The sequence below is a fragment of the Phaseolus vulgaris genome, chromosome 8 (assembly GCF_051622355.1).
Source record: "Phaseolus vulgaris cultivar YP4 chromosome 8, ASM5162235v1, whole genome shotgun sequence".
Lineage (NCBI taxonomy): Eukaryota > Viridiplantae > Streptophyta > Magnoliopsida > Fabales > Fabaceae > Phaseolus > Phaseolus vulgaris.
The window spans coordinates 53733682-53877860 of record NC_143505.1 but is presented as its reverse complement, the minus strand read 5'-3'; the positions used below and the strand labels follow the sequence as shown (position 1 = coordinate 53877860).

The window sequence follows — 144179 nt, the reverse complement described above, 5'->3', positions numbered from 1 at the left end:
AATTGGTCTTTGGCCATTTTCTGTATAAGGGTTGGAAAGACACCTCTGAAGTGTTTCATTCTATTTTATTTATTCTTTGTTAATAAAAAATGTGAGTGTATTGATTTTATAAAATTGAATTAGATTTAAAGTTCATTTATCTACGAATTGAAATTTCTCTATATAAAAAATATATATTGAAAATTTCACATAAAAAATATTTTATAATATATATAAATGAATGTAAAGTTATTTTATGAACCAACTTCACAAAATTGAGATAGACTTCAACCTCAATTTCTTAATAAATAACAATATAATATTTAGTTTGAGTTTATTTGATTTGAAACCTATTATTTTTTTGATCTGAACATAATTAGAATAGTTTCATATAGATTCATATAAGTGATAAGAAAAGGTGAATGAGAGAAAGAAAAGAAAAAAAATGGGTGTTGTGGTCCAGGAGTTAAATTTGCACTTCAATATTCACATCACTCACTCACTTCTCTCAAGGTTCATTGTTCATCTCTTTATCTCTTTGTATGTTCTTAAAGACACATCTTGTAAGTTGTAAGCGTGTGTGTGAAAGTACCCTCTTTTTTGAAAGCATTATATTTGTAGGATCTATTCTCTTCTTCTCTCTCATACAAAGTGTGTTAATGATGCACTTCAAAAGCAATCACTCCTCTCCCATCTTTTCTTTTCCACTCTCCAACTCTGCTTAAAACTCTTTAATTAGTAATATTTATGTTGCCCTTCTTTGCATTACTCTTCATTCTTTCTCTCTCACTTCTTTGCATTACTCATCACATCACATCTCCCACCTCAATCACATTGCTCTTTTCCCATCAAAATTATTTTTTTTACCTTCAAGTACTTTGATAGGGAATACCATGTATATGTGAATGAGATTTTTTTTTTCTCCAAATGTACCTACTTTTTAAAAATTCTAATAATTTCTTACTACTAATATTCAAACTATCTAAATTTTCGATTAGAAACTGTACCGGTTAGGACCGAGTGAACCACATCACTCGTTATCGGAAGTTATTTGACTGAATAGAATTAATTAATACACCAAAATAAGACAAAGAGATACGCGCTACAAATCCAATAACATGGAATAAATTTGATAATGTTGTTTTAGCAAATATATACATTAAGTACGACTCAAACGAAATAACTCATTATAAGTACTATAAATAATCATGATTATACAAGATGTTTTTATTAATATATCATTCACTTTATACATAACACTTAATTGATCATCGAATAATCTTTTACAAAACTACTTTCAAGCAACTACAAAAGAACAAGTACGAGGAAAAAGCAAAAAAATGAACAATTAAGTGACGAATAACAATTGTTCAATGAGTAACAAGTATTATCTACACTCTATACAAATACATAATGAAAATCAATTTCACATATTTAACTCTAATATAAAATAATGTAACTTCCCACTTTATGAACTATCTTTTACATTAACTATTCAATAAGTGTATAATTTATTTAAGAGCATGATTTCTCGAGCATTTTAATCCCCATGACCTTTATTTTTCTTTTGTGGGCTCGGTGTTAAATGCATTATAATTATAATTAGATGGTTTAAAAACATTAATTATGTTTGGAGAAGCATGGATGGCATGAGAAAGTATTGATTTAAGAAGTGGATTTCATGATTCTCCATAATCAAGATAAGAAGCATTTTGTGTTATGGTTTAATGAGAAAGGGGAAAAGTGCATGCTATTATAATCGTAAATGTGTTAATGAGTAGCATACCTTTAATTTCCACCGACCAAAATTCTTTAAGGTACATACATGCACTTAACTCCAACCCACGCAAAATTAAAAAGGCAAAAGCATCACCACCAAAGCAAAGCTCTTTTCCCCTCCATGCATGCTCATAATTCACTCTATGGGCTCTTTATGGTTTCTTCTACAACTTTGCTTTTCATTTCACGTTAACAAAATTTCCTTATATTCTTAACCTTTCTCTCACACCATAACTTGAATTCAATGTTCATATATTAGCTTTTTAACTCGTAATTTATTAGATTATAAGCTTTTAAGTTTACAAACTAACTTATTATATACAACTACTGGTCTTAAAACATAAAATTTCATTGAAATATTAAAAATAATATGATACCAAAGAAAATTAAAATTTCATTATAAAGTTATACTTTGTACAACAATTTAATATGTAAGATAAAATCAAATTATAAATGTGAATTAAAAGCGAATTATTAAAATATTCGTTACATAATCCTCTTAAGAAAGCAATTACAAAACCTTTTGTTCAATCAAATTTGGTTTAGTATCTATATATCCTATATGACGAAGTAAAACATATTATCACTATAAAAAAAATTATTAAATAACAACTAAAAATAATCAGTCATTATATTAACTAAATTAGATTTTAATCTAAAAATTAAAAAATTATTGATATTAAAATAGTTTCTATTATCAATAAAAATTTATAAAATAATTTTTAAATTAGTATTTAAATTTGTTACCAAAATTTTAATTACTAATATTTTATATTTTAAATTGGTGTATAAAAAACTGAGACTAATTTAGAATATAAGTAATTAATAGATAACATCTTAGTTAATAATGATTATGTACAAATTTAGAAAATATTTTATAAATTTTTATTAATAATAAAAATTATTCTATATATCAATAACTTTTTTAGTTATTAAAATATTTTTTAATTTAATTAATATAATAATTAATTATTTTGATTTTTAAAATTAATTTTTATTTCACAATTTTCTTTTACAGATTTTTTTTTATGTAATAAAGAAAACGAACTAAAAACTCATCATTAATAATTTATGAAAAAAAATTATTCCTCAATAAATGAACACAAAAAATAGCATTAAATTAAAAATTAGAAAATAGATTAGTACTTAAAACTGTACTATAATCTGTTTTATTTCCAACATCTCCTAGTTTATTCCCCACATAGGACATAGTATATAGTAATATAGATCATTAAAGTAAGTTTTCTGCTATCCCAAGCTACATCGCACCATTCCCATGATTCGTGATACGATTTCAACCATTAATCATTGTCATTTTCATCATAATTGTCATCATTCAACTGTGCAATATCGAATTGTGAATTGCACAATTGCAATTATAGAGTTTAATTTGAACCTGTCATAAAGTATTTATTGGTATAATTTGTCATAATTCCCTAAAGAAAAATAACTCTTCCCTGTTTAAATGATATTTGCGAGTGAAGAAATTTCACATGAAGTAAAAATTTATGGATATAAGTGAGAAAGGAAAAAAATGAATGAACATTGATGAGAGGAATATGTACGTTGGGAATTGAAAAACATTGTGTAAAGCTTCACTAGATTCTATGCATGGCATAGAAGGCTTTGCCTAACTCACACAAAATTAATGAATATATAAAACATAAAGTTTGTTTTAAATTGTGAAATAGTACTAAAACATTTTTTTGTAATTACTCCATTAAGAATAAGGGTTCTAAGGATTGTAAAATAACTAGAAAAATGGTATAATTAAATAATATTAAAATATTTTATTACTAAAGTGAAAATTTTATATAGGTAAAAAAATTAATTATTTAATTTTTATGTTAAATAATAACTATTTTTCTGGTTCATAATCGAATACCACCTTTTGAGTTCCTGTTAGGAAATAAAGCAAAACTATTTCATCATTTTTTTTTAGAGTAAGTTCAATTTTGTTTCTCTTTTCTTTGAGTCACTTTAGAATTTTCGAGTGTACTTCGATACATGTGTCCTACATGTGAGGTATTTGACTATATGACTAGTCTTTGTTAGTTTAGGGTCTTATGTGTTCAAATCATTTGATCAACACTTCGTAGTGCAAGTTAGATCCTTTTTGTGTCTTTAGGTGTTGGAGTTCTTTTGGGTACTTCATTATCAAATCAAGTAAGAGAAGCTAGTTTTGTCTTTCAATCAAAATTCTAGGTTAGAGAAATTGAATGTGAAGGTCATAAGCTCACAAGTTTCAAATTTCTCTTGTATAAGAATTATTTGATAAAAATATGTTTGAATATATATCTTTTAAAAGTATATAGATGTTAGATTTTGATAGTTTGATATTTAAATGTTGATGTTGACGTTGAAAATGTTCTTGAATGTTGTTGAGTTGTGTTATGAATTGTTTGAAGTTTTAAAAATAATGAAAGTTGAATCATGTTTAAAAATCTTAAATATAAAAATATATATGTTGACATATGAGTTCAATGAGAGCACAAGACAAATTCTGAGTAAGGTAATATTATATTATATTCTTGTAAGTTATAAAATACAAATTGACTTTTGATTTTTGGTGAATATTTGAAATTAAGTTAGTTATATTACTTAAACTTTTGATATTTTTGTTCAAGCGTCATATTTTCGCTCAAGTGAAAATTTAATAGAAAACTAATCTTATTCTTGGGTCCATTTTCACCCAAGTAAAAGGTTCCCGCTCAAGTGAAATTGTATAGAAATTGTCTCTCTTTTCGGTCCAATTTTTCGCTCAAGTGAAAATGAATTTTCTCTCAAGTGAAAATAGTATTGGAACTGAACCCTTGTCCTGAGTCTATTTTAGCTCTAGCTAAAAAAATTAGTTTGTATTTTTGAAAGGGGGTTGTTTGATAACGATTTATTGCTTTAATTGAATTATATGAAAATTTTTAAATTTAACATGTATATGAAATATTGATTTTATTTGTTTGTGTGAAATTTTGACGTTTTCTAATTGTTTTAAAAATATAAACTTCTTTGTGATTGAATGTTATGATGATGTGCAATATGAATTGTGAATCATGTGGAAATATGATCAAGTAATAGTATTTTCAAGAAAGAAAATATTGTGTTAGGACTGTTTATGATGTGCATCGAATTAAATATTTTTTAGAAAGAGATATCCTAACTCTACTAGTATATTGTGATCATATATATGAAAATTATCAGATGACGAAAGTCGAAAGAGATTCATATGATTGATCATATCGTTTGAAAAATAACTAGTGTGACATGTCATATGGTTTAACCTTGTCATATGAGGAGACTTGATTATATGTACATGTAGTTGTGTGGAGAGTTATTACGACGAGGATAATATGATAAATGTTTTTGAGTCAAATTCAACGCACAAGTCTTTCGAAAGTAAAGTCAGGTGTCTACATGTCAGTGAATTTCGGGCATCAGTGGTATTGAATATGAGTTATTTGTATACACTTGAATTTTTAACATAGTGTTATTGATGCACTGTGATGATTCATGTGTTTGTGACTCTCCTTCTTGAAATTTAAAGTTATATTGAAAGTTTTAAAAACATCTAACTTATCCTATTTTTAAGGTTTGTAATGATCGTGTCTTACATGAGAGTAAGATAAAAAAAAATGTTACATGTGAAAGAACTTCACAATCAGCAAATAGAGTTTATTTTTTTCTTTTAATATATGTATATATGGTAAAATCTCTATGAAAAGATATATTTTTTTTAATATTATTTAATAATGATGTGAATAATATATACATAATTAATATATATATATATATATATATATTTACTTGCAAGATAAAGTCTTTTAAGGAATGAAAGAGAAAGATTTTAAAGATTGTAGATTATTGCTTAGTCTTTGAGAAAATGTTTAGATTAGTTTACATTTTTAAATTAATGGAATTTTTTCTTTGTTTTGTAGCTCATCTTTCCTTTAAGAAGTTATAAATAAATATTAAAGCAAATTTGTAATAAAAAAAAATATTCTCGTTATTATTATTTAGATGTGTGTGATTGTTTTCACCGAAGGAAAAAAAAGTATAAATTTAAATAAATAAGTGGAAAAATAGTAATAGATTTGATTGATGTAATAAAATAATTTTTATATTAATATATTTAAGAAATAATTTTTAAGTAAATTTTTTTTAAAAAAAAATGTGTATATTTTAAAATAATAATATATTAGAATAAATTACTTTATAAATTCTTAAAATTTAAATTGTTTTATTTTATTTACTATTTAAATGTTTGTTTTTTATTTAATTATTTATTTGATTATCATATTGCTAACAAAATATTCATAATATATTTATCTTCCCTTTATCCTGGCTAAGATCAAGTACTATTGAGAACATAGTTACTCCTATTGGAATGCAAACAATTCGGGCTATGATCGAGTATTGTTTGGACAATGTTCACTCCTAGATAAGACATCAAGTTTACAAAGAATGTGTTCTTAAAAACCACATATTAGCTCACTAGACATAGGGGTAACTTCTTACGATGTATACATAATTTAAACACTCTTCTACATTGCTAATGAACATGAGCAGAGTTTTTTCCTCATAACTATAAGGCCTGGAGACTTAAGATCTTGTGCACGTTATTGTAGCAAAACTTTCATCATTATCGACCTTCCTTCTTTAAAAAGATCTTTTATATATAGAACTTGAGAAGAATATATGTTGTAGTTGTTATGAAGGTCTTCATAAAACCCTTCTTCTTTTGGCGTCTGCCCACGTTTAAGCTTGGAGAAGCATTAAAGGAAAGAAATTCATCTTTAAATGTGGTTCTCCTCTTCAAGCAATATCCCAAAAGTTGATAAGGATAAACAAGCATTGGTGAGTTAGCTTTTTCCAAACTGGACAAGAGCATGGGACATACAAGGTTGATAGCCTTTCCAGATATGACTTCAACTCGTGCAAGAGAGTTAATTCTATGGAGCAATTTTAGCATGTTTTCAAAGATATCTTTGATGTAGACATGTGTTCTCAATATCTTTTTAGCGACGAAGACTGTAAGGATTGAGAAGAATAGTCTTATAGTAGAAGTGGTACAATTAAAATGACACCTGAATATTTTATTATTAAAGTTAAAAGAGTATATAAACAGAAATTTAGTTATTCGGGTTTCATTTCAAAAGAACCATCATCTCTCTAAAAACTCATTTTTTCCTTTCATTTGCCTTCTCTCTAAGATTCTGATATCCTCGCTCATTAGTTTGACGATCAAAGTCCGTTATCAGACTCCTAGCAGTGAATACTATAAGATTGTTCGATCAGAATCTTTAATAAACTAAGTTCATTTTTGCTCTTCTCTTTGAGACTAATTTTGAACTTCTAAGGTTTGTCTTTGCATAGGCTTTGTGATACAATCCAAGCCATCAACTCATATCACTTTTCATGTGACCCTTTAAGCTTCAGAGTTAATCTTTGTTAGCTGAGGGTCTTAATGATATAGTTAGACTTTTTATCAAGACTTTGTGGTGCAGGTTAAGCTACCCTTGGGATTTTGGTAGGTTTGGAGCTCTTAGTGAGCATCTTCTCAAGTTCAAGTAAGAGAAGCTAGTTTAAATTTTCAATAGAACCATAGGCTAGAAGATTTGGATGTGTGGGTGATGTGGTCACCAATTTCAAATTTTGTTTGCATGAATGATTGTTTATGAGAAATGCAGAATATTGTTTGAAATAAAATGTGAATATGTTGATTTTGATATGGATGATTCATGGTAGATGCTTTTGTTTGAATCTGAAAAATTGGTTGATTTATCTAGTTGATATAGTGTAAGTTACTTTTGAAGTGAAATGTGTTGTTGAAATTGTTTTTGTTTGACTATGAAGGATGGAATTAGGCATAATTATGCAAATTTCTCTATATATCTCGCTCAGGCGAGTTAATTCTCGCTCAAGCGAGAATAAAATGGAAAGATGGGGTACTCTCGGGTCCATTTTCGCCCAAGTGAGAAGGAATCTCGCTCAGACGAAAATGGGGGTAATTTCTGAGGTTGCTCTCGGTCAAGTGAGAGGTTTTTCGCTTGGGTAAGACCCATTCTCGCTCAAGCTAGACTCTCTGTTAAAAAAGCTTATTTTTTTTTTATTTTTTGCTTTTGAAAGCCTAGTTTATTATTGCATATTGTTTTTAAGTGAAAAATATAAATTTTATTTAAAAATATGATTAAAGGAACTTTATATTATGTGTTTCAGTGAATTTTGAGATATATTTGGTTTGTTTAGAAAAACTTATAATATGATGTGATTGAATGGTACATTGATGTGTTACATAAGATATGGAATAATGTGAAAGTGTGATTAAGACATAGTATTTTCAGGAAAGAAAATACCGTGTTGAGATTGTTATTAGGGTGTATTGATTTGTCAGGCCCGTAGTGAGACATCTTGACTCTACTGATATAATGAAATCACATAGATGAAATTATTCAGTTGGTGAGAGTCGATGATTTTTTTTTTATCAACAAGAAACAACTAAATTAAAATGGCCCACTTAAGGGGTGGTCCAACCCTCATACAGAGTAAGAATGAACAAAAGTACATTTCCATCTACACACCTACAACATAAAGAATCTCCTACTGTCTTCCCCTACCTTACTAGCAAAAGTAAGAACATTAAATCGAATACATACATACTAAGGGTTTTAGACACCAGTCAAAGAACGAAAAATTCACTGCCAGTATCTTTGAAACAATCCAGGACCAAACCTTAAGCTGTGCTAGGGAAAAAACTTCAGAATGATCAACCACACCGCCTTTAAATAAACAATTATTCCTGTGTCTCCAAATTTCACTAACCAATGTTATCCAAACATTACCCATAATAAGATTAGCTGAAGTAGATGCATCTAAGATTTTGAAATGTTCAAAATGTGACCCGGGATGTTATGATCAACCGAACTCGGTCCTAACCAATCATAACAAAGATTCCAAATCTGCCAAGTAACTCTACATCCAAAGAATAAATGATTTGTTGACTCTTCAAATTGCCTGCAAAAGCAACAAAGATTGCTCTCGATCCCTATCCCTCGTCTCTCTAGATTTACCTTGGATGCAACCTTGTTTTCAATCACCCTCCAGGCTGTAACATGGGCTGAAGGAAGTGCCTTAATCCTCCAGAAAAAATTGTACAGTCTCGAAACTTCCTCTCCTCCCTCTCTCCTTAAATATCTATAAGCTAACTTGACTGAAAACGTTGCTGACTCACTATCCTTCCAAACCCAACTGTCCTTTGACTCCAGCTCGAGCTTCTTGTTAGAAATTATCTCAAGAAGTTGGCTTACTTGATCCTCCTCCCAAGCAAAAAAAACTCCTTCTCCACCTTAAGTTCCATTCCCAGACCCCGTTAACCCAACTTCCACAATCACATAGACTTGCCTCCTTAAGAAAAGACAAAGAATATAATCTCGAAAATTTATTTTTCAAAACTCCAGAGGCTACCCAATTGTCTGACCAAAATAGGATATCTCTACGGGAGCAGATGATGTTATAAGTGATAGAACTCCAGAGTGAGAAGTTGGAGGATGAAAATGTTTATTTTAATTTGGATATTTTGATATAATCTTATGTAAATATTTAAAATCCCTATGAAGAGGGATATATAATTTGAAACATTGTATGATTTTGGTTATTAGATGTGAAAAAATATAGGGATGTTACAAAGACTTCTTCTGCAACCACAAAACAAGCATAAAGAACATGTTTAGTTAGCTTTAAAATTGTGTTCATAGTGTCTCATTGAAGCTCTTGCTTATTAGACGAAATAAAGAAGTACACATGTTATATTTACGACTGATTACTAGACAAAATATTTGTATTTGTCATAATCTCATGCTCATAAAAGGCTTATGTCTATTAGACAAATCACTTTTGTGATTTATATGTTTGAGTACTTAATCAAAACCAAATAAAAACACTACAAGAAAATAATTAAATAACAACTAATTTATAAAAAAATAATTAATTATTATATTTATTAAATTAGATACTATTATATAAACTAAAAAGTTATTAATATTTAAAATAATTTTTATGAGTAATAAAATTTTATAAAATAATTTTTAAATTATAAATTATATTTAATTTTCAACTTATCTATATATCTAAATGATTCTACCAAATTGCAACAAAATTTTAAAAAAAAAATATAAATAACATCATAAAAAGTTCAAACCACACATAAAAAAAAATCCTATAAAATTCTTAACTAATAAAATGAATTTAGTCTAATTAGTGTAGGTTTAGAAACGCATTCAGATTACACCTTAAATGGAGAATTCTCGGTTTTCAAGCAACTGGAAAAAAAAATCATCATTTGATTTTCAAACACATCCTTAATAATTACAACAATGAAAAATTGGCAATGATTAAGTACTGAAAAAATGTGGTTTGATTCTTATATTTCCGATCAAATTTGATTTAATAATGTACTTTCATATGTTTTACACGTTTGAAATTTATTCCTTTCACATGTGATTTTGTTATTTTATGTTTTGAAATTAAAAGTGATTATTCAAAAACTAAAATATAAAAAAAACAAGTTTTTAGAAGAAAATGAAAGAATGGAAGACAGATAAGTGAGTCACATCAAATGTAAAGTCCAAAAATGTCAACAAAAGTCGCATCACCGTCCAATCCCCTTTACGCACCGTTGACCCCTAAACAGTGTCCCACAAATTACGAATCAATGAACAAAAAAGTAATAGTGGCAGTACAACTCCAACAATATATTAAAACCATTCAACAAATTTCAATTAACAAAACTTATGCAAGGACAAATTGACCTAAAATCCTGGAACTGAAGGACACATTGTCCCGAGTCAAATCAAAAAAATTGTTTTCTTACTTATTTCGTTTTTTTAATGTGTTCTTTTTTATCTCAAAAATTCAAAATTTATAAATATTATAGAGATACAAATATTTTATAAATTAATTTTATAAAATAATTAAATTTAAAGTTTACTTTTATTATATGATCTCATGATTTTATATTAATTGAAGTGAGATTTTTAAATTGTTTTTAACATGAATACTAGTCCATGTGAGATATTCACAAAAAGTTTAACTAAGTTGAGTTTTGAAATTTACTGAAATTAAGACACATCTCAAAACACAACTAAGATTTATAAAGTATCTACAGATAATGTTTAACTAAATTTTCAGGTGGATAGTGAAATCTGAACTCGTATTCTTGTAAAATAGGAGTATTATTAATCCTTGTCGACTAAAACTTTGTTATAATAAATCAATATTTTGATGGATTGTTCTAAGAAAGTTGCAGAATCTAGGTTTTTGTCTTAACGTTGTAAATGAATTTTGATGGAGATTTTGATGTCTGAGAAGATGAGAGCAAGGTCACAGTGTGGGCTCAGTGTTCAACATAATGTTGATCATTGTAGAGCCAATGATAGAGCCTTCTTCAATACAAGAATACTGTAATAGTGAATATACAACCTCCACTTCTTTATATCAACTCCCATCCTCATTTTGTGTGTTGTTCCCCACACAAGGATACCTAGTTCAATATTTGTATGCCTCAACTTTTTTCATAGATTTGGTTCATTTTCTAGAATGTGTAAGGAATTACATTAAGATTAAGATGAATATATTTGATTAGCTAAATCATGGGAAAAGATATTTGATTAGTTAAATTATAGGTTTGTATAGTTTCACAAAAATTAATGTATAATTAGAACTTTTTAAATTTAGTTTTAATTTGTACACTTATTTGTTTCCCTCTTGATTTCTAGGAGTAAAATATTATAGCAACAATGTATTTATATACAAAAAAAAACATACAAATAAAAATTGTATAGTAAATTCTATTTTTCAATTTTGTATCTTACACTGGTGGTGCAGAAATGTTAATAGACGACGGCTATTTTCATTTTAAAATGACCGCTTTCTAGCCGCATTTAATGTATATGTAGTTTTATGTTCAACAGGGAAGATGACAGCTATTTAGCCGCATTCTTAAATGCAGATTATAAGGGCGACTATGGTAAATAGTCGTTTTCTTAAATGCAGATTTATAATGGCGGCTATGGTAAATAACCACATTCTTATTTATAATTATTTTTAAATAAAACTTTAAATCCTAAACCTAAACATTAAAAAAAATTAAAAATTTAAAACACCACCAACCTTGTGCGTGAAGGCAGCAACGACGACAACCGCGACAGCAATGATGGAGCAAATACAACACAACAAAATCCCAAACAACAGGCAATTAAACAATGGTAACCTTCACCAATGGAAGAAAACAAACAAATAAGATAAATGGAAAAAATATATAAACCAACGGTGAAGAAGAAAGAGAGCTCGAAACGAACTTACAATGGCACCAAGAAGACAATGAAGGCTCGCAAAAGACGAGAGAAAACACGATAGCAGAAACAGAAGAGAAAATGAAACATCAAAGAAGAAAGCAAGTATAAAAGCGTAAGTGACGCGCTTTAGTGTTAGGGTATTTTTTTTTTAAGAATGTAGTTATTACATAAAGTCGCATTCTTAAACAAAGCGCTTTGATTTAAGAATGCGACTATTAGGTAAAGCCACATTCTTAAATAAAACTCTTTATTTAAGAATGTGGCTATTGCAAATAGTTGCATTTTTAAATGAAGTTAATTTAAAAAAATGTCACCACGTTTTAAATGTGTCAGACCGTAAAAACGTATTAAAAAAATGGTCGTTGTTTTTATATTTTGTACTAGTGATAGTTTGATAATTTTTTTCTGAACTTAGAGATCTTAGCTTGAGAAATGATAAAGAAACTAATTTCATTGGTAGTTCAATTTGAATGTGTCTTTAACATATGTATCATCCTAAATGATCCAACTATAACGTAAGGTTACAACTAATGGAGATACATTCTTATAGAGAAAAAAGTTGTCTTACATCCGTGGGGGAGGTGAAACCTTCAGCAGAAGAAGATGAGAGATATTAAAATTGGTATTCTGAAGAAACAAAGTGAAAAGATGGTTGCTAATATTCATGAAGCCATAAATCATAACATGTATTTTTTTCTTTACCTGTTACCCTCGATATTTTACCTGTTATCCTCGATATTTGGAATACTTTGTCAAAAACATTTTATGATGGAAGTGATTTGTTACGAGCAGTACAAGAAATTCAATAAATATCAACCAAAATTAGAGATAAAAAATAATTAGTCACTATATTAATTAAATTAGATACTATTTTAGAGACTAAAAATTATTTGTATCTAAAGTGGTTTCTATTATTAATAGAAATTTATAGAATGGTTTCTAAATTGGTATCTAAATTAGCTATCAGGATTTTAGCTACTGATATTTTAGATTCTAAATTGGTCTTAGTTAGTCTTTTAGAGACTAATTTAAAATCTAAAATATTAGTAGCTAAAACCTTGGTAGCTAACGGTTAGATACCAATTTAAAAACCACTTTATAAATTTTTATTAATAATAAAAACTACTTTAGATACTAATAATTTTTTTAGTCTCTAAAATGGTTTCTAGTTTAGTTTAATAGTAACTAATTATTTTAGTCTCTAAAATTAGTTTCAATTTGATGATTTTCTTTTAGTAAAGTGTTTATCTTGAATCAAAGGGAATTCACTAGAAAAAAAAAAATAGAATCTAGTGAATGTTATAGAGATTTTGTTGAGATTGTTAGGAAATTGGACCATCGTAACAAGATAGTCACGAAGGACTTGATGATGTAAAATCATATCAAAAGTCAATTGAAAAATTGATGATTCATATATTCCATGATAGAGTGGATGATCATTTTGAGAAAGTTCATAAAAAAAATTATATAAAAAAATGACAACTGGTTCACAAATAAAGAAAGAGACAAACGGACAAAGAAATTTGAAAACAAATATATACATAAAAAATAAAAAAGAAAGTGGTGACCTCCTTTAAAACTTGTTTCTTATTGTTTCTTATTGTGGTCGAAGGCCAAGTCGGGTTTTTAAAGAAAGCTATTGAGAAGAACTTGTTTGAGAGCCTAAAGGTTGGGCCCAATAAGGTTAAAATCAATATGCTTCAGTTTGCGGACGACACTTTGTTCTTTTATAAAGCTAACATTAAAAGCGTGTTCAACTTAAAGGTTATTCTATATGGATTTGAGCTAGCTTTTGTCTTGAGGTGAATTTCTCGAAGAGCAAAATTTGTTTGATCAACTCTATCATTTTGACTATACCGTTGTTTTACTTATCTTTGTTCAAAATGCCTTCTACTGTGTTGAAGAAAATCGTGTCTATACAAAGGTTTTTTATGAGGTTGGGGGTCTGAAGGGAGGAAAATTGCCTGGGCATCTTGGGACAAGGTGTGCGAGCCTCAGGAAGCAGGCAGTCTCGACATACTTAATATTAGGCTCTTTAATATAGCCTTGTTAGGGAAATGGATTTGGCGTCTGAATCTTATCAAGGGAGGGCTTTGGAAGGAAATTCTAGAGTCTAGATGTGGTGGTTGGAGAAGTTTAAAAGAGCAAAGATTACCTAACTTTGTCTCTCTCTGATGAAGAGATCTAAAGGAGGTTTGGAAGCTGGAGGTTTGAGGAAGATCTTTTGAAGACCGCTTAAGGTGGGAGGTTGGTAACAGGAAAGATATATCTTTTTGGGATGATAATTGGTTGGGTTCTGGCACTCTGAAAAGTAGATTCCCAAGGCTTTTCTCACTGTAAGTAACCAAAGATGTTAAGCTTTTTCGTTGTGGGGATTGGGTTAATAACGTTTGGGTGTGGGAATTTTCATGGAAAATGTGACTTTTCGATTAGGAAAAGGACCAGGTTAGTCAGCTTCTTGAGGTAGTGCACATTTCAAGTCTCTCTCTAGAAAATGGGGATAGATGGGTGTGGAAGGATGACGATTGCATTGAGTATTTAGTTAATTCTACATATGGTTTTTTAAGGGGTAAGGTAGATGGGGATCCCTTGAGTCTGTATAACTCTTTTTGGAAGATTAAGGCTTTGTCCTCAGCCCATGTCACTACTTAGAGGGTTCTGAAAAACAAGATTGCTACCAAAGTCAACTTGGCAAAACAAGGGGTCGTGGTTGATAACATTTTTTGTTGCTTTTGCGGGGTGAAAGAGGAGACAACAAGTCATTCGTTATTTGAATGCATAATTGTTTGGCTAGTTTGGAATCTTTGTTATGCTTGGTTAGGGTTGAACTCGATTGACCATTTTGTTTCTGCCTCACATTTCTTGCAATTTAATTTGTTTGGTGCTCCTACATCTGATAATTTAGTTTTTGAAAATGTCTGGATTGTTTTGGTAAGTGAGATTTGGCGACATCGGAATAAGCACATTTTTAAGGGAGGTGTGATCGATTATTCTGAAATCTTCTCCATGGATCAATTGAAGGTTTGGTCTTGAGTTACCTCCAAAGTTCCTTCAACTTGTTTTTCCTTTTCAAATTGGTGTCTTGATCTCCTAGTTTGCATGTTTTCAATTAAAAACATATGATTTGTTTTAAATTGTTCAGGTGTTTGTTTTGTTATTTGTGAGGGGATGTCGTCTTTGTTATGTTGAATTGAATGTTAAGTGTTTAAGACATATAAGGGTTGAATCACTCTTTAAGTGATCCATATTTATTTATTTTTTCTTGCTGATAAAAAAAAGTTAATTTAAAAAATAAAGAAGAAATTACATTATATTATATATAAGTTTGTAAATTTCTAAACAAACTAAATTGTTAATTAGTCCAAGTACAACTTCAATATGTTTAATAAAATCTACTAATTTCATTAATATGGTGAGTTCATATAAGTTTATATATTAGTAGGAGAATGCTTTTGGGTGGCCATATTAATTTGAATGGATGGATAATATTTCTTGGCCCTCCCTTTGTAGGTCTGTCTCCACCTAACCAGCATGTCATGGTCTATTTGGATGATACAGCTCAAAGAATCCAGCTACCTATGATAGGTTTATTGTTATTCTGAACACATGTGGTGTAGATCATTTTGCATTTCCTCTGCCATGCAGTTTTTGTGGCTTTCGAGAAGATCATATCCATAACTTTTTCAATTAGTTTTAAAACACTTTTGCTTAAAGATAAACATGTGGCACTGACTTTATTGGAATCCATGCATGCATGCTATGCTATCATATATTTATATCTATATATATATCTGTAAAAAGGAAACTTCCACCTCTTTATCACTGCTTAATTATCAGAAACAAGCCTCAAATTTAGGTATGTTCTTGATAGTTCTCCTGCAAAGTACAAACTCATCTCTGTGTGCAAAATTTGACTGTTATACAGAATCCTCCCTAGTTTGACTATACCTTGTAATTTGGTAGGGGCATGTAGTTCTCCAACCTTCCCAACTAACCCTAAAAGTTACATGGGACTTGTCATTTCACTAAGTTCACTGTTTCTCTTTTATTTTATAAAATAGCAAAAAATTAAACTTCACAATCTTTATATTTGTATTTTTTTGTTGTTATATTTGAAAACTCTAGATTTTTTGTCCTTCTAAGATATTTTTTTATGATAAAATTTATTATTAATTAATATGGCTACCATCAATATATCTCATTCAAAAGTCCAATTAATTGTAGAGTTCTAGATATGTAGATTGAATCTTCACTTGTTTAATTTGCTGTCACTGTAGTTGCTGTGTTGTCAAAATACTCTAATTTATATATAAAGAAAACATGATCTAGATGTTTGGATAGGAAACAAAAGAACTATAAACAAAAAGAAATAGAAAAAGAATTTCTACTTATTAAACAAGTAACACTATAAAAAAATTATTAAATAAAAATTAATTTATATATTAAAATAATTAATTACTAAATACAATAATATTTTATAAATTAAATAAAGTTTATTAATATCTATAATGATTTTTTTTATTAATAAAAATTATAAAATAATTTTTAAATTATTAGCTACCAATATTTTAGTTATTTATTACTTTATATTTTAAATTAGTTTATATTACTCTTTTAGAAACTAATTTAAAATCTAAAATATTAATAATTAAAACTTGTAACTAATTTAGAAATTATTTTATAATTTTTTTAATAATAAAATCTACTTTAAATACTCATTTTAGTTTTTAAAATAATATCTAATTTAGTTAATATATTGAATATTTTTTATCTCTAAATTTGATTGAAATTTAATAATTTTAGAATACTCTAAAACAATTAATGAAAATAAACATATTGTATTTGAAACCATATTAAATTTAAATGTGTTACTTTATTGTTTTTATTTCAACTTAAAACTATTTATCATTTCTTTACTTTTATATTAAAATATGTAATTCCAAAGAAATTAAGAAAAACAAAATCTTCACCTCCTATTAATGGAGAAGGAAATTTTTTGTTTGACTCCTAAAATGTAAAATGTGTACTCTATCTCTCTCTATTAGATATAAGGAAGAAAACTTATTTTTTAAAAAAATTTTAACAATTTTTAATCCTCTCTTAAATCACTGGAATTAGGGTTTTGGATTTTTTTTTTAATGAGACCCGTGAGATTCTCACAAGCTTGTAGAAGAGACTAATATTTAATTTAAAATTGAGATACACTTTAAAAAAAAAAAAATCCTTCTCAAATTTGAACATGATATATGAAGAGTTAAACACAATTATTTTTTGCAATAAATTGAGTGAGTATTGTCAACTCAATCACATGGGATCGAATTAACCCTAAATTAAAGAATTGTGTCCACGCATTCTCATTTAAAAATCATTGATTTTGATCCCTTTATAATTCCCTAGCGTGCATGCCCTAACTTTCTTTCTCTATTCCTAATTATATATATATGTCCTCTCATCCACGTTTGTATTGTGCATTAATATGACTTTTTGTCTTCATTACCAAACTACATAGACAATAACAACTTGATGTCAATGTTTTGATCAATGCTTTTCGTCCTCATATTTTAAAAGTCAAGGTCACGACAAACTTTCAATTAAAACCTTACTTCATATGATTTGATTTTCGTCACAAAGTAATGCTTTGCCTTTGCCTATATTGTGGGGGTGACTTTGAATTGAGAGAATAATAATAATATCAAATACTAAACATATACTTTATTTCATAAGATCACTTTCACAAACTCTCATACTTTTAACCTTACAAAATAAAATGTAGAAGTGCTACAACTTTAGTAAGAAAAAATATGTATTTATATTCATAATATGAAGGAAAAAAAAATTAAAAATTGTTGGCATAATACATGTATAACTCCATTTTTAACTTATGTGGGTTTATTTTTATCTCTGTACTGTAATGCGAAATTGGTGTTTTTGTCTCTAGTCCAAATTTTAGATTGTCTAAGTACTTATATTAATAAAACTATTAAAATGAGTCTTACGATTTTTGTTATATGATAAACGAATTTTCAGCTTGAATTATATTATAATATATACGTTAATGATGAATCAACATAAATATTTTAATGTCCTACTTAATCTTGAAAATGTCTTTGTCACATAAAAAATAATAATAATGATATAGTCTAATAGTTTTTTTTATTACAAATACTCTATAATTTAGATTAGAAATGAAAACCATATTTAATAAATCACTCATATATGGTTTATAAACTAGATCATTTTAATTACTTCCTTAAATATTTATTAATTTATGTATATTATTCTTAAACATCTAAATATATACGTAAAACCTTCATCCAAGTGAAACTAACAAACTTGTATAAAAGGTTTGTTCTCAGATCTGAAAATAAATTAAAAATATTCAGTCTCAAAATATTAAAGTAAATATCAGGGCCCTAATATAATCATTTTTGTTATTGTAAACCTATACAATAAATTTGTTATTATATTATTTATGAGTACTATAGTTTGTGTTGAATAGACTTGAGCAAGTACTATAGGCTAAGTTGTAATGCAATAGTAGTAGTAAAAATAATAATAGGAAATCTTGATTATGACTTTTTTGAATGATTATTTTATAGATTAAAAAGGTAGAAAGCAGAAAATAATGTTAGTGATGTATTAATTAAGTGGGAAAATGGATTAAAAAAGAGTATTTGAACGGCGGAATGTGGTTTTGATGTGTTCGAAAATGGAACATGATATCGACATGGTTATGAGCTCAAGAAGATTCTTAAAGAACGTAGTAATAATGAAAATGTATGACTCTGATGCATGTGAAGATTTAGAAAATCGATTATATTATTCATGCCAAATCTCAAAGTAAAGAAAAAGATGAAACTTTATGCAACTTGCACTTCTTAAGGCTCAATGTCAATTATTATTCATGATTTGTACCCATTCATATCATATGCCACTTCAAAACAAAACTACCCTACTTCTATTATATACTAGTGGACCTCTCCTAACTAGTACTTTAAAGCATAGATAAAAAAAAATTACTAATTTTCTTTCATTAAAAATTAGAGAGAAGTTATATATAGTGAGGTATGTACATCAATCAAATTTTATGAAATATTTTCTTTAAATTCTTTAATCAGTGTCTATTTAATTTTTAAAATTATAATGATTCATGAAAAGGGATGCAGAAATAATAAAATAGTAAAAAAAAAAATCACTTTAGGAGTGATCCAACCATGTTTTTATTGTGTGTAGAATTGTGTAGATTGTTAAATTAATATTGAAATAAATAAAATAGCAAAATGGTGCTAAAACTTTTTATTATAATATATTTATTTTTAAGCTTTTAATTATTAGCTCAATTGTTAATAAATTGAATGTTTAATTGCAACTTTTTGTTTCTTGAGTCTTCACTCTCGTAATTTAACAACTTTATAAATATTGAAGAGTTACATTGGTATAACTGAAAATACAATTAATAATTTATAGACTAATGATTCTTTTAGAGATTATTTTCTTTATTTTAGAGAACAATTTGAATTTTTTTAATGATTTTAAAAATTATAATTTTTTTATCAACAAATAAATAGTGAAATAAATAAGAGACATTTTATGGATTACATATAAACAAGTTATGTTAAACCCTATATACATCAAAACTTGACCTTTAGCTATCACAAAGTTACTACTTACACTGATCCTCTCCACATTTACAAAAAAATATTGGCATGGCCTCACTTGCCATGCATACACTCAACTAAACTAAAACAACAAAACACAAGAAATAAAAAAACAACTTCAAATAAGTGTATCATGATTTAACTAGAATAGTTGTTTTGAACCTTCAAAAAACCAGTAACCCCAAAGATGTATATAGTTGTTGAAAGAAACCAAAAGGTGCAAAGTTTATCGTGTCCGTGCAACTTCAAAAAATACGTTGTTTCCAACCACCAGCGTAGACAAAATTATTTGGTTAAAAACTCCTTTGGATCTAGAACAAGTAAAGAACATATCATAGTATTTCACGTTCACAAATATGACCTAGTAAGTTTGGGTAAGCAAAGGCTCGACAGAATTACTTTAACGTTGTTAAGAAAATGTAAGGGTTTAACTAGTAATAAGAATAAGAATAATTGAAAGAGGGTATTTTAACTGGCAACCAAGTTTAAGTCTTTAGTTTGATCGAATAAATAACTTATTTCGCATCCACCTTCTCTTGTTTAAAAATGGTTCTATTCATGTGATTCCAACTACCCCAAATTACTATTATATATAACATGTTCCATACCAAATTTTGTTTGTGATTAGAATGAACAATAGAAAACTGTTCAAAATGACATTTAAGATTATCATGTTATACATTGATTGAATGTTATAATGTGAGAAGCTATTTTTTTTAAGACTATATTGATTTGCATGTTATTTTTAAATTCGAGATATAGTTAATTACTTTTATTAAATATACTTTTTATAACGATAAATTATATAAATACTTCAATATAAGATAATGTTGAATATGTTTTTAGTTTTTGAACTTCTATGCGTAATTGGATTTCTTGCATTTTAGAAAGTTATAAAAGATATCATTGTAAGCAGATGATATTAACAATTTTATCATATGAAAATGGGAGTTCCTTTAAATCATTTTGAGATCTGAAAATAAATTGGATTAATATAGGTTTGATTTTGTGTAAAATTGATATCAAAATAGTTGGAAATGAAAAAAATTAAGTTTTTTTATCATTTGAAACTATTTATTGATGCATTGATATCTCCATATATCACTCAAAGAATATAGTGTTAACAAAAATTGAATTATGTTCTTTTTCTTTTCAAGCATACAAATATCGTTCAAACTATGTGTTTCTTCTCTTAAAGTATGATTATAGTTTGAGTGAGGATGAAGTCATATAACTTATCTTTTATTGTGAAAAAAATTACTCAATTAGCTTAAAATCATTAAAATAATAAGTCACATCGCTTAATAGATGTGTGACTAAATATCCTATTATACAAGAATTGTCATATAAAATTAATATTTTGGAAATATAATTCTTCTAGTAAACCAAATAAATATAATATATGTCAATTTTTGAGTTCCAACTTAATATAAACATCTACAAATTACCTAAATTTTAAGTATTTAATTAATAATTATTTATTTGATAGGAAATCTATGTATTTGATTATCATTGTTAATTAATCGATATCAAGTGTTTTAAATTGTTGGCTTCCAATTTTTGTTTATAATATTTTGTAATTGTATATGTAAGCAAATAGAGATGTGGGTAAAAGTGATATTAAAGACAATATTACGAAGTTTCTAAATGTAATTGATCATATGAACGTACATTTGATGATTGAAAAATCTTAAGTAAAAGGAATTGTGTATATATTTATATTTAAGATATTTTGGTTTGAAATAAATAGATTATCATATTATACATAATTTTGTATTGTATTTCACATTATTTGCTGTTTAAGTTTTTTTATAATTGTTCAAATTGACTGTTATTTATTTATTTCAATGTAATAGCTACATTTTTATTATTATAATTTTGTATTAAATAAAAAATAATTTAGAAATAAAAAGTAATTAATTATTATATTAATTAGGTTAGATACTACTTTATAAATTAAAAAAAAATAGAATCTAAAATAATTTCTATTATTAATAAAAGTTTATAAAATAATTTTAAAAAATTTATATTTAATATTATTTTAATTATTAATTAATTTAAATTCTAAATTAATCACTAATTTATAATTTAACAAAAAACTATGAAGTATGATCAGAAAAAAAATTAAAGATATTAGATTACTAAGGTTTTTTAAGTATGAGCCAAACGGGCTTCGGCCCGTTTACTAATTGGAAAATATGGGCCCAGTTAGTTTGGCAAGCCTAGTTTCTTAATAACTCGTGGGGAAATAGTTGAAACATATATATAGCACAATTTTTTTGTAATATTATTAAACTAAAATATATTTCTACACCATTATACGATTTTGCTTTCCCTTCCTCCAATATTTTTTCTTAATATGTTCTTAAGATATGTATAAAGGAAACACATATATTAAACAAAACATTATAAGTATTTAATACTTTAGAAATATAAACTATAATTTAATCACCACATCATATTTTTTTTAGGTTATTATATTTTTAACGTAAACTATTTAGCAGTTTTATTAATTCTAATTTTAAGATTCCATATAACTAAAACTTGATAGTTAATTAAATACCAATTTAAAAATTATTTATTAATAATATAAACTATTTTAGAAAAAAAAGTAATTTCTAAAATAAAAATTAATTTATTTAATATAATAATTAATTTTTTTTGTCTTTAAAATTAGTTTATATTTAATGTTTTTTTTAATGAAAAATTATTCTATAAAGTGTTAATCTATTTTTTTTTATTGTGATACATTATTTTTAAAACATTTTTATAACTTTTTATTTAAATATAAAGGTGTTATAAAATTTACATTTTAATTTTTTTTATAACCCAAAGTCTTTCAATAAAATATTTTATTTTATAATACTAGATCTTAAGTTAATGATAGGACTCTTATAATAAAGATATTTTAATTAGTAATATTAGTTTCAAGTTTCAGAACGAGTTGGACTGCGGTTGAAAATAATAGATGATAAAATACTAAATACTAAATGAAAAGAGTGAGTAAGTATTTATACTTTCTACCTAAAAGCAACGTACGTTTTCTGAATGATAGAGTAATCTACTATCTTCAGTTCAGTACTGAACTTTTAATAACTGTTATTGGAAGGACTAAAAAATAATTTTAGAATAAAAGCGATAGGTTTTAAATGATATTAGGATATTTTAATATTAAAAAAATTATATATAAATAAAAATATTTGTTTGTTCAAGATTTATTTTTAAAAAATTATTATTTATCTAAATTTTTTTTCTCAGTCTTTTCTCTAACTTTCTTAACTCATTTGTCATCATACTGACTTGTCATTACTCTTGATAGCAAATACTATAAAACTGTTCGATCATAATCTTGGTTAAAGTAAGTTCATTTTATTCTTTTTTAGTCTATTTTGAACTTTTTAGGTTTGTTTTTGGTAAATGTTTTGCAATTTGATGTTTTTAGCTTCAGGGTTAGTTTCGGTTGGTTTAGAGTTCTGGTGATATAGTTAAATCTTTTATGAGGACTTTCTGGTACAAGTTAAACTACCATTGGGCTTTGTAGGATTGAGACTTTTTGTGAACACATCTACTTCTTGGATAAGGGAAACTAGTTTTATTTCCAATAGAACCTTAGGTTATAAGATACATATGTGGGGTGACCTAGTCATCAATATCAAATTTTCTTGCAAGAGTGTTTGATTTTGAGTAAAGTAGTGTTTTGATTGAAATTAAACTATGAAATGATTGATTTTGTATATTGGGTATAATATATGTTGTTGTTTTTTTTATTAGAATAAGTATTATAGATTGTATTGTGATTTATTTGAAGTGTAAAGAGTTATAAATGTTGGTTGTTTGAATATGGATTATTGAAAGTGGTTTAAAAATAGTGAATATATTTGTTGATAGAATAGCTTAGTGATAGCACTTGTACAACTCTGAGCAAAATGAATTGCTATTTTGATATGATAGATTTTATAAAATACAAGTTATAATGTAAAAGTTGTAGTAATAACATGTATAAATCAGTTTTTGTGCAAAACTTTATGCATATCTCACTCAAGCGAGGGGAGACCTTTCTTGCTCAAGCTGGCTTGAGATAGTGAGTTGTAGTTCTATCTTCGCTCAAGCGAGAAAATTATCGCTCAAACAAAAATATGATAAAATATGGTACTCTTAGGTCCATTTTTGCTCAATCGAAAATGAGGTTGAGAGTGTTCTCAAGTGATTTTGGTTCAAGCGAGACCCATTTTCGTTCAAGTTAAAATAAAATTTTAAAAATAAATAAATTTGTAAGATTTGCTTGTGTCTATGGTTCATTATTGTTTATTGTTTTTAATTAATTTATATGTAAATTTTAATTATATATTTAATTAAAATTTTTGTAGTTTTATGTGTTTATTTAAAATTTGGATAAAATTTTGGTTTGTTTCCTTTCTAAGATTTGGTGTGATTAAATGGTATGATGTTAAATCATGAGATGTGAAGCATGTAATTATGTGAATATAAGATCGAGACTTTTCAAGAAAAGAAATACCATGTTTAGATTGTTAGGAGAGTGTATTGATTTGTGATGTGCTATGAAAAAAGGACTCTACTAGTATCGTGGAATTATATAAATGAAAAGTACTAGGTGTTGAGAGTTGAAAAAGGTTCATATGATTATGTTTGAGATGTGAAATAAAACATAGTCTTTCAGGTCATGAATTAATTTTGTCATAGGAGGAGGTTGAATTTGACATTATTGTGTGCATGGCTTGTGGATTCATAGTCGTTACAGGTTTTTGATTTATAATTTTAATACAATAGTCTTCTGGAAATATAATCAAATGTCTATGCTTTGATGTTAATGAAATTTTTGGAATGAGTGATATGGAAATTGAGATAATGTTAGACACTTGACTATTTGTGAAAAATGATTTTAGATAATAAAAATATAGTGATTAATATGTTTGTGAATAATTTTATTTAAAAAATTTATTAACTTTATTTTCTTAATATATATATATATATTATTATTATAAGCATGGTGCCAAGACAGTTTTATGTTTCATAATTTTTTATTATATTTAATTTTTATATTAATTTTATGATATTTTTAAATTCAAAGGAAATATAAACTAGTTTTTTTAAATTAATTCAAAACAAAAATTATGAAACAATTGAACTGCTAATAATATAAAAAATTATTGTTTAATATTTTAAATTAAAATATATTTATAAAGTACAAATTCTTTACCTTTTAATTCCATTTATTTTCATCAAACTTGTTTCCACAGTTGCATAGGCAAGTATTATTGTTAAAGAAGTACACAAACAATTATACTTTAACCACTTCTTTCTCCTAGACTAATACATCAAATCATGAAATGTAATTAATTGATATATATTTATACAATACAATCAACTTTCAACTTTTTTCCTTACCTATTCATTCAAATCAACATATTTAAATTCACATAATCTGTGAATGAAAAGGTATTCAAGTTTGCCGAGACTCATTCATTCCCATTGCTAAATCATCTCATCCAAACTTACTATTTTTTATATTAATTACTTCTTTCTCCGCTGGTTCAGTTCAAAGATATTAAAAATGAAAGAAAATAAAAAATAAAAAAATATTTTTGTATAAATGTGCACATATCCAATTGAATATAAAGTTAGAGAAGATAGTGAAAAGAAAAATAATTATTAGAAAAATGAGAAAATGATTTATTTTATAGTTAGGTTTAAAAGTAATAATAGAATGATGAGTTAGTTATGGTAATGGTGTGGGGTGTGTAGTGGAAACCACCTAAGCTAAGGGAAAGAAGAGTAGGGTAGGTAGGGTAGGATAGAGTAGGATAGAGTAGGTTCAACAGTAGTGAGCAGAATAGATATTTAATAAATAAATAAATAAATGTTGAGTGGTTGTTGTGGAGAAAAGAAAAGGAAAGGTAACACAGATGACGAGGTACACTAACACTAGGCTGCCTCGAGCCCTGCAAAGGTCACACTACTCACAATTCAATCCAAATCTCAATCTGGGTACTTCTTGTTCTATGTTCCTCTTCCTGTTCTTCTTCTTGTCGTGTTTTTCATCTACTCACGCGCTTCTCTTTCTCCTTTTCATTCCCTGCGGGTCCCACTCCTCATTCACTCACTCACCCCATGCATACATCCACCCGGCGCGTGTTCTTTATCTTCTCTCCCTTATGCTCCTCCTCTTTCCAACATTCATCAATTTTCTTTTTATTTTTTATTATTATAATATTCTATTATAATAATTTTTATACCACTCCTGGTATAATAATACACATGCACTTGCTAGAAAACTTGGGCAACTCAAACGCCTGTCTCTTTCCTTGTCCATTGGTCTCTTCTTCCATGGAATGCATGCAGCAGATGCAACCAACCAACCAATCTTTTTTTTTTTTTTTTTTCCTTCCTTCAAGATGAAGATCTGAGAATATTGTTTAACTCTTGGGATTCAACTCTTCATCTACCATTCTACTACATTCTCCTTGAGATCTGAGTGATCAGTTAGGAAAAAAACAAATATATTTTCTGAGTCTTCATAACTTTGGATACCTTTCTCTCAAACAGTGGATCAGTGCAGAGTTTTGATCTTGCAAGAGTTTTAATTTTGTTTGGAATCATTCTAAGATGTGTTCATGTGACAAATTGAAAGTAAGGATGCTTTGTGTGGATCGATTTGCAGGTTTTTACCCTTGTTGTTGGAATATGTAACGACCAGGTATGTGCAGGTTTTGTTTTGTATTTCTTTACGTTAACAACACAGATAAAACTCTACTCTTGTTATTTTTTTTTTATTCAGACACAACTTGTATTTATAATATGGTTTGTTTAAGAAAATATTTAGTTGCATCTAGAAGACTAATTTATTAGTGGTTCGTTAGAAGTCTGAAATATCATATTACTAATTATTGTAACTTGTTTTTTACTGTAGATATACATACACATAATAAACATGGAGATGTTAATTAAGAAGGATTATAAAAATGGTTAATCATAAAACAAATTTAAAAGTAATTCAATGAATCATAACTCATAATTATGCATACACACATTATTTAATTAAATATTCTAAATTTTTTAATACATTCATAAACTCTTTCATATTCACATTTCACCTCTACAAATTGCAAAAATTTATTATCGCTTAATATCTTAATACATACGAACAAAAATTAATTAGTTATTATTTGACTAAAAATTATTAATAGAATCTAAAATTTAGTATCATAAAATACAACTTGTTTTATGAAGTTTTTTCCTATTACAGGTTAATGTTTGGTCTTGAATCGTTTCAAAGATACCCTTAGTGAATTTTTCGTTCTCTGAGTGATGTTTAGAATCATTATGTATGTATTCAATTTAATGATTCTTCTTTAGTTGGTAGTGTTGGGGAAGGCAGTAGGAGATAAACTCTTTATGATTTTAATTGTGTAGTTGAAAATATACTTTTGTTCATTCTTACTCTATATGAGGGTTGGACACTTCTTAAGTGGACCAATTTATTTTAGTTGTTTCTTGCTAATAAAAAAAATACAACTTGCCTAAAATATCATCCTATGTATCAAATATTTCTTATCTAAATCTATCAACATATTACTCAATTTATACTCATACGATGTAATCCCAATTAATACAACAATATTACTACAACACATCATTCTTTCATTGTTATCTTAAACTAACATATTAATCATTTAAGAAAGGAGATAATAAACATTAACTTTTTTTTTTGTAAAAGCTACAAAAATCAATACTTGAATGATATTTTATTAGAGGAAAAAAAAATGATTTAGTTTGCTAAGTGTTTCAAGGAACTTTGAAGAACCAAAACTTTTAGAGAAGATAAGATTAATTTGGTTTCTTACTCAATTGAGTTTTAAAAAAAATATTTGAGTGCTGAATCTAATGTTTTTCTATTTAAAACTATTCATCATGGTTCGAGTGAGGAATTCTATAGTGTGAATACCAAATAAAATGTTAAAGTTCTAACCTAACTTTTAAATTCCTACCACATACAAATCCCTCAAACCATGTCATCATCACTTGAAAGACATAATTACAAAATCAAATTGTTAACTGAATTGAGACAAAATAAAATAAAATTAACATATATTCATCAATGTACTCAAAATATTATTGTTTCTTGAAATGAAACATTCACTTCATTCATTTATAACATACTAAATAGTAGTCGTTCTTATTAAACAAGTAAAAGAATACTTTCTTTTCAATATGATGTTTTAAATCACATTTGTATTATTATATTATTTAATATTCTATTATACATGTTTTGAATTTAAGTTAGTAATATATGTTTGATGATAAAAGATACTTCATTTTGAGATGTAGTATCTAACTCGTTGTGCAACGAACTACAAAAGTATAGATAAAGGAAGACTTCGTTTAATGCTTTGTTTAATGGATTTTAAAGAAAAAACGAACCCAAGGCTATGTCTAATTCATTTTTTTTAAAAAACTGTGCAAAACAACTTCATCTAACGAAGTGGAGAGTTTTCTAATATGGTCAAACAATCCGAGTTTTAGAAAATAAAGTTTGCATGGAGAGCTTCATAACACAATTAGATGAACTATAGAAATATTAAGTTTGCATAAAGCACATGTTAAAATAATCACAAGTAAAACATGTTTCACTCATCTAAGTGTTTAAAGAAAATCACTATGAACTTTAGACCAACTAAATTAATATTATATCGTTGAGGTGTCAACAAATTAATTTGTATAATCTGTATATCACAACCCATAAACTCAAGTCCTTTTTCTTACAAAATTTAAGATAAACTTGATTAAGTTCTTTTTATTATACTCCATTAGCGAACTTCTAAATGTAATTTACAAAATTAATGTTTTTACAAATCACCTTGAGGGATTATCCTTTCAACATACATATCTCATGAAAAATGACCATCAAAACTTCCAATTCGTTGGAATCAAATTACAAGAATTAGAGTTTAAATCGAAATAAATGCATTCGTGTTAACTTTTGCTATAAGCAAAAGAAAAGAAAAGAAAACAAACAGATAAACAAAAGAAAGAGACATTGGAGTGACAATGACAAAACTCTAATATTCAAATAAAGGTTACATCTATTATATGTGTGTGACAATAAAGTGTTTTCTAACTTCGTTGCTTTGAAATATGTAGGTTTAATTATACGTACTTAGAGGTTTAATCTCGAAAATTTAAATAAGTAATATTTCATCAAGATAGAATAAGCTGATATTTGTTGGTAAAACTCTTTTATCTTAACTAGCCGGTGCAAAGTTAATTTAAACTTTTAACACATCAAATGATATATGTGTAAGAACAATAGATTATCTTTCTATTATGAAATTTATTTACATGATCCTTAATCCTCTACCATAATTAATGTCATATATCACTGTAAGAAAATTCTTGAATAGAAACCAATTTTAGAAAAAATAATAATAATTAGTTGCTATATTTACTAAATTAGAGACTATTTTTTTTCTAAATTAGTTTTTATTATTGATAAATAATTTTTAAATTCGTATCTAATTAGCTACCAAGATTTTTGCTACCAAATTTAGAATCTAAATAAATGGTAGTTAAATCTTGATAGTTAATTAGATACAAATTTAAAAACTATTTATCAATAATATAAACTAATTTATAAACCAATAATTTTTTTAGTCTTTAAAATAATTTTTAATTTATTCATTATAATAATAATTTTTTTAGTCTTTAAAATGATTTTTAATTTATTCATTATAATAATTAATTATTTTTTATTTCTAAAATTAGTTTCTATTTAGTGATTTTTTTTAATGTATATATCTTCACTTTTCACGTTTCAGATGTAACCAATACAATTTCCCATTTTAGATGGAACAAATACTATTTTATAATTACATTCACCATGCGACCTATGTTAAACCATTTTATAATATACCATTGAATTAATTCCTTTAGAAAATATACATTCAAGTTGTAATAAATAGTACAATAGATATACATAAATGTGTTTTTGTGTGGACAAACGTATTATTAAAAAATATGTCATGTAGAACTACATATGATAGATGTACAACTACATTTATTATAATTAAAATTTTGATCTGTTAGTATTTATCTACTCGATAAAATAAAAAAAATTTGAAGTTACCAATATAATTGAACTTCATCCTGTTATCAACATTTATAGAAATGCATGATAGTATTTAAAAAGGTAGAGGAAAGACATGAAGAAAGGTTGTATTTAATTGAGTGCAATGAGTTTTATATCTTAAACCAAACCAATGAAAAAGCATAGAAAGAATAGAATTGTAAGTGGATTTGTACTGAAACAATAAAGAATTTGTATGTACAATTACATTATTCTACATTGAGATAAGGTTGTTTTGTTGGGGAAGCAGAACATGTGGTTGGGCTAAAGTTGGGTCCATGAATAAGGCAAGAGAAGACAATGAAAAAAGGGCAGAATTGTTATGCATTAATCACCTAAACACTCTACTCTGTTCTACTCTATAAAGTCTAGTTTACATAATTGTTGCAGACAAAAAGGCTGAGCTTGTTTGCTTGACTCAGTGCAGACCCCCACACACACCTTCTCTCTCTTCTCTCTTATCATTCTTCAAATCTTCTCAAACTTAACCCTAAACTAGGTCTCATCTAACCATGCTTAATGAGTTTAACCTAATCTTGCATTTTAATGATTCTTTTATGTCTTGGTCATTTTTTATCATGCAACATTTGAAGCTTATTTCTCTAAAACTAAAAAAAGACAAGGAAAAAGGTTGTCTCATCTGAAATTGTGAAAAATAGTAAAAAATTGTTGTGTTATGGTTCTGAGTTTGATGATGGTAGAATTGACAGTGGCACTTGTACTTCAATTGTTTTGGATGTGTTGGTGATGGGGGACTCCAACACTGACCTAAAAAAAGTACATCTATGGTTGAGTTGCTCAAACTCCTTCATTTTCCTCCATACAAACTTCCATGTTTTCATTATTACATTGAGACTCAAACACTCAACTGGGCTTTGATTAAATTTAGTTGCTTTCGTCAACAGTTAACAAATTGGGCCCTTCAACCACTTCTTTTAGTCCAATTTGTATATCAAATGGATTGTTTCTTCCTGCACCTCCATAATTTCTCTTGCACCCCATCCTTTTAAAATATAAAAAATACCCTTTATTTTATTGATGTTTTCCTTTTTGGAAGGAGTGATTGAACAAATTCAAATAATAGAATTCAAAAGATATTTTTGGATTGTAAGTCCCTTTTGAATTCTATATTTTAGAGTGTGTTTCTTTAAAAAAAAATATATTTCAGATTATGGAATCCGAGAGCTTATAAAATGTGAAAGGTAAAATACTTTACTAATTTTGTAATCCAAAAAATTATTTTTTTAAAGAAAAAAAAATCCGAATTGAAGAATTCAAAAAGGTACTTTCCGATTTATATTTGAGAATGTATTTTTTTTAAAGAAAAATATATATTTTGGATTATAAAATTTGAAAGATATTTTTCTATCCAAAAAGAATTTTAAGATTCTACAATTGGAGAGGTGTAAATAGAAAATAATACATTTTTGGAATCTCAAATATATTTTTTAAGGAAAAATGGTTTTTTCACATGATAAATGGGCTATCAAAACTTTCACTACAAGAAAATCATTAAATAATAATTAAATTTAGAAACAAAAATAATTAGTCTTAAATTAGATACTATTTCATAGACTAAAAAATTATTGGTATCTAAAGTAATTTCTATTACTAATAAACATTTATAAAATAGTTTATAAATTAGTTACCAAACTTTTATCTACTAATATTTTAGATTATAAAATATTTTTAAAAATACTGAATATAAAGTAGTTAATAGATAAACTTGTTAGCTAATGATTGCATATCAATTTAAAAGTTACTTTATAAATTTTTATTAACAATAAAAAATATTTTAGATACTAATAATTTTTTTAATTTATAAAATAATCTCTAATTTAATTAATATAATAATTAATTATTTTAATTTTTAAAATTATTTTGTATTTAATAATTTTTTTTTAATGTTGAATAATTTGATTCTGGCTCATAATTTCTTTTACTTCATTTCACTGTCCCACTTCTCAGTTTTTTAAAAAAGGTTTAAGACTTTTATATACAAAACACAATAATTTATATACACAATAAAAAATGTGGAAATTACAAAATAATTAGTAGGATAATGCAAAATTAATTTTATGAGGAATAAAATATCGGATTTTTTATATAATAAAATAATCACTTCTAATTTAGTAATATCAAGTATATAACTCAATATAAGGTAATTAAACGTGGTTATATATATAGTGTCAAAATTTCTAGTGTGTCAAGTTAGTTCGTCTCATCCCATTATCCCATTTTTAACAGGATAATATATAGTAGTGTATATTTAAAGTTAATTATAATTAACAACTAACAAACCTACCTAACTATGTCTTCTAAAGTTGTTTTATGGTTTTATTTTATTTACACTAATTTTATTATATTGAAAATTAAAAAAGTAGTAAATTTGTATTATAATGTTAAACCATAAAAAAGTTATACAATTTATTTACAAATATAAAAAAAAATTATGAATATAATGACAATAATTTGCAACATATTTCTCTATTTTCTATTTCACAAATTTTCATTATTAAATGTTCAATAAAGTTTTGTAAGAAAATTTGTTTAAAATAACAATTTTATTATAAAAAATCGTAAAAACTATCCAAATTAAACTAAAACATTCATTTAGTTTAATTAGAATTATAATTAAGATGACTATTTAATAAAAAATAATCAATTTAAGTCAAAATTAAGGGTATTGTGAGCTGTAAGTATTGAACTATGGAAAATTGTATAACTCTACACTTAATCAATTATATGTTTGTTTAGGAAAAATAATCGAAACAAGTCTCAAAGTCCACCCATTTGTTATTATAGCCAGTAACCAGTAACAATTGGGGTCAAAATTAAGGTTATGTCATGGACGATAAATAGGTTTTGTGTTTTCTTTGTTTTATTATAATTAAAGGAAGATATTATTGAGGATTAGTAGCTGCGGCCAAAATGAAGAAGATAACAGTGTTAATTAAGGACTAAACTAGGAGGCCCTTTTACATACATTTCTGTTAGCCTTTAACAATGGCCAATTAAAGGGAAATAACTAAAAATTCTTCAGTTTTTTTGTCTGCAAAATATTAAGAAAATTAAAGGAGATACCCCTTATATAAAACCAATAATTAGCTAACCTAATGAGCATGTAACAATAAAGTACAAGCCAGATAAAAACTGCATGATAAGTCCCTGTATAACCATCTAACAAAGCCTATGCTTCTAAAGGGGACTTGAAAAATTCTTCAGTTGTTAAGTTCCTTTCAGATATTTATTATTTTGGACCCTCTATACTAAGGTAAACTGCTACTTTGCTACTTAAGTCTAGGGGGGTGTAGTGCTGGAATATTTTTAGAATCTATATATTTTGGAAAGGGAATTTTGGAACTTATGTGTGTAAGGAATTGTAAAGGTTTTTGGTGAAGTAATTAAATTATGTAGAATTTGCTGCATAATTTGTCATGAAAAGTGTGCTATTGAAGCCTAGGTTCAGATAAGTTTGTTGTTTTGTTATGCTTCTTGGATTGTATTATATAAGGATTGAGGTAAATCATGAAATATCTTTTTTTAATTTATTTATTTTTGCTGATAATTACTATTGTATATGAAGGTGTGTGTACATATATATACACAGACATTAGGCACATTCATGTCTTACCTTGTTGCTTCCACTCACACCAGTATATGCTGATCTGTATGTAACATATAGCTACATAAAAATTGGATAAAATAGACGAAATAGATGACATAATAAAATCCATAATTAGTTTATATTTACAATAAATAAGAAGAGACAGGAGAAAAATAGAGTGAAATGTAATAATATGATAGAGGAAAGAAGATAAAGAATTTGTAATCTTTAATCTCAATTTTTTAAACTAATCTGCAGCAAAAAAAATTCAACTTGCAGTACCTATAATACAAATGAATATGTAGTTAGTATAGTACACAGTGTATAAAATATTTAAACACGACTCAGAATCACGGAGCAATTATTGCAAGTTTAGTCCATAAGTTGAAGCTTCTCGGCTTTGTAAGAAAAGTACTTAACACAGGTCTAGAAAAAGTGAAAAAGAAACACCCATTTCTCAAAATTGTAAAATGAATGAGGAAAAGTTATGGCCAGAAATATAATTAATCTGTATATGGTCTATAAATGAGTGTACAATCTGGTGTTAATAATCAAGAATGAACTATCTAGTAAAAAATTCAGCAGGCTTTTCTTTTTCTTTCCACTCAATGAATCTGCATGGCGAAAACCTAATCCTGTATTCGGAAATGGTTTCAAGCTTAGGAGACCAGACCTGATCCTTAGACTTCACAAGCTGTTCATAGTGCTTTTGCAGCTCAGGAGTGCTGCAGAGGAAGCTGGAGGGGCTACCAATATTCTCTTTGTCTCCACCATTAATGAGGCGAGTGATGAACTCGGGCGTGACCTTGATAACCATTCTTCCATCAGAATCCTTCAAGTACTGAAAAGGGCACGCCCCAAACTTGATCGGGGATTTGTTAGGGCAAGATCCAAAGGCTGATATGGAGGCCACTGAGAGGGTGTTGCATGCAAAACGATCGATGGGGAGAACGAAGTAGGTTTGGCCTGGCATGAGTTGATCGTCTATGGAGAGAGCAGGGATAGGGTGTCCAATGAAGAAAGAGTCTGCATGGCACACCATCATTTCAGGAAACTCGAACATGATCTCACCAGCTATGTGTTTCCCCTTCAGGGATCTTGATGTGCCTCCTTCCCAGAATACGAGTTTCACAGACTTTTTTGATGAACAGTTGTTGCTGCGGTGAAAGCATGGAGTCTTCATTACATTTCCCATTTGAACACAGAGAAAGAGAGTGGTTGGGTTTTGAGAGAAGAAGGATATATATAGAGAAATTGATAATGTTGACTTTGGATAAAATAACGTGGTCCTTTCTTTAATATACTTTAATGTTTTTGGAAGAACTACAAAGTTTGATGGGGTCGATGGTCTGGTCAGCGATGCCGGCGTTGAAAAATTCACTTTCCAGCGTGATCGATGTGGGGCGCTTTCGGAACACACACTCTTGTGTTCCAACCCTTACGCTATTGGCTCGGACACTCCTTTTAAATGGTGTGTCGGTGTTTGATACTCGTGTCGGATACCGACACTCATATGACACCTGTAGGATATGTATTCGTAAAGTATTCAATTCAAAAAATATTTGTTAGATTTATGACAATTCTAGTATGGTTCTACCACAATTTTAAAAAGGAAAAATATATTAATTTTCTCAAAATTCAAATTTTATTGTATAAATTTTATTATGATTATAAAACTAAGAAACAAATCATTCTTAACCAGTCATAAAAAACATATTTCCACTACAAAAAATAATCTGGAACATACTTGTACACATAAATCTTTATTGTCAATTTATATAATTTATAATTATATAATATATAGATCCGTGTCCCATATCCTACATTTTAAAAATTTTACATATCTTTATATCTGTATTCGTTTTGTTTTAGATATCTTTATATCCGTGTCCGTTTTGTATTAGTGCCCATCTATCCTAAATGGCCCTTACATAGCAACTTCACAACCTTAATTAACCTCAGATCGTGTTCCTTGTTTGTAGTACTATTAGATTCAAACCTAAAAAGTTGTTTACCTTTTTCTTCACCCATCAATATCATAACATGGTTTTACCCCTTCTGGCGTAAAGAGTAGGTCACGTACTCTGATATTTTTAGTCTTGTCACAAAAAAAATAAAAAAATACTGGGTGATAAAAACTAAACTATTATTTACATTTTTTTATGTGCAAACTATTATTTGCATACTATAGTTTCAAACAATATTTATAATTTACGGAAATTATTTATTATGTGGGGTATAGATACTTATAGAGAATATGGTTTAGTAAGGCTGACAAATCTCCTAATAAAGACCTAAAAGAAATAAATAGAAAAACGTTGAAAAATCTTGCTTTTATGTGAATAAATGCATTTGAATATTGTGTACTTACGGTCCAGCTTGGGGCCAGAGTACTTTACACATTCAAAGACTGGTAATTTGTTTGGTGAAATATCTTTTTTTTTCATATATGATAATACAAAATTAATTTTTTTATATTTAATTTCAATTTTTTATTTTCTAGATATTTATAATAAGAAAACTATTGAATTGATCTTTAAATATTTCTTTTATAACAATGAATATACAATGTGTATTATATTATAATATAATAACATTCATATCAATCATAAAATAATGAATCAGAAAAAAAAATATTTAACTATACTTTTTACAACTTAAAAAATAATGGATAAAAGATCGTAATTGTTCTTTTTTAATAGTAAAGAACAAAATTAATAACATGGATATTTTTGAGATATTTCAACTCAATTATGTTTATGGGTGGAATATTAGACTAGCACCCTATCTTTCCTTTATTATTACATTTCTAAATTCATGTGAGAACTTAGAATATCATTCCATGAGTAATAATTATGACAAGATCAATATTAACTAGCTATCTGACCAAACATCAGCTAGAAGAAGAAGCCTTGTTCTTCATTGCGAGAATGGTGGTGTCGTATTTTTTGTTTTTAGAAAATTAGTTAATTTTGTTCATGTCAAACCATATCAATTGATACTATGTTTAAGTGTTGTTTTGCAGGTTTTGTGAATGTGACTCGAAGTTAAAAGTTTCATTTTTTTTTTATAAAAGTTTGAGCACCGCTCAAATGTTATTTTAATTTAATTAATTTTTTGTCGATAAAAATGAATATGGTTCCTTTCTAAGAGCTTAATATCATATTAAAAGTAAATTTTAAAACTAATTCAAATTTATAAAATCAACTTGTAAAAGTGAGGTTATTTATAAACTATTAAATATTGTAATCATTGATCTCCAAAATTCTATTATGCATAAATTTTGTCATTCTAAAAAATGACTATATTACTTTGCTTCCATATATTTTATAACACCGCAACATATTTAATTCCCTTTCGTATTGAATTGTGTAGGGCAAAAGTGATTGAAGTGTGTCTTTGTTTGACAGCCTGGTGCATTGTTAAATAACGTGTATTGATTTTGTCAAAAAAAATCATATACAACTTAGCAAATTAGCGAATTCTCTGTTTATGTTCACTTTAATATAAAATAAAGTTAAATTATATTTTTATTACAAAAATTAATATTGATCTTTTGCAGTTCACAGAGTAATTAAAATAGTAGTTGATAACTAAAGCAGTTTAATCCAAGAATCAAACCTGCATTTTCTTCTTCATCTCACTACTTAAAACTAAAGTAACACGTAACATGTTGATTTTTGATAGAGAAATTTAATGATTATCCAACGACCAAGTAAGCAATTATTTTAATTTGTATAAAATTAAGCACCTAATCTGTTTGATTTGTGGCAACGTCACCGAATATATGAACGAACGGAATCGAAATGATCCACGAGGAACCTAAGTTTGAATTGTTTGATTGTATCGTATTAAAAATGTATTGATTTGATGTATTAACCCAACTAATTCATTTAATATTCATAATTTTAAGGAGTGACTAATATTTCAAATTGGTTTGGTTTTTCTTGTTCTGGGAAACAGTGTAAGTCACTCAAAGCCACAAGTTCCCTTCGTCATAGGTTGATATTAAATCCCAAACCACGATGTCGGTTTATGACCATTCTTGTGACTTTCACGTGTCAATTTGCTGCTTTTTTTTTATTACATTCAAAGTCAAATATTATTCATCATTCGTGTACCAATCTTATGTGTCTTCTATAAATCTAATACTATAATCTGTTAAAAAAAAACATAATCTTAAAAGTTTAACAGTGTTAGAAGTCTACTTTGTAATAAACAATTTTTCCTTGAAACATTTTAAACAAAGTGTAAAATCAGAATGTCTCATCTTGTGATTAAAGATATAATTTTATTTTTAAAATTATATAACTATTAATAAATGCCTTGTTTATTGAAGAAAGGGGAAAATATAATGTGGATGTGATAGTGAATATTGAAATAGTTGTGTTGTTTGAAGTAATGAAAACTAAAATGGGAAAAGTTAATAAGGAGAAATGTTCAAAAGTTGCATCTGAGTAAAATTAGGTTATCTTGAGGGCTCTATAAAGAGCTGACTTTTACATTGTCAATGGAACATCTGAAAAACAATGGTTACATATATGTTTTTAAGGAAGAAATAGTGTTCTCACTAACACATTCATGTATCTCACGTTCTTTCTTCATTGACTATGTAACTTGTAAGATTCAGGGGAGAAGAAAAAAACTCCATGTTGAAGAAGAGAAAAGATACAAAGGAGTACCACTAGCTATTAGATAAAGAGACTAAAATAATCTTGATTAGCTATTCGTCATATGAGAAAAATACATTCACAAATTTAGCCAAGATAATAAAATAATGTTAAATGCTTTGTTACATTTTGGTTTTGCAAATATTGTAACGGTGTATTTTAACCTCTCAAGTTTCAATTATACAAATTGAGATACTCAAGAAAATGCTATGATTTTAGGCCTTTTCATCAAATTTTTATTAACAATTTAAAAAAATAGATTAAAAAAATCATTAAATAAAATTAATTTTAAAGACAAAAACAAGAAGTTACTATATTTACTAAATTAGATATTTAAGATTAAAAAATATTGGTATCTAAATTAGTTTATTTTATTAATAAATAATTTTTAAATTGATATTTAATTAACTATCAACTTTAGAATCTAAATAATTGATAGTTAATTATATAGTAATTTAAAAACTATTTAGTATATACCAATATTTTTTAATCTCTAAAATAATGTCTAATTTAATTAATATAGTAACTAATTATTTTTTTTTCTAAAATTTTATTTAATGTTTTTTTTAATAGTGTAAGATGACATATTAAAAAAAATGATATAATAATAAAACTATGTTATGCACGTAGTGTTTATACAATCATGTGCAATGTAAAACTCTGCAGGTTGTCCCTTCTTTACATAGGGAGGAAAATGTTGTCCCCCTTTTAAGAACAATACCCCTTCTTTAAGCACAATACATAGGGAGGAATTTTTCTTGTGTTGTATGCTTTTAGGTTAAATATGTTGAACAAAGGAGACTAACAAACCCTTAATTTTTTTTTTGTCTTTTTACATTGTTTGACATATATATTGATGTATTGATTATTAAGTATAATGAAGGAATAAAAAATGTTATATAGGTTAGTGTGCACATTACTTATCACATCAATATTCAATGTGACTTTAAGAAATTTAATGAAATTTTTTTTTATCAACAATGAATAAATTGAATAGAAATAAACATTTGAGGGGTGCTCCAACCCTTATACAGGACAACTTAGTACCAACACAAACTTAAAACCCTCCCAAATAAAGTTTGAACCCTATATTAATTATCTTTTCAAATTCCTACCTTCCTCACGGAGGCTCCCATGACACATTATAACTCAAAAAAACAAATAAAACACCAAAAAAGCCAATTCCTAGTCCAATATACTAAAGGCTTAGCCTATGTAGTAACATTAATACTCCACATGCATTCCCTCACTAGCTTCAACATCATAGTAATAAACAATGTTTATGTTGTACTTTTTTTCCCAGCTACACAATTATATTCCAATCTACTTCGTTATGTAGTCCTTTCTTTAATTTCCTCTCTCAACACCTACCTTGCTAATCTTGACTGACGGTCTCCCGCCGTTAAACCTTCTCCACCCTTTAATTATCCAATGTTTCATTTGCACCTTTAAGTCACTATTGCACCCACCACAAACCCACTCGCTAAAAAAGGTCTTCCTCCATCAACAGTTGTACACATTCACATATTCCCTGCAAAAAAACTACTACTATAAACCCTAATTGTGCCCTCCTTCCACGTGTGCCACGAGTCTTACTACATCTTCAACTCCCCACACCACAAATTCTCCCCACTTTTGGCCGCCACTTGCAACACACACCAAACTTTCCCCTTATCTAGGATTGGACAGATTTTTAGGACACCACAACAAAGAAGTTATGATTTTTTTATATAACTCATACATGTCATGGGATTCCATATAGTGTACTTTACCATTTTTAAAAATACACTTATTCCTATGTTTCCAAATCTCACAAACTACTGAAATCCATATTCCCCCCAAACTCTATTAATCGCTCCACTCCTACCTGACATTCTAAAATGCATAAAATGTTGTTTTGCTTCACAAAAATTATCTGTTAACACTCCCAGCTAGGTGTAACACAAACCTCATACTAGTTAGGCTACCCTACAATTAAAGAACAAGTGATTCATTGTCTCGTCTTCCTCACCACACAGGGGATATAAATTACTTGTCATGACTATACCACACCTTCTCAAATTATCCCTTGTGGGTAGCCTATTTTGCATGGATCTCCAAGCTGTTATCTGTGTTGGGGGGCGGGTGTTTTTCTTCCACAAGTCTTTAAACAAGAGTACATTCTCACCCTAGGTCTCATTCCTTAATATACTATATGATGTTTTAACCATATATCCCACTAAATCCCCCACTTCCCATATCCATATATATTCTTTGCCCTTGCCCTCCTCAAGCCCCCTTTACTATCTAACATTTGCATCAATTGTGCAACCTGCCTCATTTTCCAAACAAACAAATTTCTCCTCCATACTCACCTACCATTAATCCAACATCCAACTTGCTTAATATTATCATATTTGTTTATGGATAAGGAGAAAAGTCTTGGGAATTTAACCTTTAATTCTTCCTTCTCCACCCACTTATCATCCCAACACCTTACACTCATCCAATTACCTAACCTCCATGTGCCATTACCTTCAAAGTCATGGCACCATTCCTCCAATTTCCAGTTTCTCTTCAAATCCCTCCTCCAAAGAGAATCCCTTCTTTTTATATGTTAATTCTTCAAATTCCTCCACCCCCGTATTTAGAATTCATTATCTCCTTCCATAGCCCACTCCTCTTCGTTTTGATACGTCAAATTCATTTTCCTACTAGAGCACAATTGAACAATCTAATGTCAATAACACCTAACCCACCTTGCTCTCTTGACTTTCACACATTTTCCCATGATGGCCATGAATTCTCCTACTATATGAATCTCAGCCCCATAAGAACTTTCATTGAATCTATTTTAGATTTCCCATCACCATCACATGCATGTAATATAAAGACAAGTAAAATAACGGTATGGACGTAAGTACAAACTTGAGTAAACAAATTATGTCTGTCATAGACAAAATTTTACCTTTCCACTTACCTAACCATCTCCTTACCTTTTCTAGCATTACCTCCCAGAAGTCACACCTTTTGTGATTTCCCTCAATAGTTATTCCAAGATAAGTAAACTATATTCTCATTATGTCACAGTTAAGAACAGATACATAACTCTCCAGCATACTATTACCAACCCCTACTCCACTAATTCTATTTTTCGCACAGTTAACTTTAAGATCAAATGCAAGTCCAAAACACTTCAAAATTATTTTTACAGCAATAACATTTTTGTTATTAGGTTTAGGATAGAAGACAAATAAAAACAAAATATAATTACATATATCTATGGACAAACAAGCAATTAAACCTAAAATAAAAATTTGCTTAATTTAAATATATAAAAGATATACGAAGTTTTGATTTGTTGAGATTTTCACAGGGAAGAATCAAGGTAAAAATAAACTAATTGAGACAATTCATACCCATAATTATCACTAGGACCGATGCCTCTTTATTTTTATAAATCCAAATAAAATAGCATAAGAGAAAGATAAACGAAAAGAGCTCGAAAGCCAAATAAAATATAGATATACATATAAAAAAAAACTGAGAATATATAAAAGATTTACCATCCTTTAAAAAGAGAAAAATGAAAAATTTAGAAAGTGATTTAAAAAATAAGACTGTGTACTTGTATAGATCAAAAGTGAATATTTTTTGTTTTACGACTATGGATTAAAAAAGTTGTAGTAATTGTGAAAAATGTTTGTAATAAGTTGTAGAAAATGTTTGTAATAAGTTGTAGAAAAGTTGCAATGATAGTGTGGTCTCTTGCAGATTACTAACAATGTGGCAGTTGGAAACTTTATTATTTTATTAAGACAGGTGAGTAGTGTAGACTAGTTGCAGTAGTCGTAGACTTTTCTTTTGCAATATAAATTTCAGAACCACTTTTTTTATTTATTTTTCAAATCATGATTTCGACACATGATACTTTATTTTTTTTTTAGCATTAATCATTGTTCTTAAATTGTTGAATATTCCATCAAAGTTCAAAACCGTTTTTCAGGACAAATCCTTTGACTCCCTTTTCCAGTTTTTAGTTTTTTTTAGCTTGTTGTGTATGATGAATAAGAATATAATATATAATATATCTATGTATATCTATATCTCCAAGAATTTTCCATTTTAATATTATAAGATTGCATGACAAATATGAGGTTATAATTACTTGCTTGCACCATTTTGTAATAACTATTCTTGTCATAATCAGTTATATGGAAAATCAAAAGTAATGCTAACAACATTTTTGTAAGTTACCTAAAAAGACAAATATATTTTAAACATAATTCGAATATAGTTGGTTGTGTCTTTGGATTTTTAAATAAATTTAAAACATCATTCTAATTATACTTGTCGTAAGATAGGTTTTTTATTTTTATTTTAATAAAATTGAGCACGGGTATATTAGAATGGGAATAATATAAATGTATGAACATTCGAGTTGAGTGTCGTATGATTCACACTTTAGCAAGTTAGTTTATTTTTAGCCATCTTCGTGTACAAATAGACAATTCAAATCTGTATCCATAAATAATGGCGTGTACCCAATCTTTTTAATTGCTTTTAAATAAAGATTACTATTCGTTTTTAAATTGTTAAAGGAATTTATTACATTCACATTTTTTTTATATCATATTAATCGGTTTTAGTTGTTTAAGAAATATGATATCATATACCTAATTAAAACATTTTCTCAAACCCTAACGTAGTTTTTTTTATAAGTAATAACAAATAAATAAATGGAAACCAATTCTGGAGTGATCCAACTCTTTTACAAGAACACATAGAATCCAACTCCTAACTTGACATGCAAAACCGTCGGATAAAGGACCAACTAAACCAAGCGCTAACTAACTTTACTGAATCAGTCGTATACAAATCAAAGGATTCAGAACCCAACAGAAGTAGGAAAAATAAACTTCGCGGGATTTTGCAGCAATCCAAGACCACACATTTACTTGCGTCGAGGCAAAAACTTCTAACACATCTGTCACTCCTCCATTGAAAATATGCTTCCAAATTTCAACTTAATTTAATTTTGCAACTAAAATCAAAACACATATTAACATTATAACTTTCTAATTTAATTCATTAAAGAGGAGATAAGTGAAAAAAAGTATGGCCCATATACATTAAATAAATTAAGCAACAAATTCTTGATTTAAGTGCAACTCTTCTGATTACTATATTTAATTTTTTCTATCACATTTTTATATGTGAACATTAAAATCAATTAGTTATTGAAATATTGTAAAAGATATATTACTTTTATTTATTCAAATCCTGTATATTTTTCAGTTTTCTAATTTTAAATACTTTAAAAAAATCTTACAATTATTTCAAATCTTATAAATGTACAAAATTATTTTTAATTTTTTTAAACTTGTATGATTAAAATTTATTAACATTAAAATTATAAAATATTACTCATAAAAGTATTTAAAAATTATGAGTCATCACATTCATGCATATATTCTTTTAAAATCTATACAATTAATCTATGCTAAAATAATTTATTTTATTTAAATTACATAAATCTCCTGTGATTTTTTCAAATTATACTGACATTACAGATATTTTTAAAATTCCACAGAGGTAGATCTTCTGTTTTAAAAACATTACATTATTTCATTTTTCTTTTACCACTGCACCTTTTTAAAGAAGAACATTGTAATTATAAAAAAAATTAGTAATTTGAAAAAACTTTAGGAAATTTCAATGTAATTTATTTTTATTTTGAAATCTTAATTCAACATAAACTTCATAGATGGATTATTTTATAAATTCAATACACCTCACAGATTTTAAATTTCTCACTGTACTTTTCACCAAACAATAAAACAAATTTGCATATGTTTTAAACATCATAAATGAGTGTGTCAAGGCAAAGTTTTCGATTATAGTTTGAAAAATACTTTTACTAATTCTAATACATAATTGTGAATTTTGATACAGAAATAAAAGAACAAGAACCTGTTAATGTAAAAGTAAATATAATGTAAAATCTATTTTAATTTCAATTTGAACATGCATTTGATAATTTTATGGGATATTAGTTTGACAAAATATCTTATATATATCATCAAAGTAATTATAATTACCAACATGACTTTCACCATTTTTTTTTTATCCGTAACTCTTAAAATTTTTCTACATATATTCAACACACTTATTTTACTGCTATTAATTTTCTAATTTTATAACAAGTATTTGTCACTATTAAGGGTACATCTCATCAAATTCTTAAAAGTCTAAGATGTTTCGACAAGATATTTCACTGACGATGTTCTTCCTAATATTATAATTACCATTAAAAATGAATATATTGTAAAGTTTATTTTAATTTCAATTTAAACATGCATTTGATCATTTTCTCGAGATATTAGTTTAACAAAATAACCTATATATCATCAAGAAAAATTGTGACTAAATAATAAATATGTTATTCTAAAAGTTTTTCAACATTCATTTAATAATACTTAGCCGTGATAACATATTAACATATTGAAAGAATAATTACATTAGTTATATAAATTAATATGGTCTTCTAATCCTTTTTCTAATATAATGTTTTCTGTCACATTTTTATAATTATATTTAGATTGTTTTTAACAATAGGAACACATTCCTTTCTTCTTACTTCTATCTATCTTACATGGTTTAGGATTTCTCAATCTTATCACAAAGGCACTAAATATAATTACAAAATAACTCTTCAAGTTAGAATCAACAATTCAATAACATCAAAACCTCACTGAGAAATTCTTGAAACAATTCTTCTACATGGCAGCATAAGAAACCATTGATAACACAATAAAGGAATAATTAACTTAATTATATCAATCTAGAAACCAATTAACAATAATAGAAACTAATTTAGAAATCAAAAATTTTTTAGTTTCTAAAATAATCTCTAATTTAGTTATTATAGCAACTAATTATTTTTTGTCTCTAAAAATTGGTTTTTATTTCATGATTTTCTTGTAGTGTATGATGTTTTATGATGCTCTTTCTTAATCATGATTATATATTTTTTAATAATAGAAACTTTTTTTTTCTTTTTGCTTGTATCTTTCTTACAATAAGGAATGTGAATTCTACAATTTCATACAATTTGATATTAAACAATTACCCAAATGAACCAGTCAAGCTCCGAATGATAGTTCCATACACGAAGAGTTTATTTAAAATAAAATAAGTACTATAGGATCCAAGCATGCATAAAATTATAGTTGTGTTGTGTGATTATGATAGTTGATAACCTCAGTAGAAAAGACTTCGAAACAATTAATATAAAATTTTGGATGAGAGTTTATTCAGTAAAAATACATGATTAAGATAAAAACAGATGTATTAGAAGTGACTAATCATGTTTTTTTAATAAAGATTAATGATTAAAAAATTTTAAAAAATTTATAAATGTGTAACTTTAGTTTGTGAAAAAAATCAATTGGTTGATCAACAGTTACAAAACTTGAACACCACTGGATCTATGTAGCTTAAAACCTTTGACCATAAAGGGATAATAAATTCTAACAAGTTTTGAAAAAGAGAACACATATGAAGTGAGTTTCTCTTGAAGATTTCTTCTAAAAAAAGTAATCAAAGTGAATTGGCTTTTCATAGCTGTTTAAAGCTTCTTTTGTTTCTAGATTTCTCAACTAGTTGCAATAAAAAATTTCTTTGAAAGAAAATGTTATTAATATTGTTTTTCTCCAAACTATGATAGTTACTCATCATGTCACCATGATTAAGAAAATAATAGAGAGAAAGAAAACCCTAATTGTGACCTCTAGCATTTGATAAGCAACGAAGATAATCAACCATTTATAGAAAAACAAAGTGTTTTTTAATATTGAATGAACCAAAAATTGAAGATGAAGAAGAAGAACATAGATTTTGGTCTTGAAAAAAGTATTGACAAATTTGGTTTGCGCAATTTCCTCAACTATTGTTGATTGTGATGCTTCTTAATTTCTTCTTCTGTCGGTGGAATTAGTCAAATCAAATCAGTGACGTAACTTCAAACAAAAAACTAACTAATCTTCATAAGATTGTATGCATAAGATTTGTCATCAAAACTCAAAAGACAACAAATTCCCAAACAAAACCAAACAAAAAAATTGTTGAGCTGACATGAAAGCCCATACACTGCTCTCAACCACTGTGCCCACTAAACCCATCAAACTTTAATAAAAATTACTTAATTATTATTAAGAAATAGAGTTTAAATCGTAACACTTGATAAATTCAACGAATACTAGATAGATATACTCGAAATGACTCTAATATCAGATTAAGAAGTGAATTTTAAGTCTAACTCAACATCATAAAATCTTTGTTTATACACGGCAAGAAAATCATGAAATAGAAACCAATTTTAAAGACAAAAATTATTATTATTAGTTAGTATAATGACTAAATTAGAGACCATTTTAAAAACAAACAAAAAATTGGTAACAAAAACGTTGGTAACTAATAAGATACCAATCTAAAAACTATTTAACAATAATAAAAACTAATTTAGAAACCAAAAAAATATTCAGTATCAAAAATGATTTTTAATTTAGTCACTATAGCAGATAATTATTTTTTATCTCTAAAATTGGTTTATATTTCATGTTTTGCTTTGTAGTGATAAAGTTAGGTTTGCATCTACTTATATATTATGAAATTTCATAATCTCTAGTGATCTGCAACAATTATGGTAGATTTATGTTTTTCTTTTTCAAGAACTAAAAAATTATATATATATATATATATATATATATATATAATTTGACCCTTTTAGGAGATATATTTAAAAAATAAATTCATAATAATCGTTACTAAAAAAATGAGTGATTAAAAACTATGATGAAAACAAGTTCATATATAATTATAATCTTGATTTTTAGTTAATGATTACGGTTGATTTTAACTTCCATTTTGAATTCAATTTTAGTTTATATATTACAATATATTGTATTTTATCTTTTACCAAATCTTAGAGATTTTATTATCTAAATCAACTACATCCTCTTCGTATATTAATATACTTTGTTTTTGGAAATTTGGTTATGCATTGAAAATTCCCAGTTTGAAAGAAGCAGGGACTATAAACAATCTTCATTCTTATATAGAACTATCAACAACAAGGCATTTCTCATGCTGTCTGGTTTTTGTTGTCAAATGTAGCAGTTATCACTTTTTCAACTTCTTTGTTTACAATTATTTGCTAAAAGCAATGGTCAAAACACATAATATGAACAAAATTCAATGCAAGTAGTTGTCCAAGCCACAATAATTGTTAATACAAATATTTATTTTTAATTACCAAGAATGGTAAAACATATGTATATGTATATTCTGCACACTGTTTTGTTAGGGTTTTTTTAGTGGTTTTTAACTTTTTATATGATCAACTTGTATAGATAAATGTTGAGTCAAAGAAAGGGAAATTAATGATCAAATTAAAAATAAGATATTATGTAAGCATATACTTAGTGTGACTAGATACATGTCTATCCATTTCCACAGTGTATATATAAATCTATACTTGTACTACTTCTTCACCATCATCAAGCTATTGACATTTTCCCCATTAATTGAAGAAGTTGAAAATATTTAATGTTCATCTATAATGAACATCATGTAGCCGCAAATTATCTTTCTCTTATAATGGAAGAAAAAAAAATAAGTGGCTTGTGAATAGAATATTATATGATTAAACTTTTCACTTGGGCAAAATTGAATTTGTCTTATTAAGCAATTTGGTGGATTAAGATTCTTAATTGGTCCCCATTCAATGTTTTCAATGTCTAATACAAGTCAATTAGAAACAATTTTCTTGATTTAGTATACCCTTTTTAGACATTGCAATGATTATGTCTTTGGATTAAAATTCCAGTAACCAAATTGTGGATTGTTCTTAGCACCTTCTTGATGATAATGGAGGATCTTCTTCCCAGATAAACCATTTTCTCGTGGTGGCTTGTGTTTTGAAATTTTCATTTCATTTATATTTTGGGTTTGATTAGCATAATGCTTTGAGTTATAATATGTTATAGTTGATTTATAATATGGTTAGCTTTATTTATTTTTTACCAAGAAAATTTTATCATACGATCATACTTATGATATTTAATTTATATGTAATCAACATATTCTTAATCAATATTATATATCTATCAGAATAGATAAACCATAGAGCTAGGGTTAGGATGTACAAAGCAATCTTATCAAAATATTCATTATTTTAAATCTTAAACAAGTCATATACATACATATACATACATACATATATATATATATATATATATAGCTTTAAGTAAATATTTTTAAGCAATACAAAAAATACAATTAAATATTTAAAAATGCTTATACCATCCAAAAGTAAGCACATTAAGCTGAATGGATCATATGGGCACATAATTATTTGGTCATAAACCATTTTGGTATTGTGGTTTCTTCTAATTTGAAGGCTTTTGAAGAGTTCAATGATCATGATATCATCCCACTAAATAAACTGCAGGTCCATTTATGTACATTCAGGAGCATCATTTGTTTACCAATCTCACCTTTCAAAGGGACATAATGATGAAAACCTCACATTCATCTCCCTTTCTTAATTTCATTAATAAAACAAAGTTGGTTTTCTTGTCTGCGTTATGTTGTGTCAAATAGGATAACATTTTAATGACTCCAGATATTTTATTGGTTTTTGGTGTTGTTGTTCTAATATGTCTTTCATATATATTAATTTTGATATATTAAAAAAATGCAATACATTTTAAAATATTAAAATCAGTCTATTTTGAAGGTATATTAAAATGATAGTATATTTTTACTCTATTTTTTTATAAATTATATGTAATTTTAAAAATTAATAATCAATTTAATATATTTTATATATTTAAGATCAATATTTTAATTAGCTTGTAGACTAAAAATTACTAAGGGATGGAGAAAATATATTGATTTTGGGTTTGAGGAGAAGGAGGGGGAAGAGGGCAATTGCTTCCTGCACCCGATCAATTGTGACTGGCACCCGACACACTTTTAAAAATCCTAAAATGCCCTTGTCTTCTTCATTTACGGATAAAAATATCCAGAACTGCTCGTTGCTTACGGATAAAAATATCCGAAACTGATCGTTGCTTACGGATAAAAATATCCGGAAGCCACAGTTGTGCCTACGGATAAAAATATCCGGAAGCCAGCCACAGTTTTGCCTACGGATAAAAATATCCGGACCCAACTATATTCCGGATAAAAATATCCGTAAGTTAAAACAAACTTACGGATAAAAATATCCGGACCCCAAACTCCCTTACGGATAAAAATATCTGCACCTCTCAAAAGTCACTTGTGGATAAAAATATCCGCAACTCTCACTCACTTATGGAAAAAAATATCCGGAAGCATGACGTACCTTCGAATCTGGTGCTCTGCCTGCGATAATGGAGGTCACGGGGGTGCAGAAGAATGGAGAAGAACGTCGCTCACAGTGGTTGGACAACAAGCTTGCTCACGGTGGCTGCACAACATGGTGGCTTACGGTGGCTCGGTGGCTGCGGCAGGCACAATGGAATGGAAGAACAGAAGAATAGGGTTGGTGCAGGTGATTGGGTGCATATCACAATTATAGTTTTCAGGATTTCATTAAGGGTATATTCGTCTTTTACTATTAAGTGATTGGGTGCCAATTAGAATGTGTTGGGTGCAGGGAGAATGTGCCGGGGAAGAGTTGAAGATAAGGAAAGAATAATGAAGTTCTTCTACTTTCTATTTGCAGCCTTACTCTTACTAATCCATTTCATGCATTTATTTCTACTTCAGCCCACAATTCAAGCCCAAACTATTTTTACTACATTTATCAAGTCAGTCCAATTCTATTATATATATATATATATATATATATATATATATATATATATAATTATTACCATTATTATGATAGCCATAAAGATAAGTCTCAATTGAAAAACCTTTACACGTTTTCTTTTGGAGAGAATTCCAAAAAAATCGAAGTAAAAATAAAGAAAATATTATTATTTAATATTTACTGGAATCCCATAAGAAAATGGTATTATATCATATAAAACTGTTAATTTCAAACAGTTTTAGATGAATTTCCTTTAAAAAAAAATCTGCTGAGTTTCCATCATGGATAGATGAGAGAAATAGAGACCGAAATACAAAAGAACTTAGTTAGACACACACAGATACTAAGCACTCAAAGATTAATAGAGTATAGTTTAACTCTTCTAAAGTGTTTAAAATCTAATTTGAGAGACAAATGCAACTATACTCGTTGGTTAAAATATTAACTGCTGAAATTTTAACTTCTTTCGTAGTTTATTACATAGTATGAGCATTTTATCATAATCTTGCCCATGATTACAGAGTGTACAACTTTGTTTCAGAGGAATTAAATCCAACTATCCAAGACAGCTCTTGGTAGCTCATTAGAACTCTGCAGCATGCTGTTGTTATGCCAGTGTCAAAAGTTTCATAGACAACATACTATCTACTGCTAACATGTGTAACCATGCAAATGTGTTAGGGAAAGTGCTAGTTGATCTGCTTATGTAAAGATGACATGTTAAGTGTGGACTTTAAACAGCATTCCAATGTTGATAACATCAAATGTGATGGTGTGCGTGTGTGTGTTGTTAGCACACCACAAAAGCAATCCATTGTAGTTGTAGAGCACAAGAGCCCTTATAAACCTTGTTCTAGAATTCTATACTTACAATGAGACTCAAGTGTCGTAACTTGTAATCAATCAAGCTCCAAAGCCCCTGCATTCGCGTGGGTTGGCTGTGACCTGGCTCCTTTTACTAGTCCTGAACAAACTACAGTTCCCGTGTCACCACTTCTGTCAGTCTTTAGCAGCAAGGAGACATAGTGAAATGCTGTAATACCAATTGATAAAAACTTTGGGAGCACTGCACCACAAAAGCTAGCTGTTGCACTTGGAGAGCTCTAGGACTTATAAATTCCACACTAGAATCTCATACTTCGAATATGAGACTCGAGTATCATGCCTTGTAATTGGATCTTAATAAACTGTTTTTATGATTATAATATGTGACCTTCAGGCCACAATGCAGATGCAACTAATGAGTTCAAAGAGTTACATCCCTCTTAACCAGTGGATACATCAGAAAGAGTTCAAACTGGGGAAACAATTTTATATGAAACATCTTCAAAAATAACAAATAAATTCTATAATTTGCTGCTTGCTTTTCTAATGGGCTAACCTGAAGTTCGTGAAAGATGGGAAAGTCCCCCTCCCGGCTCCTGCTAACCATGCTTAGAAGTTAGAAACATGGATAGGTTGCATTTCCAAGCATCCAGACTATAAGGATTCTTTAATAACCTAATAACTATTATTTTGCAAAGCATTCATAGGCATGGAACTAGCAGCACATAACTGTAGTAATTGACGAAATTTTGGTATAAATAACCGTTTTACTAGGCAAGTGTAACAAAAGAATAAGTAAAAGAGTATATCATATACAGAGGGAATTATTGGTCAAATTCTATTAATTGTAAGCTTCCAATTTAATAGTAGAGATGTTGTGTTAATAGACTGTGCTTGAAGCAAAAGAAAAATATTAGTTTACCAATATGGGATTGAAAATAACTTAATCTAAATAATCTATGGTTTCATCTAATGTATGTATCTTCTAATAATATTCTTGCAACATGATTCTTAAGTTTTCTGATAACAATTCATTGCTTATAAGGTCTAAGAATATTTATCAAATATTGATTTCTTGTATATTACATAAATATTTCTGCATTATGCAGTCATGTTACAAGCAATTCATATATCAAAATTTACTCCAAGTATCATAACATGTTGAGTGAAATTAATCAAATCTAATCCTAAGAATCATTTTTCAGAACTCTACTTAGGATTTAAAGTCATGCTGTATGGACTCTTCTCATAATTCAAGCATTATGAACAAAACAAATCAATATATTAAAGTTCATTCCTACCAAGCTAATATACTGAAATAATCTTCATTAAATCCAATTCTAAAAATTACTTTCCATATTTCTTTTCCTTAGAAATTTGAGATCAAGAATTATGGATCCATAGCAAACAGAGACCAGCCAGATTAAATCATCAACATCAAATATAAATCATCAACATCAAATATAAATCATCAACATCAAATATAAGATTACATTAATAATAAACCAAGAAAAAAGACTATTCAATCCCAAAATAAGAAGCATGGTAAAATAAAAAATCACCAGGATAAGTAGAAGAGTAGTTTCTGAAGGCGTCTGCTACTTCCTTCCTTTGATATCCATGCAGCACAAACTTAACACGTGCACTACCTAATACTAATTTAACAAGAGAGAGAGAGATTATATTCCTAATTCTATTCTAAAACGTGTATATCTCTAAAACAAAGTTTTCCGGCAGCCACTCCTCCTTAAGCATAGGTTGGGTGCTTAAGTGAGGTGATTGCTTCTCCATGAAGAACAACGATGTCACTTGAGGGTGGCCAAGCAACCTTCTTGCTGGCCTTTGAAGGTAACTTTCCTCATTTGAGCGTTGTTTTGGGTGAAGAGAGTTGTCACTATAATTTGAATTTAAATTTGGTTCCTCTCTTACACATTATGTTGTGGCTCAGGTGTGCTTACTCGCTCCAAAACATGTTTAAATTTGTTATTCATGGCTCAAAGTGCTGGTGTGCATCGCTCAAGCACTAACTATTTGAATGACCAACATGTAGAGACACCTGGCTTCTCTTCGCTTAAGCTTGGTTTTTCTCGCTGGAGCGAAGACTTTTCTTATTTTTCAATTCTTTTATTTTCTTCTCTTATTTTCTGCACACACAGAAACGTTTAAGAAATATAACATCAGAAGTGATATTTATATCTATATTCTGAGAGAAATTAAATCCTTTTAATGCAAATAAGTGTCAAAACTCATTCAAATTTAATTAAAATTGACACCTATCAATAGTAAAAGACTCTTTTCTCTGTTACAAACCAGGGTGCGAACGCTAATGTTATATGTTAGAGCACACAAGACATCCACCAGGGTTGCGCTTCCTGTGATATGCAGAACCAGGAGCAAAGAAAGCAATAAGCATGGTCCACAAAATCAATGCTTACAACAGAATGAGGCAAAATTTTCTAACTGTAGAAAGTCCAACCTTTAGATAATAAGAGCTGCAACGGTAAAAGTCTTAGAATTTGTCATCTGGCACAAAACCCCTTTGCAGCATTTCATCGTGGAAACGGAATGCCTCTTTCAGATTGTCTAGAGACACATGCCCATTTATCAATGATGTGTAAGTTGATCTATCGGGACTTATACCACTGTCAATCATCTTGCGTAATACCATCTCAGCCTCCCGCATTCTGCCTTGCCTACAATATCCACTAAGAATTGCATTATATGTGATAACATCAGGTAGTAGCCCATGTTCTTCCATGTTATTAAGCAAGACAAAAGCTCTGTCAAAGCTCTCTTCCTTTACAAAACCATTTATAAGAGTATTATATGTAATGCAATCAGGAGAAACTCCTTCTAAAATCATATTGTTGAAGAAATCATTCGCCTTTGACATATTGCCAGTTCGCAAATAACCCTTAATAACAGTGTTGCAAGTAACCAGAGTGGGCTTAATACCTTTTTCTATCATTTCATCCCACACCCTGAATGCCTCACTCATAATTCCTAAACTGCAAAACCCATTTATCAAAATGCTAAACGACACATGGTTGGGCAATATCCCCCTACTCACCATATCACACCACAACTCCTTAGCCCTCTCCATTTCACCAATCTTGCAAAAACCATCCATCAACGTATTATAGGTCACAACATCCGGCTTAAGGCTCCTTTGAGTCATCGTCTCAAACAAATCAAGCGCCCTACTCATGTTCCCATCCTTACAATATCCATGAATGAGAGTGGTGAGAGTGTAGTAATCCGGAAAAACTCCCCTCTCCACCATCTCCTTAAACAACTCATCAGCATCACCGACCATCTTCCCCTTGCACAACCCATTCAACAGAGTATTATAAGTAACCACATCCATCGCACAACCCCGCGCAACCATCTCGTTCCGCACGTTCAACGCCTCAGCCACATTGCCATTTCTGCAATATCCATCAATAAGAATAGTATAAATCACAGTATCAGCAACCAACCCAGCATCCTTCATCTTCCTAAAGTACTCCAAAGCCTTATCAAAACACCCATTTCTAGAGAACACCCCAATCACAGAACCAAAACTAATCAAATCAGGAACAACCCCACACCTCAACATTTCATCAAATACCTTCTCAGCCTCGCTAATATCATCCTTCCTACAACTTTCCACAAGCAAGGGATTATACGTGGCAGCATCAGGACTCAACCTCGACCCCAACATCTCATCCAAAACACTCCTCGCTCTCTCATAATCCCCTTTCTTACACAAACCATTGATAATAGCATTATAAGTAAAAACCCCAGGCTTCAACCCCACACCCCGCATTGAGTTCAACAACTCGAAAGCCTCAAACACATTCCCCTGACGACAATGCGCGTTGATGAGAGTATTATACGTGACAACATCAGAGAAAACACCTTTACCCTCCATTTGGGACAAGAAAACCTTAACCTCGTCGAACCTACCCTCTTTACAAAAAGCATTGACCATGATGTTGAGAGTGAAGGCATTAACCGTTGTGCCACTTGCGACAACATCCTCGTACACCGTCCACGCCAAATCGACCCATCCCACTTTGACCAACGCGCCCAGTAGAGCGTTGGAGGCGTTGATGGAGACGGCGAAGCCGCGCTGCCTCAGTAAGCGGAAGGCTTCGGAACCTTCTCGAAGCTTCCGTGCCTGGACGTAGGTCCTTATGAGTAAATCGAAAACGATGGCGTTTGTGTGAGAGGAAGAAGAAGGGGGCAGAAGGGAATCGATGAGCTGGGGTCGTGAAACGCCGCTTTTTCTGATCATTCGGAGGAGCAGAGCCTGAGCTTCTGGAAGGTTCCGGGTGCGAACGAGGTCGTGGAACGTGGGATTGGTACCCGCGTGGATGAAGTTGCGATGACATTGAAGAACTACCAACACTGAAGGTCTCAGAATGCGCGCGAGTACCTTCTGTGCCAACACTGTCTTTGCCATTGATGCAAATGGAAAGAACAACAACGCACACACCAACACTTCAAAGGACAATGTTACTTCAACAAATTTAAAGTTTTGAAATGTCATTCAAATGGAATTTCAAATGAATTTCAACTCAAAGGACTATATATTTTATGAGTGGTATAAGAAGGTTAGATACTAACTAGCATAAAATCAACAAATTACTGTAACTAATATAATTACGTATAATTTGATAATAAAATTTTAATAATATCATAATATAAGTATCAGTATATGATAAAAATTAATAAATTTTAAATAATTTAAATTTTAAAATACTTTAATAACATATTATAAAATTAACTATAGAATAAAATTTCTCCTTATTTATATATTATAATATATTTTATATTTAATATTCGAACTTTTGCATTTTTATTACTTTTGGTAATATTTTATTCTACATGCAATTATGCTATGTGTGTTGATTGATGCTATGTTGGATACAATTTTTAAGGTGGTGAAATTTGAACAAAAAAGGACTAGGTTGTTGTGGGGTGCAACAAGTTTTATAGTTTGATTTTAATGTTGTGTTTTTGCCTTATTTTTTTAGGTTGGTACAAATTAAATGATGGTGGTTGGATGTAACATCTACTTCTATTCCTACTAATTTTCATTTTATGAGTTGGTTGAGACCAAAAGTTTCATTTGCCTTACTCTTCATTATTTGCTTCCAAAGATTGTAAATTAAGCTACATTGTATTATGTTTGGGTGTATTTTAATAACAATTTATGTTGTAAATAGGTTGCAATAGTTTATTTACCATTGTCAAAATTTCTCACTTTAACTGCATTTGATAAAAAGAATGGTTTGTTATAAAAAAAAAAACTAGATTTGGTACAACATTAACAATGACAATTCATATTAATTGAATGAAAGACATAACTTTTACCTGACATTTACATTTTTATTTGAAGAGAAAGTGTCACTCTCAAAACCATTAATAAAGATAGTTACCAAAGAGTTCAACGACTTCACAATCTTTATTGTAACTTAGATATCAATGTTGAACTTAATGCATTGTGGTTTTTTTTAGAGTTTTTCAAACAAAATTCAACTCAAAATCTAAATACATAAATGAAATTGTAGTAAAACTTAGTTAAAAAAATTAAGGAAATCCAGATCAAAATAAAAAAAAAATATAAAAAGGCAAAAACAGTGACAAGTATAAATATTGAAAAGACGAAAATTTAATTATATTTCCCATAAATTCAAATTTAAATACAATTGATTCTATTAATCTTCCTCCATGAAATGGGTTCACCAGTTTATTTAAATTAAAACTAAGAGAAAATTTTCATCAGTTTTAATTAATTTGAAAAGGCAAAAATAAGAAAAATTCAAAATTCAAATTAAATCTATGAACAAATTAATTCGATTAAAACTATTTGATCCAATTATGTATACATATTACAAATTCATAAACAAGTACACAATTTATCCTACAAATCCACATATAATTTCAATATTAAAAAACAATTTTATAGTTTGATTGACTTACATAAACTAAATAACAACAAAAATGATAAAAATATATGACCATATCATAAAATTTCATATAAAAAAATAATAAGAAGAAGAATATATCACTGAATTGGGTCTGTTAATTAAGTTTATAAATCACAGATAGTTCATAATCATCACATATAATCTCATTAAGTTATATAATCTCATTAAGTTAAAAATCTAAGCTAATATAATTTTTTTTATTTCCACATTGATGGAATTGATCTAAATAAACAAGTATCTTTACTTTTTTTTTAATTAACTTTGTTGTGAAATCTATATTTACAAGCAAGAATAACAAAAATATATGTAATTTTAATTGTTCATATGATTAAAAAAAGAACATGTTTTATTATTGTTTGCAAGGGATTTTACTTTATTTAGTAGAGGTAAATCTGATTTATTTATTAATTTGTTTATTTATTTGGAAGGAATGCAAAGATTGATTGGAACAAGCAAGCAAAAGAAAATCCGACATAAGACGAATTGAATTTGTTTCTTCTCGCTTTGTCTCTCCACCTTCACCAGAAGCTCCTTTCTCTGTTCCTAAGCGGAGTTAGGGGGTCAAATTGAAAACGTATCCAGTTACAGACAACATACGTTTTTGTTTTTGTTTTTGTTTTTGTTAATGTCCTTGCATTCTCTTTTCCTTTCCCGCAAACGGGTCCTCGCTTTTCACACAAGCCACTCAACAAAAATCGCCCCAAAACTTTAACAGAGGATCCTTCTTAACCGAAATTCCTCACCCCCAATGGAAGGTATTGTGTTTCTGTTCTACTCTGGCCTTATCACAGATTTGGGTCTTCGATTTTGTGCTTCGTTTTTTCTCAGATTACTTCAATTTTCATGCTTTTGAAATTGATTGTTGGGACACGGAACTTGGGTTGTTTGCATTCGGTTGTTGTAATGGTGGGTGTGCCTCCAAGCTCTTCAATTTGGGGTATTTGGGGTCTGGAAAAGTGAGTCAAACTGAAGGGTTCAAATGGGGTTTGATTGATTTTGATCATGATTGAAATCTAGTACTTGATGTCTTCGTACATTATTCTCTTCCATGTTTTCTTTTTGCATGGATTGGAGAAGTTTTATTTTGCTCTTTCAATGACCATGAATCGGTGTCTTCGGTTGGATCTACTTTCCGTGTGGAATGTGTGGAATTAGGCTTGGTTGTTGTTGTTGTTGCTCTTCTTTTTCTTCTTCACTTGTACTTGGTCTTGATTGGCACATATAATGGGTTCTCTGTGAAAGACCTGCGAGATTATAAATTTGATTAATATTATTAAAGTTTAGAAAACTTTAAAAAAATGAGGAGAAGGTGACTGGCCATTTTAAGAAATAAGCTGGCTGTGTGAAACATGTATCATCTGACAAACGGTATTATGCTAGTGGTTTTGAGTCACTTCTTGATTCAATCAATATTTAAGGAAAGAAACTTTTTGGTTCTTATAATCTTATCAACACCTCACACGAGTAACTTGACTTTAATTCCACTGTATACATTCTTTTCCATATTGTCATAACTGTTCGGCACTTCAGTATGTAGTTGTATGTTTTAATTCTTCCATTGCATTTGTGAATCAATTTGAGCTGTTAATATGACATAAGATGCTTCTTGATTGTTTTGTTTGGCATATATTAACACAACACATGTACTAAACTTCCCGAATTTCTTATTGGTGTTTAGAATCAAGTGAACTGCAATCAGAAGAAAATAAAGTCTCCAATGAGAAAAATAAGAAAAGAAAGCTGAAAACACCAGCCCAGCTTACGGCCTTGGAGAAATTTTATAATGGTAAGAATACTTTTTTGTCATATACATATGTATACGTTAATGCATTTTGCAAAGTTGTAATTTTTGAGGAATTTTCTTTTTTTACTTTTGTTTCCAGAGCACAAGTACCCCACAGAGGAAATGAAATTAGAACTTGCTGAGGAGTTAGGACTGACAGAAAAGCAAATATCTGGATGGTTCTGCCACAGAAGGCTAAAGGATAAAAGATTGATGAAAGACGAAGCTGTGGCTAATGGACGACAAGATCGTTCAAGTGGTGTCATCCAGGATCGCGGCAGTGGACTTGGGCAAGATTCTTGTGGAAGCAGTAAACATGCTGATTACAGATATCTGGATCCTAAGGAGGTTGAGAGCCATGGCTTCTACAATCACGAAATATCCGTTGCTGACATGACCCAGAGACGTAGGAACCGTTATCCTGAAAATGTTAGTGGAGTGGATGACACATCATCTGAGAGCAGCTCCTTTTTGCAAGGAAGGGCGTTTGCTCAAGGTCAGGATCCATATGATATGGAACCTTCTAGACATCTTACTCCTAACGGAGCTCTTCCACCCCTAAATCCCAAAGGTGCAGTTAACATGGGATACAAGCCATCAGGATATTTGAAAGTGAAGGGTGAGATAGAACATGCCGCTATAACTGCTGTTAAGAAGCAATTAGGAAGGCATTACGAGGAAGATGGTCCACTTCTTGGTATAGAATTTGATCAGCTTCCTCCTGGGGCCTTTGAGTGCCAAACTGAAGATCCAGCTAATGGTAGGTTGCACCATATTGTATTCTCCCTTTTCTTAAATGATGTCTCATTCAATTTATTTTGTAAGATTGAATGTTGTTTAGTGTTGAAACTGAAACAATGTAATTTTCCATTTTGGGCTAAAGGAATGTGTTGTTGTCTGTTAAACATCAAATTGTGAAAAAAAATGAAGCATGAAGCATTTTTATTTTGTCACTTTGAAGATAGACTTTGATCTGATAGGGGATGAATTTTTCTAGAACAGGAAATAATTTGAAAATTGGAAAGCTTATTCCTAAAGAATGATGCTGCCTTTCAATATTCATAACACAGGGCCTTTGTATGTTAATATGTGTGCAATGTGCTATTTGCTTGTTTAGGTCAAGATAATTTATGTTTGCTCCTTTGAATGCTTTAATAGAAATATTGCATCTTAGCTACGGTGTGAGGTTCTGTTTTCTCTCGTTAACTCATGACCGTTTTCTAAATGCATTGAGAGTCATTTTAAGAACAGATTGATTCCTACCTTATAATCTATTGGTGCTATGGCAGAACCATTCTGTGTAGCAAATCCTCCGCTTCTGAATTCTCCAGAAATCTCTGCTGCAAAAAAACCCAATCTTAGCTCTGTAAGTGACCTTTCTAATGCATTTATATTATGAGTTTAGTAATTAATACTTTTTCTTTAAATCATACTCTTGAAAGATTAGACACTGACATAAATATTTATGGGTTCTGACTTTTTGACTATTGAAATTTATGTCATTTATTCAAACCATTTCTCTTTGAAACAATTGTTTACAATTGTATTCATACCCATATTTGATACCTGTAAGTACCTCTTGTTGCCAAGTCTAGCATCCTGTCTCCCACCCCTGACCAGAATTTTCTGTTTAATCTCTCATTTTTACGTTTTGGATTTCTTCAAAAGTGGCTTGGAAAATGGAATGGCTTAGGCTTTAGGGGCTTCAACATGGACACGATCACCAGAACACAAGTAATGTCCAAAATATAGGATACAGCGATACCACTGATATATGTAATCAACGTGACAAAAATCTCAATTGAGAATTTAGTTTTATATAATTCACACTATAAAACATATTTGTTACAGTTTCCCTGCAATAACCCTTCACAATAGAATTCAAAATAGGAAACACATCTTAATAGTTACAATAACAAGTTCAATCTGACGGAAACAAACCTAAAAAATGAATGATGCATTATTTATAATGAATTATTTTCTTTTAATCTTTTTTAACCTTTTTGTTATAGTAGTGTTTAGGAAGTGTTGTTCAATAATGGGTGTCTGCTCACTTTCTTTACTTACACTCAAACCCCAAATCGAAGAGGCATTCGATTTGAATTTTTTTTAAAATTATGACTCAGTTGAGGAGTGTCAAACACGTGTTGGAGGTTGTCAAACAAGTGTCGTGTCCAAAAAAGTGTTTAACCCGACAATGTACTATTTTTCGGAGGTGCCGGTGCTTCCTAGATTAGTGGTAATGATAAAGAAATGGATTGGAGTGGTTATTATTACCTTTACTAGTTAACTAGATAGTTGGTGTTTGTTGCAGTGTGAGACCAAAATGGAACTAATAGAATAGCTTATTAACAAAAATAATCTTGGATTTAAAAATAGCATTGATTATGTGATACAGATCCCTGCTTTCTTACTGTTCTTTTACCTGTGCGTTTGCAGAGATATGATTCGCATTATACTAAATTTAATTCCCAAGATTTGCATATGGGAGCTGACTTTGGCTCCTTGCATGAATCTGATTTCCAGGATAAACAAGAAAAGAAAGCCCTTAAGAATATAAAACACAGGCAACCTTTTTACGGTTATACCACTCATGTTTCTGGAAGGACCCCTTTCCCAGATTTGTATGAAGACTCTACTGGAGAAGCATCTGGCTATAACAGTGCTAAGAATCATAGAATGAGCTATAAGCATGGGGTTGAGGGGATGCGATCTGATTCTGCTTCTAACCATAGTGATCACTTTGAAGAGAAGCTTGCGGTTAAGCCAAAAGACTTGATGCTGCATGGTTATGATAAGATCAATACAAAGAGAATACAAAGGAGTGGACATGTAAAATCTAAACCTTCTAGTTCAATTCGTAATTCCCGTGTTCACATGGATACTGAAGAAAGGGGATTATCTGCTAGGATGGGAAAGGTTCGTTAATATATTTTCACTTTCTGTGTTATATTTGTAATGATCAATTTATTCTGCTTACTGATGGTTTAAAATGCTTATATTTTGTGCAGCAAGAGATGTTTAAGGTGGACCAGAAAGCAAAAAATACGTACCGCGATGTAGATGGAGCAGGGAGGCTTTCAAATGAAATCATGGTTAGTTTTAGATGGCTAAATTGTCCTTCTGGAATGTGATTATTTGATTTTAAGGAGCTCACTCCCCTCCTTCCACACATGTATATGATGTTTTGCTTTACTGTGTATAGCTTGCAAAGCGAGCTAAAGTTGACATGCTTCAACAATACCATGTGAAACCGTCACCTGTTGCTGAGATGGAGCAAAGGAAAATTCAGAGGTGGGTGTTTCAATATGCTTGCTATTGTCTCTCATGACAATATATGATCACTCAGGTCCTCAATAATTTTTTTAGATCATGTGCATGTTTATTTAGGTAGTGTTTGGCTTAAACCTTTGTTGGGTTTCTCTTCTCTTTTAAAAAGTTAGGCCAAAAATAACTTTGTAAAAAAGCTTTTAAACATAAAAGTAGCCTTTTTTTCTAATGCCATTATGTATGATCATACAGATCTGCTGCAGAGATGATGCCTTCTAGCTTTAGTGAGGATGAAACTGCTGAAACCAGTTCCTCGCTAGATTATTAAATGCTGTTGATAGATGGTAACAAGTGTGAGGGTTTTGTCTGAAGCCATTGGGTATGTACATTCTAAAACGACATATACGTTTTCCCTTTAACATGGAAACCACTGTTTCTGACAGCAATAGCAGTGACTCCATTTACTGTTCATTGTGGTAGCCTATTTTGCCTTTTGTAAAAAAAATGAAAAAATGAATTATGCCCCCCATGTTATTTTTTTATGTAAAATCTCATTTTCTGAATCTCATTGTGGTTGGTTAAGTGCCAGCTTTTATATACTTGTTATTTGTCTTTTACTGGTTTAATTATGATGGTAGTGCATTTGATATGCTAATTTGCTCCATTGATTGGTAGTTTAAGTGCCAACTTCTACTTTTTGCCTTAAAAAGTTGTTTCATTAGTTCTGTATTAGTTTAAAAAGATGTAATTTAGTTATTGATTCTGTAAGTTCTTTGTAATTAATTGGGTCTTGAGTTAGTCTATGATGACTTTAAATAGTTAGAAAAATAATAATTTGTGATGCTTTTATTAACACATTTTGAGATTAAAACAGACCTGACTATTCTATCAGAAACTAATAAAGATTTAGTTCTTAAAACAATTAGATAATACCAATAATGTTAATATATGTGTGAATAAGCTTGATATTAACATATTAATGTATTATGAATATTGTGAATGGTTTCTTTGTGATGGCACAAGTAAGTGATTTCATGGATTTGACAGTATCTCAGAGGCCTAATATGACTAATACTTGTTCTTCTGGATATTTCTTATATCTTCACATTCTCATTAAGTATGACTTAAAAGACTTTGTCATTATTTATTTTGATACAAGGAGATGTAAGAATGTCCTAATATTAATTGTATGTTGATTTTTTATCATGTTCATGTCCTAATATAAAAACCATAAAATTAAATTCTCCTATCAAATTGTAAACAACAAAATCATATTATTTATCAATCAAATTTGTGTGTATACCCTTTAGAACAAGATATGAGCATTCAACCCTAAAAAATAAGTCAAAGATTCACCACAAGGAAGTCAACTTAGTTGCTTTCTAAAAACCACTTTGTATATTCTATAGAGGTTTTTAATCCAATTTACTACTACTTGAATCCATGTATTATTTTCATTAGCAAGTACAACTTAAATTGACCATTTCAACCAATTATCTTACTCAAAACCAAATAAAAACACAATAGTACTCAACTAAAATCAAACATTCTAAGTCACCAACATGACAATTTCAATACCAACATCCAATTTCAAAATTATTACAAACACAATATTAGTCATTTCAATATCAGGCATATTCCCTTATCAAAATCAAATTTACTTTTAGTTTTAAATAGTTTTCTTCATCTGAAAATTGTTTACTTCCCAAACAATAGAAAATGAAAATTGGAATCACACCAAACTTTTTAGAAGTTAGGGAACACCATAAATCAAACAAAACACTTTTGAAATATGAATTGAAAGGATATAATTTCTCAATTGACAAAGCTCGCAAACTCTTACAACATTCGACAGAGTCAATGAAATAATAATAAAAAGATTTTGGAGCAAAAATAAACTTACTCATAAGTTGAATTATCCAATCAAAACCAACGAATTAATAATAAAAAGATTTTAGAACAAAAGTAAACTTACTCATAAATTGAATTATGATCTTATAGAAATATTCTTTATTCAAGTGTCTTCTAGTAGAATTTTTTCATAAAAAGGTGAGAAATAACATAAATTGAATTATGATTGGATAGAAATGTTCTTTATTCAAGTGTCTTCTAACTAGTAGAATTTTTTCATAAAATTAAGAAAGAAGAAAGAGGGAGATTGAAGAGATAGAGGTGTGTGAAAAAATGAAGAAAGAACTAGAGAAGAAAAAGGAAAAAAAAAGGTGAGAGGAGAAAGAAAGGAGAAAATGACTTATGGATTTGTGGATCTTGAATAATTTTTTTTTAATTATGGATTCTGAATTCGGAATGTATATTTTGAATTATGGATTTGTGGATTTTTTTTAATTATGGATTTATGAATCCAGAATGTATATTTTGAATTACGGATTGGCGGATTCAAAATGGTTTTTTAATTATGGACGTTCTGCATTTTTTAGTTTAGATTAATACTATCATGCATGTACTACCGAAAACACCAATTTAGAATATTACTGGATGTGTCAATCCAAAATTTTACCGAAAACGTCAATCCAAAAATTTACCGAATTTTGTAATATGAAATAAAAAAAAATATACAATTTTTATATAGGGATGTTTTTGTCATTGTACAACATTGTGGGGTGCAGAAAGAAACTACCTAAACTTATTATTGTATAAATATATTAGAGATTTCTTTTCTAAACCTCAACATTGTTCTTAAAGGATATCCTAGGATATTAATATGATTGATGATATTGAAGATATATATTAATTACATATAAAGTTCACAAAGTTTTATTTTTATTGATCATCATTTATACTGCCATATGCACATATCAAACTTTATAACATAATTCATCTATATCAAGTTAAAAAATTGGATTGACCCATATCCACTTTGAGTATAATATCTTCTTTAAGTTAGTTTATCACTTTGACTATATTTTTCCAAAAATAAGACTTGTAATATGCATTTGTATATTAATTTTAATTTACTTTATAATTTTGCATTAATTTATTATATAATATATGATAAGTGTTTATTTCATTATTATTCAATAGTTTAATCCTAATTAAACTAGTAAGTGGTTCGTAAATAAATTGTGTTATTTAAACCACAATTCATATCTAATTTCTAATGTAATACTTTTTCTCTCCATCTCTATCATATATTATAAAGTTTGTTGTACATTTTTATAAACAAATAAATTATTTGTGTTTCCTAGATACTTTTATTCATTTTTTTTACTTGTAAATAATTTTTATTTTCCTTTTTACTCGAAATTACCTTTTATCCGTGGCTAATTCAGAGAAACCATTCCATCTCAAATATTATTTTCTTCCTGCACTCTATAAAAATTAATTTACATATTTTTTATCATAAAAATTAATTCAAATGTATTTTTTATTTATGTTTGAATTAATCATTTTATAATGAAAGAGACACTCCCTTATAAATTTTGGATAAAATTAGTGAAGGATCCAAAAAATTATTATAGTGAAGCACTATAACATTTGCCGATAAAAAAAACTATAACATTTTAAAAAAAAACATGTAAATTTTTTAGAAAATACTTAATATTACAGCAATTTCAAATGCCTAAGTTTAATAAATTACAATTACTCAATACATATTTTTTGCATTTTAAAAATACTGTATGATTTTTTATTATTAATATTATAAAAAAAATCTCTATGTAACCAAACAATTATAAACCATTAATCTCGTTTCCGATTTGCATTTTATTTTATTTTTATAAAATTCATTTAAGTGAAATATCTTTTAAAAATATTTGAGGTTTACATGGACAAAATCAAAATTAATTTTAGAAGTAAATGTATCATTGAATACTTAATTCCGGATTTAGATAAGAGGGAGATGTTAAAGGTTTAGTTTCATATTTAAGAATTGTTTGATATGTAAGGATTGGATCATCCCTAAAGTTATTCGTATTAATTTATTTTTTATTTTTGATAAAAAAAATCATTCAATACGTAATATATTTTTTCTAATTTTCACTAACATTTTAGAATGATCAACAACAGTTAACCTTAGAAATTATTCATAAGAACAAACATATATTATAAAAGTTTTAAATCAAATATCAAATCTCTTACAAGAAAATAATGATGAATAAAACTTAGATATATTTGTGTCATTTATTGATTGTGTGTGTTTAGTACTAGAGAGAGATAGACGGAAAGGGTAAGGGAAAGCTCATTATTGCAGGTGCGATCAAATTCTCTATGATTTAAAAATTAAGAGTTAATGAGTAGAATTATGCTCAATCACAGTTTTTGTTATGGAAAATCATACAACTTTACTAGTTAAATTGTCTGAAGTAAATGGTTAAATTGTCTGAAGTAAATGGTGTTGTTGAAGGTTTTTTTATAATTGTTACAATAAATTTTTGTTGATCTTTTTTTTTTAAATAAAAGCTTTCATGTTAGGCATCACTATGCCACTTAAGATCTCAGCTAGGCTGAGACCTCAAGTAACAATAATCATTTATCATCACATGAAAAAAGTATTATTAAACAAAAGAAAAAAGAAAAAAAATACAAAAATACGGGGGACTAGACCAAAACCCATATGTTAACAAAAACGATACATAGGTAAACTATATCTATTCATAAAGAATTCTAAGAACAGACAAGGTGGAAGCCTATTATACCAAAGAAAAGATTCTCTATGAAAAAATCCTAAATTAGCCAACTTACCAGCACACACATTTCCTTCACGAAAAATATGAGTAACTGTAAACCTAATTTTCCTTTGCTTTTGTGCATATTTTTTTTATTTTTTTTAATAAGGTTAGGGTATAAAAAAAACTAAAAAGTGAGAAAAACAATGAAAATTAGAATGACAAAGTTAGAATTAGAATTACAATGAAAAACAATTGCAACTTCAAAAAATGACCCTCATTGCATATTGAATTAAGAAAATTGAAAGGGCAAATAGTTGTGTTATTAAGTAAAATGTGCAAATGTGTATGTTGTTTTGTGTGAAATGGTTGTTACCCTTTGGATTTTCTTTGCACCAATCACCAAATCCTAGTACCATGGATACATGACTAAGAAACAATTTAATGATGTATGTTTTAAGTACTGTACTTGCATGTTTTTTAATTTAGCCATCAAGACACCAAGAAGATCACCCAATTCATTAATGGCTGCACAATTGAACACGTAAGAAAGGTTGCATGTGAACAAACTTTTCTTCAATCTTAACAAACCTATGTTTTCTTTTCCATGATGTTTGCAGAAATGTTTCGTGTGCAGTATTATTACACTTTCTTTAGTCTAATTTGTTAAATTAGGTTCATAAATAAAACATGCATATTTAGATCATTTTTAATGTGTCAAAAATTATGAAGTTTATAAATTTGCTGGAGTACCTAAAATCTATATATGATGTAGCAATATGTCTCAATGAAAATTGTTAAATTATAATATTTATTAATATAATTGATAATAATAATAATAATAATATGAACAATGATCCAATTTCGTCAATAGACATATAACCTTATAAGGAAATGTTTTTTTTTTTATATTTTCATGTAATTTGATGAATTGACGAATAATCTATTTAATTGTTTTGATAGCTAAATTTTTTATTAATTTTATTTATGTGTACACAATTTTTTTTAAATATATATAATGAACAAATATTAGTTTATGTTTAAAAAAAATCGTTATTGTCTTAATTATAAAATTACCCAACAATTAGTAAATCTAACAGATTTTTAAATAGAATATTTTTTTATAAAATTAATATCCAACTTAATGATTTCAAAAATCTAATGCTAAAAATTTTATCTCGACCAAAAAAATATACATGATGATACTATAATATATAAAGGAATAAAAAATTTACTTTATAAACTAGTTTAATTAGATTGAATTAAGTTTAAATTTTAATTTCTAAGTTTAATAAGGTTGAATTAAGTTTATTTTTTTAAAATAATACAAAATTTTATTACACTAAAATTGATTGAGTTTATGGTGTGACTTTTAATAAATATAATAAATTCTTTTTTTCTTAAATTAAAATAATTATATAACATATCTATAGAGAGAATTGAAGATTATTATTATTATTATTATTATTATTTATTATTATTATTATTATTATGCATAAGAACATACTATGAATGTGAGTGTAGAACATGAAACTACACCAAAAGATAGTTTCTCTTTAATAATTGGTGTGAAGGACCACAGTTAGGCATGCAAATAACCCCTTATAATACTTGTGCTTAAAAGAAGAGCACTATATATATAATTCAAACATTCTATCAATGTTAGGTTCTCTCTCCCATATAGGTCAAAATTGACAAATAACCTTTTTTAAAGCTTTGGTCCACATCACAAAATAATTGTAAACTCAAACATTACTTCAATTTCAACAATATCTCTACATTACCTCATATTTCAATGTAAATATAACTTAACTTATATATATGCTAGTAATTTTTAAATATAACTTAACTTATATATATGCTAGTAATTTTTATTATTGTTTATTTTTTTTAACTTTTTATTTCATGTGAACTTCGATTAACAAACAAATATTGAGTGTTAAATAGTTTTTGTTTTATCTTTATTTTTTCTTGTAAAACATATTCTTCATTATACAAGAAAAAGTGTATAAAAATATTAGTGAATAGTTTTATATACGATAATGCTTCGATATATTCAATATAGTTTCATATTTGCTAAAGAGCCAAGGTCAATGACAGTTTATATATTTTTTCCTCTTCCAATTCACTGAAACGTTTTTTAAGAATAAAATTCTGATCCAGCACCAATCTGTAAAGCATACAATATCTCCAAACTTAAAATTGAAACAATAACTTATGTACGTACCCTTAATTACGACCAAATACATTCAGGTAATAATTGTTTGTTTAATATTAATGTTAGGTTAAAATGGGTTGAATCTATTTGCAAAATATATAATGTGTAAAGTTCTAAGTTTAAAAAAGTAATAACATGATTCATTTTATGTTTCATTAATCATTACATGCATATATAATTAAATTATAATAAATTAATAATTTCCAAATCTCTTCAACAGGTCATACATGTATTCTTTTACAGCTGTGGTAGTACTCTAATTTTGGAAATGTATATATGAGTACTCAATATTATAATAATTAATTAAAAATCACAATATGAATTTATTATCTTATTTTAATAAATATAAATATATTGTAAATCACACAAAAGCTTTTACAAAACATATTTATCAGTTGCCAGTTAATTTTAAATTTTAAGTATTGCACTTAAATATAATTAGTAGTCCAGTCTTTGATTTTTAATTTAAAAGTAAATTCAAATAGTACAATTTAGAAGAAAAAAAAATAGATATAAAAAATATTTTAAAAAAACAATTCTAATTTATTTTCAACTTTTTAACATTTTTAATTATTTACATTGATTTGGTTTTCAACACTACTAATTCGTTTCTTAATAACCAATAAGTGATAGTGACTTAGCTTGTGAATGTTGGAACCAAAATTATTAACCATGTCAAATTAATGGCATAGGTAGCAGATTATGGATATAAAATTAGGGTTTAGGTTTACAGATACTATAGATTTTAAAAGAAACTCAACCAACTAATTTTTTATTTTAGAAATTACAGCCAATTTAAAGATAAATTTCAAATTATAACATTTGATTTTATATACTATTTAAAACATTCTAGATTCTATGCAAAATTACTATTCTATCCCTATGTTTTAGTGACCAAGCCTTTTTGATCATGTGGTAAGGGAAAGATGGTCCAACACTCTTGTAATTTTTTTAAAGTTGAGAAAAAAAAATAAAAAGTATTCTTATTTCAAAAGTAACAGATCTTTTCCTCTAGATTTAAGCATTAAAACATGTAATTAATTTTGTATAGTAATTCATTAAAAAAATTACATATAAATTAAAGTAAGATTTTGAAGATGTAAAAAGAATAGCTGGTTTCATTTTATTTTTCTTGTTTTGTTTTATAAATATTTATATATTTTGTTTGCATAGATTAAATTAGGTTAAAGGTATGAATAGGAGAATATGAAGGGATGAAGAAGTGATATATAAGAGGGGTAGAGTGTGAAGAGAAAGAAGATAGAAAAGTGTAGGGCAATTAGGACCACTTAAGGGGACCATGAATTTTGTGAGTTGTGGCTAAGGGCAACTTTTCCAAAAAAGTGTAACAGAAGAGTGGACAGTGGTGTTGGTCTCAATCACTAAGAAGGGTTGGAGGGACAAGTGGCATTAGCAAGGGTATCATGGGTGTTTGTGAAGTCCAGCCATAGTGCACATGCATCAATTTTTCACTCACTCACTCACTCATTCATTCATCCAAACCCAATGCTGGTTTTTTCCATGTCCCACATTGCTCAATTTTCATATATATATTTTCTTTCATCACTTTAGTTGCTTTGCTTCTGTTGTGTGTGGAGTTTAATAACTTCTCACACATCACCCTCATCTCATGAACACAATAAGGTGAAAGCAACCCAAACTTCATTACTTCAAAAAAATAATGGGACCAATGTGAGGTTTATGATAACAACCCCTCAATGTGCTTTCACTCTTTAAGCTTTAAGCTCACACTTTCTTTAGGTTACTTTCATCATATCACATTATCTTTTATTTTATTTTATACTATTTTTTATTTTTAATAAAATAATTATTCTTCTTACCAAGATCGGTTAAAATCTAATATCACTGTGTACTATTTTTCGCGTTTCGTCTCCATTTAGGAACGTTCTTGATCTTGTCGCTTGATTTTCTTGTTTCGGTTTTTTTGGGATATGAGGCCGTATAAGTACTTGCAAAAATATATTCTAACGTCCAACTAAGTTATTTATGGTGTTTAAACAAGTTATTAGTGTTTAGATTTACTTACCTCATTCATGCTCATTGAATCCCTATTTATACATGTTTTAGATTTACTTACCTCATTCATGCTCATTGAATCCCTATTTATACATGTTTCTGATGGGTTTGGTGGTGGGATGTGAATAATGTTGAACTTTTTATGGATTTGATATTTTATTTGACCCATACAGTATAACATTTTAAATTATATTCATAAATGGTAATACTTATTAAATACATTGTGATATCAATACAAGTTTTTCGAGATGAACAACAATTTTGTAAACTGGTTAGTCGTGCTCACTGGTTGACCAAGTGGAGAGTGCTCTCGACCACACGTCAAGTCGAAAGATCGAACTATACAATTATAAAAAAACTCGAACTTCAACAAAATTTATTTAAAATTTAAAAAATTCTAATATTTATGACCGAAATTCTTATTTCAAATCTACATTATTAAATTTCATGTAATATCAATGTTCTAATAAAAATGTTTTTATTGCGTCTTAAGCTTATGGATTTAATTATCCATTAAGTTATTAGTTCACAAAACAAATCAAATTAGATATACAAAATTGTGATCTAAAGTGAATTTTAGAACATTTTATACCCAGTCATTTAGAATACAAGCTAAATGATTAGATTGGACTCATATGTAAGACTATGAACAGGTTCATTTTGTGAAATAATAATTATACTGTATACAAGTAATATATATAATGTTACTTTATTAAAAATATACATGTATAATAATTTATATATTAAATTATTATATTTAAAATTAAAGTTAACTTAACTAATATGACTTAAATTTAAATATACATATTTTGTTTTTAATATTTTATTTAATTCTTAATTCTTAAAACGAATCAAAATAACTTACATATGGCCTGGACAAAAAAAATTGTAACCTATTTAAAATGTGAATCAAATCTTATTAAATGATTCACAGAAAAATATTTGACAACTTTAATTAAGATATAGAATAATTAGAGAGAAAAAAATGAAAGAATAAGCGCTTGTAAAATAAGTTTTTATTTTCAAAACAATAACTTAAAGTTGTAAAAAAAATCTTAGTTGTTTTTTTCAAATTTAAAAATTTATAACTTTGTTAATCAATTTTATTTCTTTTCCACTATCTATATTCTTTTTCGTTATGCAAACATTTATTTCTCCCATCCAAATTTTTTAAACAAACTTACGCAATAATTGATTATAACATAATCGATAATAAATATATTCTTTATTTTCTCAAGAGCACTTAAAACATTTAAATAATACAAATTTTAAGTTTTAAATTTAATTTTTAATATATAAAAAACATGTTAATCACTTAAGTTCATGAGATTAATGTGTAAATTTATTGAATTATCTAACTTGTCATTATATATATGGTTTATGGTTTATATTTTTATTAAATATTAAAAAAAACATGAGAGCGAGATGTTAAGTTCACGTGGACATGGTTTCAATTTATAATAAAATATTTGTGCTTTGAAAAGTTGTTTTAAAATATTATATTATTTACTATATTTGTATTATATACAAATGTCAATTTTGAGTGACCATAAAATTACCCTTTGTACGTATATGCAGACATGTCCGTATACTGATTGTACAAAACATGCAACTATTCTAAATTTGTCGTCGTTAAAAAGTTAAATATTAAACGTTACTTCTTAGAATTATTTTGTAAAATTATTAAGTTTTTAATGTTATTTGTTTGACTTATGTTTGAATAATTTATATTATGTTTCAATAACATTACTCAACATTTTGTTTTGAAGAATAATTTTTTAATTTAGTGATAACGTTATAATTAATATCACTTTATTAAATTATTAGTTTTACGTGTAAGTAAAACGTGAATAATCAATAAATACGAGTATATATGTATTCTACAAGCAGATGAAAATCAAAGCTCTTACTTAAATATAAATGTAGAAAGATTAGAGCTTTAATTTATAAAAAAAAAAATTGAATTAAATATGTTTTTTTTCTGTATTATAATACGAAATTTATTTGCATTTTTAGTCAAAATTTTAGATATTGTTTAAATCAGTATTTCTTTTACATAACAAACAAAATTTTTAATATTAAATATATTATAATATCTACATTAGTTATAATAAGTCAACAATAAAATATTTTAATATTTTATTTCACACTAAACATTTGACAATTTTAATAGTTATCTTACTAAAAATATAAGTTTGGATTATAAATAAAAACTAATTTCATCTAATAAAAACATATTTAATCCGAACTCAAAACAAATTATATGAATAAATTACTAATTTTTTTAGTTTTTATTTTCGTAGGATAAAATTTAGTAAAAAAAAAAAAACTTGACAATAATTTCCCTACCTTTAATAGAGAAGATGTGGACAAAATTGGTTCCACTTATTTATTTAAATAATAACAGAAACTTTAGAGGACTGTCACGATAAGGATGAAAAATATTAAAATAAAACAACCTTAAATTTTTCAAATATTAAAAATTCATTAATTTTAGTAATATTTTTGGTTTGTCACACCAAAAGTGAGACATGGGATTTGGAATTGATAGTTGCATCTGAGACGATGATGTTTCAAGTCTTAATGTGTTACTGATTCATTGTACATTCATATGCTTCTTCACACATTTTTGGAGAGAACAAAAAATATTTTCCAGAAGATGGTAAAGGGAAGATGAACACAAATAATAATTTACTTATATTTATAATGGATTAATAGTGTCAAGTTTTAAGTTGTAAATAAATTAACAAATATTTATGCATTTTATGAATTTTAAAATTTAAATAATTTAACAAATTATTAGTTTTTTTTTAATTATACGGATTTTTAATCTCAAGTAAAATTACATGGGAATTTAATTAAAAGGTGTTGATTATTATATAAATGATTTTCGCATAGTCATCTAATAATAAATTATTATATTTTATAGTTATTAGTTTTTATAATTATTTTTAAAAACATGCGTATGGTGATTTCTAACTAATTGAAAATGTACAAATTTATTAATTACTAACATATTTCTTTTAATAATCTTAAAAGTAGTTTTTTCATTTTGCGAAATTTGTCATCAAAATTTAACGTATTTTTTTTGTCATGACTGTTTGGCTTTCAATTATTTATGAGTGTTTATCTTTGTTGGTGTTCCAAAGTGTCGATTTTTTAAATCTTTGGTCGATAAAGTCAAATTGAAGCTAGCATTTTGGAAAGGTAAATCTCTTAGCATGATGAGTCGGATTCAGTTGATCAATACGGTGATTACTGGATTTCTAGCTTATACCTTTAATATGTATAAATGACCTATTTCAATTCTTAACCAAGTTGAGTAGTGGTGTCAAAATTTTATTTGGACTAGTGATATTATGAAAAAAAGGCATAGTCACCGTGAATTGGGATACAATTTGTTCTCCTCTTTGGCTAAAAATATCATCACTTCTACATTAAACATGGATGAATTTTCCAGGGTGTCACAATGTGGTTCGACTAAAGAAATGTGGGAAATCTTGGAGGTAACCCGTGAAGGAACAAATGATGTGAAAAATGCAAGAAAGCATGCTCTCATTCAAGAATATGAACTTTTCATAATGAAACAAGAGGAAAAGATAGTTGATGTTCAAAAAAGATCCACTCACATTGTAAATCATCTAACTGGTTTACGCAAGGTGTTTGCTAAAGAATAATTGAATATTAAAGTTTTAAAATGACTAGATAGAAGCTGACAGCCCAAGGTGACAACAATCTCTAAATCCAAAGATCTGTCAAAGCTTTCAACTGCTGCTCTTTTTGGAAAACTCAGAGAACATGAGATGGAACTCAATAGATTGAGGGAGCAAGAGTCATCTGAAAAGAAAGTAAAAAGTATTGCTCTCAAAACCAGTGTGTTGCAGAAAGAATTGAGTGAAGAAGAAGGAAACTCAGATCAAGGTGAAACTTTAAATCTTCTCACTAAGAAATTCAACAGATTCTTGAAGAAAAAGAATAGGGAAAGATCTCAATCCAAGAGAAGGTATATTTCTAAACTGAATGAATCCAACTCCACTAATTACACTTTTTTTTTTGTGGTAAGCCAGGACATATAGAGATTGATTGTCCAAGCAATCAAAATAAAGATAGGCAAGTGAGCAAGAAAACCGAAAGGAGTAGAGGCAAGAGAATGAAGAAGCAAATCTCTGCTTTATGGTCAACAATGAAGAGTCAAGCTGAGATTTTGTAAGTATATGCTCACCTAATTCTGAAAGCTATGATCAATTATCAATTGCATTTAAGGAAACACATGATGAAGTTAATGGACTTGTTGTCATATTCAACAAGCTAAAAAGTTCTAATAATCTTCTTGAACCTAAGGTTAAATCTTTAGAAAAAGAGTTGCATGATGCTAAAATATAATTAATCAATCTTGAATTTATGTGTTTGCATGCTTCAATTAAAACCTGTGAAAACTGCAAAGGTTTAGAAAAGAAAGTAAAATATCTTTTGAAAACCTTATCTAAGTTCACCATGGGTAAAGATAATCTTGAAACTATTCTAGGTTCTCAAAATGCCATCTTTAATAAAAATGGAATAGGATATAACTATAGAAAGAAGAATAATGTTAAAAGATTATCAAGCTTCTTTGTTCCTGCTAAAACGAAATATTCTTATTTTAATAATAAACCAGTGGTTCGGTTTCTTGTTTTTATTGCATGAAGAATGGTCATACATCTAGAACTTGCAAGTTTATAAATTATCTTGTTCCAATAGGCTTAGTCAAGTGGCTACCTAAGGAAAGGTAATAATCTGTTTGGACCCAAGACTAAGGGTACCATATATATTGGTCTATATCTGTTTTGCAGAAAGCTAAAAAGGGAAGAGGAACAAATCAATGGTACCTAGACACTGAATGTTCAAAGCATATGACTGGAGACATATCTCAATTTGTTGCATTAAAGCTAAAGTCAGAAGGTTATGTAACCTATGGAGATAATAATAGTGGAATGATCCTTGGAAGATGAGACATTGGAATAAAAGGATCAACTGTGATAGAGAATGTTCTATATGTTGAGGGATTGAAACATAGTCTTCAGTCTTCTCAGCATTACTTAGCTTTGTGACAAAGGTTACAAAGTAAATTTTGAATCTAATAAGTGTAAAATCTCTAATGAAGTTAGGGGTAAGGTGATCTTCACTAGTAAGAGGTTCAACAATATTTATCTTTTTGATATCCAGCATAACAATACTGTGAATGAATGTCTCATCTCTAAAGAGGACAAATCTTGGCTATGACATATAAGAATAACTCATATTCACATTGATAATCTAAATAGATTGAATGCTAAAGAACTAGTTTTTGGTTTACCTAACATGAAATTTCATAATAACAAAATATGTGATGCATGTGTCAAAGGTAAACAAACAAGATCTTTTTTAAAAAGTAAATATATAATCTCTTATAAGAAACCTTTATATATTCTACATATGAATATGTTTGGACCATCTAGGACTGCTAGTCTAGCTGGAAATTTCTATGCTTTGGTGATTGTTGATGACTTTTCTAGATATACATGAACTTTATTCATTGTTGCTAAAAATTATGCTAATGATGCTTTTAAGAAACTGGCTAAGGTTCTACAAAAAGAAAATAGTTGCAGTATAAAATCAATTAAAAGTGATCATGAGGGTGAGTTTCAAAATGATAGATTCAATAAGTTTTGTGAAAAATATGGAATTACACATAATTTTTCAGCTCCTATGACCCCTCAACAGAATGGAGTGGTTGAGAGAAAGAATAGATCCCTAGAAGAACTTGCTAGGACTATGTTAAATGAATCTAACCTGCCTAAATACTTCTAGGCTGATGTTGTCTATATTGCTTCTTATGTCTTGAATAAAACCTTAATTAGGTCTATCTTAAAGAAAACTCCATATGAACTATACAAGGGAAGAAAACCTAACATGAGTCATCTTAGGGTATTTGGATGTAAGTGTTTTGTATTGAACAATGGCAAAGATAATCCAAGTAAGTTTGATTCAAAATCTGATGAAGGTATTCATGTTGGTTATGTTGTGAATGGTCATGCTTATAGAAATTATAATAGAAGATTGTTAATTGTTGAGGAATCTATTCATGTAAATTTTGATGAATTTAACAACTACTTGCTCAATCCCATAGAAGATGAACTTGAATAAGGTGATTTTAGAATTGTGATTCAAAGGATTAATTAATTGGTTCAAATGCCAAAGAACCTGTTGTTACTGCAAAACTACCTAGAGAATGGAGAACTCCTAGGGACTTGACTTTTGATAATGTGATTTGACTTTTGATAATGTGATTGGCAACATTGAGAAAAGAGTATCAGTTAAATTATCTAAATAACTTGTGTGAGATGATGACTTTTGTATCTCAAGTAGAGCCAAAGGATCTTGATGAAGTCTTACAAGATAGTAATTGGATTTTGGCTATGCAAGAAGAACTGAATTAGTTTACAAGAAATGAAGTATGTTATCTGGTTCCTAGAACATTTGAGATGAATGTGATAGGCATTAAGTGGGTATACAAAAATAAAATAGATGAGCAAGGCATCATCACAAGAAATGAAAGCAGGAGCGTATTCAATTATGAAATCAATTAAAGCTCTTTTAACAAACAAAATTGTTTTCTGTTAGGATTCCAAACAAACAATCGGTTGAAATAGCGAATCAATCGGTTGTTTGGGTTTGACAACAAGTCAACCATCCAAAACAGTTTTCAAACTTTTTCAAAAACACTTAAGTATAAAATAATTAGTTGTTTCGATAAAACAATAGGTTATTTTTCACTTAGTTTGAAAAACACTTTAATCTTAAAAGTTTTGAAAACACTTAAGCTTTAGATTCAACAAAGAGTGGATTACAAATATAATCTACCCCAAATCCTATTCTAAAGCACCTCAACAATAGCAAGCACATCCAGCCTTCCATCAAACTCAAAGGATTTGGATTCTTCAAAGCTTGAACACACTTGATTCAACAAGATTGTGCTATCCTTGCAATGTTAATTTGAATTTAATTGGTTATTCTGACTCAAACTTTGCAAGGTGTAAAATTGTCAGGAAAAGCACTAGTGGAACGTGTCACATGCTAGGATCCAACTTGATTTCATGGCATTGCAAAAAGCAAGCATGTGTGGCACTATCCACAGTCGAGGCCGAGTACATAGTTGTAGGGAGCTATTGTGCTCAAACACTGTGGTTAAAACAACAACTAAGTAAGTTTGGAATTATCTTGAGTAATATCCCTGGATTGTATGATAATACAAGTGCAACTAATTTGACTAAGAATCCTATCATGCATTCAAGAACTAAGCATATAGAGATAAGACATCATTTCCTCCGTGAGCACATTGCAAATGGTAATTGTGAAATCAAAATTTATTGGAATTGAATTACAATTAGTTGATCTTTTCACTAAACCACTTGCAAGAGATAGATTCAATTTCCTAAGGAATGAATTAGGCATAATTTGTTTAAATAGTTGTTTGCAGTAAAATTTTAATTGATTGAAAATCATTTTAATTGATTATTTTCTCTCTGATTTAATTTTTTAATCAATTGAATGTTGTTTTAACATGTTATTTTACTATTTTAGATATCTCTTCTCATTTTATTTTCTTATCCGTTTATCCTTCTTTTGATTCCTTTTCTCTCTCTTAAAAAATTCGTATTATGTTGTTCTCTTTGTGAAATTCAACTTACAAACTAAGATATATAAGTATTCATGCTAGAGAGATGAGACATAGAGAACTGTTGACTAGCTTCATTCCCCTCCTTCCTGTCGGGCAGACTGCTAGAACTTTAGCTTACTCCTTCTCGCCCTGACGCTACTCCTTCAGGTCTCGGTCACTCTATCTTAGGTGAATGTCGAATGAGGAGAGGGGGGGGGGGGGGGAGGGGGGGGGGGGAGTACCTGCAGAAGGCATTCCAATGCTAAAGTCAGCAAATGATACTCGACAGTCGGTTGTCAGAGTATATTCAACAATGACGTACCTTGTTCTTGGAATGTGCGCTATTTATATTATTTTAATGGGCTTACCTTATTGGGCCGGATTAATGAAGTGGATCGTGCTTAGGGTCGTATTGCATAGTTTTTAAAGGTGGTTTAACTTTGCTGACCTTAATTTGAGCGTTAATGGGCTGGATGTGTCGGTCGGCCCGCACGGACATGTTGGGCTCGGTTATGAAGACCCAGTTATGGTATTGACCGTTCGGTCCATACCAGTACAATAAAATATATAAGTAGAACATTAATATAAAACATCTATCTTAGGTAAATTTATTGTATGAGAAAGAATTTTGATTTTGAGTTTCTTATTTTATTATTATTATTATTAAAACTCATGTTAAACAATGTGTGTCTCATGCATGAAAAGTAACATAAAATTAAAAAAAAATTAGGGTTTTAATCGGTGAGGTAATCAGTGATGGTATACTTTTGTCACATCCTTTTATTTAATATTTGATTTTCTTATAGTGCAAGAAAAATAAAAGTAAAAGAAGTTGATTTGGTTGTAAATTTTAAATTGGATTATTTTTGAAATTTGACTTTGAGTGAATTTTCCTTAATTGAATAACCAAATCAATATTGTCATTTTTTACTAAATTTTAAATCTTAGTTAGTATTTGATGGATGGTTAATGAATAAGTATTAAGTGAATATGAAAATACAAGTAAATTTTGTGTTGTTATTATAGGCCCACAATTTTATAACTAAGAGTAAGATTGATTGAAACAAATTTAGTTAATGATTAGGTTTCCAATGTAATATAATAGAATTGTGATTTTTTTAACATAATTTTGACTGTAAATTGTATTGTCTCTATCTCATTAGATGAAATGATTCTTTATTTAGTATGGATAAATTAACATTTATACTTGTATGTGATGAAATTAGTGATGTAATTACGTGAGAGATGATTATTACAAGAATAGCATAACCTATGTTAAGTATACTATAAATATTGAACTATGAAATATCCTATCCCATATAAGATATTGAAATGGAAACTTTATTGATAAACCAAATAATATAAATAAATGTATGAGACTGAAGAATCAATAAATATCCTTACCAATTGATGAAGAAATATAAGACTTGATGAGTGCCCAATAACCTATAAAATTATAAGAATATATATAATTTTAATTTATTTCATATTTTAAAATTCATTTAATTAAAAAGTTATTGTGGTGTCACATTAACTATTAAATATAAAAACACACTAAATAAAAATACAGCATTTCAGTGAGTGTGCTTCAAATACATAATAAAATAAAAGAATAATAATCTTAAAAAATTAATCCTAACTCCATCCAAACGGCACAAAGCCATTCCGGTATTTTCGGCACTGCAATTATATTCACATGTATAGTATTAAAATCACCTTCCTAAGCTACCTTTTTTCTTTCTTTCTTTATTTCTTTATTTTAAAATATTATTTATTTCTTTTTTTTTTATGTCGATATATTTTTCACATTGTAATGAACCAAACAAAGTATTTTTAATTTTGTAATAATTTCGTAAAAAACCAAAAAGAAAAAGCGTAGCGTAATGGCAAGGTCGTAAATTATGGCGAAATTTAGGGTGATTTTCGATCGCTTTAACTTTTTAATTTTTTCAATTTTTAAAAAAATGAATGTAGCTTGCTTCTGTTTTGAGCTCGCTCTCTCTCTCTCTCTCTCTCTCTCTCTCACACACACACACACTCACTCATTCCTCAGCCATAGACGTACACTGTGTTTCTTTTTCTATGCTTTTTATAATTCCCCTTCGCTTTCTCTCTCTAAAACCTCACCTTCTCTCTCTCTAGCTCCCTCTCCCTTCTCTCTCTCTCATCTGCAACTGATTTTGCAGATCATACTTCCCTAGATTCTCCCATTCCGTTTCGGCGCACTTCCTCGCCGCGAGCTCGCTGACCTCTCCATCACCGGAATCCGCCGAGCGTCGCCGTCGTTCCTCGATCGCCTTCTTCCGCCGCAACCTAGCGCCTTGCCGCGGTGCCAATCGCCTCGTCGGAGCACGCTAGAGTGGTTCCTGCGCCGCATGAAGCTACGGAGCAAAGCTTCGATTCGGTGAGTGCGAGATGGAGCTGTAATTATGGTGGATTCGCGTGCTGGAGGAGGCTTGGAGCTGTTGGAGCGAGGGTTTGAGTGGGTGAATTGATGAATGGAGGGGTTCGGGTACGAGAACTGGTGAATGTAAAAGATTAGTGTTTAGATTTGAGGAGAAAGTGAAAGTTTCTAATTAGTGCTGTTTGTGTTTTTTTTTTCTTTTGCGTTTTTTTTTTGGTTTTGTTTTGCGTGATGTCGCGGACTGGTAGAATGGCTTCGGATCTTAGCAGAACCGGCCCTGTGGAAAGAGACATTGAGCAGGTATATTATATTATATATATAATTTGTCCATTTCTTTGGAAACTTTTCTCTGTAGCGTTGTGCTTTGAATTTTATTTTGTAGTACTGTTTGCTTTTAGATTTTGTTAATCTGTGTGCTGTGCGTGCGTTGTACAGTGTTGGCAATGTTCTTATTTTCTGTTTGTGGGGGCATTGTAAATTTGGGACGAGGGAGGGATTAGGTTATTGGCTTAATTTCGCTAGGAACTTAAAATTATGGATATGTTGATGAATGTCTATGATTCGCTAGTTTGACTGCCGCTAGGATTGTAACATCAGGTCAAGCTAGTTTGTAGTTGGCAGTGAAAAATCTTGGTTGTTTTGACCTGTTACTTTAAGTTTTCTTCTTTTAATTCAAATTTGAGTAGTGTGTGTTGATATGTAGTTAAGTGTGTGTTCAAAGTTTTGTTTACTTCTTTTGCGGGCTAAATAATTAGATATTTGACTATGTGAATATTAGATTAATTATTTTTTGAATTTATGTTTCACTAATTTTATCATTTATGGGCCTTTCTAATTAATTATTTTTCACTTTTATGAATTATTTGGGTGTTAGTTACCGTGTTCTGCCACAGGAAGACAAGTTAAATGCTATTTTGTATGGCTCTAAAATATGCTGCTTGACTATTATATTGACTGAATGACAAAAGAGTTGGATATGTTCTTTTATATGGCCTGGTTGTAGTAAATTTTTCAATAGCGTTCAGTCAGTTGTTGCTCTGTTATGTTGAGTTTTGGACTTTAGCAGGCTGATCTTCGTGCTTTTCAGTAATGTTATCCATGTGCTATGCTTATTCAGTGATTTCTCTATGCTTTAAGTCTTCTTCTATCTTCAGATGTGCTGTACATGCTGGCTGAATCCTTTATTGATCTTATTGACAGGCCATTACTGCTTTAAAGAAAGGGGCCTGCTTGCTCAAGTATGGGAGAAGGGGAAAACCCAAGTTTTGCCCCTTTCGTCTTTCCAATGTGAGTTTGTACTCTTAATCTGTAAATTAAAATGATCCTTGTTGAAGTGTGTTCACAATTTTTTTCTTCAAAGAATTGTATTTGGCTTTAATAAAATCCTTGATCTTTCTACATTTTATTTTGTATTTATTTATTCTTAAATAGTGGTGAAAATATTTATTCTAAGTGATAGTAGGGAACCTTGAAACAGATTAGATTGTGAAAATTATTAGATTTGAATGCTTAATGCTCTACTAGAAAAATTACAAATATTAAAGAAAGATTAATCAATTTCTCACCATCAATTAGTTTAGCTTAAGATTAGGTTTCAAAGTGTTTGCAGTAACAACATTACGAAATTTTGATAAAGTCACAATGATTATGTATTGAGCTTAACATGAATTTTCAGCAACATATTGAAAATATGATAACTTGATGTTTCTTTTAGTATAACCATTGGAAGTGGGCAGCCCTGCTTAGTTTACTGGGAAAATTTAGTAGTGTATGGTGGGATACAACTTCTGGCCCACATTAGAAGGATTATATCTGGTTAAGACACCCATTGTGCCAATATTGTAAAATGGGAAGCTGGCCTTCAAAAAACATGCCAAATCTTGTTAAAGCAAACACTCTAGTCCACATATCTAGAGTTTGGACGTGAGCATTCATGGTACCTTATTGACCACCATGCCATATCAAACTCTTGTATTTGGTGGTTATGCATACCCTTTACGGAATTACTTTCATGCCATTTCATGGTTTGAAATAATCTTGTTTGTGGTTTACACATATTATTTTCATAATTTATTTTGTTTTTATTACATTAAAGTTTGTTTTTAGATGTTTTCCAGTAACCAAAAGTTAAAATTTGATTTCTCTATTATTTTTTCAGGATGAATCTGTTTTGATATGGTTCTCAGGGAAAGAAGAGAAACACCTTAAACTGAGTCATGTCTCCAGAATTATATCTGGACAACGCACAGTAAGTTTTTAAATTGACATGTAAAGTCATTATATTGTTTGCTTCTTTAGATTTAGCCAACAGTGCCTTACCATGTTGAGATAACCAGTTATAAGATAGTTCTGTTGAATTTGATGTTTGTATGACTTATACAGTTTGTCCCCTATCTCTATATGCACTTGTGATGTGAGTGTGACCACCATGTGCTGGAAGTCAAGATTTCTGAATATGATATATTTCATTATCCATCTACAGTAAAAGGCCTTGTTTCTTTAGTATTATGAATAGTTTACAATATACCTGCTTGTGGTAACTATTAGATTGTGTTTTGCTTTGAGGAACATAATGTTTGCTCTTTCAGTGTCCTATTCTAATAAGTTGGCATTTATCTTCAAAGACATTACTCATGCCTTTTTGACTTTCGGCATCTACCATGAATTCTTTAAGTGATAAGGTTCTCTGTTATGATTGATAAAAAATGGCCCTACTCTTTTCAGCCTATCTTTCAAAGATATCCACGACCTGAGAAAGAATACCAGTCATTCTCTCTTATCTACAATGATAGGTCACTGGACTTGGTATGAATTTCTTCATTCCTCTCCCCTTTGGATTTTTTTGCTGCAGTAGTCCTGTTGCTTTACTTGTACGGATGTTATTGATTTTGTGAACAGGATCAATAAATTTTATATAACACAGTCTGATGGTTTGATTATTTTCTACTAGATATGCAAGGACAAAGATGAAGCTGAAGTCTGGTTCAGTGGTTTGAAAGCATTGATTTCCCGTAGCCATCATCGGAAGTGGAGAACAGAGTCAAGAAGTGAAGGTATTCCATCTGAGGCTAATAGTCCTCGAACCTACACTAGAAGAAGTTCTCCGTTAAATTCTCCCTTTGGCAGTAATGAAAGCCTGAAAAAGGTATTAACATATTGCTTATGTCCGTTCGAATTTCTCACTCTCTCTCAATTGAAGTTGAAAATGTTTATTTAGAGAATATTTGTTTGTTCTATTCAGGATAGCGGGGATCACCTTCGCCTTCATAGCCCATATGAGAGCCCCCCTAAGAATGGTTTGGATAAAGCATTGGATGTGGTTTTATATGCTGTCCCTCAAAAGTCTTTCTTTCCTCCAGATTCTGCCAGTGCTTCAGTACATTCTGTGTCGTCGGGAGGATCAGACAGTATGCATGGTCACATGAAAACAATGGGTATGGATGCTTTTAGAGTGAGTCTATCAAGTGCTGTTAGCACATCTAGCCAAGGTTCTGGTCATGATGATGGTGATGCTCTAGGGGATGTTTTCATTTGGGGGGAAGGCACAGGTGATGGTGTTCTGGGTGGTGGGAATCACCGAGTTGGGAGTGGTTTGGGTGTGAAAATGGATTCTCTATTTCCCAAAGCCTTGGAATCTGCAGTAGTTCTTGATGTTCAGAATATTGCTTGTGGTGGACGACATGCAGCCCTAGTGACCAAACAAGGTGAAATTTTCTCCTGGGGGGAGGAATCAGGTGGCAGACTCGGACACGGTGTTGACTCTGATGTTCTCCATCCAAAGCTTATAGATGCTCTAAGTAATACAAATATTGAACTTGTAGCTTGTGGGGAATATCACACATGTGCTGTGACACTTTCTGGTGATCTCTATACGTGGGGTAATGGTACATACAATTATGGACTTCTAGGACACGGAAATCAAGTGAGCCACTGGGTACCAAAGAGAGTAAATGGCCCCTTGGAAGGCATACATGTTTCATATATTTCTTGTGGACCATGGCACACTGCTGTTGTGACATCTGCTGGTCAATTATTTACTTTTGGTGATGGTACATTTGGTGCTTTGGGTCATGGAGACCGAAAAAGTGTTTCATTGCCGAGGGAAGTAGAGTCCCTCAAGGGTCTTCGTACTGTGCGGGCTGCGTGTGGGGTTTGGCATTCGGCTGCAGTCGTAGAAGTCATGGTTGGAAATTCAAGTTCCAGCAACTGCTCTTCAGGGAAGCTGTTTACTTGGGGTGATGGAGACAAAGGTCGACTTGGGCATGGTAGTAAGGAAGAAAAACTTGTTCCTACGTGTGTTGCCCTCATTGAACCCAATTTTTGTCAAGTTGCTTGTGGACATAGCCTCACTGTTGCACTTACCACCTCTGGCCATGTCTATACAATGGGTAGTCCTGTCTATGGCCAATTAGGCAATCCTCAGGCTGATGGGAGGCTACCAATTCGTGTTGAAGGGAAACTTTCGTCAAAAAGTTTCGTGGAGGAGATAGCATGTGGTGCGTATCATGTTGCAGTTTTAACTTCAAGGACTGAAGTTTACACTTGGGGAAAGGGTGCAAATGGTCGTTTAGGCCATGGGGATACAGATGATAGAAATTCCCCAACATTGGTTGAAGCTCTGAAGGACAAAGATGTCAAGAGTATTGCTTGCGGAACTAATTTCACTGCAGCTATATGTCTGCATAAGTGGGTTTCCGGTGTTGACCAGTCTATGTGTACAGGCTGTCGTATGCCATTTAATTTCAAAAGAAAACGCCACAATTGTTATAATTGCGGACTTGTTTTTTGCCATTCATGTAGCAGTAAGAAGTCTCTTAAGGCTTCAATGGCACCAAACCCCAACAAACCTTATCGTGTCTGTGATAATTGTTTTAATAAACTTAGGAAAACAGTAGAAACTGATTCTTCATCTCATTCTTCTGTGAGCAGAAGAGGAAGTGTCAATCGTGGGTCGCTGGAGTTAATTGATAAGGATGATAAATTAGATTCCAGATCTCGTAATCAACTTGCCAGGTTTTCTTCAATTGAATCCTTCAAACAAGTGGAAAGCAGATCTTCAAAGAAAAACAAGAAATTGGAATTCAACAGTAGCCGTGTCTCACCTGTTCCAAATGGGGGTTCACAATGGGGAGCATTGAATATTTCTAAATCTTTTAATCCTGTTTTTGGATCATCAAAGAAATTTTTCTCAGCTTCTGTACCTGGATCTAGAATTGTTTCCCGAGCAACATCCCCAATATCTAGACGACCTAGTCCACCTCGTTCAACTACACCAACCCCAACGCTAGGAGGTCTTACATCACCAAAGATAGTTGTGGATGATGCTAAGAGGACTAACGATAGCCTCAGTCAGGAGGTTATTAAATTAAGATCACAGGTATCTTGCTTTATGTACTCAATGTCAGTATTTGCTTTCTTGCTGTAATTAATTGTAATAGAATTTTAACAAAAATGGATTCAAATGGCTCTGTATTTGTATTACAACTGGTCATTTGTTATGATGCTAATTTTTGGGAATTTGTCTGATGAAATGAGCTAGACACCGTGTGAGAATGAAGACAAGAAGGAAGTTATATGCTATTATGATATTATATAGTTTATGCCTGGGCGCATGTAGCAATATGCATATTCATTGCAAGTCAGTGAGTTGCTCAATTACTTGCTGTATTTTATTATAATAATCTACTGTTGAAGGTAGTCAGGGTTTGTGATTTATACTTCTATCTCATAAAAGGTTAACAGTCAGTAGATTTTTTTACAGTGGATTTTTTCTTTCCCATTTTTTGTTTTTGAGGGTTCAATGAATCAATTAGAGAACTTCTTATCACCTATCTTCTATTATTCTTTCATAAGTGGTTTACTATTTGACATAGAGAATGCCTGATCTCTATAACACACTTTCGTTGAACTGATTCTTTCCACCTTCCTTTCTCCCCTTTATTTTTCTAAACTTTCAACAAAGATGTTTAATTTTTTTCCCTTGTAGGTGGAAAACCTGACTCGGAAGGCCCAACTTCAAGAAGTTGAGCTGGAAAGAACAACTAAACAGCTAAAAGATGCAATAGCAATTGCCGGGGAAGAAACTGCCAAATGCAAAGCAGCAAAGGAAGTAATAAAGTCACTCACTGCTCAGGTTGAAGCTTTAATCTCTTAAATTACTAATTAAACTATTACAGCCAATAACTTAGTCAATGAAGAAAGCAAAAAATAATTCTGTACATTTAATGGGTGGGAGCCTTTTATTTTTCTTTTTGAAACAAATCAGCGGTTATGTCCAGGATTTTTTTATTAGCCAGGCAATATATTGCAGATTGTCCGAATTAACTCTAATTGACCCTAAAATCAAATTGTAAAGCCATGAAATGTGACATTTACAGAGTTACAGTCAATCCTGATTCAATTTCATGCCCAACACAGTGGACTTTTAAAATCTTTAAGCTTGTATAGCTCTGTTCTAGATTTGTACTGGATGTATCATTGCAAGGCTAATTGATCCAAAGTTTATTTGTTTTCTGTCCTGAGCAGTTGAAGGACATGGCTGAGAGGCTACCTGTAGTACCTGCTAGGAATGTGAAATCACCGTCTATTGCTTCTTTTGGTTCCAATCCTTGTTCCAATGATGTTAACTATGCTTCCATTGACCGATTAAATATTCAAACATCAAGTCCAGAGGCAGATTTAACTGCATCAAACAACCAGTTACTCTCAAATGGATCAAGCACAGTTAGTAACCGAAGTGCAGGTCACAATAAACAGGGCCAGTCTGATTCAACAAATAGAAATGGGAGCAGAACAAAAGACTGTGAATCCCGTAGTGAAAGTGAATGGGTTGAGCAAGATGAACCTGGTGTTTATATTACGCTCACCTCCCTTCCAGGAGGTAAAATAGAGCTTAAGAGAGTTCGCTTCAGGTATGCAGTATTTTACGGACATATTTTTTCCGCCATTTTACATTTTACATCTTACATAACTTCACATGCTAAATTTGTTAATGTAAAATATTGTATCCTACTTTTATGGAAGAAAAAGTAGGATAAAATATACATGGTGTTAAAAGCCTTGACGAGCATTATTCATACGTCAGTGACATTTTAATTCTAATGGAAATTTAGTTGCATTATTCATGTTGTGACCAATTACATATTTTCTCTTTTTTGCTTCCCACTGTAATGTTTGTAGTTTGGTATTGGTAGGACAAACCAGATAACTGTACGGCATTTAACGATTAGCAATTTTATAACCTGAGTTTTATCCTTTAACATTGGTGAATGTAGTCGGAAGAGGTTCAGTGAGAAGCAAGCAGAGCAATGGTGGGCTGAGAATCGTGCAAGAGTATATGAACAGTACAATGTGCTCATGATTGACAAGTCTACTGTCGGTGTTGGGAGTGAAGACCTGGCTCATTGACATGACAACCTGTAAATGAGATGTTTTTCATCATTTTGGCTGGGATTAGAGCAAGACCGCACTGATCAATTTCATTTGGCTTCCATCTAATATAAAACCACGAGGGAAGCTGGGGTTTGGCATAGTAGGAGAGAGAATAGGGATTGATTGTGATTTGTAATTCCTCCTCGTTTTCTTCTTCATCTTTTCCTCTTTGATTTCACTTTCCATTTTTTCCCTATATGTACCTTGTGTGGGGGTTGAGGGTGAGAAATGTAAATTCTTAGTAGGTTGCAGGCTCTGGTTGAAAGGAGCTGCAGTGTAAATTTCATAAGCGAATGCATTTGCAAATTTTTCTTCTACACGGGATATAAATTCCTTAAGCCATGGGAACAACGGCACTAATCAGCTAAATATATTTACATGGCCCTGCCAATTGCCTACTTTTAACAGGGAACACTTGCACCACCTTTTTATTCATCAGTTTTCTTTTATCATATATGTGTCTATATATTATCAGGTATCAAATTCTACTATTCATTTTTATAAATTTAATTATCAAAATCTCTCGATGAATATAAGAAATTGAATAATCCAGGTTTTTGCAGACATGCAATCCCATATTACAAATTTGTTTACCTTTTTAATTTCATATGACATGTTAAACCAAAGAAGTGCCATGTAGCATTGTTTGATTTCTATAGTATATCAAAGTTCAGAGAGTTGATTTATTTAATAAGAACTTCTATCACTTCAGGAAGAAGTTATGAAGTATGTCCTGTAACTTGATTCCTCTCTCCCTCACTCACTGTATGTAATACGAAATATCTTAATCAATGTCAAAGCTTGTTATTCATTTATGTAAATAAACAATATGCATAAATGAGACTCAGGAATAGTGAGACAGAAAGAAATATTCCAGACACAAAAGGTAATGGGTTGGCTAGGTACAGTACGGGGATCATAACACCAAAATTTTCCATAGGAAAAGGTGTCAGAAACCAAAGGAAGATAATTTTCTGAATCCAAGATGATCTGGAGGAGGCCATAGCTTCTGTACTCACAAGTTATTTCTCGACTTTTCGCACATCTTCTGATACAAAATATTAAAATACAAAATGAAATAGGATGTCCTAGCATCTCTTCTACTTTTCATAAAAATAATTTTTGAAGAGAGGAGGCAAATGCATCCCACAGAGGCTCCGGAAACAGTAGTAGAGGTTATTCAAATGGTGATCAAATTTTGAATGAAAAAGGTGATCCAAGCCCTATTAACAAAACCCTCAATCAATTAATCCCATATGGCAATGCATGCAGAGGAATTAAGGGTAGGCTAGGTTCTATGGCCATCAACTTAGACACGTTCCTCATAACAAAAATTAGACAAGTTAAAGGCACATGACAGTGTAATGATCATTCCTACTGGTTATTTTGACACATTGGCTTCTCAGATATGTGGATTCGTTTAATAATGTGTTTCATTACAGTCTCTTTTTCTATATTTTGGAACTGTCAACTGTGTAAAGAATTTATTTACTCCACATAGAGGATCATGTCAGGGTCAAATTCTCCCCCCTTGCCTCTTCATCTTATCTGCAGAAGCACTTTCTGAGTTGATCTCACTGCCCTTATCACCCAATACTTTACACAGCTATTTATTACAGAGCATAAAAGTTTGAAAGAGGAAAAGGAAATAACTACTTACCAACATAATGAATTACACTATAATTATGCACTGATGATTAGTGCTTTAACTCCTCCCAACTTGTTTCTCTCAGTCTCTCTCGGGCTTCAATAGTAATCTTGAATTGAGTACGTATTCTTCATGTTATTTATGCTGGATGAAAACTATTTTATGCATAAGATGTAAAACGAAAAGTTCAACTATTTTGATAAGATTGCTAAAACGCTGTTTCATTTTGGCTGGTAATAAAATTGCGAAAGCATAACACTTTCATAGTAATGTCATTGGTGTTTCTTAGTGTGTTTCGTAGAACTTTTTTTTTTCTCTTCTGTTGTTGAAAAACTAGACAAGTAGCTCTTGATAAATTCATATAATTTTACTTCAAATCTTCTTAGTGCACGGTAAAGTAGAGGTTATGGAGGTAAAACCTCATTCTGGCTATGACTGTCGATATAGGATACTCAGTCTTTGTTGTGTTTCATTTTAAGCGAAATATTTTGTCCCACATCGAAAAGTATGTGTATAGTAGTGGATCTGATAGGCTATAAAGGTTAGGCATATGGGATTGAGAAACATACTTACCTGGACGGGGTCAATGGATGATCAGCAAGGTCTATGGCCTAGGCATGTGACTTCCATTGCACTTAGGAAGGGTGCTTGCCTAAGGTCTGTCCAAGTGGCAGAGCCTACGTCATAATTTGTGGCAGTGGGGGCCTGCGTTCGCGCGGCCCCTTCCATTATAGTTCCAAAATTTCAATTTTTCAAAATAATTGGTATATTCTAATAGTTTTGTCATCTTTTATTTGTTATTATATTTATACATTTTAATAATAACAGGTTTACAATGAATATAAGTAATTTTTGTTATTCTTATGTCCGTTGTCATCTTTTACATATTTTTCTAGTATGGTTTGTGTTGTAACCCTTTTGCATACGAAAAATATGTTTGTTATGCTTTGGATTTTCCTTCTTCAAACATGTCTAAGTTAATTTACTTTGGATTTTGAATTTGCTAAATAGGCATTTTACCTTGATAAATTAAAACTTGAGGTAAATTGTATGTTGCCTTTTGTCCTTCAGTTTCATGTTCGAGGTGTCAAATTTTATGCATAAAATTGCGAGAACTGTAGAATTTTTTCTAATAATGGGTTATGTTTATCGTCAAATAATTTAATGAAAGAAGTTTATTACTTTACGCAATTCATCTGTCAAATATTCGCAGCCTGAGTAATTATATAGTCAAATAATATTGGTAACGCATCTTTATCAATAAATCCGTTGTCGTCCAGCGGTTAGGATATCTGGCTTTCACCCAGGAGACCCGGGTTCGATTCCCGGCGACGGAACTTTTTTATTAACTTTTGATTGTGTTTTACAATGTTAATCCCTCTTCATATTCAGGAATTTATTACACCTAAATTCGTGAAAAAATATCTTGAATGATGTCACTGTTTTCTTCTTGTGTTGTTATTCCGCCATTATTTCTTCAAACATATCTATAATTGATTTTTAAGCAGAGGTGGATACCAAGCTAATTAAACGGTGATAAGCGATGACTATAGGTGAAATCTGTTGTGTATATACAGAAAAAATGTTATACTACAATCTATTTTGAAAACGAACGAATACATATTTAATATGTAGTTATTTGTGTACCACTATTCTGCTATTATTACTTCAATTATACATCGATGGACCTTTTTTTTTTTGTTTGGCAGGAAGTGTATAACCACTGCAACTCTACACACCAACTTTATTCAATCTTTAAGTACTAAATTATCATCCATGGAAAGCTTATAAATGGCAGATTCCGACAGCAGAAGGACAATTAACCTGAGCACATGAGCTGCTTCGAAGTTACTTCATCTGGATTGTAGAGGCAATGTTTTGTCCCATGATCACATTACAGAATGGCCCACAACTTTTTGATGATCAAACTTGGACATAACAAGGAAGCAAGGAAAGACACTTTCCTATCTACTGTTCAACTGCTATGCCAGACTCCTCCTGATTGTGGGGGGGCCTCCATTTACGATCATAGATGCTTCTTTCAACCACTTGTGCACCCTTCTTGTTTTGAACACACAGTTTATTATCTATCAATTCGAGCAATTCTTGCAACCCAACTCCTGTGATAGCAGATGCTTTCACATGTGGACCAGATTGATCAATTGAACTATCTTTTTCCAGACCATCGTGCTGTTCAAAGGACTCATTTAGTTGGTCAGCTTCATCGACCAAATCATTAGCATATAACCAACCATCAGAATAGTCTTTCTCTTCCATGGCCTCGCAATCAACCTCCTTCATGCCTTCATTTTCTGCTAATAACTCAGATTTCACATCATCTTCTACCTTGAAGCCATCTTCATCTTCATCATCAAGATATTCATCACCATCGTCGCATTCTTCTTCGATATCAATCTAAACATTTTCAGAGATTGAGTGAACAGATCAACAGTTGTTCTTGCAATTTGGTAAATGGGTAGATGAGTTATATACTTGTAAGTTGTATCACCTTGTTCCAAACTTCAATCATATTCTGAAGCTTCTCTTCTGACACTCCTATTTGTCGAAGAACTAGTAAGACTGTTGTGCGATGCTCATCAAGATTGGGAGCACTTGAATCGACCACATGCTACAAGAAAAATAAATTTAACAGTTGACTTGTCAGTTACTAAATAAAAGATTAAATTCTAAATAATTGACTCCTGTAAGTTTCGGAGCAATAGCTACTATAAAAACAAAAAAATAAGTCTCATTCATACTGTACAGAAAGTAACAGTCCACCAAAAATAAAGAGCAACCAGAAGTATGAAGAACCAAATACAATCTGTATTACAAGCATAAATCGACCATATCAAGGATATTTGTAGAAAAAGAAAGTCCTAATTTGAAAATCTTCAATGCAATCGTCATCTTATTTATCACCATTCACTTTTAATGTTTCCTTTTTCTTTTTCTCCTATTTGTTTTTAGTTAAGGGAAAAAAAAAAGAGATTTGTGAAATTGAGACTGGTATCAGAAATAAATCAGACAAGATGCAAAAGACGCTAAATTACCACTTCTGTTCCCCAGAAACTGAAAGAAATTGAAAAATCATACCACAAGCAGATCTGCTTCCACCACTTCTTCTAGAGTTGCATGAAATGCTTCCACCAGCTACACAAATTAAGATAAAAAAAAAGGTTAGATTAGATAATTGTCATAAAAGAATGGTTGAAGAATATTTTGATAAAAAATAATCAGGGAACAGTCACGCTGACACAACAATTTGCTCATGTTTCAACATTACCTGTACGGGCAAGTCAGATATGAATCCCACTGTGTCACTGAAAAGCACTTTCTTTCTGAAAAAAGAAATTAAGAATTCAGGATAGTGAAGCATATATATTCAACACTACCAACCAATGTACAAAATGGAGGGTACTGCTGCTAAGATTAGAAAGAAATGATAAATTGCAGGTCAAATTACCCCGAAGGAAGAACAGCACTTCTCACTCTAGGATCAACTGTGGCAAACAATCTACAATTCATGTAATGCCATTAAGTATCTAAAGTGAAAATACCAGCACTAAAAATTATATTAGAATTAGACGATGTAAGTGCACAAGGGTAGCATTGAAGGTGACTTTTACCTACAGTCGCTATACAGATCACTGTCCGATAATCTACTTACTAATGTAGATTTTCCCTGATAAAAACATGTTGAAAGATATAGCAGTTATGCTTCTGATTAAAATAAATATCAAATACGCATATTTAGACCACTTACAGCATTTGTATACCCAACAACAGCAACAGTGGGTAAGCCTTGTCCGGGTGAACCTCCACGTCTCCTGCGACCAGCACGCTGCAAAGCCCGGGTGCGGCGAACCTCTTCAATTTGAGATAATAAATAAAGTCTCCTCTCTATGATTCTAAAGGTATTTTGCACTTTAGTGATTCAATTATGCATAGTATAAAATCATTATATAAACTGTTAGATTTCACGTCAACAAATAGATCATAGTCCGTACACTGGACTACTGAGCATGCGTTATAGTTTAAAAGAACCCCATAACTTCTACTAGTACAACTTGTGATTCATGTATCTAATGACACTCGGTGAGAACTGTGCTCGGCAGGATTGAATTTTAATTCAGTGCAGATTAAAGCTAGATAATTCACCCCTTTGAAATATTATTTGGATTAAAAAAATTACAGCGACAATTTCAATGGTATGATGCAATGAGAAAGTGAAAAATCAACAATGAAAATAACACAGGTTTATAAGGAAACCATGAGATTTACTAGGAAAACAAGAAATATACCACTTGAGAATATTGTATGAAAAAAGTTCAATATGATATGACAGTCATACCTTCGTCGCTGAAGCTGAAGTTCAGTTTCTCCAGCACCACTCATAAAACCTTGTCCCCCACTTCCTCTCCTGAAATTGACAGGTATTGAATCTAGAAATGTTACTCTCTAACTATCAGTTCAGTACAGCAATACAATAGACTAGGCTAAAGGATACACAAATTCAGAGAACAACACGTGCATACTGGTATATGTTCATTAAGAGTAGGGATTAGTGGAAAGAAAAACTACATTCAGTTTCAACCATGTCCATACTTCGTAACAGAAAGGTAAACCAAAAATTAAATAGGCATGACTGGAAAAAATTGGAGTTCTAAACATGTAAAATAGAAAAAGATAGATTCCTGTGAAAAATTTAGGTATTAGAAAAGTCAAGTCATCATGCAATATGCAAGAATGAGGCTTGTTTAACTGAAATACTATGTGCCTGTGCCTGTGCCTGATTATTCTAGTTGGCTAACCCTCTCTGAAGGGATCACAAACAAACTCGCCCAATTTGAGGAAGTGTTGTCCATAGCCAACATCACACTTATCAAATATGGCAAAATTCTGTCACGCCCCAAATCTCTATAATCGCTTATGTATAAAGAAAAAAAAGTGGTCCAATTCAAAGACCATCATCGTTATCAAAGAGCATATAGAGAAATCCTAGCAGCATATCTGTAACACGTTCTTTTTAGCAGACTCTCTAAAATTGGTTGAAATTCGTTGAAACGCACAAGATTGCGTAGGTCTCATCTCTTAGTTAATAAGCACTCTCACCATTTTGTAGTTCTTAATAAATTGTGTTAGAGAGCATTGGTAGCACTCCCTCAGTAGAAAAATTGGAAATAAACTCACCCTCGGGCGCTAACAACTTCAGCTTCCCCAGAAGCACCAAACGTGTAGCGACCATCAGGGCCGCGAGCACGAACAAGTCTGGTCTTCTTGTAGGACAGAGCTGCGAGTTCAGCCTGCACTCCCAGATGCCAAACAATATATAGTAACAGTGCAACACAACATTTCATTTCGAGAAGAAGGGCACTTCAAAGATCACCAACCTGAAGTTTCGCTTCCTTGGTAAACGCATGGGCATTGAAAATCTCAATGATAAGTCCCACACGGTCCAACACGGGTTTCCCCCAAGCCCTCTGCCATGTACATAAACCTCAATTCCCACTTTCATGAAACAAAAATGACACAAAAATCACATCACACTTACCTCAAGATTCCGCTGCTGAATCCCAGACAGTGTGGCGTTAACAAAAACTGCATCCACCTCTTCCTGAAACACACGAGTTACACCCTTAACAATACTTTCAGACATAATAACAGTCACATTAAGAAGACAAGGCAACCTTAGACTCCTCAGCAGCATTCACGTGGCACTTGATGTTATCGACGGTTCCGTGGCCGAAATAGGAGTCGGCTCGTGGGACGCGGTTCTGGACGAGCACGTGAGGTGGCAACGGCTTGTCGAAGAAATCGGTGAGGAAATAGCCATCGCGCTGGTCCTCGAGGGAGTTGGCGAGGCACAGAGCTTCGTTCAGCTTCGCCTGCAACAGCTTATCCGGCCGCACGCGTGGCTGAACCACCAGAAGCTTCGGAGGCCTCACACGTGCACCCTCTCCTCCGTTCGTGTACAGCTTCTGGTGGCAAGAGAGTGGGGTTCGGAACCTTCTGGAACATCCCCGCAGTGTAGAAGAGAAGCTTCTCAACATTTTTCTGTCTTTCTCTCCGCCTGTTCAACATTCGAGGAACGAAGAAGGGTTTTTTTGGTAAGTGAAACTACCTCAGTGCCCTTCATAGTGTTAACTAAAATTTGGTGATTTCTTTTATTTTATAAATCTCATAATTCATACTTCATTATCCAATATGAAAATAAAGCATTTTTTTACCCATATTAACATGAAATTATTAAAATTAGAAAAAAATAGAGTTTTTAAAACTGTATTTTATTTTGCCAATAAAATAACACTAGATATTTAACTATAGAATGATTTATTACAAAACAATTAAAATCAATGCTAAATTCAACATTTAGAAATATAATTATTGTTTGGTTTTCCAATTATACATACTAACATTTTTTTACTTTTATTATTAATTATTTAGATATTTTATTATTATTATTATTATTATATATGTTTTTTATTGATTGAGTTTTTTATTGATTGAATCAATGTCAAATAGATATCAATTTTATTTTTAAAACAATATTTATCATATAAATAGGTTTTTTTATCTTTTTTTTATAAGTTATTCTTCATATATTTATTTCTCCTTTCTATTTCCAATATTTAGTATTTAAATTTGTGTTTAGCACGGTAGAAAATGAAAAACTTAGTAAAAAGTAATACATTATTCTTTTATTCAAAGAAATTTATATAAAAAAATAACATATTTTAAATGGTACATTTTTTAATATTTTTCTTAAAGAGATTCTAAATTTGATAAATCTAAACATGAAGAATTAAAATATTATAATAAGAATTTATAGTTAACAAATATACTCATAAGGATTTCGAGTCTTTTGTATGAAACTATTTCTAAATACAAAATTTATTTTGACAAAATATGATTAAAAAAACTTGTAATTTTATTATGCAATTTTGTTAATAAATGTTTATTTTTTTGTTTTTGTAATTTTATCTACCATATAAAAACAAAATAATCATACAGTTTAAAAAATATAAACTTAAAAATTATAAGATCTTTGTTTTCTAAAAGAAAAATAGAAAACAAAAATAATCTATAATCATTCTATTATTCATTATCTTCTTTTAATTTATGTTTTTTATATCTATAAATAAATTTTAAGAATTTTCTTTTAAAATATGAATATTAAATAATTTTAATTTTTTCCTTTCAACTCTACATTAAACATTTCAAGCAAATAAATTACTATGGTATAACCCATATTTGTTATGGTTTGATGGCATCAGATGAGTAAAAAAAGGTGGTTTGGGATAAACAACAGTAAAACTTACCTTTCTAATTTGCTACATATTGGAACATCTAATGTTGGTAGGACTGGCATATCAACCATATAATTATAAGAGTAGTTTAGTATTACTATAGAGATATTTGGCAAAAATAAAGTAAAACACTTTACATGAAAATGCACCTCTCAATACAATATTCACCACCTATAACTAAAAATCAAACAATAACAAATTTCGAATTCCGATGTCACTAAACACAAAAGAACAAAAATCAATGAGTGAAATAATTTATCTACCAGGAAGATGATGCGGATGGGGACGATCTTCCAGATGTAAGTTGTCTTTCTCTGTGCAAAACTTGGATTGATATAGTTTGAATAGTTTTTTTAATATCCCAAACAATATAACATTTTAATACAACAATGTAGTGGTGGTGTTTCAATCCTTGATTCTCATCAAATGATTTTGATTTGTTTCGAGGTTTCTTACCAAAGATTTTTTGTGGGTTCGACCATCTACAGAAAAAAGAATGACAGGAGCGGACTTATTTCATCAACAGTGAGCAACCTAGGAAGTCAAAACCGAACCGAGATTAGCGACAGCAGCGGAAACAAACGCTTTGACGAAGGTGGTTACGGAGACACACTTTGAGTATTGACGAAGGTTGTTATTGGCGGTGTTGTTGCACATCTGAATCTTGCTATTGTATTGGAGATTGTTTGGACAAAATAAAACCTAGTAAAGGAGGGCACAATAGATATCTTTAATTTTAAAAATAGAAAATAAAATCAGTTTAAATAAAAGAAGTAACACGTGAAACTAAAAATTCATTTCGAACAATTGAACCTTCTCAAATTGTTTCTTCTTAAAAAGATTTGTGCTAAAATAATAGATGCCAGGATGAACAAAAGAACTTGGACACGTAATGGATCTTGTAGTACTATTTCCACATCCCTTGACCAAATCGACCAACATTAAGATTATTTGTTAATTGCTGATAAAGTTTGGTAGATTCACCTTATGAAACAAGAAGTTCTAGTCCTGCAGGTATAATATCAATTACTTCATGCTCATCCAATGTATCTACTATAGTGATTTCGTATCCTCATTTTTTTTTTCGTATTATTTTTTTACTATACATGTCGCTGTAGCATTATAAACATTATTATTACTCTTCCTCGGTCAAGATAAATTTATCCCTTCCTCTCTCCACTCTTTCCACATCTAGCAACCATTATATGACCATAAATAAAAAAAAATATTTTTGTTAACTTTTGAAATTACAAAATAATCAAAATAAATTAATAATAATATAATAAAATAAATATAAAGGATATTTATATACTAATTTGAAGTAGCAAACATAAGATAGATACTTAATATTAATTGAAATATAAATAACATTAAAAATAAGATATAATGAAATTCAATAATAAATAATAAATTGTTATACATTTAGAAGTGTTTAATTTTATAAAAATAGTGAAGGGGAACATAATAGATATCTTTAATTTTAAAAATAGAGAATAAAATCAATTTAAATCAGTAATGTATCAATCCCTCCATCCACATTTAACAACCACTAAGTGACAATAAATAAAAATTAAAAGTATAAAAAGAACGATTTTTGTTAATTTTTGAAATTACAAAATAACCAAATAAATTAATAATAATAATAATATAATAAAATAAATATAGAAGGATAATTATATACTAATTTGAAGTAGAGTAATCAGGCACGACAATAGAATTTATCTCTTTTAAGATATGCAATCAAAATAAAAAGATACATAATACTTAAAACAAAAAGAACCCAATCAAAATAATATTTTAATCCCATAATCTTTGACCTTAGAAAACAAATGGCAAATCAAAAAATTGCACAAACCCAAAACAACTCAACCACAATACTCAAGGTGTGTTTGGATTGGGAAGGAAATATGTGGGGATTTGAGGGAGTGAATGTGTGGAGATGTGAGAGGAAATTATGAAGAAAGTGAGAATGTTTGGATTGAGATATATTAGAGGGGATGTGTGAAAAAAGTGTATGAGAGTTTGTGAGTGATGTGATAGTTGTGAGAGAGTTTTTTTTTTTAAATTGTTAAATATTACTTTACAAACTTATCCTTACTTATTAAAAAATTTTAATAATGAAATGAGTTATTTTTGTTTAAAAACAAACAACTTTTTCACATATTTCATAGATTTAAAAATTAAAATTAGAAACTAAATATATATTAAATATAAATATATATAATTTAAAAATTATAATTAGAAAAAAAATGTATTCAACATATTAAATAAAAACAAAAATTCAAATAATTTCTTAAAATATTAAACATGTATTATAAAATTAAAAAATAAATCAAATCTTATATAAATGAAAAATAATATTTTTTATTATTAAAAACCTTATAGTAATGAAAAATAAAATAAAAATACTAAAAAATATAACATAATTAACAATAGAAAATAATTTCATAAAAAACTATTATCAAATAAATTACTAACTCATAAACATAATAATCATAAAAGATATATATTCATATAAACGTAACAACAAATTACATAAAAAGAGAACTTTAAATAATTTCTTAAAATATTAAATATATATAAAATTAGACAATAAATCACATCTTATATAAATAAATAAAAAATTTAATATTAAAAATCTTTGTAGATGAATGAGGGTAAATTCGAAAATAACACATGCTGATGTGGCTTTCCCCTACATCTCCTTATTTTGAGGGGAGATGATATTTATTGTTCACAGATATATCATGTCTTCCTCTTCCCTGCAAAACCCTGAATCCAACAACTAATATCCTCGGCAGATTCTTCCTGCACCACATCATTTTGGACTGCACCCAATATACACAAAGAAAAGGACAAAAATATCCTTAATGAAATGAAAATTAGGATTTAGGTAAAATGTGCACCCAACTCACCCAGCAGCCTTCCACCCTTCATTTTTCTGTGGTCAGCGCACGAAAGCTTGGAAACTTAAATAAAGAGCAACCCAAACACCTCCATTATTGTTCTTGTCGTGACTATGGCAGCAACGTAACTCGAAAGTAGCATTGAGGCACCGCGATGACAACAAATGAAGCCACCAAAGAAGGATTGAAGCCACTGAAGAAGGAGACGAATTGTAGAAGGTGAGTTTTGAGGTTGCCAGTGCGTTCCGATATTTTTTTATCTTGAAAGTGTAAAAAGAGAAGAATGTCACGACAATAAGCTTTACTGATTTAATTTTATGAATATGAAACATCAAATACTATTCTAGGGTATGCATAATGGAATTTCTTAGTGGTTTGTATTCAGTGAATTGGTACTATTTTCATTTGGCATATAATCTAATCTTAGTAGCTCTGTTTTGCCAATATAATTATATGTAAAATGAAATATGGAACTTGTTCTTCCTCTTTTACACTCAGACCCTTTCTTTCCATTATGTTGAATGTATAGTCGAGTATTCTGTTTCAGAGTGATAGTTATTTTTGTCTTTTCTGCCGTTATCTAATCTTAACAAATCAGACTACCTTTAAACTTGTAAGGGGAAGACATATTCACTATTTAAGGTTAAATAAGTTTGTTTTCTAATGTTTTTGTATGATTTCATATTTTTACTTTAAATCAATAAATAAAACATTTTGCTAGAATGTGATTCTTTTGTTGGGTTCAATTATCAGCAACAACATATCTATGTTGGTGTTAAATGGTTGAACTCTTATTTTGGAAATCTTTTTCACTTGCCAACCATGTTTTGGGGATATCTATGATAAACACATCCAATTAAGTGAAGGGAATTCCAGAAAGAGTGTATCCATTCAATGGAGGAGTTCAAAGAAATTTATACTACTTATACTGTGCAAGGAGTGTCGTATACAAATTCGAACCATTGTCTATCCCTCAAGAGATAGAGGAAAGACCAAGGCCGTACACATCCCAGAGAAGACATCTATTTACGCACCACGTGATAAAGTCAAAACAAAAGGTGTTGTGAAGATGACTCGTCCTACCAAATTCATGAGATCAAATGAGCGATTCCCTTCTAGCAAAATGTTTTATTTATTGATTTAAGATAAAAATATGAAATCATACAAAAACATTAGAAAACTAACTTATCTAACCTTAGATAGTGAATTCGTCTTCTCCTTATAAGTTAAAGGGTAATAAGTGCAGAAAAAAAAAAACAGTTGTGATCCTGAAACATAATACTCAACTATACATTCAACATAATAGAGAGAAAGGGCCAGAGTGTAAAAGAGGAAGAACAAACTCCCAATTTCATTTTGCATGCCAAATGAAAATAGTACCAAACTCACCGAATACAAACCACTAAAAAATTCCATTATGCATATCCTAGAATAGTATTTGATGTTTCAGATACATAAAATTAAATTAGTAAAGCTTATCGTCGTGACATTCTTCTCTTTTTACACTTTCAAGATAAAAAAAATGCGAAACGCATTTGCAACCTCAAAACTCACCTTCTGCGATTCGTCTCCTTCTCCGGTGGCTTCATTTGCTGTCGTCGCGGTGCCTCAATGCTGCTTTCGAGTTCCGTTGCTGCCACAATCACGACAATAACAAGAATGGAGGTGCTTGGGTTGCTCTTTGTTCAAGTTTCCGCGCTGCTTCACAGTGACCACAAAAAAATGAATGGTGCAAGGTGGCTGGGTGGGTTGGATGTACATTTTACCTAAACCCTAATTTTCATTTCATTAAAGATATTTTGGTCTTTTTTTGTGTATATATTGGGTGCAGTCCAGAATGATCTGACGCACAGGAAGAATCTACCAGTATCCTCTTACTTTTTTCCTTGTTAACAGTACATTCATAAAAGCAAACAAAGCTCAAATATTTATAAAAAAAACAAAAATGCCACATTAGCGGTGACAACAAACAAAACCATATTGACTCACTTTAATTAAAATAAAAACGAATTGAGAATTTTAAAATATTTTAATTGGAAAAATCAAACAAATATTGAGGCCAAACAATCTATTTATCATTTTTTTTAATTTTAAAATTGGATAGAGGGTGATGTATATATATGGCCGTAGCGGGCTCCAACTTTTCAAAACCAACGGTGTCGTCTCTCTTCTTCTTTCCCTCCTCCTTTCTCAGGTACCCTTCTCTTACATTTTTGTTTGCTTCATTTAACTTTATAATCAGTAAACCCAATTCCAAATATTGATAACTTTTCATTACTCCGTTTTTCACTTTCGATTGCATCATCGCGTTCGTTGCTTTTCATTTCTGGCTTTAGGTCTTCGGCTTTCCTTGTCTAAATTTTGAATTTGATTTCTTTAATGATTCGGAATTTGGATTTTTGTTCCTTGAGTTAGTGTACTTTATTCATACTTGGAATTTGAAATCATGCAAGTAAACCTAGAAACCTCATGGTGTTGCCTATGGGAAAGAAAGTATTAGCAGTGGTAGAGGTATTATTTTCCTTGAGAGTGATGTATTATTTTTACTAAAATCTTTTTTTTTTCACCACATTAAATTATTTAATAAGAGTAATATGATTTTTTTTTTAACTCAGAAGAGTCAATTTTCTATCTCCTCCATTGGAATGTTTTTGTGGGAAATTTGACTAAAAGTCATTCTCAGGAAATATGGTTTCCTGGGAATGTTATTTTTTTAAAGGTGAGCATGCTTATTCAACCTCATATTCCTGAGACACTAATCACTTTACTTTTACTAAACGCCCTCTCAAATTCCTGTTACTCAAGCTGGGTGAAAAATGTTCTTTCGTACTTGATTTCCCAGTCAATTTTGAAGGTAAATATCTAATTTGGTTCGCTTTTCTATCAATACATCTGTGTTCAAGAGATATTTTATGATAAGTCAACTTATATTGTGTAGTTTCGTTTCGGTACATTGTTATGGCTTTGTGTTGTGACTAGCCAATTTATAAAGAGACATTTTTGCAGGTTTTGGCCTTAACCTATATGGCCTAGGGTTAGGGTTGGGCTTGGGCTGGATTGAGTTGAGTTGGTCGTTTCAACAGTATTTTTTTTTTCAAATTCTTGTTTTGTTCTCATTTCGACAAAGAACTCCTGCAATTATTTGAATTTGAAATTTGTATCTAGGTCAATCTGTAACCATTAGTGCAATCTTCCTACGTCATGCAAATATCTGCTACTTCTACTAATATCTTATCCCTAGTTCATTTGAAAAAAAAATCAAATTTGATGTTGGTGACATCGATCTAACTAGTCAGTGCTTGCTTGAGTCAAAGGACTTTCACACCCTATTAAAATAAAAAGAATTTTCATGACTCATTCCTTTTAGATTCTTTTTAGATTCCTTTTGCTCATCCTTTACTCCTTATGTTCGATATTGCATTGTTCACTCTCATGATGTTCATACTTCGTAAACTTTATTTTTTAAGTTTGTGTTGCAGAGTCCAGTAACAGTTTTTGCTATCTACAAAGGGTGAATCGGGATAATGGCTAAATTTGTTGCTCCTGGCCACTTGATGATCAAAGATGAAAACTTGGATCTTCATTCCAAAAGTAAGCCTTTTATGTTTGTAACACCAATTCCCAACAACTAGAGTGGATTCTATGGAATGTCATTATTACTTGATTACTGGTGAAAAAGGTTTCAACGAATCAACCAGTTTAGAATTTGTCTTTGCATTCTGTAACATTATTGGTGAAACATTTATTATATACTACACTCTTCTCTTACTATATTGGTTTTATTTATCCTTTGTTTGCTTGGGTAGAGATTGTCAAGTCGAAGAATTCTAAGACAGATGGAAAGAAAGGTGGTTCAGGGATTGCAATTCGAAAAGCTTTAAATGATATAACAAACAAAGCATCATTTCATCCTGAAACCTCAATTAAAAAACAGAATTTACCCAAGGAAGACATTAATGTAAAGGAGGAAGTGTTTTTGCATGATCACAAGAAGTGCATTGAGGCCCAAAACGCTGCAATGAGAAATTTCGATCTTGAGACAGTTCTTCCAAAAGATGGTAATCCTTCCTACCTTGATTTTACTTCAGCATTCAATGTGTGAATGTATGTTGTGGTTTGCAATTCATTTTTATTTTTTTTACTTACAGTTACCTTCTAATTTATATCAACTAAATCAATGTCTTAGGTTTTAACTTTACAGTTACAAGTAAGCTGTTGTCTTGAGTTTTCGGATGGGATTGTATGTGCGGTATATTGGCATGTGAGTACGTTCTCAAGTGGAGTAAATAATTTCTAGCTCTCTTGTATTAGAGAATACCAGAGTAGTTGAATGACCACGCACTAAATAGCAGAACTTCTCAGATCTGCCATTCCTTCGGCTATTGTGACCACTACCATTATTGTAGTTGCGGCATGTTTTGCATCCTCTTCTCATCATTTTTATGTATTTTATTTGCATAACAACGTAATTTTTTATACATAATATTTCAACCATTATCTGATCTCCACGGTATGTCTACTATCTAATGTATGATATAGCAAATTATTGGCTTTTTTTCCATTTTCTGCAATTTTCAATCGATAACATGATGGGAAATTTACAATGAAGATAGGGTTGACACGAGGAACTTTTGACAAAATATTTCTTGTAAATTGAGCTCACTTAAGATATATCCGAATAGATTCCTACTCAAACTTTTGGTGAATTAAATTTGGATGCCCCTCCCTGTCTATCATGTTGATGGTTATTATTATCAGATTATGTTGATAAAATTCCTAACCGCATTTTCTGTCTGCAGATTCCATATCTATTCTAGAGCAGATAAAGGTATTACTATCTTTCTTACACCCATTTTACTTTTAGGTTTGTTTTGGTTACATTAGCTGAAATGATACTTTGAGAACTACTTCACTGAACACACACAGCAGTTAGTAATCTATCACTAGAAGTTTATTTAAATTTACGCATTTGTTTGATTACAGTTTTCTGTTTCCTTTCCCTTTTCTAACATTTTCGTGATCTTCTGTTTTTCTATTTGGCTTTAGGTTCCAGAATCCCCTCGATGCCCGGAACCAGTAGAACTGCCAATGTCCATTTTTTCTGATTGGTTGGACTATTCAATGCAGTGGAGCTCTCCTCCATCATCTCCATTACCTCGGGACTCTCCACCCTCACCCCTTGCATGGCAAAATAAAGCATTTGAATTTGTTCTGAAGGAAGAAACTGATGTCAAAGTATGACCTAATATTTCTTCTGCCATGCCATGTAATAGAACAAACGGAACCCACCGTTTAAACCTCATTTTTTGGATTCTTTCTCTCAACATTTTGGCAGAAAAGTTTAAGAAGTTTTGTTCCACAAGTGAGAAAAAAGCAAGGAAGGGTCAACCTTAGCACTACCATCTCCAATTACATAAAGATAGCTGACATAGTCTTAGTCTAAATCCTATACTAGTTACGTGATTTTGGTGCTCAATAGAAAAAAAGAATGCTATGACCGATCAAAATTAAATAAGAAACATAAACTAATGCTTTTTTGTATTTATTATTTGACTTAAGAATCAAACCATTTATATCTAAACACAACCAAATATGAAATAATTGTTTCCTGCTTGTTTGTACTCTTGACAGTGAGGAGGAAGTTGCACTGAAGTTTCCTTCATTTAATTACTCTTGTCGGGGATAGGAAGATGAGCAGAAGTTTCCTTCATTAATGACACCTCCAACAATTAGATAAATCGGGAAAGATTAAGGGTTTTTATTTTGTTTTTTAGTTAAAAGTTTTTCTGGAAACAGTATTGAATTATGTCCTTCCAGTAAAAGGTGGTGCAATAACTATCTTACTTCCGTTTTCATTATTATAAGCAAAATAGGTACCTTAACATATAGTGAGAAAATTAGCTGCATCAAATTTTAATAAATCTTGTAGTATTATTCCAAAAATGTTCATGATGCAACGAAAAATCACATTAATAAAAATCAAAATATTTAAGAAAAAATTTAGAAGAGAACGATAGTTAAACTTGTTTATATTTAATACTTAATACTATATATTTTTAAAAATTTCTGAATTAAATAACTTTTTTTAAAATACAATAATCTAGTCTAATGTATCAAGTATCTTTTTTATATTTTACAAATTATGTGACACATCACCAACATAGAATGGCATGTCAACAATACATTTGCTATATTTTCACCCTTTTAATCATGTTTTTTATTCGATGAAAGTGACGAAATTATTTCGCTTTTAAAAAGTTAAACCTTATTAAGATTTTTAAAAATAATAGGATAATGTTGAAATTAACTTTAAAATAATGGAATGAAATAGATGATCAAATCAAAGAAAAAAATATTTTTTTTTGCTCTTAAATAAGAACCGAGGGAATAATTAATAATATAATAAAACGAAAGCTAAAACATGATTAATTCAGAAGAAAATGAAAATATTTTTTCTAGATACTTTTAGGTTTTGCATTTCAAAATACTTGCCTCTATAAAAGCAATATTCGAAACTTTAAATAGACTTTACATGATAAATTTATTGTTAATTGTTTAAAAAAATTGTAACAAAATTATGAAATTATTTTTAATTTTTTTTGGAAAATTAAAGTATGTTTTTTTATCTTTGAAATATAGTTATGTTTTACTTTTGATCTACAAAATATTTGTGCATTTTGGTTTTTATAACTTTCATATTTTGATTTTTATTATTTTATCTGTCCTTATAAAATATCTATTTTGTTTTTGTTCTAAAAATTCGTAAAACTTTGCTTTTAGACCTGTCAATTATTTTTTTGGAGAACTAATTCTAAATAAACATAACGTTACAAAAAATAAAATAAAAAATGTCTTGAATGTTTTATAGACTAAAAAAACAGATTAAAACCATAAAAATTAGTTTTACAAAGAAGACAAGTAAAACAAAGTTTTTTAGTGACAAAAAAATAAAATACAACAATACTTTAATAACAATAAATATGTAGAAAAAGAGTGAAAAGATGGTAAAACCCACCGTAAGAATCGTGCAAGAGCAATTTATGATCAATTTTAGCAAAGTATTCACAAATGTTGACTTAGATAACTCCAATTTTAGCAAAGTGTCCTGTTTAGCCAAAATAAAAGTCGAATTATTGTACTACTATATTTCTCCCAAAATTGATACAATCTGGTGGCTTTAGAACTAAAAATACTGAGTCACTCTTAGCTGTAAATCCAAAAACCTACACTCAATCCTCACATGACTAGCTTTCATTCTTGTCATTCTTTATCTTGTTGAATGAGTGAAGTCTTCAACAACGATTAGACTGAACATCAAATTATGGATACATTATCTAAAGAGTGATTCAACGTAATTACATTGCAGGACTGCATTATCAGGGAGGTATGGACAGATACGAAAACATAAAAAAAAAACGGAGTAAACTATAACAATGACAATATTTATTTTTTCAATCTCTCTCATGAACTCATCTCATCTACCACTTACATATCATCTCCACCGCTTTCTACACATTATTGTTCACACGTTTTTTTTCATAAAAGCAGTAAGATGCAGCAAATTCCCAGTACGATATATGTTTGCCTCTTACATATCAGATCATGTGTTTGATAGAAAGTATTCTGTCACTTTTTTCTAGATACAGCTGCTGCAATTCCACCTGCTATAAGTCCTACAGCAGTTGCAGCAATGCCTAAGCCAATTACACCATCTACAGTGGAAAAAACAACAGTGTCATTGTTTTATCAGAGTCAAGATCAACCCGCTTTCCTCCTGCATTGAGAGAAAAATGCAGCACAAAAAATATTAAGTAGATCAAGAACGATTGGTGGTAACCTTTTGTGATCTTATCCTCGATTGCCTTCTTGAGTGCCACTGCCTGCCTCCAGTCGGGTGCAATCTAAGGAAAAACAGAAAACATCATCACGATGTCACATTAAACTATATAGATGTTGGCATGCTGCATTAGTCACATATATAAAAAATTGATGATATGCTTTGTCCTTGCTTGGAATTTGTAGTTGGCTTTGGAGGGGGATATTACAAAACACCCAAAACTTATGGAGATATTGAATTTAACCTGTTTCTCTGTATCAATGAAACAGGGCTCAAAGACCTAAGCAAATGAAAAGGGAGATAAGAAGTAAACATGCACACGACTGTTGTGATAAGCCACGAACTGGCATCAATTCACGGGGGATTGACTCAATTTTAAATTATGTTGAGAAATCAGGTAAGGAAAGCTCTAACAGACATAAAACCCACTAAACTCGTTTCATTCCTTTCTGTCAGTCAATGCATTGTTACAGTAAAATATGTAGAGAATACAGAGAATCCATTCACAGAAGTCACATTCTTTTCCAATACATGATGTTACATTGTAGAATGCAAGATATAAGTGCCAATATTTACACATCGAAAATCAACTAAAAAATATTAGAAAACATAGTTAGGTGTTATTTATGCTAGGGACACAAGCCAAGTACAACCTCCTTCAGGTGTAAAACAACACACAACCTCTCTCCCACACTGATCAAGGGAAATCAATAGCAGAAAACGCAGGGCAGTGATGTTTGTTCCCCACACAAAAAAAAAGGTTAAATCATTATGCTGTATAATTAGGATTTGACTCCTCTAAAATGTGCAAAGATAGAGTAATATAAGTTGCTAAAGAAAAACATCGGTCAATATTTCAAGCTCATGCAAAAGAAATCACAGAGGAGATGAAAATGTCAAATATTGAGACCCCTTATTTTCTCAATACTTGCTTTAGAGAAGCCAAATCCGAAATAACAAACAGACAAACATAGATAGATGGATGAACACATACCGTGAGGCACCTGTCGACAAGATCCCTACTCCTTGAATAGTCAGCATTTCTAAAGTATCCAACAGCCAGAAGATAAAGCTTCTCCCTTTGCTGCAGTGGGTCCTTTGTAGAAGGCAAAGATGCTGCCGTTTCCATGTGCATACATACATACATACATACATACATACATACATACAAGTCATTTTACTATCCATCAACCCAGAACATACGTACATCCATAGATTTATAATTTCATTGCAAAATGAAAGAGTAAAAGAGAGAGAGACCTTCAAGCATGGCTATCCCACGGTGCACATCTTGGGGATGTTTAGAGTGCACAAGAGCCCATGATAAACGCAACAGACAATCTTGCATATACTCATCAGAAGATACTTTCTCTGCCTCCAGCACCTCCTTTTCACACCCCTGCAAGTGCAATCTCAAACACTTAGAAAACACTATATGTGTGTGTGTGATTGGTGACAAATTGATTGAACTGAGGAATTCTGAGATTGGGAATTGAAACCCTAGGAGAGAAGAAGATATGAATACTCAAAATACATACAGCGACGATATCAGAGTCACAATAGGGAAGATGGTCTTTGCCGGAGAAGAACTGACCCACCGAATCCATTATCATCCCTAGCTTCGCTTCAATCTTCGCCATTGAATTCAACACCCACCGAGTTCAATCGAATTCAACTCAGTATTTGACTTCAAAAACTCGCTCCCTCTTCAGATAAACTCAGAACATTTGGATATCACGCGAACACCGCCTCCTTTCTAGTACTACGTTCCTCTCATAAATATATTATAATATAATAACAATTATAATAATAATTATTATTATAGTTGTTATTTTTTTCCTTTTTAATTAATTAAACCAATTGTTGTACATGCTACAATAATGTATTTTTATTGTCGCGTTTTGAAAACTTAAGAATTAAGTCTGCATAATATTATAGACATGTCTGGTGGGGTCACAAAACTACCCTCTTGCTAAAATTTTCAACACATTTTTTTTATTTGCCAATTTGTCATTACTTCATCTAATAATATTATTATTATTGATCTAGATTTTTCTTTTACATAGTAGAAATGCAAAAACGTGTTTCTAAAGATTGCTCTCAAGACAAGGACTAAAGAGTCTGCTTGGGAAATTGCAAGGTACCTTGTTAACAGTACAACACACTTTTTTAGGTCACCTTCACTTCTTGGCTTCTTCCAACAACTTTAACCTTAACACAAATCTTGGCAACACATTTTCCTCCAAGTTCTTTCATTCATTGAAAATTTGGAAATGACCAAAAACTTGAGTGTGTTGTTGTTACCACTCCACATATGCAAGTAAGGTTGAGAGCTTACAAAAACATATTGTATTTGACCATTTAAGAATGATATCATATTTCATGTTCATAACAAACTATAATTCTGAAGGAAATTGCTTAGCTTCCTCTACATTTTCATTACTTACAAACAACAAATAATCCTGAGTGCTGAGCCAAATTGTCGTGGAAAATAAATAATTAAAAAAAAAACAAAAAATCACCATGCATATGGTTCCACAAAGACAAAAATAATTATCTCTATCCCCACTCACTTTCTTGGTTCGTGTAAAAGAGTGCCTCACACAAACTACTGACATGAATCTAATGACTAGTTGTGGCAGATTAGTGAAAAACTGAACAAACCAACCATTCATGACATAAGAACTGTGGACGATCTGTACATTATGTACTCTGCAAGGCTTCACAAAACTAAAATCTATGAGGATAAAAGAATGGCTTCACAAATCCCCCATCATTCTATGGTTTCATAGGTACCTGCAGCTGCCTGATATAGTATAAACCGATGTGCTTCTCATTCAGATTCTCCAGGGAACATACCCTTCCCCCTACAGCTAAATGAATTAAGATCTTTAACCATCTAATAGGATTCTTGCCTTCTTGAGCATACACTACTGTCAGGAGATCCACTTTCCTCATCTTGCTTAGCTAAAAAGTCCCCATTTCCAGTATAAAGCCGGGTGGAGAGCGTAGGAGAGGAAGGGCCAGTGCCTGCAATTGTTTCAACACAAATGCAAATGTGAAAGATTATCAATTTATCTGGCTAGTCAGTGGCAGCAGAATTCAGCTGTATGATCAAATTTACCACATACCTCTGAAAGAATGGCCTCTCTCAAAGTCCTTGGTTGCATGTAACATAACTGTTCCAGAGAGCACAACGACGAAGCCACAAATTTCTGATACTATAGTTCCACCACTTTGGCCATCCCAATCCTGTAAGCATTACTTTTAAATGTAAATAGGTTCTTGTACAGTTCATAAACACCAGAAACATCTTAAACTGCATTCTGCATTAAATCCCAAAACTAGGTGATTATACCTTAAACATTATTACACTGGCTAGTATTGTAAGTGTTGTGAACATGACGTAGTATATAGGAGATACTATTGCTGTGTTGAAGGTGTCAAGAGCCTGGAACATTACAATCATGTTAGTGATGAATAGTTGATTCATATTTTCAAATATAAGAACTTCACATACAATGCATAGAGCAAATCTGAATTATATGTAATTGCTTTCTTTTTCAATTGAATTTAACTTGGACATCATTTTGAAATAAATTTAACGAAGAAATAGTAATAGAAAACGTAAAAAATATAATTGATCAGTCACTGGAAGGAGTTCTCAATACCAGTAATTTAGCAATGTGAATGCTGGCATTTTCAACAATTTAATATTTCTTTCATTTCTAACTTCTAAAAGATCGTATCATTACATCAAGGAACAGCACAGTCAAACGGATTAAGAAGCTAACAAAAGTAAAGATACACAAAAGTAGCCGCCATAAATGTTCTCGTGTATGCTATTAATATGCCAATCTCTGTTGTATAATAAATCATAAAATACACAACACAAAAACCTCAGAACTCAGAAGAGATCACATGACATGATAAAATAGAAGTAAAATCACGTTGCATGGTGTCTGGAGGATTTGTAAGCAATGATAGAGGACTCTTTCTGATAAGATTATCACTAAGCAATGATAGGGTACCAAATACTAAACCTTTAATTCTTACATGGTGAAAAACCATTTACTTCTGTTGTTTCTTGATTTCACTTTTGTTTTATTATCTAATCTCTTAGTTCTGAGGTTTGTTCAATGTTGAATTTTCGTTCCATAGGAATTTGCATGTTGTAATATTGTATTTTGAATTGAGGTTTTAACATGAAACTAGTAAAATAATAGGAGGAATTATTGATAACCTTATCAGAAAGAGTCCTCCCCTACGGAATGCAATTCCCCTCTTACTGTTAAGATTATCTAAAGAAATCTTGAAAAGATGCACGGAAAAAATTCTAGATCTTTTAAAAAGTAGCATGACAGAATTTCAGTTCCTAAGATTTTTCATTGTTTTATATTCATTTGTCTTCAATTGTGTACAAAGTTGTAGCATACCAATTCAAAGAGGTCTGGCAACAAGACCACCTTAATTTCCTGAAAACACCAAATACTATAAAGGGGTAAAATAGAATTCTCAAATATGAGCACACCAAACCAGAAACCTCAAATCTGAGCTTCTTTGTTTTGCTTGATTCCTAATTTAGCTGTATTATAATATGCCTAAAGTCCTATAAAGCAATTTATTTTCCTGACCTTTTCTAAAATCTGAAACCTCGTGTGTATAGGAATTGATGCCTAAAACGGCAGAAAATTCCATTAGGACATTTACATGAATCAATCAACGGCTATAGGCTCTATTAAAAACTAAGTTTTTCAGTACTATCTTTTAGAAGAATAATTTTTTTATTGGTTTTTAGTACACTTCTCTTAAGTATTTTTACGACCTTAGACCACCTTCATGATACCATTTTCACTTTGGATCTTCGATTAGTCTCATGACACAAGAGCAAACCAACATTATCCTTAATCGCAAGACACCAAGAAAACTATACTACTACATGTGAAACCAATAAAATGATTTATAGGTCAATGATTTGTCCATAGACATGAATCAATATTTACAATGGTTTATTGTGCTGCCTTTTGATTCATTCAGCCAACTTGTAGTTCTCACTCCAACAATCCAACTTTCTTTCAAAAACACTAGGTATAAACTAATATTGATACTCAATTACTGCTATATCAGATATATAAACCTAACCTAAGAATGAAAAAGAAAACTAGGGTAATGGCTGGAACTACCTCCTTACAAGATGAACAATAGAAAACAAGCAAATAGCAGAAATTAGTGAACCCCTTTCCTGAGGAAGAACCAGCTTATTCACCCAGACTAGCCAATATTGATACTGATACTGATTTTTCATTCCCCCGAATCAATTACAACACCTGTCATATAATCCTTCTCACTCTCCTCCCTCTATCCTCTTGCCATTTGAAATTTTCTGTTATTCTCTCTCTCTCTCCTTCAACCACATCCCCATGTTTCACTCCTCCCCTCTTCTGCTTCCTGTGCAACATGTTTATTTCTTCTTCCATAATCTCTCGGACCCTTGTTCATGAGCCTAATTTCACATCCTTGCCACTACCATAAACCCTATGTCCTTCATATATACAAAGAACAGACAACTTTGCGGCATTTTTCATTTCTGTAATAAGGAACAAAATACATACCAATAATGGAAAATATTTGGTAAAACATTTCCCTAAAAAGCTATTTCATATCTCTTTATTTAATGTAATCAAATCATTTCTCTCACACTCCCTCTGAATATATGTCATATGAGACAAGCTTGTTATTAATGTCATCAACACAAGAGTCCTTGAAAGACTTGTAAGCATTTAAGCATGTCGGTCAGTTGATTGCTGAAGCTAACAACGTAAATAATGACAAAGATAGCATATATTTCCCAGACATGCCTTTCTCTTTAAATCTTCAATATTCTTCGTCCTTTTAAATAATACGTTTAACACTCCACTCAAGTTGAAACATGTGTATGATATAAGTCAAGCTTATTAAAAATGACCAGAGGTCATAGAAACTGTCGGATAGTAAAACTGCTTGAGAACATGGTGGCTGCTGGAAAGTAAAATGCTCATTGCTCACAGAACACAACGGTTTTCGGAAAACAAAAGTGCTCAGGGAACACAACATCTTCCGGAAAGCACAAAAATGCTCAAAGAATGCAGTCACTGCTGGCAAGCAAAAATGCTCAGAAGACACAATGACTGTTAGAGAGCATAAAGAAATAGAAAGCTCGCAGAAAAATGTTGGGGGCCAGATGAAAAAAACTCGATGGAGAAAAGAAATTCAGTAGTGCCGATGAACAATAATATTGACAATGAATAGTGATGGTGGCGGAGAACAGTTTATCCAGTGGTAACAAAATCAAGAAAAATAAAACAAAATCTGGAAAACGTACACAATTTGTACAAAATTTACTCCTATAACAGGGAAAGGACGAATTTGACTTCTCTTCTTCTTAGCCTATGATACCATGTTGAAACTAAATATTTTCTGAACATGCCTCTGTGTTTCTCAAAGTAAAAATCAATCTTTAATATGTTTCGTATTTTCAAATAATATATGTAACACTTAATAAGTCTTTCTTTTACCCACCCCCTCCGTGGAATATATGGATCAAGATATCATAGATGCAACACAAAAATAGAGAAGAGATAATTTTTCCTTAGATATTAACAGATTACAAGGAGAATGTATTATATTTAAACTTAAGAATTTGTCAAAGCTTGGAACTACCACCAACAGGTCCTTGATGAAAATGTGTGAATGACAAGGCCAGCATGACAATATCGATACATTAAGTAACAAACCTTATTAAGATAATTCATTTGCATGATGACACATATAGCCACAACTAACATGAAAAACCATGTCTCTGGGTAGATTAACTGATTTTTCCCTTCAAAAGTTAACTTCAAAGAAGTTCCGAGGGCCTTAACACTCATCACCTGTAAAATTATAGCAATTTAGATCAGCCTCCGTATTATTGTATACAACGCAAATATTTTTCAGTAAATATCTTCAACCGCGGTTATAGAAATGATTATGCAAGTAAAAAATATATAAAAATCATATGGAAGCTAAAAGTCTATCTATGAAATTCATTATTAGAACACTGTAATGAATAGTAAAGACACTTTCAACATGAGATCATGTTCCTCGGATTGTATACTATGAAGTGTAGATCAATCATCAAACATAAGACTTAGCAGGAGAGATAACATTTAATTTACTTACAGAGAGGGAACCCATCAATGAACAAATGCCAGTAAAAACTAGCACATTTGTATGCCCACATCTTGGTGCAAAATGGAAGACCAGAATGAAAACCAATACTATTACTGAGCCCACATACGCCAGAAAAGCTGCAAGCACGAAGAATATCTACGTAATCAAGGAACTACAACGAATATCTATGCATTATTATGAAAAGAAAGTGCATTCTAACCTGGTTGAGTAGCCATATTCCATATTTCCAGAACAGACTTAATGGGTTGTTCCTTAGGAGCATGAATAACAATAATGATACTACCAGCAATGCACATTACACAGCCCAATATCCCAAGATTGTGTAGCTTCTCTTTCAGAATAAAGTCAGCCAACACAGCACTATAGAATACCATGAAAAGATCATTGAAGAAGCAACCATGTTGCAATGTTAGAGGCTAATATCGCCTTAACTCCCAATTGAGCAAGAAAACAAAAGGGAATACCTCACAATAATACTTAATGCGCCAAGAGGGGTAACTAGAACTGCTGGGGCAAACGCATATGCAACAAAGTTTGCCACCTCTCCTACAATCACTGTACAATAAACCATACAGAAACAGATTCTGCAAGAAATCAGATAAATAAAAAATGACCATGACAAAGAAAAAATTTGCATCAAGCTAATAATAAAGCATCTGAAGATCAAATTCAGGTTCCACTATACAATGCAAAATGGAATTAGTTCATCCTTCTAAAAGTTTATTAAAAATAAAATCCAATTAATTCCGTACAATGAATGGATAAAATCAAAACCCAATAAGGTACGAGAAAATCTAGACTCCATAATCTGATGGCAATTAATCTGATATAGAAAAAATGACCATGGTAAACTAAAATTTGCATGTCCTAATCAATTTCCAACATTACTACAACTGATATGGCTAATAATAAAGCATCTAAAACATGAAATCCAGATTCCACCTTACAGTGTAAAACGAATTAGTTCATCCTAACTTACCAGATTCAAAAAATTTATTGAAAATAAAATCCAATTAACTCCATACTATTAATTGATAAAATCAAAACCAATTATTAATACAAGACAAAACCCATTAAGGTACACGAAAATCTAGATTCTAGCATCCCCCCGCTAATAATAAACAGAGATTTGACAAAAGTAAATGCATTTAAACAAAATTAAAACAACACTGAAAGCTTACTTGTGATCATTCCCACCCACCAGAGTGGCTCCAAGAGATAATAATACCCACCAACACCTACAAAATGACAAAGAAAACAAAATCATGCATAACCAAATACAAGCTTCCAAATAGAAATTATAATTCTCATAGAAAAAATGAGAAATTCCTTCACCAGCCCTGACACCGGAAGCTGCTGCAGCTCTTCTGAGACCTTGCTTCTTAATGATGAAACTTGCCCCAATGAACCCACTTGACACCAAAGCCAGTATGAGGCCTTTCAAATTCTCCTTGGACAGACCCATCACGAAAAATCGTTTCTTTCTTCAGATTTTGGATCTCTTCTTCGTCTTCGTCTTCTCTTCATGGATGAGACACGAGAAAAACACGGCTGCTCAGGTCGTCATCATTACCTGTTTCATGATTGTGGCATGGAAAGCAGGAAAAGATAGAGTGTGAACCACCACAACCTTATTATCCTACACCACCTTTGAGGACCCCACTTGTTATTTTTAACCCTTTTCTCTATTTACGCATTTATTGCGGACAATGATGCTTACAAACTCTCACTTTCAATTCTCCGTCAATTCAAGTCTTTTAACCATATTACCTATTTCCAAAATTTTATTTAAAATAGATGTTAATATAATAATAATTAAGGTAGTAAAAGGCATTCATTTTTAATCTTTAATCTTTAATTTAAATACTCATTTTTAATGTTTTCAACAAACATTAATTGACATTTATCATTTAGTTTTGTACGGGATTTTTCATTAGTTAACTTGTGAAAGTGATGAAATTGTTTTAGTAATAATGGTTTGTGTAGGCTTAGGTATTTTCAGTTAAATAAAAGTTAACTCCAATAATTAATAGTAGTGAAAATGGTTGAAAAACAAGTGGGGCCTTACAACCTGGTACAAGTTTGTTTGTGGTTGTGTTGACATCATCAAAATAAAACTCCCTAATATTATCCTTTAAAAAATGAATGTTGTGGCATTTATTTATAGAAAGAAGAGTTAAAAAATAAAAATAGTAGGCGGCAATAGGTGGGCACATGAAGCTCCGGTGTGGAGTGGTGCATGGAATTGAAAGGAGGGTACACGTGTTGCGTTCTGAGCTGGTCAATAGAGAAGGTTGATTATATGAATGAATCCAAGTGTAACGTAGGGTCAACATTTTGAATACTTGGGACACGTGTCTGGTTTTGGGTGGTGGGCGATGATTTCTACAGCGTAGATATCACATACCTTGTGGGGGTTCTAAACACATGACACCGTCTAACGTGGCACCATGTCGGCAACAACTAAGGAACTGTTTTTAAAATTAAGGGAAAGTGAATTTTAATGTAGAAAGAAACATTATCGATTTAAATTTGAAAACAAAATTTGTTTAAATAAAGTGGAGTTGCAATAGTTGTGAAATGAATTTCAAACCATTTTAAATCAATTTGAAAATAAAAGGATTTTAAGTTCTAGAAGTTATTTTACACTTCCTGTGTTCCTCCACACTTCTCTTTTCCCTTCATCTTCTCCCCTCTTTCTTTTTCTCTTTTATAACTTTTAGTATTACTTCACCCGCAACTAACTCAATTAAAATCGAAAAATTCAACCTATTTTAAGTGTACCTCATTGAATCTTAAAATTTAACCAAATTAAACTAAACTCAATTCAATCACTTTAAAATTGTATTTTCCAACAGAAGAGTGGACGGAAAATGGAGAATATATTAAAGAAGGCTCAATAGCATTCATATAGAAGCAGGACTAGGAAAAAAGTAACATAATAATAATAACTTTAAGAAGAAAAAGTCCCAAACTTGCAGTTAACTAACTGGCTGCAATAACAGAAGCCATACATGAATCACTAGAATCCTTGTAATGAATGCATCACTGGAAACGCATTAAAAGTTGTAATTAAAATATAAAGTACATACATTCTATGAATATCCAAATGCAAGAAACTTTGGGCAAGAAGCCGAGAAATCGCTTTCCATTCACTATTCACTAATGAAACTCAGTTGAACGAGCTACAAAATCTTGGAAATTATAGCTATAATTACCACAAAAAATCAAATACAATTTTGTCTACATCAGCTAACATACTTTATGGAGTGAGCAGTAAAATCCAATTAAATTGCAGAATTGACAATGTACACTTTCCTAAGTATGTCTATAGCAAGTGGGTAAAACTCTTCGCTTTTCAAGATTTTCGCCATGTCACTTTGCTTGGTCATCTTCAAAGAAAGGGGAAGAAATCAAAAGGGAAAAGGAAAAAATTGGCAAGACTAACTTTTCATCTTGCATTATAGATCTTTTCGGCTTCAGCCATTTTGTTCAAGGATGTGAATCCCAGTGCAGGGATATTTCTCATATCCGCCAAAAGACACCAAAAAGGGATCCGCAAGATCTTATTCCCATGGGTGGAAGAAAAAAATTCCACAGAATGTACAATAGCTGAAGTGAAATCCGTCCACCAACACTTATAATCAGCCACTCTAATCCCACCAAGCTGGTTACTTTATACCTGAGGAGAAGCCCTGTCTTGAAGGAAACCCACCAGGTTGTGTCCTATAAGGTTTCTCATTAGCAAAGCGTTTATCTGATGGCCCAGCACCAAGGATCCCGAGTGAGTTAGGATCAGTAATCCTGAGTCCATTACTTGCGGTCCTTTGAGGTGGCGGCTGACCCTGGAATTGATTATCACTTTCAGCTCTTCTTCTTCGTTTCCATGCCTCAGATTTCCCACTATTATCAACTGCTTCTGGCATTTGATAGGTACTCATATTTTTTAATCCTCTTTGCCTCTCCATGTGGACACGGAATGGATTTCCATTTCTGGTAAATGAAACAGATACCGACCCATTGCCGTGAGAGGGGCCAACCCCTGCCTCATCTTGCTCCTGTCTAAGTTTGGAATATATTTGATGAAGCCTTTCCCCTGAAAGATGGGAAAAAGTGGAGACATATTTCCACAGTCGCACAGTCATTCCTGTAAATAAGCAAACAAAATAAATCAATATGAAGTAGAGACTAGAGAATACTGAAAGTGATTAACCAAAATAAATGTTGACATATCCTCTTAAGAAATTGAGAGCCCTACAACAAAAACAAAAGAATTCCATACAAATAAACAAAGCAGAAACCTTCCCAAGTGGAATGAAAACTTACTATCTTGCTTATAGGGTTCCTCTTCATGTTCCAACACAATTTGATCTATCCTTCGCCCAAGAAGTTGCAAATAGTTGCGTATTTTTGAAAGCACCTGAGCAGGGGGGAATATAAACAGTGTAACCCATGAAAGAGAAAAGACAAATTACAAGGAAAGAAGCCAAAAGACATACCTTTTCCTTGGGAAGATTGGCACTAGTTTGCTGCAACCTGTGAAGACGTTTCAAAGTTTTCATTTCTTCAACCATTACATCTTGACACCATTCCATCCATTTCACCTCCTTGAACTGCTCATACACTTCCTCGTTGTCAGACATTTCACCCTCTTCCTTTACTATAGATTCAACCTTCTGGGGTTTTTGAAATCTATCCTTTCTTATTTGGACATTAACAGAACCTGATTTTTTCTTTTTCTCCTGCCCACGTACCAATGAAATGATATTATCTCTATCTTTCTTTGAAGGCTTCCGTCCAACTTTGCTATTGGCATTTTTCACACCAAGAACCGCAAGTTCCTATACAAGAAAAATCAAGTAACCATTGTAAGTGACAAATAGTGAGAATAAATTCAACAAATGAAGGGTCCCAGAATTAAAAAAGGTTTAGTACGAAGCAGATATCAAATTGCTGTAGGGGGATTTTAGCATGCGCAAGAAAAGGATGGGGGCATTACATCAAAATTCAAAATAATCTTCAATCACTGGAATACACGATCAATGTTAAAAAAGATGCCAACATACATCTCGGAACATGCCACAGAAATATGGACACCATGAAGGTAAGTCTAAAACAAAAATCAGAGCAGTGAAGGACAATCATTAGTGTGGAACTCGAAGTCCCATAGGAATTTAGGAAAAATAACAAATACAGCCAACAAAGTCATAAATATACTATTCACAACAGTCTGAGATTACACAATTGTTCAGTCACTTTACCTTCTCCCATAACCTTCTGTCAACTCAATATCTTATGCTACAAAGTAGCTTGTATGTTACCCTCAGTTCTAATTATGACCACCCAACTACTACTGTAACTTCTCCAACTCTTATTCTCTTCTTGCTAGTAAATACCTTGGTAATTGGGGATATAATAAGTGTGAAATTAAATACCAAAGTCATGAAGGGTAATTAACAAAGTATAGAAGAATAGGTAGCATTTAAAAACATAAAAAAAAAACAATGGAAAAAGAAGCTAAATAAAAGGAAGGGAGATCCCATAGTAGACTTGTAAATTGTAAATACAGAACAGAAGGGCATAATGAAATTAGAATTTAAGTAATTGCATACTTGCTCCAAAAGGGCATTAGCACGATCTTTTAAATTTGGAGCTCGTGGTAAGAAAGTTTCATGGTGTTGAAGTTCTACAGGTGCAATTTTTTTCGTGAGGCCAAGTCTTTCATCTAATCTTATCTTTTCCCAATTACCAAACCCATGGAAATATATTCCAATAAGCAATCTAGCATCATCAACTGTAAACAAGTAAAATAGAATTAGCAAAGCAGCAATTAAGTAAAAGGAATATATAACACATACTATATAAGAGGATAAACTTACTTTGATTCCATCCACAACCTTTGGACCAGTTTGATGGTTTGAGATATGACAGAACACGAAATTGTGCAATAGGATCTTCGTATCGATCAATGCGCTTTGCCAGAAGTTGAAGTTGTTGGACACGGGTAACTAGATCACTCGCCTTCACAGGGACACCAAAAAAATCCAGCAGAGGCCCCTAGATGCAATATTACATGTTAAAAGCTTTTAAAAGCTTCTAAGGAAACAAGACAACTAATATAACCATTGCAAGCCATATTCTAGGGAACTTAATGTTATACCAACCTTCACATCTAAATTTCCAAGTTCCACTGCCTCTGTACAGCCATCAATAAGAGCATTGAATAGTTCAATCTGTGCTCCAGTTGGAGCTGCACCAACAGCACCACCCACCTCGGCAGCAATTAAGTCAATTTGGCTCTCATTGCCATATTTCATAACCTGGTAAAGAAAATTGTTTACTACCAAATAAAATAACAAAATGAAGCATATACAAGACACATTGCACAAATAGAAAACACAAACTGACAAGGCATAATGCTAGAAAAGCCCAAAGAACAAATATAAAAAATAAGTTATACATGAACTCAAAAGAGAGGTCTACACACCCATTTACTATGAACTGACCCACAGTGAAGTACAAAAATTAACTTTATCCAACAAAAGGAGCAGGGAAGAAATCTTAGATGCTGACAAGGAGTAGATTACTCCCTACTTCAACACAAAATAAAATAAAAAAACATAAAAACATGTCATTTATGAAACAAAAAGCAAAATTCCATAAAGCAAACACTTTCCACGCTGCATAATATCCATTTTGAGCAAGCTTTAGTTCATAGTCAAGATATTTACACAATAGTGAAGAATGCAAAATATTAATTGCTTGAGTCACGTGGAAACAAATTATAATTTGATATTAAATTGTAATTGTAATTGGTAACAAAACAAACTAATAGAATCAGTTATAAATTCGGTGTCACCTCAAGCTCATAGCTTCATTAGTACATGTATAAGCAAAAAATTTAGCCTATCCAATAGGCTAAGTACTATATGAAGGAATGCTTAGAAAGTTTCCGGTATAGAAAGATAACATTGAAAATCATCAAAAGTAATAATAGAATCTTACTGAACGCGAAAAACGAAGTGCGTCTCTTTTAGATAAATTCCCATATGACCAATTTCTCACTTGAACACATGCTCCTTCAATCATTGGTACAGCAGGAGCAGAATACTCTGCTTTCCGCCGTTTCTGAACTCGTTCAGGTGGTTCAGGTTCCTTCTTTTTTCTTTTATTAGTTCTTTCGGATGGATCAACTTCTGCATAGCTTTTAATATTTCTAGCAGAACGAGGAGCAAGAGCTTCCTGAAAGAACCAAAATAAAACAGGTAAAGCACCAACTAAAACAGACATCACATAAACATAATTCTTAGAAACCCAAAAACAATAGAGAAAATTATTTAAGAATGTGTCTACAAAAGTACAGGTTCAAACCTCTGCTTGGAACACAGAATCCGGCTTTATCCATCGGCTCCAGAAACTCCCATCATCTTCATCATTGCAAAAATTGGCAACCTACAGTTTGAAAGGTAAAGAGAAAATACTTAGCAGTCCCTCATCAAATCCAAAACAATATATCCTTCCCAACCAAACAAATAAAAATAACATTATCAAAAATGGATTAAAAACGGAAACAACAAAATTAATGGTAATGTGCACAATCTTACCTTAAAGGCACTTAATAACTCATTTCCCTGTTCCCCATCAGGTTCTTTCTCTTCCACCTTCTCTGCTCTTTCAAGAATTTCATCTATATCCATACTTAAGAGTCGTTTCTTGCTCTCTTCATCATTTCTTTCTTCCTTAAAAAGCTCCTCAGCTCCAAATCGTAAGATTGCAGACAGCTCATTCTGTCATTTCAGAAGCAAATTATTGGTATAGTAATTGTGTAATTAAATAAAAATAGTCAAGTCTGCGGAACATTAATTGATTCAACACAGTCCACAAAATACAAAATAGAAGACATCACCTCAGTAGATTGGTGTTTTAGTATCTACAAATACATGATATAGTGCGATGAAGTAAACTAATGAGTATACACTTTTACAAAACATCCTTACTTTGTCAAAATAACTTCCTCCTTTTTTGGCTTCTTTCTTCTCCAGTCTACCCTCTGCATTTAATTTTTGAATCACCAAGTGATCCAGAACCTATGGAACACATTCACATGAAAAATGACATAAAATTATTGGCCTCAAGCCAAGTCAAGAAGCAATTAAATGTCTATTAGGAACATTATATAATATATACACATATAACATACATAAAAACAGCCACTGGAAATCCAGTGACTTTTAACATACCATTTTCTTCTTAGCACGTTCCAGAATATCTTCCTCAACACTTTTACTTGTCACAAATCTATATATGTTAACAACTTCTTGTTGCCCAATTCTATGAGCTCTACTCATTGCCTAGAAAACATAGAATAGAAGTAACAGTAAGTACCAAATATTTTGTTGATTAATAATAAAATTAAATCAGCTGAATACCTGCAGGTCATTTTGAGGATTCCAATCAGAATCAAATATTATAACAGTGTCTGCTGTGGCAAGGTTTATACCCAAACCTCCTGCCCGTGTTGAAAGAAGGAAGCAAAAATCATCACTACCAGGTGCATTGAAATGATCCATTGCCTGCTGTCGCAGCTCAGCTTTTGTACTGCCATCAAGCCTCTGAAATTGAAATCCTCGAAGTGACATATATTCTCCCAGTATATCCAACATTCTAACCATCTGCAATACACCTCTGATAAGTTAGTATATCATAAACTAATCCATAAAACATATTACATTTTATCAAAAAAAAAAACCACTAGGATGCTTACACATGCAACATCAATAGTTAGAAGCTATTTATGATCTTAATATCCACCTGTTTATGAACTTTGTACAACAAGCACAGTCCTAAATCAATAGTGAAAGATTTAAGACTTCAAACAGATCAGCAATCATCTTTGTTCACCAGAAATCAGTAAAGATCAATCTGCATTTTCATGAGCAGTGAATCTATCCTAATCAATTAAATGAATTTTTGGTTTCAGTTCATAGATTCTTGAGGGATTTGAGGTCTTAAAAGGGAAATATTGATCAAATGTTTTTCCTGTTTTCTTTAATTATTATAAAAAATTACTGGGCTGTTTCAGAATGTTTTCCGTACTTCTAATCAATCTTCATTTCAAAGAATCCATACTTTATTAAACAATAAGAAAATCCTACACATGTTCAAGCCAAGCCTGACCATATTTAATGCGTATCTGGTGACTGGGAAGAATCATAAAATGTATTATTACTTCTTTTTAATAAGTTGGGGAGTTGGGGTTGTTGAAAATTGAAATATGTCTATGATAACAATACCAGCTAAATGAGCATGCCAAAAACTGAGTTTAACATGATCTAGTCTAGTCTACTAAATTTCATAAATTTAAGTGAATAATATTTAAAATAACTAAAGAACATATCACGTTTAGGTGAATAATATTTAAACCAACCAAAAAGTAAACTTCAATTTTTAAAGGCTACAGGTAACCCTAAACAGAAACATGTAGAAGGACAAGTCAAAACAAGAAACACTACTCAAGAAAAGTATGATAAAATTTTGTTGAGCTAAAAGCCTCCAACTATACTAAGAAGCACATCCAGTAAATCAATTTTACTTTTCAACCACAAACCTGAGAGAAAATCAATACACGATGCTTGGTTTCATGCAATCGAACAAGAAGCTTATCAAGTATGACAAGCTTGCCGCTGCTAAAAACAATTCTCTCTAGTTTACTGTTATCACTACTCCCTGAGTCCCCACCATAGCCATGATCAGCACTTTCAAACAAGAACGGATGGTTGCAGCACTTCTTTAATTCCACCACAATATTTAGAAGAGAAACCTGAAATTTTGCACACAAAAAATTAGTGATCATCTTTTAAAATAAAATTGAAAAGGATATAGAAATATACATTATGAAATCAAACTTCACAAAATTGTCAGTCCAAGCAATATTAAACAGATGCAACATCTATTAATATATTCTCCCTCTAATTTAAGAACACGCCAAATTGAAAAGAAATGTAGCTCAGCTTCATGACATGCACATAAATTTACCATATAATGTATTTTTCTTTTAAATAAAAAATAATTAAATCTTAAATACCTACAACAAACCACACTATCTCTAGCTTAATTTTAACAAACAAAGAAGTTTGCATGGTTGGAAGAAACCATGCATCATAGCCAAGTATTGGCATTTCTTATTTAAATAATCATGATGAAGAAAGCTTGCAATCCATTTATTTATGAAAAATGATTGTTAGGAAAACAGAATAGAAACTTAACCTGATTCCCCCGAACTCCTTTGTTCAAATTGTGAAAATTACGTTCCAAAATCCACTTATAATACCTACATGATGGAATACATCAACAGGAATTAAGAAAGTGAACTTACAATAACAGCATTTTTTCAAAACAAACATATTTCAGAACTTAAAATTGCACTTACTGTTTCTGAAGAGGAGACATTTCAACCCGAAGTATACGCTCAATTTTAGGGGGCAATGATTTCTCCACATCTTTGATAACTCTTCGAAGTATGTGAGGTCTCAATTCTGTATGAAGATTTGCAAGCTAACAAAAAATAATTTATGCACTTCAACTTACAGTTCGGTAAAAAGGAAAATCAATTAGCAGAGAAAAAAGTAGAGGGTACCAATGACAACTTATACCTCATTTTCATTAAAAGAACTCAGATTCTTATAATTTTGAACAAATTCATCCTTGCTCCTGAACTTGTCAGGGTCAAGGAAATGAAGCAAGGCCCTACAAAACAAGGGGGGATGGGGTAGGGGGAATTGTCAAACAAACCAGGAAAATCAAAGCAAACAAAATAACAGACAACACACATAACTTAAATAGAAATCAATTTAGTGGACATGTGATGCAGAGATCAAGGAATTCTATCAACATGTGATAAGAAACAATCAATCAGGGGAGTCTCCCAAAAAAAATATGTATTTGTGAGAATGCATATACAAACTAATTATCCGTTAATGATTGACAAAAAACAAGACAAGAAGCACCATTAACACAGGAGGAATGTCATGTTGTGTGCTTTTAAATGGTATATACATATCATTTACTAGGTCATGCATCGAGCAGGTTAAGTATATCCTTATAAGAATTTACTGGGCACCTTCACCAATAGATAAGAGGAATCTTCAACGATACAATTTATTAATACTTGTCCATGCAATAATATTAAGAAATTCAACATATCCACAAAAGATGTAAGTTTACGTTTTGACAAGTCAAATATGAAAGGAAAATGTTAATGATACCATAGTTCTTCCACACTGTTCTGTAGAGGAGTACCAGTGATAAGCAACTTGTTCTTGGTGCTAAATTCCTAAAAGATTAGCACAAAAACAAACCATAAAAATTAAAACTCTATCATAAATAATTGCACAAAAAATAAATTAAGAGAAATGTTACATACTGAAAGTGTCGTATACAACTGTGCCTCACTATTTTTTAGCCTATGAGCCTCATCCACCATCAGGTAACTCCATTTGATCTTGGACAGAAAAGCCTTATCCTTCAAAACTACTTCATATGTCGTCAAAAGTGCATTGAATTTTAATGGCTTCCCTGGTCTTTTTTCATTATAAAATTCATACTGTTGACAAACCTGTCAAAAAATGTAAAACGGGAAAAAAATCATATGTAAAATAAAGAAATAAAATTAAAAGCTTACAGGTAGTTTACCATACAGAACTATTTGAGTCTAGGCTTTTTAAAACAGGTAATTTAAATTGAAAGAAAACTATCAAAACCACACCCACTAAGCATTCAGCTTAGCAAGAAACAACCGAGCAAAACAAAAGACAAGTGAACATCCATAATAAAGCAAAAAAAAAAGTGATTAAATGTTGGGATGAAAAAAATTGAATCATGGAAGACTTAACAAAATTCATAAATCATAAAGAAGTAATTAAAAACATTTGACAGCTTTAGGAAAATCACAACCATTAATTGCTCATGATTAAACTTAAAGATCCTATTCTTAAAGAAACAAGTTGTGATTTCAATATATGCAAGACAGAATATAATGTGCCTAACAAAAATTAAAAAAATTGCATCTCCTGAACAAAGTTAACAGTGAACATGTACCTAAAAAAATGAAAAGGAGCATGGGAAAAACTTTTAGATCCATCAAGAGGAAAGGTGGTTTAACATAAAAAAAACAGTTATATGAATGAAAAACAAAGAAATAGAGTCACGATCACAGTTGCCAGCAACTCATAATGATCACAATAACAAAAGATGGACAAAAGGGCAAGGGCAGGCAACCATGAAATAATGTCCATCTTCCAAACCTAGGCAGTCAATAGTGATCATAGTGACAATATAGCAAGGCAGAGACATCATTGAGTCACTTTGAAATCATGGCCATGGTCTCCCATTAGCATAGTGGAGTGGCACAATCACACTTCTGGAAGGGTTTAGGGTTCACAATCTGCAATTTGGTGGAAACCCCAAAAATTCCCTTGCTATTTAATTGTTAGTGAGGGTAATTTTGGATTTTACAGTTTTTATATTTTGGTTTTAATTAGCTTGTGAGGCTCTCTCCCCACACAACACAATCACAACTTCTCTTCTGCCCTAACTGCCCAACCAACAATTCCACCTTGTTCCCTTCTTCACCATGATCTTCATTTTCCAGCAACCAGCCCAATTCACATTTTTTTCTTATCTTGTTCTGATCCTTCACTTCTCCTTTATTCTGAAAATGAAGTCTGACCCTTTATAGCTTATACTTTATATTCCACTTTCTTTGATCGTTTGCCCTATTCTGTTTCCTTCCTCCCTTTTCTCCTTCATCATTTGCTGCCACAATATTAATTTTTTATTTTGCGCTTTTATATTATGCCTAGCAGAATCATGGCTCCACAAAATCTTTGTTTCCGTGTCATTACACTTTATATCTGTTCAAGTACTGAGTTATTATTATTAATGGTGACTAGCACATGTGTTGAGTTATTAACTAAAAAATATTAGAACAGCAGTCATCCCGCTATCCCACTTACAGGGTAGGCCACTCACTCCATTACCAGGAATTATAACTATGTTTCAAACTAGAACTAGTCACACACTCTACCACTATAAAAGCATCACAGCAAAACAAGCAAATAACATAGAACAAATAAATTTCAGTTAAAGCTTTCCACAGTACAAACCCAAGCAAAACTAACCCCCCTACATGCTTTACTAATTCATTTATTCACCTAATTTTATTGTAAAATACATGACCTTGAAAAATAGTGAAGAACCATGCTACCATAAGCAGAAAAAAACCATAGATATGTTGGATATACAAGTTGAGTTAACATCTTAAGTATTGATGTAGTAACTAATTAGGGACTACATCCTGCATTTATCTCACTCAGCATACATATCTGCAATCTAGTAAGACAAGCTGCTGAAAATGTACCACATATCAGACAGATTCTATAACTTCATTTTCAAATGAACCAATGTGCCTCACCTCTCGACTAGCACGAGTACCAACATATATGATAATATTCATATCAGGAAGCCACTTCCTGAATTCTTTGGCCCAATTTGATAAAGTGGAGAGTGGAACAACTACAAGAAAAGGACCATGGATTTGCTGGGCATTCTGTGTAAGGAACAAAAAAACATGTATTATTAAATTGCAAAGGCAATTGTAATCAAATATACAACTGATACAACACCTGTAAAAAACCAAGCATTGATACTGACTGAACAGTTTTCCCGAGGCCCATTTCATCAGCTAAAATGACATTTGTATCATTTCTCCAACTGCAAAATGCAAGACACAGATTTAGAACATCAAAAATTTAAAAACAAAATCCTCACAACCATATACAAGCATGCATACCTGTTAACAAGAAAATTCAGACCCTCAAGTTGATAATCACGAAGCTTTCCACCCTTCAACCACTCAGGTTGTTCCTCAAGCTTTCGCAAACTTGCTAAGCATCACAACCAAATACTAAAATCAGAATTTGCGTACATAATATAGCATATGATATTCTGTAAATGAAATAATGAACAAAAATTCATACATGGTATTGAAATAATCAAAGAACGAATAAAAGGAAATAGGCCTCAGAAGTCAGGAAATACAAACAAAAAACCCCCTTTAATCAACTTTCTCAGATTTAAGCCTAAGTAGTGATAAAGTGCAACATTAGAAAGACATGTCAAAGTTAATTGTAAATAATCTTCTGACATATTATTAAAAAATAGACACACCATATTAGTTTTGCCCAGAAACAGAAAAAAAAAATGAAAAAAAAAATTAAAATTAAATCCCCTAAGCAAATATAATACACAATGTTAAAATTACATATTGAATATATGTAAAACAAATGGTGACACAAAAAAGTAAAAAAAATTAGACCTATATGTTAAAGGTTTTCCTGACTAAACAGTTTATCTTAACGTAACCAAGTAAAAAATGAGGTTTTGCATATTTAAAATTATGTTAATAATCGTATAAGTAAAAAAAAGCAATAAAGTAATAATTAACCATGTCCCAGCGTACTCCTATGTTTAATAGAGAAGACGTGCTATCAAACAGAATTGAGTATAAACCAAGACTGAGAAGTACCTAGTGTTAGATATGACAAAAACTGTAAATCAGTGGACAAATTATATACGACACAATTGGTAAAATTGTTCCAAATTCTGTAGGTCTTTTGTTTTGCAATTTAAATTATATATGCCTAGAACTTAGAAAATAATGGTGGATAAATGACAATAACATAAATCTACCACACCAGCAACCATGTCAAGTGCATAAACAGAATTTGTAAAATATTTTTGGTTCTATTGAATCCACCAACCTTTACTTTTCTTACGCTGAGAATCTACCATCTTTCCTTGAACTGCCGCCATAGCAGCCTCACGAGCCTGTTCAAATATGCCAGAACAAAAAGTTTATAGTAAGAGAAACAAATAGTATCCAAATTATCATATATAGTAATGTATATAAATCTTATTATTCACGTGCATGCATTGCCCACCACTAATAAACATAAATACAACAACGAAGCCTAGACCTATTTCTAGTGGGTACAGATGGAAAAATCCCAAGGCTACAAGTTTAAAACTCAAGTATATCCTATTTTTGTAAATCAATCATGTTCTAGGATCCACTTTGTATCATACTTATACAGTCATACTCACGTTTAACAAAATCTCTCTCTCTCTCTTTGGCCACGCCATCTTAATTTGCACAAGCCCAAAAACAAGACAGATAGTTGCATAATAACTTCTACAAGAAGAATGACTAAACCCAAAAAATGAAATTTTTCAAAACTGAAATGATAACGAGAATAGAGTAAAAAAGAGACCTACCTTATACTCGTCAATAGCATGTTGGGCAAAAGCAATATCAATGTCCTTTTCCCTAGTACATTAAGAGTGACAATTTACATAGTATCAATAAATGAATAGGAGTCTAATAACAGTGAAAACTAATGTCATACTTGTCAAATAAGGATCTAAGAGTTTAAAAGAGTGTACAACAATTCATAGAGATCATTCCACCCTGCTTCTAACATGAAGCCAAACAATTCATAGAAATCAATAAAAAATAAAGTAAACCATAATTTTTTAGAGTAATGTACCAAGTCGCTTCAGCATAAGATAGTCCTTGCCACTTGACCAAGTATTCTGGAATAACATTGCTAGAATTATCTTTGCTGATTCTATCTGCAATTATCCTTTCCACCTAAAAATACGATAACAATCCAATTAACAATACAACATACAGCCAAGAACAAAGTAATGAAAATATTGGAATGCATGAAAGCAAACCTGACTGTTCTGTTTGATAATATCTAAATCCATCTCCTTACTAACATCATTGACCTCAATCTGCATAAAGGGACAAGAAATTATTAATAAACAAAAATAATATCAATTGTCCTTAGCAGATAAATCATTTCCTCCAAAATAAATTTCCAGTTCTGCAGTATTTATATCCTGCAGCCTATTAAATGATTCAGCACATCTAAATTGACTTGCTGAACTAAAATATTTACCTCCTCTCTTGAAATTGTCCTTCTGTACCTCATGTCTTCCATTATTTTCTTTGTATAATTCAAAACCTTCTTAAAACCACTGAGCTGCAATCTCACATAGACAGAATGTATTACATTTCAGCCAGATAGAAATTAAAAAAAAAGTCAAAACCATGTGGAAGATTAAAATAACCAAACAATAGGAAGCAGGATTGTTATGATAAAAAAACAGACATACAAAAAGACAATAATGACAGCATAACTCTTATAATTCATAATAAACAATAAGAATAAATATCATACGTTTTGCAGCTCAGCAAAAGACTTCCACTGACAGTGCAAATGTGATTGCCCTTTCCATTTTATCAAAAATTCCATCTCATTCCAATCAATTTCTGAATCAAACAAGTGACTCATTAAAACAGGCTCTGTTGAACGATTATTCCTTTCCGCATCTTCAGCTGTGCCCTTTGGTTGATGCCAAAGCACCTTTTCAATGGAGTCACTATCATCCTCGTCAATTTCTTCCTGAAGAACACAAAGAATGACATCAGTAAAAATACTTTAAGCACATGTTAAGCCAATAGGAGGTATCATAATAACAAAACTAAATAAAATCTCATACTCCCCAAAAGTAAGCCTTTCCAGTATAAATATAAATTTTATTAGATTATGAAATCCTCATTTCTAGATTAAATCACACTGATCCAAGATATTTCTATTCTGTACTCAAACAAAACTATTATCCTTGCAGAGGATAGGTTGGAGAAATCTCAAAAATATCAAAACAAATGCCACTGAAGTTACCATCTTGTCTCTTGGGAATAAACTCTGTCAAGCAATCAGCAAACCTCATACTTGAGGTCTCTCCACCACCACCACACCAAATGTAAAGAGTAATACAGCTGACACAAATTACAAACATACACCAATGATCTTCCAGCAAGTAAGTAGTTGTATACCACTCTGTTTAAACAAAATATCCAAATTCATAAGCTTTCTTCAAGCCAGTATCCATTCTCTGATTCCCCACTTAGAAATATCACTTCCTTACCTCTATCCTTAAAATTCTCAATTATTCTGAATGACAAATTAAAACAAGCCTTGCTTTTGCACCAATTCTCCTTAGTAAAACACCCTACAAATTTAATAATCCTACCACTTATGCACAATATTTTATGCTAAAAATAATGAAAATTAAAAGAAACAAAAAAATAACAGATATATTCATAATATCAGTTCATCACACCATATAATTCCATCTTGTAACTTTTTCTACATCACACTGAAACTGAAACAGAGGAATACAAATACAATATTTCTGATTTCAAGGGCATTCAGTTAGACCTTCAACTTCCTAGAAAACATATTAATCTGAACTAGAAATCATGCAATGCCACATCCACCCGCCCCCAAAAATGATAAAACAAACATCTTAGCATGGCAAGATACCAATTACAGATATGAAAATTATTGGGATAACTTTGTCATAGTCGTTTATGTATCCTTTTGGAGCCAACCTCACCTAGTGAATGAGGCTTTGTTGTTGATCTTTCCTAATTTGGAAAAGTTTTATTTGGTTAGGTTCAAAATGAGGAAGGTTAAAAGTAGGAAAAAATTCTGCAGCACTGTACAGGATATGCAACCCATTCATGTACAGCTGTACACTTGCAACTTTAGTGGTGTTTCACTACTTTGCAGCTTAATTTCATTTAGGATTATGTTTTTGGCTCCTCTATAGATTACTCAGATCTACCAATGGTTGTTTCAATGGAGCTATGACTTCCATGTCTTTTTTCCAATAAATCTACTTTTGTCATCAAATACATTTAAAACATATCCTTGTTAGACAAATCCACAACTTCCTAAGAATATGCTGCCAAAATTATTTACTCAAATAAGAAAAGATGTGTCTAATCAGTAGTCATTTACTATGCAAGTAAAACAGCCTTTGGAATCCACATTATTTGAAGTGACATGATTATTTTGAGTCTTACATATGTGAGAATCAACATTCAACATCTACGGAATTCTAGTAGATAAATAAACCCCAAGACATTTACACCGAACTACAGACACCCAAAGAGAAGGAGGTAGAAATCATGCTCAGTTGTGTATAGTTAAGGTTGTACCTTTTGGGACTTCTTCTTTTTTCCTTCATCAACTTCTTCACTTTCTTCACTTTCCACATATGATACCTTCCTAACAGTCCTACTAGAAGTGCGAACTTCATTGCTGCGCATAGAAAAACCTATAGCCGAAGAAGAACGACCATTATTTTTGCGAACATGAACACTTCGCTTTTTTGAGCTTTTGAAATCCTCATCACTGTCATTGTCAGAATCCTCCGTTGTTGACTCATTGTCCTCAAAAGATGATTTAACTCTTCTTTGCCGACCAGATGCAGCATACACTTTGCGATCTCTGGTAGATTTCATGTTTTGTCCAATCTTACCTCGTTGCCTTCCTTTAGGCCGTTTAGCATAGAAAGTTTCATCATCATCTGAGACAACTATATTTTCATCACTGTCATCATCTTCATCAGAGCCTTCACCTTCCCAATCTTTATCCTGTAACAACAGTTAATCAATTTGATTTTCAAAAACATCCACCAGAATATTTACTTCAAAACTAACAGTAAAGAAAGAGTTAGCTTCTAACGGACTTATGCAACCCCTTACTATTTAAATTGCAACACAAGCACACATAATTACCTTATTTCCAGCATGACCAGTTGTGGCAGGCTCAAAGTCTGCATCATCAGGATCATCTTCTGCACGATGTTTATAACATTAGAAAATCACAGAAGTTCATCAATAATTATACCTAGATAACAAGGGCCAGAAATTGGCTAATCTAAAAACGATATTCCACACTGAAGAGAAGGTTTAACATACCATCTGCTTCATCCTCTTCTTCATAATCAGCATCATCACCATCATTATCATTATCTCCGTCGTCGTCATCTTCTTCGGCATCATCTGAAAACCTCGAATTCCTGTGCAAAGTTCTATTTGCGGTGGTTGACATCCTTTGTGGCCATGAATTCGATTCAGAAGGCTTTTTTATACCACCGTAATGTATTGAATCACTTTGCTCTTCCCCATCCTGCTCATAATACTCATCCGACAACATTTCTTCAGCGGGAACATCAGAGAGACCTCTTGGACCTTTTCCTTCCTCCTTTTGCCCATCATCATCATCCGAGTCTAATCTTCCTGCTCTTCCATCCAATGAATTATCTTCAGACCCATCTGCATTTCTATAATCTGATCCACTTTTTGACTCCTGCCCAGATTCAGAACCATTTTGAGGGCCCATTTGCCCGCAGTCCTTCCAAAAACTTGAACCCCACCTTCCCATCCTAGCTGTTTTATTACCAGCAGTCTGCAAGGTTGATTCTTTCACAGCATCTCCATCATCGGCTGTTGCCTCAGTTTGCAGTCTACCAGAACCAACTGGTTCGCCATCACTCTCATACTGTGCCTCCATGTTCATATCAAATTCTTTCTCGCTAGAAGTTGCATCAGTACATTCATTACCTACTGATCTATGAGTTCTATTTGCATTCTGTCCTTGGCTTTTATCTTCCATGACGCCATGTGATACTGTATCATTTGAAAAGTTCCTGAAGAAAGCCATCCTATAACATATGACTAACCTACAATTATCTTTACTCCAGTCTCCACACTGTAAGTGTGATTAATCATAATAAAAAAATATCACGTGCTCCTTCAGTTATCTTCTGACTCCTCAAAACCTGAACAACAGAGAGAGTAATTTATGGTCAGAAGGATCCTAATGATGGTCGGCGTATGCCACTTATCACACGTTGATAATGTAAGTTAAATTAAATAACAAAATAGAAAACCCGTATTACAACAATCCAGATAAAAAGGACGTAGAGGAAAATAATAGCACCAGTTTACATCTTCTGCAAGACTTTTACAAATACATACTGATATAACCACCAAGCATGCTTAGCTCTCAGTAGTCAAGTAAGCAGGTTCAGGCGTTCAACCAGTGGTAACTCCATAGAGTTGCAATTCCTTCACAGACCACTGGTTAATTAGTGAGTTAAATTTCACATGTTAATAGTTTCCACACATTCCCTAGCAATCAAGTAATGGGCAAATTGAAATGAAAAAAGAAAAGCTCGTTTCAGGTTGAATTCAAGTGGAACTTGACCCAGGTGAGGTAAATTCGATTTATACTTCAAGTTTTAGGTTAAAAACAGTCCTATATGCATTATACTAAGTTCGCAGACGAACCACATTGATCAAGGAGTGAAAGCACTGCTTCAAAACAAGTGTCTAGTGTAACGGTCAAAACAGAATACCGTTAAGACTCCTGTTTCACCAAAATCGAATTTCAACACCGTTCAATGCACAAAATGATCATCACCGAATCAAAAACAAGTTAATCTCCGAAAAGCAAGGGCATAACCGAATCGAAAGGGAGAAAGCAACGGATCGAGAAGCAAACTCGACGAAGCTCGTCGCTAAAACCCTTAAGGCTTGGAGAACACGACCTCGCAAACAAAAAAACGACCTAAATCCGAAATCGGAACCCTTATTCCGAAACCCAATCACTACGCAATGAGCAAATCCATGCGTCGATGATGCAAGCAAGAGCAAGCGACTTTCACCTTTCCTCGTTGTAGAGCGGGAGGGAGTTCCGGCAATTTGGTTCGAGCGGAAGGAACCGCGACGAGCGACGGTGCGCTGGTTAATAATCGTGCGCACTTCTCCTCCGACAAGGACTCGCCGGAAACGGAATCGCCGGCTTCGAATATCAAAGGAAAAGAAACAAACGAAAAAGAACAAGACAATCGGTTGGTGTTGGAGGAATCGCGGCAGAGCGAGATTCGAATGATGGAGCGGCGGCGGAGAGATTCCCCGGGGGCGGCTTCGGCGGCGGGTGGTAACTTCCGATTTAGAGAGTAAAACGACAAACCGATTGGGATTAAACGACGATGGTGTGCAGATGAAAGGAGAGAGAGAGAGTCTTTTTGTTAGCCCTTTTTTTTCCTCTACGAGAGAGACACACGGAGAAAAGAAAAGGATATATTAATAATAATGTGAGGGGGGAAATTGTAAAACGTTTTATTATTTATTTATTTTTTTATTTTTAATTTGACATCATGGCATTCGGCCAATCAGATTACTCCATCTGTCAATGACATTGCTTAGTGATTGAATGGAACCGTAAATCACCATATACTAATTACTTAAAATTAATATTTACACTTTCTTATTCCCGTAATTGTTCCTTTTTATTTTTATTTATAAAATCATTAAATATTCTAACCATTATTCTTATTTTTAATAAGAATATTTTAAGTTAAAATTAAACAGTTTCTAAGAATCGGTATCATTTTTATTATGTGAAGACATAATGTCATGAAAAATATTTTATATTCTTTTTATTTTTAATTTATTTTTAGCTAATATTAACCAACTCAAAAAGATTACTAAATACATAAATAAATTCGCAATATATATTATTATGGTAACATAATCGGTTTATCTAATATCGACAATTATAATTCATTCTCCAACAACAATCTTGAGAAAATCAATCTAAAAATATATTTTGTAATCATTAGAAACCACTATATTTTTTTACTTGGTACTGGTTTTTCTTCTTATTTTATTTTTAAAAATTATGTAGTTTTTTTATTTATCGTTTTCATATTTTTTAAATTAAATTTTAATACTATTTAAAACAATGTATCAATAGATAAAAATAGCATTATATGATTATAAAATTATTGTTATAGATATCAAATATAATTTATGTTTATACAAATTAATTATAGTATAATTTAGACTATTTATTGTAACACTTGGCTGTATAAAAATAAACATTTAGAGTGTATATCTTGCAAGCTAAAATACTAACATTTATAGTAAATGCAATTTTTTAAATTTACAATAATTTTTCATTTAATATTTTTCTTTCTAAAGTATCACACACAATAATTATTAAAAGATATATATTAACTCTAAATTAGAGGGAAAAAATTTATAGGGAGATTTCACACAAAATCAACAATCGATTTGATGATTTAAGAGAAAGCAGTTTTGAGATTATTGGTGGAATAATTAATGTATAATATATTTGGTATTATTGTTAAGTATTTACTCTCATAAAAAAAGTAATATGTCTTTGTTAAATCCAACAAATTTTACATACTCGAAATAATAAAATATTATAACTACTTTCTATTGATATTCTATCAACATTTTTAATAACAAAATTTTGAAGACCATATATAGTCATCATTTTTAGTTATTAAAAACTTAATTTTATTATTTTTAAATGATTTTAAGTATAAAAAAAAACAAGGAATATTTAAGTTCAAATTCAAATGCAAAATAGTCAAACATTTGAATCAAATGCAAGTAAATTTCTTAACTATTTCACAATATTAGGTCTTACTTATTGTAGGGTCAAATTACAGACTGAAACACTTCAAAATTTAAAAGAGTCTATGTAATGATAACGAACATTTGATTGTTAATTAAATTAACAAGACATGGATTTTTATTCTTCCTTGCACCCCGTGATTTTTAACCCTAATAATTTTTAAAATGATATTTTATTATTTATAAAAATAATTTCGAGATTTTTTTTAAAACATAATTTGTGTAATACATGGAATATATTTTAAAATATGGAATAAATTTTAGAATGAACTTTCGGAAAGATAGAACAACTTTTATAGAATACACATGATACCTTTAAGAACAAGTTTTATGTAACAATTTCCACGACATGTAAAATATATTATGCAACGAGCTTTTTGAAACATATATAATATCTTCCGAAATGAGTCTTTTAAAGTTTTTTTAATAAACTCTCTTCTTCTTCATTTTCTCAAAAAGTATAGTATTTTCAACTTGAAAATTTAATTTATTAGTTTTAAGTGTGGATTTGAGTAAAGCTTAAATTTATTTATGTCTATGTCAATTTAAATATGTGAAAGATAACTTAACTATAAATAAAATATAATTACATTAAAAAGTTAAAAAAAAATCATAACTAATTATTAATCATTTTGAAAAATGGAATATTTAGTGAACATTTTGTGAAGGGTCAATTAAGGTTGTTGCTCCTGGTGATATTCTAAAAAAAGGTATAGCTACTCTCTCCTTGAGAATGGAGATTTGAAGATTATTAATCTTTACCATGAAAATAATGCATATCTTCTTAAGTTTGCTTGGAATTTTGCTTATAGCAACAGGCCTTGGTCTTTGCTCTTGAAAGTCATGGTTCTTAAATCAAAATACGAGTTTTGAATGGTTTATAGATTTTCATCTCTTTGGCCTGGAATTAAGCAGTTTTATTCTACTTGATTATACTTCTTGGACTGTTGGTACAAGTTCTCTTATTAATTTATGAAATGATAAAAGGTGTGGTACTACTTCTTTAACAAATATTGTAGGATTATCTTATGTTGTTATCATTCTAGATACAGTCTCTTAGTTTTTTGTAGGTGGTGATTGGAATATTACATTGTCTTTACAGTAGATGCCTCATCTTTTTAGTCATATCATGGTTAGGACGGAACATGATATTCCTAATTGGATTATAGATGAGTCTGGTCGTTTTACTCTTAAATCAGCTATGACTTTTTTATTGGATCCAGGAGTTCCATGTGGTTGGGGTAAATTTATTTGGTCTTCATATCTTCCGTCTTCCAAAACTTTGGTCCTTTGGAAAGTTGTTCATGGGTGACTTCCTACATATCAGCATAATCAAAATAAAGGTATGCATATTTGTTCTATGTGTACGCTTTGTGAAGAGCACGATGAATCTATTCAGCATTTATTTTTGAATGTTCTAATGCTTTGCGTATTTGGAGTTGGGTTCGGCAAATTTTTCCTACTTCTCATTTCTCTAATAAGGATGATCTTCTTTATTTTATTAAGAGTGGTGGTAGTCATTTGATTAAATTGATTAAGCTTGTTGTGATAACATTTTATATTTGGATGATAAGGTGTATGAGGAATTATGCTCGCTTTCAGGATAAGATTGAGGTTTTTACAACAATTTCAGTTATTAAAAATTTAACTCGTCTAGTGGGTAATTAGTCTAAAGCTTCAATGAAGAATGATATGTTGGATTTCAATGTGATCAAGTTTTTTGGTATTAATACTCGTACTAGTAAAGTTTTTCGTCCTCTTCCTGTTAGATGGGAGTTTCCTTCACTAGGCTATGTTAAAATTAACATTGATGGGGTTGTGAAGGGATATCCTAGTCTTGCTACTTGTGGAGGTATTTTTCATGGGAGTATGTGGGAATTTATTGGAGTTTTCTTTGTGTTTCTTGAAGTTCAAAAGATGGGGCTTACTAATGTCTGGATGGAATGTGATTCTGCTTTGGTTTGTGTTGCGTTTACTACTAGGACCAATGTTTCTTGGATGCTTTGTAATCGATGGAATACTTGTCTTAATTACTGTGGGAAAATCAAGTTTAGGGTTACTCATATTTTTCGTGAAGGGAATGTGTGTGCTGATAAGTTGGCTAATTTAGGATTTTTTTCATAGAGAATCTTTTCATTGATATAATAGGCTACCACCTAGTTTATTCCTAAAATTCTTTATGAATAGGTATAGTTTACCTATGTATCATTTTTGTTAATATATGAGCTTTGGTATAGTCCCCCCGTATTTTTGTATTTTTGTATTTTCTTTATTTATTTTTTATTTTTTAATAATATTTTTTTCATGCGATGATTGTTGTTACCCGATGTGTCAGCATAGCTGAGATGTCAAGTTGCATAGTGATACCTAACATGAAATCTTTTATTTAAAAATTAAGGTTGTTGCTCCAATATTAGTATGGGTACAAACCAAATGAAAACATATTGGTTCAAATTAATTGCTCAAATCTTATGCCAACATGGTTTATGTTGAACAAAATGTTTTGATGTCTCCAAATCTGTGTGGAAAGCTTGAAGACCTTGTTGTTATGTGTTTGTGTTGTTTAATAGTTTTTGACTTGTTAATTCCCACCTTGTATTGATCCAAACTCACTTAACTCTTAATCTCGTTTAAAAATAAATGTTTTCTTAAAAGCTGGAAAATTTGAGTCGGTTGTTTTTCAAATCAAGCAATTGAAAAAGCTATTACTCGAAGGGGTTGAGGCTAAGGCAAGTTTTTCAACTTATTAAAATTGTCGAAACAACGTTGTTTGACACTTAATGGTTTTAAAAAATGATTTGGAAAAACTTTGTTTTGTTTTGTCTTTGCTGTCAAGCTGAAACAAACAGATATTTCGATAAAACAACTAGTTGTTTTTATGAAATCCTTAACAGAAAAATTATTTCAATTTGTTGCTTTGCAAAACAATTTGTTGTTTTTATAACCGAATTCGGTTAAGAGTTTGAAACTGTTTTTAAATTATTCCAACTGCTTTTGATTTATGATCTAACAGTTTTAACCACTTGTTTAAGTTTATATAAAGGTTGTTTGATATTCTATTTAAGAACTTAAGAAAGAAAGATTATTATAAACGTTTTTCAAGAGTTCAAGAGCTTTGGATCATCACTAGTGTGTCTATTTTATTTCTTTCACTTTGAACACTGTAATTTTGTGTATTTGGTGTAAGGCAGTTTCAGAAAAGAGCTTCTGAAAATTGTGGTGTTGCCAAGGACTTGATTACATAGTGTGAAAAACGTTACATAGGTTTGATTACATAGTGAATTCAAGATCATCACTTTTGGTGTGTGTTTTGTAATTTAGGTTTGATTACATAGTGAATTCTTAGTGATTAGCTGAGGACTTGATGTAACTATTGGTTAAAAGTGAACCAGTATAAACTTCTTTGTGTGAATCTCTCTATCCCTTATCTTTTACACTGTTTTAATCATTGTTATTTCTCTGTTGGTATAAACAACATGTTGTTTCGAGAAAACAACCAGTTGAATTTTTTTAAAGAACATTAAAACTAAACTTTTATCAAGTTGAACAAAAAATCAATTGGTTGATTTTTCAAAACTTTTCACTTTACTTCCAAACTTTACAAAAATCTTGTGAAAACAATTCACCTCCCTCTTGTTTAGGCCACTAATTCTAACAATTGACATTAGGAGTTGAGTTCTTGAAAGTTACTCAAGTTTCAATCCTAAAACCTTTTTTGAAAATGATTGAAAAACTACCCTTTGGGGAGGGTGCTTCTATAAACAGACCACCTTTGTTTTGTAGATTGAACTATCAATTTTGGAAAGTAAGAATGAAAATTTTTGTTGAATCAATTGACAGAGGAATTTGGGATGTTATCACAAATGGCCCCTTTATACCTAAGCTCGAAAAGGATGATGTTTTTGTTGAAAAACCATTGTCCCAATGGACTGAGATTGAAAATAAATAAATAAAACTCAATATGATTGCATTTCCAAGAACACTATTACTTGTGCTTTGAATTCAAATGAATTTTTCAGGGTCTCTCAATGTGCATCTGCAAAGGAGATGTGGAAAATCTTTAAAGTAACCCATGAAGGTACAACAAATGTGAAGAAAGCAAGGAAGCATGCCTTGATCCAAGAGTATGAAATGTTTAGGATGCTTAAAGGAGAAACCATCTTGGATGTGCATAAGAGATTTACTCACATAGTAAATCACCTCATTGGTCTTAGAAAAAACTTTGAAAGAAAGGAGTTGAACATCAAGATTCTCAAATGCCTGGGTAAATCTTAGCAACCAAAGGTCAGTGCTATTTTATAATCCAAGGATTTGACTACATTGACCATTGCCTCTTTGTTTGGATAGCTAAGAGAGCATGAGCTTGATATGAACCACTTATGACCAAGAAAATGAAGAAAAGCATTTCTTTAAGAGCTATTAGTCAAAAGAGTGATCAAGACTCAAATGAGTGTAGTGATAATGAGACTTTCAACTTGCTCACAAGGAAGTTTGACAAGTTCTTGAGAAAGAACAACAGGAACAAAAATTAGCCATCAAATAGGTACACTAGTAAGAAAGTCAATGAATTTAATTCTACAAACTATACTTATTTTGGATCTGGTAAACTGGGTCACAAAAAATGAGAGTAAAGAGAAATGGGCTAACAAGAAGTTTGAAAAAAGAGGCAAAGCAAGAATAGCCTACATAGCTTGCCAAGATAATGATGACTCATCCTCAAGTTCATCATCAAAGGAAGATGAAGAAGTCAATATGTGTTTGATGGCAAAAGAAGATTCAGAAACCAGCAGTGTAATTCTAACACTTTGGTGAATTTTGAAAACTATAGTCGACTTCTTGATGCCTGCAAAAAAACTCATGAGGAAGCTAACAGGCTGACCCTATTGAATAACCGGTTGAAATGGTTAAACAACTGGTTGGAAAATAGAGTCAATACCTTAAAAGAAGAGTTAAGCAATTCAAAAACTAGTTTTGAAAACCTAGAAATGATTTACCAAAACTCTTTTTGTAAGTGTGTTGACTCAAGCTTTTGTGAAAATTATGATTCCCTTCAAAAGAAGGTTCACTATCTTTTAAAAACTATGGACAAGTTTTCCAAAGACCAATCCAATCTTGAAACTGTTTTTGCTTCTCAAAATTGTGTTTTTGGCAAGGCTGGACTGGGATTTAATCCAAACAGCAAGAACAAACCTTTTTCAAAACCTTTCTCAAGTTTCTTTGAAAAGCAACCTGTTGTTTTATCGAAACAACTTGTTGTTTTATCGAAACAACCAGTTCAAATGTGTTTTTACTGCATGAAAAAGGGTCCTACTATTAAATTTTGTAGAGTTATAAGGTTTTTTGTTCCTAAAGGTCTTTTGAAATGGGTTCCTAAGATTTCTAAGACTTTTAATGTCGCAATTAATGTCTATGGACCCACATTCATAAGGGGAAAAAATCTTGCTTCTTGAACTTTTCTTGTAGGTATCCTTGGCAACCAAGTATCATCTTGAGATTAAAGAGTGAAGACTCAAAGGAAAAACATCCAAGAAATTGGTTAAGTCTGCACTTTTCAATTGTATATGCCTTGTAGAGTCCTTTGAAAGTCAAGAGACATCCTTGGCACATGCATAGTGGTTGCTCAAAAGAGAAACTTCAAGAATAAAGAGAGTATGTGTGTTTTCATTTCCCAACTTATTTAAGTGTCCCTTGTGACCATATGAACATCTCAAAGTATTCTTTTGGTTGAATCTATTGAGATTCTCCTTGCAAAGGTATGAACAAATTACATACTGCGTTTTGTTTTTTTTACTTTAAAAGGTGAATATTTGGTTATGGAAAATATTCTCTTTACCGTCACAGTAAAACAATCGGTTGAAAGTTTGAACAACCTGTTGTTTTTCCTTTGGCACCTTTGAATACAGCTTCCATGACTGCTTACACATGGTTTCTGCTTTTCAAAACCGATTGTTGGTCAAATATGTAATAAATGTACCTCAGAATCTGATCATAAGGGGATATATTTTATTGCTTTATTTGAAATTCACGTTTTCTTATAAATGGTCAAGCATGATAAAAATTCAGTCAAAACTTTTTTTGTTGGACTGACACACTGCCTCTTTCCCACTGCTGAAGATTCTATTTCTTTGGAAAAACAACTCACTAAAAGCCAAATTATCTTGGCCAACTTTTTATGCTTATATATGTGTGTGATTTCAACTTAATATTTCATATAAACAACCTTTATTTTTACACCTTCACTTGAAACTAGTTTCGACTACATCTTCATACATTCAATTTTGCATCATGACCTCTTCATCCCCCTCGCCAAAGAGAAAGAAATCACGTGTTGTCAAAAGGGCTTGACATGTAGAAAATTTGTTTTTGGGTGACAATGAGAAAATTGAATTTTTTTTGCATGAGTAAAGTAGAAAAGTCATCAATAACCCAAAGTTGATATCCTTCAACTGGCTAAAGGAGAAGAATCTCAAGGAGGTGAGGAAGGCCTCGAAAGATCAGAAGCTAAAAAGGTTTCTTAAGATGTCTAGAATTACTCATCCAGATCTTGTGAAGGTATTCTACAC

At 30.7% G+C, this 144179-nt stretch overlaps 9 protein-coding genes, 1 long non-coding RNA gene and 2 other non-coding genes across 19 annotated transcripts; 6 read left to right on the top strand and 6 right to left on the bottom strand.

The window, feature by feature from the left end:
• The first annotated feature begins 26058 nt into the window (after window positions 1–26058).
• Window positions 26059–27306, top strand: LOC137827197 (uncharacterized). The gene is made up of 2 exons (XR_011083680.2): window positions 26059–26477; window positions 27027–27306. It is a non-coding gene; the product is annotated as an uncharacterized LOC137827197 (long non-coding RNA).
• A 6689-nt stretch (window positions 27307–33995) lies between these two features.
• Window positions 33996–35122, bottom strand: LOC137827196 (uncharacterized). Its single transcript, XM_068633427.1, has one exon. It carries the CDS (start codon window positions 34703–34705, stop codon window positions 34073–34075), a length of 633 nt encoding a protein of 210 aa, XP_068489528.1. The 5' UTR covers window positions 34706–35122; the 3' UTR covers window positions 33996–34072.
• Window positions 35123–52314: 17192 nt separating this feature from the next.
• LOC137827194 (Tetratricopeptide repeat (TPR)-like superfamily protein) lies at window positions 52315–55384 on the bottom strand. Of its 3 annotated transcripts, XR_016514771.1 has the most exons (4): window positions 53806–55377; window positions 53327–53543; window positions 53161–53222; window positions 52315–52994 (listed from the first exon to the last, which is right to left on the bottom strand). XR_016514771.1 is itself a non-coding variant. In XM_068633420.2 (2 exons), the coding sequence occupies exon 1, from the start codon at window positions 55382–55384 to the stop codon at window positions 53360–53362; it is 2025 nt and encodes a 674-aa protein (XP_068489521.1). In that variant the 3' UTR covers window positions 53124–53222; window positions 53327–53359. The 3 variants fall into 3 exon arrangements, 1 of the variants encoding a protein (XP_068489521.1); XR_016514770.1 differs by having other exon boundaries at window positions 53327–55384; XM_068633420.2 differs by lacking the exon at window positions 52315–52994 and having other exon boundaries at window positions 53124–53222; window positions 53327–55384.
• A 1817-nt stretch (window positions 55385–57201) lies between these two features.
• LOC137827195 (Homeodomain-like superfamily protein) lies at window positions 57202–62536 on the top strand. Of its 2 annotated transcripts, none has more exons than XM_068633426.1 (8): window positions 57202–57583; window positions 58507–58614; window positions 58712–59371; window positions 59901–59977; window positions 61138–61530; window positions 61623–61706; window positions 61817–61905; window positions 62134–62536. In XM_068633426.1, the coding sequence occupies exons 1-8, from the start codon at window positions 57577–57579 to the stop codon at window positions 62207–62209; spliced, it is 1494 nt and encodes a 497-aa protein (XP_068489527.1). In that variant the 5' UTR covers window positions 57202–57576; the 3' UTR covers window positions 62210–62536. The 2 variants fall into 2 exon arrangements, with proteins under 2 accessions (XP_068489527.1, XP_068489526.1); XM_068633425.1 differs by having other exon boundaries at window positions 57256–57583; window positions 61051–61530.
• A 17862-nt stretch (window positions 62537–80398) lies between these two features.
• LOC137826970 (PH, RCC1 and FYVE domains-containing protein 1) lies at window positions 80399–88676 on the top strand. 2 transcript variants are annotated; one of them, XM_068633138.1, is made up of 10 exons: window positions 80399–80948; window positions 81089–81140; window positions 82041–82127; window positions 82999–83088; window positions 83565–83645; window positions 83791–83985; window positions 84082–86217; window positions 86827–86973; window positions 87366–87751; window positions 88115–88676. In XM_068633138.1, exons 1-10 carry the CDS (start codon window positions 80935–80937, stop codon window positions 88245–88247), a joined length of 3321 nt encoding a protein of 1106 aa, XP_068489239.1. In that variant the 5' UTR covers window positions 80399–80934; the 3' UTR covers window positions 88248–88676. The 2 variants fall into 2 exon arrangements, with proteins under 2 accessions (XP_068489239.1, XP_068489238.1); XM_068633137.2 differs by lacking the exon at window positions 80399–80948 and having other exon boundaries at window positions 81057–81140.
• A 1808-nt stretch (window positions 88677–90484) lies between these two features.
• On the top strand, window positions 90485–90645 carry LOC137827358 (U1 spliceosomal RNA). The gene has a single exon (XR_011083744.1). It is a non-coding gene; the product is annotated as a U1 spliceosomal RNA (small nuclear RNA).
• Window positions 90646–91184: 539 nt separating this feature from the next.
• TRNAE-UUC (transfer RNA glutamic acid (anticodon UUC)) lies at window positions 91185–91256 on the top strand. Its single transcript has one exon. It is a non-coding gene; the product is annotated as a tRNA-Glu (tRNA).
• A 211-nt stretch (window positions 91257–91467) lies between these two features.
• LOC137826971 (GTP-binding protein, HflX) lies at window positions 91468–96064 on the bottom strand. The gene is made up of 12 exons (XM_068633139.1): window positions 95610–96064; window positions 95474–95536; window positions 95313–95402; window positions 95113–95225; window positions 94274–94342; window positions 93686–93830; window positions 93549–93604; window positions 93386–93436; window positions 93206–93260; window positions 93016–93072; window positions 92429–92548; window positions 91468–92334 (listed from the first exon to the last, which is right to left on the bottom strand). The coding sequence occupies exons 1-12, from the start codon at window positions 95970–95972 to the stop codon at window positions 91888–91890; spliced, it is 1629 nt and encodes a 542-aa protein (XP_068489240.1). The 5' UTR covers window positions 95973–96064; the 3' UTR covers window positions 91468–91887.
• A 6169-nt stretch (window positions 96065–102233) lies between these two features.
• On the top strand, window positions 102234–105497 carry LOC137826972 (protein PATRONUS 2). 3 transcript variants are annotated; one of them, XM_068633140.2, is made up of 5 exons: window positions 102234–102329; window positions 103615–103726; window positions 103942–104193; window positions 104935–104963; window positions 105182–105497. In XM_068633140.2, exons 2-5 carry the CDS (start codon window positions 103660–103662, stop codon window positions 105374–105376), a joined length of 543 nt encoding a protein of 180 aa, XP_068489241.1. In that variant the 5' UTR covers window positions 102234–102329; window positions 103615–103659; the 3' UTR covers window positions 105377–105497. The 3 variants fall into 3 exon arrangements, with proteins under 3 accessions (XP_068489241.1, XP_068489242.1, XP_068489243.1); XM_068633141.2 differs by having other exon boundaries at window positions 102279–102329; window positions 103603–103726; XM_068633142.2 differs by lacking the exon at window positions 102234–102329 and adding an exon at window positions 102882–102989.
• A 1940-nt stretch (window positions 105498–107437) lies between these two features.
• LOC137826149 (mitochondrial fission 1 protein A) lies at window positions 107438–109958 on the bottom strand. Its single transcript, XM_068632017.2, has 5 exons — window positions 109511–109958; window positions 109233–109371; window positions 108967–109088; window positions 107973–108036; window positions 107438–107847 (listed from the first exon to the last, which is right to left on the bottom strand). Exons 1-5 carry the CDS (start codon window positions 109610–109612, stop codon window positions 107762–107764), a joined length of 513 nt encoding a protein of 170 aa, XP_068488118.1. The 5' UTR covers window positions 109613–109958; the 3' UTR covers window positions 107438–107761.
• A 340-nt stretch (window positions 109959–110298) lies between these two features.
• LOC137826148 (putative magnesium transporter NIPA6) lies at window positions 110299–116910 on the bottom strand. 2 transcript variants are annotated; one of them, XM_068632015.1, is made up of 9 exons: window positions 116520–116910; window positions 116366–116422; window positions 115649–115739; window positions 115384–115544; window positions 115173–115300; window positions 114746–114883; window positions 111331–111423; window positions 111104–111224; window positions 110299–111002 (listed from the first exon to the last, which is right to left on the bottom strand). In XM_068632015.1, exons 1-9 carry the CDS (start codon window positions 116647–116649, stop codon window positions 110872–110874), a joined length of 1050 nt encoding a protein of 349 aa, XP_068488116.1. In that variant the 5' UTR covers window positions 116650–116910; the 3' UTR covers window positions 110299–110871. The 2 variants fall into 2 exon arrangements, with proteins under 2 accessions (XP_068488116.1, XP_068488117.1); XM_068632016.1 differs by having other exon boundaries at window positions 115649–115768; window positions 116520–116737.
• A 1394-nt stretch (window positions 116911–118304) lies between these two features.
• On the bottom strand, window positions 118305–136234 carry CHR5 (chromatin remodeling 5). The gene is made up of 31 exons (XM_068633297.1): window positions 135834–136234; window positions 134083–134945; window positions 133900–133958; window positions 133318–133755; window positions 131489–131713; window positions 131207–131290; window positions 130980–131039; window positions 130790–130893; window positions 130518–130569; window positions 130004–130070; window positions 129034–129127; window positions 128867–128954; window positions 128656–128790; window positions 126607–126798; window positions 126449–126516; window positions 125837–125930; window positions 125614–125738; window positions 125451–125514; window positions 124792–125004; window positions 123614–123856; window positions 123425–123535; window positions 123182–123271; window positions 122789–122971; window positions 122556–122636; window positions 122190–122426; window positions 121349–121504; window positions 121064–121241; window positions 120797–120978; window positions 119684–120025; window positions 119511–119604; window positions 118305–119331 (listed from the first exon to the last, which is right to left on the bottom strand). The coding sequence occupies exons 2-31, from the start codon at window positions 134825–134827 to the stop codon at window positions 118856–118858; spliced, it is 5280 nt and encodes a 1759-aa protein (XP_068489398.1). The 5' UTR covers window positions 134828–134945; window positions 135834–136234; the 3' UTR covers window positions 118305–118855.
• Window positions 136235–144179: the final 7945 nt, after the last annotated feature.

Excerpts from the sequence above, each read along its gene's own strand:
- CHR5 (XM_068633297.1), bottom strand. The coding sequence starts at position 134,827 with ATGGCTTTCTTCAGGAACTTTTCAAATGATACAGTATCACATGGCGTC. Across the intron at positions 133,756-133,899 it reads CTGGTCATGCTGGAAATAAG|GATAAAGATTGGGAAGGTGA; the intron begins GTAATTATGTGT and ends CTGTTGTTACAG. Across the intron at positions 125,739-125,836 it reads GTTCTTTTAATGAAAATGAG|CTTGCAAATCTTCATACAGA; the intron begins GTATAAGTTGTC and ends ATTTTTTGTTAG.
- LOC137827194 (XM_068633420.2), bottom strand. The coding sequence starts at position 55,384 with ATGACATTTCAAAACTTTAAATTTGTTGAAGTAACATTGTCCTTTGAA.
- LOC137827195 (XM_068633425.1), top strand. Across the intron at positions 59,978-61,050 it reads AAAAACCCAATCTTAGCTCT|AGATATGATTCGCATTATAC; the intron begins GTAAGTGACCTT and ends GTGCGTTTGCAG. Across the intron at positions 61,707-61,816 it reads GGCTTTCAAATGAAATCATG|CTTGCAAAGCGAGCTAAAGT; the intron begins GTTAGTTTTAGA and ends TACTGTGTATAG.
- LOC137826148 (XM_068632015.1), bottom strand. The coding sequence starts at position 116,649 with ATGGGTCTGTCCAAGGAGAATTTGAAAGGCCTCATACTGGCTTTGGTG. Across the intron at positions 116,423-116,519 it reads AGCTTCCGGTGTCAGGGCTG|GTGTTGGTGGGTATTATTAT; the intron begins GTGAAGGAATTT and ends GTCATTTTGTAG. Across the intron at positions 114,884-115,172 it reads CATTGATGGGTTCCCTCTCT|GTGATGAGTGTTAAGGCCCT; the intron begins GTAAGTAAATTA and ends ATAATTTTACAG.
- LOC137826971 (XM_068633139.1), bottom strand. The coding sequence starts at position 95,972 with ATGTTGAGAAGCTTCTCTTCTACACTGCGGGGATGTTCCAGAAGGTTC. Across the intron at positions 93,831-94,273 it reads CTTCAGCTTCAGCGACGAAG|AATCATAGAGAGGAGACTTT; the intron begins GTATGACTGTCA and ends AAATACCTTTAG. Across the intron at positions 93,261-93,385 it reads AGTGCTGTTCTTCCTTCGGG|AAAGAAAGTGCTTTTCAGTG; the intron begins GTAATTTGACCT and ends TTCTTTTTTCAG.
- LOC137826970 (XM_068633137.2), top strand. The coding sequence starts at position 81,072 with ATGTCGCGGACTGGTAGAATGGCTTCGGATCTTAGCAGAACCGGCCCT. Across the intron at positions 81,141-82,040 it reads TGGAAAGAGACATTGAGCAG|GCCATTACTGCTTTAAAGAA; the intron begins GTATATTATATT and ends TCTTATTGACAG. Across the intron at positions 83,646-83,790 it reads ATGATAGGTCACTGGACTTG|ATATGCAAGGACAAAGATGA; the intron begins GTATGAATTTCT and ends ATTTTCTACTAG.
- LOC137826972 (XM_068633140.2), top strand. The coding sequence starts at position 103,660 with ATGGCTAAATTTGTTGCTCCTGGCCACTTGATGATCAAAGATGAAAAC. Across the intron at positions 104,194-104,934 it reads GACAGTTCTTCCAAAAGATG|ATTCCATATCTATTCTAGAG; the intron begins GTAATCCTTCCT and ends TTCTGTCTGCAG. Across the intron at positions 104,964-105,181 it reads CTATTCTAGAGCAGATAAAG|GTTCCAGAATCCCCTCGATG; the intron begins GTATTACTATCT and ends ATTTGGCTTTAG.
- LOC137827196 (XM_068633427.1), bottom strand. The coding sequence starts at position 34,705 with ATGGGAAATGTAATGAAGACTCCATGCTTTCACCGCAGCAACAACTGT.
- LOC137826149 (XM_068632017.2), bottom strand. The coding sequence starts at position 109,612 with ATGGCGAAGATTGAAGCGAAGCTAGGGATGATAATGGATTCGGTGGGT. Across the intron at positions 109,372-109,510 it reads GTGACTCTGATATCGTCGCT|GGGTGTGAAAAGGAGGTGCT; the intron begins GTATGTATTTTG and ends TTGCACTTGCAG. Across the intron at positions 109,089-109,232 it reads TGGGATAGCCATGCTTGAAG|CATCTTTGCCTTCTACAAAG; the intron begins GTCTCTCTCTCT and ends TGGAAACGGCAG.